Raw genomic sequence first — 117,311 nt, forward strand, 5'->3', positions numbered from 1 at the left:
TTTCCTCCTTCCTGCAGATGGAGGCAGAGAATCCAGTTTGTTTTTGCCAGCCCGAGAGGATTCCCTGTTTTATCATATTTGATATTTTTTTCTTCCACTTGAAGTTTTGCATTCCTGACTACTTTCCCAGCTTCTGTTACCTTTCCCAGATATCTTTGCCTGTCTTCCTCTTTCTACGATCTCTTGTAGTTTATGAATGCTAACCTTTTCTCCCTTACCATTTCAGCTACTTCTTTACAAAACCATAGCGGCCTCTTTTTCCTCTTTCCTTTATTTACTTTGCTAACAAAAGGTTCCCTGTACGTACCAGGATCAGTCCAGATGGTGGGTTATGTCCCCCGTCCACCACAGTCTGGCCTGATCCATGGTACTACAGGAACAAATATTAACAGGTAAGGAATAATTTTCTTTTAGTTGCCCTTATCCCTTTTTTTTTTTTTTTTAATTTTGTCCACTGCTCTTTTACTTCCCCTAGATTTTCCCATTCAGATATTCTCAGATTTTCAGCAATCTCTCTGCAATGTCTTGGATTTTGGTACCTGGTCGGCAGCACCCTTCCTGGGACAACGAGTCACTGACCTCCACTACCTTCCACCTCCTAGGTGCTTTCAACTTTATTAAAGGTTAGGAAGCACAGCACAGTATAAGGAGAGGGTGCTGTTTTGAAGCCTTTTGTAAAGAAACAGTCAATCTCCATGGAAAGCACAGATCCCAAACATATTAGTCTTTCTGCAGAGAGGCTTAGAAAAGAGCTGTAAGTAATGCATCTGGGATTAGGGGGTGTCTATGGACACAAAAGTATTTGCTTGCAGATTTGGAAATGAAGGCACTATGCACACTATTAAGTGGGCAGCAGTTGACTTGCAATGTGTTATTTCCAGGGAGGGGTGTGTGGTTCCTTTGGGGATGAGGGGTTGGAGGGTATATATAGAGAGATGCTAGGTGTGTCTTGTGTGTGGAGAGTGTCACAGCTGCTGGAGAAGGGAGTCCCGCCTAAAGTCTATCATAACTCTTCCAAAACTGTAATACCCTGCACAAATTGCATGCTTTCTGCCTGGGCTATGTTCACTACACCCAAAGCTCCCTTCCTGCAGAATCGCTCACTGGCTTGCTTTCTGGGACAGCAGTGGCAGACACATGGGGCAAGAGGCTCACAGTCCAGGCAGTAGTGGGGGTGTTTTACAAGGGGGGGGCTGCCATGCGCTAGAAGGAGCCTTACTCAAAACCAGGAAAGTGCACACTTGGCTAACAAAATTCTTCCTCTGCAGATTTGAACTCAGGATCTCCTGTTTACTAGACAGGCGCTTTAACCGACTAAGCCACTGTGCCACCATGTCCTGGCTTGGGCTATTGCAAGGAAAGCGGGGAACATTTCTTTTGTGTCACTGGCTTTTCAGTGGAAGCTGAATCCTTCTCAGGTTCTCATACAAAAGGTTTGCTGCAGTGATTTAAGGCTTTTGTAGCAATGTGTCAGCCGCTGTATCCCGTGATGTGAAGTGGAGCCAGTGTGTGGGGAAACATTTTACGAGAACCTGCGATTATCCAGTAGTGATGCCTACGAATAGAGACCGAAAACCTCCTTCCTTTCTAAACCTTTGCATCCCTGAGTTCGTCCTCTTGTATTGCACCTTGAAGCAGCAGGGACTGATCCTCATTGTCTCATCCCCGGCATTCATTTTCCTGCTCGCTTTACAGGCTGAGTTACATAACCGCCTATAAAACATTTGACCGTAAGTCATGTTTTCACACTGAATGCCTGGGAGAGGCGAGAGAGGATCTGGCAAGGAGGGTGTTTGTTTTTTTTAATTTATCGTTTTGCAAAAATTTTACAAAGATAGACTTTGAATGAAATTTGTAAGAGAATATGACAAGAAACAAATTTCAAGTTAACATAGTATATGAACATAAGATAAGATACATTACAATCATGACCCCCCCTTGTATTTCCCCATCATATCCCTTACTCAGAAAAAAGCAACATTAGAGGAGCATTTTCTAATACTTAAGGAGCAATTTACAACAGATATCAAGAAATAGATAAGTGATCATTACAAATCACAGTATTATTTATTTATTCCCTTGATATCACTGGGCAACAAAGAAAGTGTTACTGACCTAAAAAGGTCCTACTCTGTAGTATCTTGATGTGCTGAACACGAATATGACCATGAAAAGTTTTTATTGGCTCTCATTTTGAAGATATTTAATATAGTTCACTTTCTATGTTTAGTTGTATAAATGTATCCAGTAGGACTGTAAATAAGCCTAGAATGATGTAATATTGCATCATACTTACATCATTTTCTGATGCAATGCAGTCCTACTGCCCTGCTGCTGAGTAAGCTGACGTCAGCAGTGTACTATATGAAGCCCAGTCAGAAAGGGTGAGCATTTGAAATATTCCTGCTGGCTGACCCCTGCTGGACGCTCTGCAGAGATGCTCCCGAACAGGTGTACAAGAGACAAGCAAAGAAATCTAAGACCTAGTCTGACTTCATTTTTCAAAACGGTATTAACTGTAGGTCTCCTACTATTGGCATCCAATTCAAGATGTAATTATATTATTGCATATTACAAAAAAAACTAGAGCCAATTTTGCATTTTCAGTCACATTCGTGTTTAGCACATGGAAATGTATAAGAATTGACTAATTTCATTTCCGTAACAGGACTTTTGTGAAAATTTGTTGCCCAGTGTATTAATCATTAGCAGTTTGTTGTCTTCTACCATCCAGGAATTCCCTCAGGTGTTCTGGATTAAAACAAATAAATGTATTGCTGGAAATTTTTATAACACATCTGCATGGATATCACAGCTGGAAAACACCCCCAGCTGCGTTTACCTCAGATCTCATAGAAAGAAAAGCCGGAAATTTTCTACCGAGGGTGTTTTAAAAGATCATGTACAACACTGAATAATTCTTATGTTGGTCCAAGAAAGGACATCACAGCCTGCAACGGACTTGGGTTTTTCTAGGACACCTCTAGTAAAACTGCTATTAAAATGATTTCATAGCACCTTTCAATGGGATAGAAATCCTGCATTTCCAAATCTGCAAGCAAATACTTTTGTGTCCATAGACCCCCCCCCCCCTAATCCCAGATGCAGAGCCGAAAAGAATGACACTGCTGGTGTGTAATGATCCTACAAGGAGTTTGTGTTTGCTCACTCCAAACATGCTGCACGTGAAAAATCAAAGCCAGCAGTGAAAAGGCATGAAGAAAAATGACTTAAGGCACATAGCTGGGAAATTGGTGAGCAATAGAAGTCTCTGCTCTCATTGCTGGCCCCTGGCAATCCTGCTCACATCTGTCTCTCGCAGCTGGAACAGCTGCAGGAAGGGAAGGCAGGAACTTTTTTTTTTTTTTGTTCTAGGGTGGAGATTTTAAATTTAAATAGGGGGACGTCTTCCATATGCATGGAAAGAGTTAAGGACAGCAGTAGGAGAGGTCAGCTGGATGCTGGGGGACAGCTCAGGAGAAAGCTCCGAGTTCAATACATAGAGAAGTGCGGTGCGCTACCCTCCAGTGTACTGATGGACGTTGATTTGTTTTCATAGTTTCAGTAAAGATTTTATTTTGAACAAGTATTTGGCTTGAAGAGTGATTGTTGCTGTGACTGACTGGGGTGCAGAAGAGCCCCTGAGCGAAGAAATACCCCTTGAGAGCGTTGAAAAGACTTTCTCCCTTTGTGCGAGAACTCTGGAAGGTCATGGGCCTTGCATTGGCCATGCCCAAGATCTAACCATGATGGGACTACATGATGATGGGAGATGGTGGTGGTAATATTTTGGAGGTAATAGTGTTGGATTGCATTGATGGTGAGGATAATTATTATGGTGGCGCTGATAATATTGTTGACGCAGATGATGTGGAAGTTGATCGTGATGATGCTGTTGATAGCGCTTGTGGTGGTGACACTGATGCTATTGGTAAATGGTGATTCTGGCGATGATGAGGACTATGCTCTTGGTGATGGTAGTTGTGTTTATGATGGTGATAACTTTTTCTGCACTCTTTTCCTGGGGTGAGCTGGACACTTAAGTACAGGGGCTGTCATCTTTGGAAGTGGTATACTAAATAAGGAAATGCCCAAGCGATTGGTTTTCAGAAATTTTGCAAAAAAGTGTAATGTGGAGCACGTCGTCTTTTTTTCTGATGAAGGCAGTAAGAGAACCTTGAGTTCTGGAGTCCAGTTTGGAGTCCTCTGAAGTCTTCTTCCTGCGATGTACATAGCCCTTGATTTGTAACATACTGAGACTTGATGATAATGGTATTGTTGGGGGTCTCTATGGTTTTTCCTTCTATTGCTGTTTTTATTTTTATTTATTTTATTTATTCACTTTTATTCATATAATATCATATTGGTTTACATTATAAAATAATCGCAACCAACATATAAATTGATTGGTTGGTTATAGTTGGTTATAGTTACTGCTTAGTTCGATGTAAACCGAGTTGATTTGATTTGTATCAAGAAAGTCGGTATATAAAAGCCTTTAATAAAATAAATAAATATAAAACAATTTAAATAAACACATCTAAGAAGCCATAAAACAATTATAAATAATACAATCCATAAAATAACTAAAATTTAACTATCTATTACTACAATAATATTTAAAATAACAAATGTAAAACTTAGAAGGAAAGGATGGTAGTGAAAAAGGGATTGACTTCAATTTGCAAAGGCCTGCTCAAAAAGCCAAGTCTTCAGTTATTTTTTAAAAGTATTAGGCTGAGATTCAAATCTTAAGGCCTTTGGTAAAGCATTCCAAATTTTTGTGCCTGCCAGTGACCTTGCTCTGTCACAACCTGTATTTAGGTGTGCCAGTTTGGGAGATGGTATAGATGATAAAGCTTTTCTAATCAATTTTGGGGTGTCATGTGTCACCTCAAATTTGAGTTGTCATTCAGTGATTTATATTTTTGATTAATTTTATAGCAAGCCATTTCCATGGATAAATGCAGAAGTGTCTTTGAAAATTACCATTATTCTGCCTGGGGAAATCTGCTGCTGTCTACTTGGTGCCCACAAAATGACATAAAAGCCAAACAAGTGAAACTATTCACAACGGGGCCAATGAAGTAAGACCCACGCTGAAATCAGCGCTGTTTTTCCCCGCGTATTTTTGTGAGCGTGTGGGGCAAGAACAGGTAGCCCCACGAAATAAGAAGAAGATGGCATGCAAATTAGATGCGCGCAAAGCAATAAAAGCATAAAAGAGCAAATACGCCAGTACCCGCATAAGCCACATGAAAAACAGGCACTAAAATAGGCGCTAGCGGAAAAATGTTGCAGACTCATTTCTAATGATTTCAAGGCACCACTCTTCAAAAATAAACTGTTCCAGCCGCATCGTGGCCGTGACAGGCACCGAATGCCACCAAAGCGGTAGGAGGGATCACGATCAGCAAGCCTCGGGCGCCCAGCGAGGAAGAGGCCATGCAGCCACCCAACCTGGCATCAGAAAACTATTCAGGAAATGAAGGGCGTTTTAAAGTGGCTCGACAAAGCTAATGAGAGCTAATGCCAGCAATGGAGTATAAGGGCCTCCAGCCATGCGCTTTTATTTAACTCCTGCCCTGACCCGGGCGCTAAAAAAACCCGCACTAATTGATCTCCCGGCTAGCACTGCTCCCTGCATCGGCTGAGACTAGATAATCGTCTCCTTTACACGTCATTTGCATGCACTTACGCAAAACCTGCCGTGGGTTTTCGCACCCGTGCTAAACGCAGTACATATGCGTGTAAGATTAGCGCGGAAACCCATGCGCAATTACCCCCGCAAAAACCCACGGCAGGTTTTGTGCAGTTTATTATGTTGGCCCCCAATGTCTTTTATTATGTTTCCCACAAATTGAATGTTGGAAAGAATTATATAAATGAGATGAATGTCTGTCCGTCCATCTCATCCACCCAGAGCCACAACAAAATAGGGACAGAAATTCACTACATTTGGCAAGAAGGAATAAGATCTGAATATTTGTGAAAATCAGAAACATTGGGTAAGTATTTTCAGAGAACCAAGCCTCTGGAAAAAACAAATCCTCATTGCTTTCCGCTCCATTCCAAAAGTATTCCTTCCTCACCTTCCCCCAGCCACCACCCTTCCAGCACTCTCAGAGGGACAAAGGCAGATGGAAGGAAGCAGCTAGAGATAACAGCAAAAGGCACCTTTGGAGCTACTTCCTCCTACAAGTCCACATGCATATACCTGCCACCCTCCCATACATGTTGCACACCCCTCCCACATCTATACACCCATACAGACCCACATACATCTACCCCACATACCCAATAAGCTACCATTCACACACAAACCTACACTGCCTCACCACACACCCCACCCACCCCCCACACATACATACACAAACCCACCACTCCCACACCACACACTTCGACATCCCAAAATTCTCCAGAAACACACCCACATACCTCCACGTAAAACCATGCTCCACCCACCCCTACACCCACTAATCACACAAAGCCATAACCCACTGATTCCTACATCCCCCCCATTTCTACCCTTACAGACATAAACCTATACTCATGTAGCCTCCATATAAAATCACAAGACACACACTCTTACTGACAATGATGAATTTGGCGAAACGCCACCCTCAGGAGGAGGACTGGAAGGCTCATCTGCATACTGCTCCCAGCATCCCCTGGGAGAGGCGTCCAGAGGTCACCACAAGTGATCCAGGAACTGACTTCCACAGCCCCAGCTTCCAGAGGCCCCGCATCCTTTGCTGTAGAGGAGGACCGGAAGTCTCACCTCCATACTGCTCCCAGCATCCCCCGGGAGAGGCGTCCAGAGGTCACCGCAAGCGATCCAGGGATTGACTTCCCCAGCTTCCTGAGATCATGCACCCTTTGCAGTAGAGGAGTCCTGGAAGCGTGCACCTAATGGCATGTGAATCTCAAACCCTTCAATTAACTGAGTGAAGATTAATTTAATGGTGGTTAAAGAAGATTGGTAAGTAGAGTTTTTGGAAATCTTTGGGCTTATAAAAGTTTGGTGAAAGGTGAAATAGAGGGCTATATTCTTTAGAGTTTGTGTGTGTCTGAGGTAATAAGCAAGCCAGAGATAGTTAATTCTAGCGTCTGTCTTTCCCACCCACTGAACCCTTGATTTTTAGGTGCGAGATACTTTCTTATTAGAAATCAATCGGGGTCTTATCTAAATCATCCTATTGTACCTGCCTTTATTTATTTATCGTGTTTTGTATACTATCATTCTGTTTTGCCATTAGAACGGTTTACAGAAACATGGGACAGGATGTATAAACATCATCACAACATCTTATCATGTAGTGTAAGTTGATTACATATAATAGTTATCAACTGTAAGGATCATTATATCCAGTAAAGATTTTACATACAGCAAGGATATTACATGTATACTGATGTTCCATATAGGCTTGGGTTAATAAGTGAGGGAGAGGGGAAGGTATATTGGTTGGCTGAGATATTATACATTTGGATCTGTAGCAGCAGGGGGTTTAACAATTCCAAGTGTCTTTCTGATGAAGTAAGATAAACTATATGAGGTCGGTTGGGTAATCGTTGTTAAGAGTTCTTTGGTAGATCTTGGGATGTAGCATTTTTCTTGTTGTTGGGTTTCGTGTGTACTTGGTGGGCTGGTTGGTTGAGTGAATCTGAGTAGGCTCTGGTGAACAGCCAGGTTTTCAGGTCTTTTTTGAAAATTTTGATGCATGGTTGAGTTCTTATTCCAATTGGTATTGAGTTCCATAGTGTAGGGCTGGCGATGGATATGGCTCTCTCACGTGTTGTGTTCAGTCGAGTGGTTCTTGCGTGAGGGATTTTGAGGAGTCCTTTATTCATTGAGCATAGGTTCCGTTTTGGAGTGTGTATTACAATTGATTTGCTTAGCCAGTTGTTTTGTTGTCCTATGATTATTATATGCAGGGTTGTAAGTACTTTGTATTCTATTCAGTATTTTATTGGGAGCCAGTGTAATGAGATGAGTGTTGGTGTGATATGTTCATATTTTTTTGATCCAGTCAGAATTCTGTCGGCTGTGTTCTGTAGGATTTGGAGAGGACGGATGGTGGAGAAAGGTAGTCCAAGGAGTAGGGCGTTGCAGTAGTCTAGGTTGGAGAAGATGAGTAGTTGCAGGACACTAGCTGATTAATTAGTAAATTCACTTGTAAATTTAAAATACTCTCATTTCAACTCCCTTAGTATCCTAAACTTAACTAGAAACTCAATAAAACTATGATGAAGGCAGCAGTCCAGCAGCAAGTGGGGGGCTTTCCAGTCTTTTGCATTGAATGTCAAATGTATGATTTTTTACCCGCCGGTGAGAGATTGTATGTGTGCACTCAGTGCAAAGAGCTCCTGGCTCTCAGGGAACGAGTCCGATCTCTAGAGGCTAGAGTAGCAGACTTGGAGGAGCTGAGGCAGTCAGAGAGGTACATTGATAGGAAAATGTGGGAGAGAGGTTCTGGAAACCAAATTTAGGATTTTAGGTAGGAAGCTGAAATCCAGAACCTCAAGGGTGGCATTCTCTGAATTGCTTCCTGTTCCACGTGCAGGTCCCCAGAGGCAGGCAGAGCTCCAGAGTTTCAATGCGTGGATGAGACGATGGTGCAGGAAAGAGGGATTCAGCTTTATTAGGAACTGGGGAAACTTTTGGGAAAGGGGAGACTTTGCCGAAAGGATGGGCTCCACCTTAACCAGAGTGGAACCAAGCTGCTGGCACTAACTTTCAAAAAGGAGATAGAGCAGCTTTTAAACTAGAACAAAGGGGAAAGCCGACAGTCGCTCAGCAGTGCATGGTTCGGAGAAATGTATCCTTGAAGGATACTAATTAAACAGGAGAGTTAGGGCATCCAAACAGAGAGGTTCCAATAAAAGCAAACGTAGTCCATGTGCCTATAGGTAAAAAATCACCGAAGCGAATGATTTCCAAATTATCCCTAACAACTGAAAAGCAGGTTGTTAATACAAACAAAAACCACACTTTGAAATGTCTGTATGCCAATGCCAGAAGTCTAAGAAGTAAGATGGGAGAGTTAGAGTGTGTAGCAGCAAATGATGAGATTGACATAACTGGCATCACAGAGACTTGGTGGAAGGAGGATAACCGATGGGACAGTGCTATATCAGGGTACAAATTATATCGCAATGATAGGGAGGATCAACTTGGTGGGGGTGTGGCACTTTATGTCCAGGAGGGTATAGAGTCCAACAGGATAAAGATCATACAAGAGAGTAAATGCTCAGTAGAATCTATATGGGTAGAAATCCCATGTGTGTTGGGTAAACTACCATCCACCTGGACAACATGGTCAGACAGATGATGAAATGCTAAGAGAAATCAGGGAAGCTAACCAATTTGGCAGTGCAATAATAATGGGAGATTTCAATTACCAAATAGAGAAGAAGCAGAAACCTTGCACATCCGCAAGTATTGAAGAGCACTGGTGCAGGACAAATCTTATAACCACCAACAGTTTCAATAACCACTTTATTATTGTTCCACAAATGTTCAGTGTATCAGAGTAATGATGGCAACTCCGTGAGTCTGATAACAGTAATTTTATAGCGGTCCCCCGCGGTCCCCCGCTATAAAATTACTGTTATCAGACTCACGGAGTTGCCATCATTACTCTGATACACTGAACATTTGTGGAACAATAATAAAGTGGTTATTGAAACTGGTGGTGGTTATAAGATTTGTCCCCCGCTATAAAATTACTGTTATCAGACTCACGGAGTTGCCATCATTACTCTGATACACTGAACATTTGTGGAACAATAATAAAGTGGTTATTGAAACTGTTGGTGGTTATAAGATTTGTCCTGCACCAGATTTCAATTACCCCAATATTGACTGGGTAAATGTAACCTCAGGACTTGCTAGAGACATAAAGTTCCTGGATGTAATAAATGACTGTTTCATGGAGCAATTGGTTTAGGAACCAACAAGAGAGGGAGCTATTTTAGATTTAATTCTTAGTGAATCGCAGGATTTGGTGAGAGAGGTAACGGTGGTGGGGCCACTTGGCAACAGTGATCATAACATGATCAAATTTAAACTAATAACTGGAAGGGGGACAATAAGTAAATCTGCAGCCCTTCCCCCATTGATGCCATAGGCCAACGACATCAATAGGGGAAGGGTTCAGGTTTGGGGATTGGTCCTCCAGTATGTCCTCTGGTTGTACCCTTAAAGCTGTAAGCTACTAGATGGCTCAATAAGATTTTCACCCCATGCCCAGATCCAGGGATAGGTTTGCATGGCAGAACTGCTATGGACCTCCTCCAGAGATTTCCTGCCCCGGGATAGAAAGTTCACCATCTCTCAGTTACTAAATGGTTCAATTACTCTTGTGCTTTGTCCCTCTTTTGCTGCCTTAGGGTATTCATGCCATTGTTGTTGGTGCCCTTTGCTTTTCTACCAGTATCATGGAGCTCTTCATGCCAGTTTGTGCTGCTTTGCCCTTCTCATGGTGCTGTGGGGAGTTTATGGCTGGTTGTACTGTTTTGCCTCTTTGAGTGCTCATGCCACCGTTGTTGGCACCCGTTGCTCCTCTCCTGGTGCCTTGGGAGTCTTCATGTCTTTGCCCCTTTCAAAGAGAATGAGGTATTCGTGTCACTGCTTGTGTCATTTTGCCCCTTTTCTAGTGCCTTGGGGCATTGAGGTCACTGCTCTTGTTGCTTCGCTGGTCTTTCTGTATCTTCAGCGTCTTGATGTCCCTGCGCCTTCTGCCTTGCCCCCACTCTTGGTGCCTTGGTGTGCTGTTTCCTGCTTGCTAAAACGTAAATGGAAACCCCCTAAGTGTCCAAAACAGGAATTGCTTCATTCATTGCCTAACAAAACCAAAAAGCGGCAAATGAAGTGAAACCATGGGAATAATTTTTTCCTGTGCACAAGCCTATTCAGCAGGGGGTGAGGACAGAGCCAAGGCAAGCAGTGGAAGCACTTATAGCCCCTCAGCTTCCGCCCTTTCCCTCCACTTCCTTTACCTATTTAGAAGCCGCCTGACACATTTGAGCATCTTCAGCAAAACTTACCAAAAGACCTCCGGGAAAGGCCTGTCAAAAGATAATTAGTCTCTGTTCGTCTCATTACAACCTATTACCGTTCTACAAGGTTTCCGTACCCTGCAAATTTGTGGGAGTGCTGTGGATAGACTGAAAAGTGGGATTTGTAAGTGGAAGCCTGCAAGGTCTAGCCCCTCCTGGTCAGGTGGAGCTAAAGATAACGTGACTGGTCTCATCCGTCGGTATGAGGTCTCACTGTAGCCAAGAAGTCATTTGTAAATGAGTTAGCGTAAAGGTAGGTAGATACCCATCACTTGGCTACCGAGTTCATTAACAATTATTAGGGTAGTGGGCAAAATGGATCTTTCTATTAGGACAGAGGCGACCAACTCCAGTCCTCAAAAGCCACAGATAGGCATAGCATAGATTTGCATGTGCTGCCTCCCTTGGTGTGCAAATGTGTCTCATGCATATTTATTACGGATAGCCTGCTTGTGGCACCTGAGAACTGGAGATGGCCACCCCTGTATTCGGATCTGCTGTGTACTCGCACCTGTCCAGGATTGTTCAGTATCAAGAGACAGGATGCTGAGCTCAGTCAAACTCAACATGGCCTTGCTGAAGGAAGTAGAGTGAAGATATGCTGTGTTCAGGGGGGGGGGGGGGGGGGGGGCTGACTTTGGTTTACAAGAAGTTATTTGTTTTCTATGTATTGCAAAATAATTTGATCCCAACATATTTCAATAAGACTTTAAGGCCTGTCCCTTTCTTAAACACTATGTTCTTCACCAAGGCTTTAGAGTTGAACACCACAGAAGAAAAGCTCTTGAAACACTTATATTGATGCTGAGAATAGTGACAATCGGGGTGATGAGGATTCTGGGGAAGATGGTCATGGGCATGATGGTAAACCTGGTGATGATTATAGTGATGGGGAAGATAACGAGCGGGCTTTCTTGGTAACATATGTTGGTGATTTTGATGAGACTGGTAATGGTGCAATTATGATGATTTTTTTTTTGGTGATGATAACGGCATGATGGTGGTGGGATTCAGGATAGTGATAATGATTTTGATGACCGGCTGTGATTATGAAGAATATGATGATAAAGCTGCTTACTGTAATGATATTAACAAGAATATTGATGGTAATGGGGTTGATGATAGTGTATAACACAAATATACAATATGACAGTGGATAAGAACTGCTGGGGCCATCCAATCTGCCCAAACTACTTCCTGATTCCTTCTGTAAACCCCAGTTCATCTCAGGCTTTCCTTCAATCATGTCTAGGCAGTTTGTGTTTCTCTCATCATTTCTTAAACCAATCCCTTCTATAAAATAATACTTTCTAAGCCCCTTGGCGCTTCCTATGACCTTTTGTTCTAGAGCATCCCAACCACTGGAAATAATTAGGTCCTTATGTATTATTCATACCCTTGAGGTGTTTCAATACCTCTACCCTATTCCCCCTCCCCCCACCTCCTCTAGGTGTGCACATATAGGCCTGGATTCATCATTCTTCGCAGAATGATGAATCCTGTGAAAACGGGGGGCGAAGGGGGGGGGCCTGCAAAAGCCTGCAGCCTTCACACCACAGCGGTGCGATTTCAACGGCTGCGGTGCGCTACTGCCGACGATAATGTTAGCAACATTATCGCCGGTAGCAAAGCCACCACCGACTCCACCCCCTCCCCGCCATGACTCCGCCCCAATCTAATTTGCATGCTATCGCGTGCGAAAAGGGCCTTTTCCCATGCGTTAGAGGCTTATCGCACGCGATACTGCCTTTGATAAATGACCACCATAGCTCTTTAAGACTCATCATATAGGAATTCGGCTGTGAAATATGCACCATTTTAGTAGCCTTTCTCAGAACAACCCACACTCTATCTAAAGCAGTTTAGAGGTATGACCTCCAAAGATGATGAGAATAATGTTGGGGAAGTGGATGATGATAAGGACACCAGCAATGGAGATAGTATGCAGATGTTGCAAATTGACAACAGGATATATTTAAAATTACTCAGGAAATACCAAACTGTCTAGAATAAAATACCACCCACAAAATTACAATAAAGCCATAAAAAAAAGGGTAAATATACAAAGTAATAGAACTATACAATTTAAGCAATACATTTTAATATTATTGAAAATACAATTACAAAAAACAATCGATACACAAATGAACAAAGAAATCAAAAGGATGTTAACAGTAAGTATACACACCAAAATGTATACCCATGCTCACAATGCCGCCAACCATTCAAACAAAATTACTGACACAAAATGTCTGTGCAAAAAGAATAAACAAAAACTGCCACCCACAAATATATACGAATACATGAAATGCACACAAACCCCCCTCATTAAAACCTATTGTTTAAATGTTATAACTCTTTATTACTTTGTACACTTATCGTTTTAGAGACTATTTCAGTCACTGCAGTAGGTCAGAGTCGCAGCCAGAACTAAAGTGGCATAAACAAGCAATTCTTCTTTTAGGTTTCCCATAGTTACCCCTGAAAAGTGTAGGCTCTTTTGGCAATGATCTATCACAAACAACAAACAAAATACAGGGAACATGCAAACCCTTATGGGTAGACTTTTAAAGTCCGGTATCTTTAAGGGTAACTCCCGAAAGGGAATATGCCGTTTATGCTTTAAATTTTTAAGTGAGATAAACATATGTACAGTACATTGTTATATTGTTGTAACCTTCAGATTCTGTTTCGATGCGCCCGCAGCTGAGCATGCGCATATCTGCTGCTATTGGCGTGCACCGGGCTTTGAATCCATCCCCCCATTATTGTTCTATGCAGTTGAAGTGTGGAAGTGGATGTGGTATATTATATTGGACATTAGTGTTCAAGTAATATAGTTAAAGTGTTATATGCCCATATTGTGGATGGGTACAGCTCTAAAACTGTGTCCCCGAGGGAATATTGAGGTACTGAAGGAATGTGGAGAGAAGAACGTAACCAGCGCACGATCAGAGTGTTTTGTGGTAGTTGGTGTTATATTGTGGATAACAGTTACATGACAGAATATAACTATTTAAATTAGTCAGAAAAGTATGTTGGAAAATATCAGTGATAGGTATTAATGAGTATACTCTTCTCTCTTTTCCAATTCGAAGTCTCTACTATTAACAGTTTTTAGACCCACATCGTGTGGGAAAGGATCCATTGCTGAATGACAGTATTGCATAATATCTTGTTACAGAAAGGAATCGTTTTGTTAATGGAGTTCTGACTATTGACTAATATGAAAGTATGGTGCATTACTAATTTCATATTTTTCAAGAGATAGTGAGAGTGTTCCAATTCCTCGCTGTGAGAGAGCATTTTCATGACTGTGTAGTGGCAGAATATTACAGTTGAGCATTGTCTGAAAATCTCCACCTAAGGAGAATAGAATTTTGCTTCCATGCATGAGGTTAGTGTGTTTTATTGTATAGTATTTTGTGTAACCCCCTGGGCTGATAGTCATGGATGGGGTCCCAGGAGCCACGCCTGATCCATAGCCTTAAATGTCCACGTCTTCCCTTGATGTTTATTGTATCAGAGTGCCCAAAATTCCCTGGGTAAGTGGGGATGATTCTTTTAGACCCTGTGCATTGCTTTAAGTCAAATCCCAAGTTCATTGTATACAGCATCAATGAGCTCTTATTTGTAAACAGCAGCAATAACCATGCTGGAACTGTTTCTAGCACAGTCACTTATGTAGTTGATAGAAAAGTTCTTTCCAGCTTTTATTCTTCCCACAAAATGATTTATGAGTTCAAAGATCTCTTATAAGAAATTTGTGACCTTTGTATTCTGGTGTTCATTTAATGCCAATTGTTAAATTTAGGTATTCTCCTGGCCAATCAGGTGGTGGGGTTTCCTCCCTCCCAAATGATAGGGGATATATATTTCTTTAGCCAGTTTAGGTGTCTTACATATCCAAGTTCCAAATCTCTTATCTCGCCATTAATTTTCTCTCCTCTCATCCATCTATCTATATCTTGTTTATATATAGATCTATCTCTCGTTCTGTTAAATACATACATATATATATATCTTGTGACAAAGTGCAGGCTGTTTTGAGACAGGAAAACTCGGGCAGGATCACTGCTGGCAGAGCCTGGAGCAGAATTAGACAGCCGGGGAAGGACTACAACTCCCAAGTTCTTAGAGGCGCAGCTCAGCCAATGGGAAAGAGAGGACCCTGATTGTGCAGCTGAGCAGAGCCCTGGTGGCTCCCACATACCTGAGCCCATGACTGTAGAGCAGGAAGGTGTGCCTGAATGGTTTGACTGGCCAGAAAGGAAGCCACTGACTCCGGCATGGAAACAGAGTGAGTGGCACTTTGGGTGCTTTTGGAACTTGTTGTAAAGGAATGGGAAGACCGTGACCTGCTGCCCAACCCAGGGGATTTTGTGCGGGTTGCGCATCTCCCAAGCAGGGCGGTTGCGGCTGGCTGAGAAGCCAAGCTAGGGTTTGGTTTTTGTGTCCCTGTGAAGGGGGAAGTGCTTGCGAGACCCACTGGAGTTTGCAGTGGGAGCTGGAAAAGAACCGTTTTCCTTTCAGTACAGACTATTTGAGATAAGACTGTATTTCTGGGCTGTTCTGGAGAGCTTGGCTGGACTGGCTACTGACCGACCCATTTACAAATGCGTGCGCAAGGCCTGCTAGGGCAGCGGAGGCCCAGGAACGGGGCCCGAGGAGTTTGAGGTTGCCGAGTGCTGCAGAGGGGACCCGGGACCAGGAGAAGAGGTAACAGGAGGTCGAGAGGAGCGCCGGGCCCGCACGTGAGTGGTGCCTCAACATTATCATCATCACAAAAAGTGACAGTGTAGCTGTTAAATAACAGTGCTGTCAATTATATAAAACTATAAACAATCAACTGAACAAAACACTACAGGTCTTCAAAGCATGTAGTCATGACTCAGTCAGGGGGACCTCCTACTCCCGGAGCAATCTGAGTACGCCTGATCAGAAAGGCTCCTAAAGGGAGGCAACCATGGGCTGGCCCCTCATTTTGGAGGAGCTGCACCACTTCCAAAGATCCTACAAGTCTGGCAAGATCCTGGGCAGCCACAGTCTCACGTTCAGTCTCTATGTCTAATTGGGAGCTTCTCGGCCTGGACCTGACGAAGCCGTATGAGGAGATGGCACATGGGAGTAGCATGCCCCCCACACATGGTGAGAAAAGAGCGGAGAAAGGCAGGAACTGGAATGACTGGCACCCATCACTCGCCACAGCGCCTGAAAGATTCTGAGTGAAAGGATTTCCCTCTGATGTCATTCACCTGCAGCACCACAAGGTTCAGGATCGTCCTGGCCACGCACGTTTTCCACTATCGTTGGCAATCCTGGTCCTGGCCACGCACGTTTTCCACTATCGTTGGCAATCCTGGTCCTGGCCACGCACGTTTTCCACTATCGTTGACAATCCTGGTCCTGGCCACGCACGTTTTCCACTATCGTTGACAATCCTGGTCCTGGCCACGCACGTTTTCCACTATCTTAAGGACAGCCATTTTAATAACAAGCTCATGGATTTGGGAAAGGTAGCCCCCGATTTCCTGGGCAGGATGCTCTACTGGTTTGAGATAGATGAAGTGGTTTTGCAGATATGTTGTCGTGATATACACTGATAGGTTTTGCTGGCTGCGATGGTTAAACGTTGAAAAAGGCAGTGTTCTTGTCTGGTCAAAGGGCCAGGCAAGGCTGCCCTCTCTCAGGCCAGACTCAGAGGGAGCACGAGCACAGGCGCAAAAGGGAGACCGCAAGCTAACTGCTAACTGTACGTGAATTAGGCCACCATCTTCTGCAGAATGCAGGTCGGTGCAGATATAGCATCAATGGGAAAATGTCTTTTGGTAGATGGACCAGCAAGCTTGCACCTGAGGCAAAGGAAGCTTAAGTGACTTGCACGGGGTCACAAGATGTGTCTGTGAGAGAAATGGGATTTGATACCTGGCTTCATGGTTTGCAGCTCACTGCTCTAAATACTAGACTTCTCCAGCAAGGTCCTTGGAAGATCGATATTCAACTGTGGGAAATCAGAAACCATGTTTTTCAAAGTTTGGAGCCAGTTCTCTTTTTCCCCCCACCATGACAGGCTTGAAAAAAGTCAGGGGAGTAGGACTTGGGACAAACAGAGCAGCCCATAAAGAGAGAAAAGCAACTGGGACGGTGAAAACTGAGGAAACTGTTACTCAGGAGAAAGGCCTGCGGGCTCAGTAATCAGTAGATCCCACTGTGCATTAGGGAGCACCGGTCTCATTTATTTATTTATTTGTAGAGTTTTATATACCGTTATTCGGTAGAGCCATCATAACGGTTTACAAAATATGCAATGATCATACAATAAAATGGAGTTAACATGGTAGTTGGGAACAGTAGAGTTTTGTGAACAATATACATTTTTTCTTAGTAGTTGAATAACAGTAGAGTGAGGAGAACATTTTCAAAAACTTAACGAATCAAGTGAGAGAGCAGGGGGGGGTGAAAATGGAGGGAAGGGGGGTACATCAGGAGAGCAAGAGGAAAGAGGATTATGTTTGCGAGTTCGGTTGAGAGCTGGGAAGATCAGGTGTCAGATAGAATAGAATTTGAGGAATAAAAATGTTTTAAGGTCTTTTTTAAATGTTTTCAGGATGTGCTGGGTCCTCAGTTCTTTGGGTAGGGTGTTCCAAATTTTGGGGGAAGCAATGGAAAATGCTCTTTCTCGTGTAGTTGAAAGATGACCGTCTCTTAAGGTGGGGATGTTTAAGTATCCTGCGTTGTTGGAGCGTAGGTTTCTTTGTGGGTTTTGGGGGGTTATGTTTAAGCCTTTTAGTCCATGAAGATCATCGTTTAGGATTTTCTGAATGATGGTCATTGATTTGTAGGTAATTCCTGCAGAAATAGGTAGCCAGTGAAGGGAAGTCAAAATGGGTGTTATGTGTTCATTTCTTTTTTTTCCTGTAAGGATTCTGGCAGCTGAGTTCTGCAGTATTTGGCATCGGAGGCTTCACCCAGAAAGGATCATGTGTGATGTTTAGCTTTGCACAAGGAGGCCTTGAGCTTTCCAATTTGTTTCAGAGAATCTTTGTCTGTGACTACATCAGAATCACCCTGAGAAGCAATTCCAAATATCATGCAGAATACTTCACTGCGTGAGGTGGATACATTTTCAGAAGACAAAAGTAAGCTTGTTATTGTTAATTTTCCCTGCTAGTCAAGCAATATAGCCAAGCAAATCTAGACACAGGAGTAGATGGCTTAACTACAGCTAGCCATGCCTGTACCCGGAGTAAATAATCAACTTCTTCCCATCCCCCCTTCTTGGTGCAAAATCCCCTCATATCGGTGCCATCCAGCAGCGAGCGCCGGTGCTACCAGCAGGACTAGCCTGTCCCACCTGAATGGTGAGGGTGGGGATTCCGGCCGCTCTATCCGTGCTTGTGACAAGAGTGGCCAACACATTTTAATCAATTCACATTTTCAATTTTCTTCCCCTTTATTGCTCCAAAATCTTTCATTCTTTCACACATTGAATTCTTATTTTCTTCCTTCTAATAAAAATCCTGCAGGATTCTGATTGGCCCTTGCAGTAAATTCAGCCTCAAAGTCAGTGCTGAAAACAATCTGAAATCTTGGGGATACGTTTTGCATTGGTTTCAACTTCTTTTTTAGTTTAGGTAGCTCGCTGGTGCAGTGGTTCTACCCTTAGCAGAAGGCAAGGAGAGAGCCCTAGAGAGAGAGATCCCGGCCCAGGGGAAAAGGTAGGGAGAGGCGCGGACAGAGGGGAGGTGGAGGGAGGGAAGGGTCCCAGGACCTCACCCTCAGTCCTGTCAGGAGCTGCAGCTGGCTGGGAAGCTGCTCTCCTCCCTCAGGTCCCTTAGCAGCTTGGAAGTTACCGGGGCTTAAACAAAAACATAGAATGTACTGCAGTGACCCCCCCCCCCCTTCTCTGCCCAGGCCTGTACCCCCTTCCTGCTCCAAACCCAGTCTCCACTCCCCCCCGCCCCCCCACCTATAATGTCCCTGCTCCAATCAGCAGTGCCGGCAGCATGATTGGGCATGGGGAGAGGGGGCAGTACCTCCTTGGATGACAGGACTTGGCGGCTGAGCCTGCAGCCACATAGGGGCTAAGGCAGAGCTTCCCAAACGTTTAGCCAATGTGACCCCATTTTAGTACTTGAAAATTCACACGACCCCAGAGGACAACCAAGCCTAATTAGCGAGGGTGTAGTTCACCTCCAACAATCCCTCCACTCACCAATCCTGCACTCCAACTGATCCCCTCTCTCAACTTCCATCCCCCTCCAAACCTCTGCCTCTCCAGCTGATCCCCTCTTACATCTCCCAGTCCTCTCCCCTTCCCAGCCTAGCTGCTCGCTCACCCACTCCAGCTTTTTACATCCTCCCCACTGAACTTCTCTCACCTCCAAGCCATTTTTATAATCATCTGTCATCCCCTTCCTCTCTCTTTTCTCATTTCCCTCCCCAGTTGATACTCTCACCCCTAGCATTCACTTTTCTCACCTTCCACAGCCAATCCCTCTCCCACTGAGCCAACCCTCAGACCCTTCCTGTATCTGACCCCTCCTTTCAAACAGCCCCCATCCAAACATCACCTTAACTAGCATCAGCAGCAGCATTTTCCTTTGAGCCTCAGGCGATAAGTGGATGAAAGCTAGAGGGAAGAGAGGGCAGGCTGATGGCAGGGGCAACATTTTTTTGGGTACTTGCCAGGCTCTTATGGTCTGGATTGGCCACTGTGGGAAATAGGATGCAGGGCTTGATGGACCCTTGGTCTGACCCAGTATGGCAGGTTCTTATCTTCTTATTTTTCTCTTAGATAAGCTCGGCGATGGGAGAAGATAGAGAACACATGACAACCTGCACAGACCTGTGCACACTCTGCCCACTCTTTCCCAATAGCTGGTCCAATGCCTGATGTTGATCTGCAAATGGCAGAAGCATTGGTAATGAAAGACAGCACAGGAACTTTGAGCCAGTAAAAGTTCACAGGCCCTACAGTGGCCCCAGTCCCTCCTCAAGTGAGGGCTGGACCATTGCAGGACCTGAGAGTGCATGCAAGCTCAAAGATCCCACCTGATTTCCATTACTTCTGCTGGTGGTGATGTCCGGAGAGGACTGCCCTTTGTGGCATTTGTGACCCTGGCTGGAGGTTTTGTGACCCCATTTGGGGTCCCGAGCCACAGTTTGGGAAGCTCTGCTCTAGATGGTGGGTTAGGCCTGCTCGATTACAGACTGTGCATGGAGCTGGGTCTGAAAGATGTTGGAGAGGGTGCGGGGAGGAAGGCACCGAGGACGTGTGTGATGCTATTGTGTGGGGTTCTCTCCCTTTTGGTCATAAAGACTGTGAGGAGCTCTGGTTTCCTATGGGAATCTAACTTTTTTCCTTTTAATGAGGCAATCGAGGAGGCTCCCAGACAGGTAAACCAGTTCATATCTCAAGTTGCTGCGAGATGCTCGTTTTCAGCCGAATGGAAGATCACCGTTCCAGCACTGTCGCGGTCCTGAAGACGCCCGGATATGCTGCACGGGACAGCGCAGGTCAGGGCAATAACGGAGAAACAGGCTGGATCCTTTACAACTATAGGGAAGCCCTAGGAGAAGTGGAAATCCTAGCATTCTCTGGGGCGGGGAATAAAAGAAGGGCTGGGGATATTGTTCTATACTTTGTATTGGCTGTTGCTGTTTTCCTGATACAAAAGTTTTTTGTAATAAAAATGACATTGCAGTGTGTTTAAATGAAACAGAGCCTGTACATGAACTGTGGGACTTGTGGCTTATAAGCAGCTCCCTTTGAGCCCTGTGCCACTGATGGATCTTGGGAGGGTGTAGTGCTCCTGGTAATGATATCTTTTCAGGGATGGTTGGGGGGACCTTTATACGCCTTGAAAAGGTCAAATATAAGTTCCAAAAAGCATTTGGTGTGAAATTAACGCTGGCTCAAAGGTTGGGTGCTGGGTTAGTAACAGTCAGGCTGTGGGATTGAAGCCCCATCAGCTCAGTGACACCGTGGATTGTAACATCCTCTCCGCGACAGAGGATGTTACTGATCACAAGACCTAGAAAGAGGAAGTTTTGGTGAAATTTGGGCCATTTTTCCTAGTAAAAAGTAGTAAAATCCCCAGTCTGCTGGTGGCTCTTTCTTGTTATTAATTAAGGCTCTTTCGCATTAGAGGTATTCACCGGAATATGCTTGGAACACAGGTCTAACTGACCCCCCCCTCCGCCCCATCCACCCGCACCCACTTACCTACACTGGCCCCCACCTAGCTTCTGGCTAAGCCTTCACAGCCGGCTCTGCACTCTCCAGGCAGCCGGGGACAGAGGCTCCGGGGTTTTACCCCTCTTTCCACCACTCTCTTGTATTACACCCTCCGGTGATTAACAGCTCCTCGCCCGCAATCACAAGAATGAAATGTTCTCTCATAAAATAAAAGAATCTTTCTAACGCACACAGTGCGCGGTGAAACCTCCTCCCCTATGCAAACAAACATTAAAAGTGGACAGATTATGGGTTTCTAGCAGGGGCTGTTGGCTCAGTAGCTCCCCGGGAGCTCGGGTCTATCTATTGCCAGCAGAGACCGTCCAGCACTGCCCTGAGAAAGGAAGCAACCAGGACAGATTTAGCCTTCCCCGTGTGCGATATTTACCGCTCATTCTCTCCCACACATCGCATCCCTCGGTCATTCATTCATTTGTTTATTTAACCGATATCTGGTTCCATGCGAACACCTCTGTCACAATCAGACCGTGAACACGGAGCAGTGAGAGCAGGCTGGCGGGAAGAGCCGCTTAAAACCCGGGGACCTTTGCACGGTTTGCAAGCTTAAAGCCTGGGGAGGGGGAGGCCGTAAAGCGCCGCTCATGCCTGGGCCAGAATCCGCGCTTCCCCCCAGCCTTAGCCCCCATTGCTCCTTCCGTGCTAAGCGGCTTTTCCTGCCAGGGCGGCCGCTGCCCGCTCTCGGAGCGCACGGCCGAGCTCTCGGTCACCGACCGGAAGCTACAGCTCCGCCATGGTTGTGAGGGCGAGACAGGCAGGGTCGGAGCCTAATCACAAGAGAGAGCTCTGCTGCAGCCCCGCCCCTTCCTGCTGCTGCGAATGGACGGCAGGGGGAGGAGGCGGGGCACAGCCCGGTCCCAGCCGTTCCTTCGCAGCGAACCCGAGAGACGGATCCAGGCTCAGGGGAGAAGGTGGGGAGAAGCACGGACAGAGGGGACGTGGAGGGAGGGACAGGATCTCACCCTCTGTCCGGCCAGGAGCTGCAAAGAGCCCTACAGAGAGAGCGATCCCGGCCCAGGGACAAGGTAGGGAGAGTCGCGGGCAGAGGTTGGAGAGGGTGCGGGGAGGAAGGCACCGGGGGACGTGTGTGATGCTGTTGTGTGGGGATCGCTCCCTTATGCAGAGCCCTTCAGCAGTTCATAAAGACTGTGAGGAGCTCTGCTTTCCTATGGGAATCAACTTTTTGCTTTTTAATGTGGCAATCGAGGAGGCTCCTGCCCAGGTCAAGCAGTTCATGTCTCAAGTTCTTAAGGCTGCGAGATGCTCGGTTCCGGCCGAATGGAAGAAGATCGCCGCTCCAGCAATGTCACAGGCCTGCAGCCGTCAGGATGAGATGCACAGAGGATGGAGCAGGTCAGGGCAATACGGAGAAACAGACTGGATCCTTTACAACTATTGGGAAGTCCTAGGAGAAGTGGAAATCCTAGCATTCTCCGGGGCGGGGGAATAAAAGAAGGGCTGGGGATATTGCCCCGTACTTTGTATTGGCTGTTGCTGGTTGAATTATGATAGATAAGAGGCATTGTGGACTTGCTGTTTTCCTGATTAAAAAAAAAATAAGTTTATTGTAATAAAAATGACATTGCAGTGTGTTTAAATAAAAAAAAAAAGAAGCTGAGCGTGAATCGTGAGACCTATGGCTTATAAGGAGCTTCCTTTGAGCTCTGTGCCACTGGTGGATCTTGGGAGGGTGTAGTGCTCCTGGTAATGATATCTTTTCGCAAGTGGTCGGGGGAGGTGTTTCTACTCCTTGAAAAGGTCAAATATAAGTTCCGAAAGTTATTTCGTGTGAAAGCCTCGCTGGCCCAAGGGTTGGGAGCCGGGTTAGTAACAATGAGGCTGTGGGCTCGAAGCCCCGTCAGCTCAGTGACACCGTGGATCGTAACATCCTCTCCGCGACAGAGGATGTTACTGATCACAAGAGCTAGAAAGAGGTAGTTTTGGTGAAATTTTGGCCATTTTTCCTAGCAGAAAGTAGTAAAACCCCCAGTCTGCTGGTGGCTCTTTCTTGTTATTAATTAAGGCTCTTTCGCATTAGAGGTATTCACCGGAATATGCTTGGAACACAGGTCTAACTGACCCCCTCCTCCCCATCCACCCGCACCCACTTACCTACACTTACCCGCGCCCTCCTATATTCGAGCAAATCCCTGTAACGGAGCCATCGGACAGAGCTGCTGAGCCACCAGTCAGCTGGGTACAGACTCTCCCGGGTTTTTACCCCTTATTCTTCTCCTAGCACAGGACTCCAGCCTGCGGTCCATCCCTTCACAGCAGGCTCTGCACTCGCCAGGCAGCCGGGGACAGAGGCTCCGGGTTTTCCCCCTCTTTCCACGACAATCTTGTATTACACCCTCCAGTGATTAACAGCTCCTCGCCCGCAATCACAAGAATGAAATGTTCTCTCTTAAAATAAAAGAATCTTTCTAACGCACACAGTGCGCGGTGAAACGTCCTCGCCTATGCAAACAAACATTAAAAGTGGACAGATTATGGGTTTCTAGCAGGGACTGCGGGGGAGCTTCCGAGCCATCTCCTGCCAGCACAGATAGTCCAGCTCTGCCCTAGGAAAGGAAGCCCCCAGGACAGATTTTGGCTTCCCCATGTGCGATGTTTACCGCTCACCCTCTCTCTTTCTCACGCACATCGCAGCCCTCGCTCATTCATTCATTTAACCGATTGCTGGTTCCATACAAACACCTCTGTCACAATCAGACCGTGAACACCGAGCAGTTAGAGCCGCTTAAAACCCGGGGACGTTTGCACGGTTTGCAGGACTTGCAAGCTTAAAGCCTGGGGAGGGTGAGGCCGTAACCTGCGCTTCCCCCCAGCCCCCGTTGCACCTTCCGTGTTAAGCGGCTTTTCCCGGCAGGGTGACCGCTGCCCGCTTTCGGAGCGCACGGCGGAGCTCTCGGGCACCGACCGGAAACTACGGCTCCGCCATGGTTGTGAGGGCGAGACAGGCAGGGTGGGGGCCTAACCACGGGAGAGCTCTGCTGCAGCCCCGCCCCTTCCCGCTGCTGCGATTGGACCGCAGGGGCGAGGAGGCGGGTCACAGCACAGCCCGGTCCCAGCCGTCGTTCCAGCGTGCAGGAGCTGCAGAGAACCCAAGAGACAGTCGGATCCCGGCCCAGGGGAGAGGCGCGGACAGAGGGGACGTGGAGGGAGGGACAGGATCTCACCCTCAGTCCTGTCGTCTCTTGGGTTCTCTGCAGCTCCTGCACGCTGGAACGACGGCTGGGACCGGGCTGTGCCCCGCCTCCTCGCCCCTGCCGTCCAATCGCAGCAGCGGGAAGGGGCAGGGCTGCAGCAGAGCTCTCCTGTGGTTAGGCTCCGACCCTGCCTGTCTCGCCCTCACAACCATGGCGGAGCTGTAGTTTCCGGTCGGTGCCTGAGAGCTCCGCCGTGCGCTCCGAAAGTGGGCAGCGGTCACCCTGCCGGGAAAAGCCGCTTAACAAGGAAGGCGCAATGGGGGCTGGGGGGAAGCGCAGGTTCTGGCAAGGGCATGCGCTGCAGTTTACGGCCTCACCCTCCCCAGGCTTTAAGCTTGCAAGTCCTGCAAACCGTGCAAACGTCCCCGGGTTTTAAGCGGCTCTAACTGCTCGGTGTTCACGGTCTGATTGTGACAGAGGTGTTTGTATGGAACCAGCAATCGGTTAAATGAATGAATGAGCGAGGGCTGCGATGTGCGTGAGAAAGAGAGAGGGTGAGCGGTAAACATCGCACATGGGGAAGCCAAAATCTGTCCTGGGGGCTTCCTTTCCTAGGGCAGAGCTGGACTATCTGTGCTGGCAGGAGATGGCTCGGAAGCTCCCCCGCAGCCCCTGCTAGAAACCCATAATCTATCCACTTTTAATGTTTGTTTGCATAGGGCGAGGAGGTTTCACCGTGCACCGTATGTGTTAGAAAGATTCTTTTATTTTAAGAGAGAACATTTCATTCTTGTGATTGCTGGCGAGGGGCCAGTGTAGGTAAGTGGGTGCGGGTGGATGGGGAGGAGGAGGGGGTCAGTTAGACCTGTGTTCCAAGCATATTCCGGTGAATACCTCTAATGCGAAAGAGCCTTAATTAATAACAAGAAAGAGCCACCAGCAGACTGGGGGTTTTACTACTTTCTACTAGGCAAAAATGGCCAAAATTTCACCAAAACTACCTCTTTCTAGCTCTTGTGATCAGTAACATCCTCTGTCGCGGAGAGGATGTTACGATCCACGGTGTCACTGAGCTGACGGGGCTTCGAGCCCACAGCCTCATTGTTACTAACCCGGCTCCCAACCCTTGGGCCAGCGAGGCTTTCACACCAAGTAATTTTCGGAACTTATATTTGACCTTTTCAAGGAGTAGAAACACCTCCCCCGACCACATGCGAAAAGATATCATTACCAGGAGCACTACACTCTCCCAAGATCCACCAGTGGCACAGAGCTCAAAGGAAGCTCCTTATAAGCCATAGGTCTCACGGTTCACGCTCAGCTTCTTTTTTTTATTTATTTAAACACACTGCAATGTCATTTTTATTACAATAAACTTATTTTTTTTTTTAATCAGGAAAACAGCAAGTCCACAATGCCTCTTATCTATCATAATTCAACCAGCAACAGCCAATACAAAGTACGGGGCAATATCCCCAGCCCTTCTTTTATTCCCCCGCCCCGGAGAATGCTAGGATTTCCACTTCTCCTAGGGCTTCCCTATACTTGTAAAGGATCCAGTCTGTTTCTCCGTATTGCCCTGACCTGCTCCATCCTCTGTGCATCTCATCCTGACGGCTGCAGGCCTGTGACATTGCTGGAGCGGCGATCTTCTTCCATTCGGCTGGAACCGAGCATCTCGCAGCCTTAGGAACTTGAGACATGAACTGCTTGACCTGGGCAGGAGCCTCCTCGATTGCCACATTAAAAAGCAAAAAGTTGATTCCCATAGGAAACCAGAGTCCTCACAGTCTTTACGAGCTGCTGAATGGCTCTGCATAAGGGAGCGATCCCCACACAACAGCATCACACACGTCCCCCGGTGCCTTCCTCTCCAACCTCTGCCCGCGACTCTCCCTACCTTGTCCCTGGGCCGGGATCGCTCTCTCTGTAGGGCTCTTTGCAGCTCCTGGCCGGACAGAGGGTGAGATCCTTGGACAGTGTCCCTCCCTTCAGGTCCCCTCTGTCCGCGCCTCTCCCCACCTTCTCACCTGGGCCTGGATCCGGCTCTCTGGCATTCTCTGAAGCTCCTGCACGCAGCGATGGAACGGATGGGACAACAGGGCAGTGCTGGGCCCCGCCGCCTCGCCCCCTGCCATCCAATCGCAGCAGCGGGATGGGGCGGGGCTGCAGCAGGGCTCTCCTGTGATTAGGCTCCGACACTGCCTGTCTCGCCCTCACAACCATGGCGGAGCTGGAGCTTCCGGTCGTGACCGAGAGCCCGGCCGTGAGCTCCAAAAGCGGGCAGCGGTCACCCTGCCGGGAAAAGCCGCTTAACACGGAAGGCGCAATGGGAGCTAAGGCTGGCGATGGGGAAGCGCGGGTTCTGGCCCAGGCATGAGCTGCGCTTCACGGCCTCCCCCTCCCTAGGCTTTAAGCTTGCAAGTCCTGCAAACCGTGCAGACGTCCCCGTGGTTTAAGCGGCTCTTCTGCTCTCACTGCTCCGTGTTCACGGTCTGATTGTGGCTGAGGGGTTTGCATGGAACCAGAAATCGGTTAAATGAATAAATAAATGAATGACCGAGGGATGCGATGTGTGTGAGAAAGAGAGAAGGTGAGCGGTAAATATCGCACACGGGTAAGCCAAAATCTGTCCTGGGGGCTTCCTTTCTCAGGGCAGTGCTGGACGGTCTGTGCTGGCAATAGATAGACCCGAGCTCCCGGGGAGCTACTGAGCCAACAGTCCCTGCTAGAAATCCATAATCTGTCCACTTTTAATGTTTGTTTGCATAGGGCGAGGAGGTTTCACCGTGCACCGTATGTGTTAGAAAGATTCTTTTTTTTTAAGAGAGAACATTTCATTCTTGTGATTGCTGGCGAGGGGCCAGTGTAGGTAAGTGGGTGCGGGTGGATGGGGAGGAGGAGGGGGTCAGTTAGACCTGTGTTCCAAGCATATTCCGGTGAATACCTCTAATGCGAAAGAGCCTTAATTAATAACAAGAAAGAGCCACCAGCAGACTGGGGGTTTTACTACTTTCTACTAGGCAAAAATGGCCAAAATTTCACCAAAACTACCTCTTTCTAGCTCTTGTGATCAGTAACATCCTCTGTCGCGGAGAGGATGTTACGATCCACGGTGTCACTGAGCTGACGGGGCTTCGAGCCCACAGCCTCATTGTTACTAACCCGGCTCCCAACCCTTGGGCCAGCGAGGCTTTCACACCAAGTAATTTTCGGAACTTATATTTGACCTTTTCAAGGAGTAGAAACACCTCCCCCGACCACATGCGAAAAGATATCATTACCAGGAGCACTACACTCTCCCAAGATCCACCAGTGGCACAGAGCTCAAAGGAAGCTCCTTATAAGCCATAGGTCTCACGGTTCACGCTCAGCTTCTTTTTTTTATTTATTTAAACACACTGCAATGTCATTTTTATTACAATAAACTTTTTTTTTTTTTTTAATCAGGAAAACAGCAAGTCCACAATGCCTCTTATCTATCATAATTCAACCAGCAACAGCCAATACAAAGTACGGGGCAATATCCCCAGCCCTTCTTTTATTCCCCCGCCCCGGAGAATGCTAGGATTTCCATTTATCCTAGAGCTTCCCTATACTTGTAAAGGATCCAGTCTGTTTCTCCGTATTGCCCTGACCTGCTCCATCCTCTGTGCATCTCATCCTGACGGCTGCAGGCCTGTGACATTGCTGGAGCGGCGATCTTCTTCCATTCGGCTGGAACCGAGCATCTCGCAGCCTTAAGAACCTGAGACATGAACTGCTTGACCTGGGCAGGAGCCTCCTCGATTGCCACATTAAAAAGCAAAAAGTTGATTCCCATAGGAAACCAGAGTCCTCAGTCTTTATGAACTGCTGAATGGCTCTGCATAAGGGAGCGATCCCCACATAACAGCATCACACACGTCCCCCGGTGCCTTCCTCTCCAACCTCTGCCCGCGACTCTCCCTACCTTGTCCCTGGGCCGGGATCGCTCTCTCTGTAGGGCTATTTGCAGCTCCTGGCCGGACAGAGGGTGAGATCCTTGGACAGTGTCCCTCCCTTCAGGTCCCCTCTGTCCGCGCCTCTCCCCACCTTCTCCCCTGGGCCTGGATCCGGCTCTCTGGCATTCTCTGAAGCTCCTGCACGCAGCGATGGAACGGATGGGACAACAGGGCAGTGCTGGGCCCCGCCGCCTCGCCCCCTGCCATCCAATCGCAGCAGCGGGAAGGGGCGGGGCTGCAGCAGAGCTCTCTCTTGTGATTAGGCTCCGACACTGCCTGTCTCGCCCTCACAACCATGGCGGAGCTGGAGCTTCCGGTCGGTGACCGAGAGCTCGGCCGTGCGCTCCAAAAGCGGGCAGCGGTCACCCTGCCGGGAAAAGCCGCTTAACACGGAAGGCGCAATGGGAGCTAAGGCTGGCGATGGGGAAGCGCGGGTTCTGGCCCAGGCATGAGCTGCGCTTCACGGCCTCCCCCTCCCTAGGCTTTAAGCTTGCAAGTCCTGCAAACCGTGCAGACGTCCCCGTGGTTTAAGCGGCTCTTCCCGCCAGCCTGCTCTCACTGCTCCGTGTTCATGGTCTGATTGTGGCTGAGGGGTTTGCATGGAACCAGAAATCGGTTAAATGAATAAATAAATGAATGACCGAGGGATGCGATGTGTGTGAGAAAGAGAGAGGGTGAGCGGTAAATATCGCACACGGGTAAGCCAAAATCTGTCCTGGGGGCTTCCTTTCTCAGGGCAGTGCTGGACGGTCTGTGCTGGCAATAGATAGACCCGAGCTCCCGGGGAGCTACTGAGCCAACAGTCCCTGCTAGAAATCCATAATCTGTCCACTTTTAATGTTTGTTTCCATAGGCGAGGAGGTTTCACCGCGCACCGTATGTGTTAGAAAGATTCTTTTATTTTAAGAGAGAACATTTCATTCTTGTGATTGCTGGCAAGGGGCTGTTAATCACTGGAGGGTGTAATACAAGAGAGTAGGGGAAAGAGGGGTGAAAACACGGAGCCTCTGTCCCCGGCTGCCTGGCGAGTGCAGAGCCGGCTGTGAAAGGCTGGTCCTTAGGCTGGAGTCCTGTGCTAGTGAGGAGTTGGGGGGGGGGGGAAGGAGAAGAATAAGGGGTAAAAACCCGGGAGTGTTTGTACTCAGCTGACTGGTGGCTCAGCAGCTTTGTCTCACGGCTCCGTTACAGGGATTTACTCGAATATACGAGGGCGCGGGTTCGAGTCTAGCTTAGCCAGAAGCTAGGCGGGGGCCAGTGTAGGGAAGCGGTGCGGGTGGATGGGGAGGAGGGGGTCAGTTAGACCTGTGTTCCAAGCATATTCCGGTGAATACCTCTAATGCGAAAGAGCCTTAATTAATAACAAGAAAGAGCCACCAGCAGACTGGGGGTTTTACTACTTTCTACTAGGCAAAAATGGCCAAAATTTCACCAAAACTACCTCTTTCTAGCTCTTGTGATCAGTAACATCCTCTGTCGCGGAGAGGATGTTACGATCCACGGTGTCACTGAGCTGACGGGGCTTCGAGCCCACAGCCTCATTGTTACTAACCCGGCTCCCAACCCTTGGGCCAGCGAGGCTTTCACACCAAGTAATTTTCGGAACTTATATTTGACCTTTTCAAGGAACAGCAACGCCTCCTCCAACCACCTCCGGAAAGATAACTTTATCAGGAGCACTACAGCTTTCCAACATCCCCCAGTGGCTCAGGGCTCAGCAGGAGACACTTATAAGTCACAAGTCCCACGGTTCAACCTCTGTTTTATTTAAACACAATTGGATTTGGTTTTTTTTTTGTTGTTTTTACAATAAACTTTTTTCTTTAGAAAACAGCATCATAATGCAATCAGCTAGAATCAACAGGAAATACAAAGTATAGAATATCCTCAACCATTATTTCATTACCCCTCCCGCCCTTGAGAATATTAGGATTTCCACTTCCACAGGTTTGTAAAAGCATCTGGTCTGTTTTTTCCTTATTGCGTGAAATTTTCTATCCTGTGCATCTCATCCGGACGGCTGCAGGCCCGTGACATTGCTGGAGCGGCGATCTTCTTCCATTCGGCCGGATCCGAGCGTCTCGCAGCCTTAAGAACCTGAGACATGAACTGCTTGACCTGTGCAGGAGCCTCCTCGATTGCCGCATTAAACAGCAAAAAGTTAGATTCCCATAGGAAAGCAGAGCTCCTCACAGTCTTTATGAGCTGCTGAAGGGCTCTGCATAAGGGAGCGATCCCCACACAGCAGCATCGCACACGTCCCCCGGTGCCTTCCTCCCCCCACCTTCTCCCCTGGGCCGCGATCTCTCTCTGTAGGGCTCTTTGCAGCTCGCGGCCGGACAGAGGGTGAGATCCTGGGCCCCGGTCCCTCCCTCCACGTCCCCTCTGCCCGCGCCTCTCCCTACCTTCTCCCCTGGGCCTGGATCCGTCTCTCGGGGTCTCTGAATCTCCTGCTCGCTGCGAAGGAACGGCCGGGACCGGGCTGTGCTGTGCCCCGCCTCCTCCCCCTGCCGTCCATTCGCAGCAGCAGGAAGGGGCGGGGCTGCAGCAGAGCTCTCTCTTGTGATTAGGCTCCGACCCTGCCTGTCTCGCTCTCACAACCATGGCGGAGCTGTAGCTTCCGGTCGGTGACCGAGAGCTCGGCCGTGCGCTCCGAGAGCGGGCAGCGGCCGCCCTGCGGGAAAAGCTGCTTAGCACTGAAGGAGCAATGGGGGCTAAGGCTGGGGGGAAGCGCGGGTTCTGGCCCAGGCATGAGCGGCGCTTTACGGCCTCCCCCTCCCCAGGCTTTAAGCTTGCGAGTCCTGCAAACCGTGCAAAGGTCCCCGGGTTTTAAGCGGCTCTTCCCGCCAACCTGCTCTCACTGCTCCGTGTTCACGGTCTGATTGTGACAGAGGTGTTCGCATGGAACCAGATATCGGTTAAATAAACAAATGAATGAATGACCGAGGGATGCAATGTGTGTGAGAGAATGAGCGGTAAATATCGCACACGGGGAAGGCTAAATCTGTCCTCGGGGCTTCCTTTCCCAGGGCAGTGCTGGTCGGTCTGTGCCGGTGAGAGATGGCTCAGAAGCTCCCCCGCAGCCCGGGTCTAACAGCCCCTGCTAGAAACCCATAATCTCTGCACGTTTAATGTTTGTTTGCATAGGGGAGGAGGTTTCACCGCGCACTGTGTGCGTTAGAAAGATTCTTTTATTTTAAGAGAGAACATTTCATTCTTGTGATTGCGGGCGAGTAACTGTTAATCACCGGAGGGTGTAATACAAGAGAGTGGTGGAAAGAGGGGGTAAAACTCCGGAGCCTCTGAGAGTGCAGAGCCGGCTGTGAAGGGCTGGTCCTTAGGCTGGAGTCCTGTGCTAGGAGAAGAATAAGGGGTAAAAACCCGGGAGAGTCTGTACCCAGCTGACTGGTGGCTCAGCAGCTTTGTCCGATGGCTCCGTTACAGGGATTTACTCGAATATAGGAGGGCGCGGGTTCGAGTCTAGCTTAGCCAGAAGCTAGGTGGGGGCCAGTGTAGGTAAGTGGTGCGGGTGGATGGGGCGGAGGGGGGGGTCAGTTAGACCTGTGTTCCAAGCATATTCCGGTGAATACCTCTAATGAGAAAGAGCCTTAATTAATAACAAGAAAGAGCCACCAGCAGACTGGGGGTTTTACTACTTTTTACTAGGCAAAAATGGCCAAAATTTCACCAAAACTACCTCTTCCTGACTGGAGAGGATGCTACGACCCACGGTGTTACGGAGCTGGTCCTCAAGGTTACTGAGCTGGTGTAGCATCCTCTCCACGACAGAGGCTCAGTAACATCCTCTGTCGCGGAGAGGATGCTACAACCCACGGTGTTTCGGAGTTGGTGGGGCTTCGAACCCACAACCTCAACGTTACTGAGCTGGTGGGGCTTCGAACCCACAACCTCAACGTTACCGAGCTGGTGGGGCTTCGAACCCACAACCTCAATGATACTAACCCGGCTCCCAACCCTTGGGTCAGCGAGGCTTTCACACCAAGTAACGTTCGGAACTTATATTTGACATTTCAAGGAGTAGAAACGCCTCCCCCGACCACATGCGGAAAGATATCATTACCAAGAGCACTACACCCTCCCAGGATCCACTGGTGGCTCCGGGCTCAGAGGGAACTACGTATAAATCACAAGTCTCAGGGTTCATGTTCAGCCTCTGCTTTATTTAAACCCACTTCAATGTAATTTTTTTACAATAAACTTTTTTTTTTTAATCAGGAAAACAGCAAGCCCACAACACCGCTATCCATCATAATTCAATCAGCAACAGCTAATACAAAGTACAGAACAATATCCCCAACCCTTCTTTTATTCCCCCGCCCCGGAGAATGCTCGGATTTCCACTTCTCCTAGGGCTTCCCTATATCTGTAAAGGATCCAGCCCGTTTCTCCGTATTGCCCTGACCTGCTCCATCCCCTGTGCATCTCATCCGGACGGCTGCAGGCCCGTGAGATTGCCGGAGCGGCGATCTTCTTCCATTCGGCCGGATCCGAGCATCTCGCAGCCTTAAGAACCTGAGACATGAACTGCTTGACCTGGGCAGGAGCCTCCTCGATCGCCGCATTAAACAGCAAAAAGTTAGATTCCCATAGGAAAGCAGAGCTCCTCACAGTCTTTATGAGCTGCTGAAGGACTCTGCATAAGGGAGCGATCCCCACACAACAGCATCACACACGTCCCCCGGTGTCTTCCTCCCCCCACCTTCTCCCCTGGGCCGGGATCTCTCTCTCTGTAGGGCTCTTTGCAGCTCCTGGCCGGACAGAGGGTGAGATCCTTGGACAGTGTCCCTCCCTTCACGTCCCCTCTGCCCACGCCTCTCCCCACCTTCTCCCCTGGGCTGGGATATCTCTCTCTCTCTCTAGGGTTCTCTGCGGCTCCTGGCCGGACTGAGGGTGATCCTGGGACCCTGTCCCCAGTGTTGCCAGGTTTTCATGAAAGAACAAGCACTTTTCCCGAAAAAAACAAGCCCAGAAAAAGCCCAAAACACGTGAGATTGAAACTTTTTTAATTTTTTTATGGCATTTAATGCCCTCACATACTCATTCCCCTCTCCCAACCCCCCTCCAAGCACATCTCTGGCCCCCACACTCTCATTCCCCCCTCCCTACCCCTCCGAGCACATCTCTGGCCCCATACAAACTGATTCCCCCCTCCGAGCACATCTCTGGCCCCTCACAAACTGATTCCCCCCTCCGAGCACATCTCTGGCCCCTCACAAACTGATTCCCCCCTCCGAGCACATCTCTGGCCCCTCACACATTGATTCCCCCCTCCCTGCCCCTCCGAGCACATCTCTGGCCCCTCACAAACTGATTCCCCCCTCCGAGTACATCTCTGGCCCCTCACACACTGATTCCCCCCTCCGAGCACATCTCTGGCCCCTCACACACTGATTCCCCCCTCCGAGCACATCTCTGGCCTCTCACACACTGATTCCCCCCTCCCTATCCCCTCCGAGCACATCTCTGGCCCCCACATTCTAATTCCCCCCATACTAATTCCTCCCCTCCTGATACCTGGCTGTAGCTGCACAGTGTGAAGATTCCTTTGCTGTTGCTTGGTGCTGCTGGCCTTCCTGTTCCAGGTCTGCCCACGTGCGATGCTGGGTCTGCCCACAAAATATGTGGGGTGCATCAATAAGGCTTGCAGCTCTGCTCTGATTGACTTACTGCTGCAAAATAGGGCTAGAGTAGGCCTGCTATGGACAGGCTTCATCGCAGCAGCAGCCAATCCCTGTACCATGATTCAGAGCACAAGTTCCGCCCAAGAAGCCCAAAAAAACACCACTGGCAGAAAAAATAGCCCAATTAAAAGCAACCCGCGAATCAGAAAAAACTCCCGCGAATGACTACAAAAAGAAGCCCAATCTTGCGGAAAATAAGCGAGGTTGGCAACACTGTCTGTCCCTCCCTCTATGAACCCGCCTCTCCCCACTTTCTCCCCTAGGCCGGCATCCATCTCTCTACGGTTCTCTGCAGGTACTGCACGCTGGAAAGAACGGCTGGGCCCGGGCTGTGCCCCGCCTCCTCGCCCCTGCCGTCCAATCGCAGCATCAGGAAGGGGCGGGGCTGCCGCAGGGCTCTCCTGTGATTAGGCTCCGACCCTACTTAATCTCGCCCTCACACACATGGCGGTTCTGTAGCTTCTGGTTGGTGTCCGAGAGCTCGGCCGTGCGCTCCGAAAGCGGGCAGCGGTTACCTGCCGGGAAAAGCCGCTGAACACCGAAGGAGCAATGTGGGCTACGACTGGGGGTGGTGATGAAGCGCAGGTCCTGGCCCAGGTATGAGCTGCGCTTTACGGCCTCCCCCTCCCCAGGCTTTAAGCTTGCAAGTCCTGCAAACGTCCCCGGGTTTTAAGCGGCTCTTGCCGCTAGCCTGCTCTCACTGCTCCGTGTTCACGGTCTGATTGTGACAGAGGGGTTTGCATGAAACCAGAAATCGGGTGAATGAATGAATGAATGAATGAATGACCGAGGGATGCGATGTGTGTGAGAGAGAGGGTGAGCGGTAAACATCGCACACGGGGAAGCCAAAACCTGACCTGGGGGTTTCCTTTCCCAGGGCAGTGCTGGCAAGAGTTGGCTCAGAAGCTCCCCTGGAGCCCGTGTCTAACAGCCCCTGCTAGAAACCCATAATCTGTCCACGTTTAATGTTTGTTTGCATAGGGGAGGAGGTTTCACCGCGCACTGTGTGCGTTAGAAAGATTCTTTTATTTTAAGAGAGAACATTTCATTCTTGTGATTGCGGGCGAGGAGCTGTTAATCACCGGAGGGTGTAATACAAGAGAGTAGGGGAAAGAGGGGGTAAAAACCCGGAGCCTCTGTCCCCGGCTGCCTGGCGAGTGCAGAGCCGGCTGTGAAGGGATGGACCGCACGCTGGAGTCCTGTGCTAGTGAGGAGTTGGGGGAAGGAGAAGAATAAGGGGTAAAGTAAAGTTTTATAGCCAGCTGACTGGTGGCTCAGCAGCTATATGACGGCTCCGTTACAGGGATTTGCTTGGTCGCGGTAGCCAGAATCTTGGTGCGGTGCCAGTGCGGGTGGATGGGGAGGAGGGGGTCAGTTAGACCTGTGTTCCAAGCATATTCCGGTGAATACCACTAATAAAAGAGAGCCTTAATTAATAACAAGAAAGAGCCACCAGCAGGCGGGGGTTTTACTACTTTCTACTAGGAAAAATGGCCCAAATTTCACCCAAACTACCCCTTTCTAGTGTTTATGAGGATGTTCCAATCCGCGGTGTTAAGTGAGCCGGTGGGGCTCCCAACGCTTGGGCTAGTGAGGCTTTCACACCAAACCGAACTTATAGTTGACCTGGGATCGACTGAGGAGGGGATTATAAAAAGACGAAAAAATGTTGTTAACTTTTTTTTTTTTTTGTAGGATATACCAGAGCGGCAAAACCCTTCGTCAGGACAGAATGCAACTACGCCCCCTAAGAAATAAAAATATAATTTTAAGTATGTATGAAAACGTTTATTTTTTAATTGTGGATTTTAATTGAATTCAGAAGAATTTTGTTTTTATAGCATGTTTGTTTTTAATATTTCATTGCCTTATTTTGTTTACTGATTATTAAGGACTTGAATGACAAGCCATTGTATTTGGGCATACTTGAAAGACCTGTAACACACTTTATCTGGTGTAAATACCTGAACCAGAACTACAAAACACTTCCAGGTACTTACACCAGAGAAAGAGAACTGCTACACAGTTTCTCTGGTATAAGTTGGACCTGAAAGAGAACTGCTACACAGTTTCTCTGGTATAAGTTGGACCTGAAAGAGAACTGCTACACAGTTTCTCTGGTATAAGTTGGACCTGAAAGAGAACTGCTACACAGTTTCTCTGGTATAAGTTGGACCTGAAAGAGAACTGCTACACAGTTTCTCTGGTATAAGTTGGACCTGAAAGAGAACTGCTACACCGTTTCTCTGGTATAAGTTGGACATGATAGGAAAGTTCCTTGCTTAAAAGCTAGGAGAGTTTTCCTGTCAATCAAAGGCAGGACTTTAGCCCTGCCAGGGTTTTCAATGGTCCAGGGTCTTTTTAAATACAGAGGAGGATACTAGGGCTGGGGTCCATGTCCACAGTACATTTATACTACTATATGGGCTAGAGCCTTTGTCATTATAATGTAAAACTTATTTTCCTATTAAGAACAGCCTCTCTGGCAGGTGAAGCAGGCAATTATTGCCGAAATACTGGCAGTGTCTGGAGACTTCACAGGACCTAAGAGAAACTGGTTACAACACGGTTAAGGTATTCATTACCTATGCAGTGAAAAGCAGTTCAGCTGCCAATAGTAGCTGCTCAAGTATGGGTGGCTTCATTTATTACTTTTTTTGTGTAATTACCTTTCAAATTTCTTAAGGACTGTGGTTATTAATAAGAAAATATATTATCACAAAATAATATAGAACCCAGAATGCTGCACAAAAACAAGTACTAAAGCTCACTTAATGTAAAGCAAAAATGGTATATTCTAACATTGAGGTACTCCCTTCTCGGGCGTTACCCTTAACGATAGTGGACATTAAGTCTACCCATATGGATTTGCATTTTCCCTGTATTTTGTTGTTTGTCCAAGAAGAGGGGAATTTTATTTTTTTAAGGTATTTTTCAGCAAAAAGTCAAACCTGAATAACCAAACTCAAATTTAGAAAAGATCAGGACCACAGATTATGCTTCTCAATCTGCTGGAGTCAGAGCTATACTGAGGGATCGCAGATGGCACACCAGTATATCTAGGGGATGCTTTTCTCTGACTCCATCTGCTGGACGGGAGGCATAACCCAGCAGCCTGGACCGATCCTGGTACGTACAGGGAAGAGGGGAATACTATTTTTAAGGTCTTTTTGGGTTGACACAATGATCTATCGAAGCCAGGTGTGGCCAGTTCTGGCCTGTAATGCCTGCCCTCTCCTCCTTTACTAAATCTGCACTCTCCTGTGGTATCAGGGCATAGTCTCCCCTCTGAGCCAGTAGTGAGCGCAAAAAGTCAAGAGAAATGAACTGGGTAACCATTCACAGAAGGAGACCATTCGGGAGGTGGAAGTCTGAGAGCATAAACTTGTCCACATTCCCCAGTGTAACCAGTTGTGGTGGAAGCATTCTTTTCAGACAAGAAAAACAAACTGTACAGGAGCTAACCAAATCCCACAGCCTTTCTTCCAAACGAAAGGACCCATAAGATCTCGGGATAGTTCTTACACTGCTCCAATCAACATATCAGAGCATCCATAACCAATATGGCTACTTACATTCTGCACTACTAGGCATGGTGTACTGGTTTCTAACCTGAAAAGCAGTTTTGTCGTCTGCAAAACAAAGAAAATCAATTACAAAATATAGCAAAGAGGGTCATTGTGGGAGGGAAACCATGGAATCAAATTCTAGAAGAATATTAAAATGCTAACACTGCCATCCAGCACTCCCTGTGCCTCACCTAGAGCCCTCCCATCCAGTACTATGACTCAGCCCACTCCGCAAGCTGTTGCCCAGCACTCCCTGTCTCACTCGCAGACCTCCCACTCTCACCCACTGCACTCCGTAAGACATCTCTCCTACATTAGAACTGTTTTGTACTTTTTTCTCCCAAAGCCATGCATGCAGTTACTGAGACAAAAAAATGAAACTTAGCAGATTTGCACATACAAATATTTAATAAGCAGGAGACCAATAAAATACATTCACTGCGGTTTACAATCCCCAGCAAAAAAAGTGAGAGGAGTCAGACCCATCCATTCACCAACAGCTGCAGGGGCTGGGGAGGAGGATAGTGTCCCAATTGATCTGGCCACACATGCCTCCTTCCAAAGAAAAGGTAAGTATACATGCACTGTTCCAGTGATAAAGGTCCCCGTGTAATAATGGTCCCACAGGTTAACTGCTGTGTGGAGCCCAGTTCATCTCCATCTGGGCCTGCTACTGCAGAGTAGCAATGCAATGCAAAGTGGTGGCTGTGTTCCCTCTTGGAATGATGGCATTCCACGGGAACTGGCGTCTGATGTCATACTGCCAAGGCCTGCACAGTGGCAAGCAGAGGGAGCTTTTACCATCTTAAGGCTGCACAACAGAGGACACTTCTGTTGTCAGCAGTATGCAATTGGCAGCTTTTCAGATAACTTGGCTTTCATGGTACAAATGCACTAAGGGTCCAAAAAAAAAGACTTCCTTGTAAACAAATAAGCAGAGAAGGTTGGAAGCGCTCTGGATTCACATGAGAGCACTAGGCCTGGATTTCTAATGAATTCTGGGACTCATTCTGTTTTTACTAAGACAGTAAGCCCCCAATTCACTAGAAAACATGTCAGCCATGGTCTGTGATTCAGGCCTGCCTGTTGCAGATCCAAAATCATTTGAAAATGTTAACCTAGTTCTCAATGCTGTTGCTTCCTCCTTCGTCAGCTTTATTGCTGTAAAATATTTCATGTTTGGGGTTTTTACACTTTTTGGAATGGAAGATGTATGCCTCTTCCTATGTCCACATCACCATGTTTTAAAATCACCCTAAGCCCTGCTTTTCAGCAGTCCACGCATCCGTGTCTGCACAGGGCTTTTATAGAACAATAATTAGCACCCCAGCCCCATCGCACCTTGGTTTAGAAGTAATGTAGCAGTAATCAGATGTGCACATTGTTTATTTTAAAGTGAAAAAACATAATGGCATAAAACTGGAACCAAAAGAAAGGAGAACGAGGAATAAGACCAGCACAAAATGACCAATCAGGTAGGTTGATCTTTCAAGTGACCAAGCTGCTGTTACTATGAATGTGGCAACTGGTATACAGTAGGATCTTCAAGCAGCATAGATCAGACAGATCTGGGGGGGGGGGGGGGATAAATGCCTGGGATAGTGCATGTTGGGCAATGAACAGCTTCATCACAAATTCTCTCATCAAAAATTAAACTGCTCCCCCCTCTACACCCTAAGATTTTCTTCTCCTCCCCAAAAATGAAATGTGAATATTAAAAGGTGCCCTGCCGCCCTCCTCTCACTCTGAACCCAAGGGAGGGGTCAAGTACAGGATCCTGAGCAGCCGGTGCTGGGCAGGGGGATCATGAGTTTGTCGGGGGGGGGGGGGGGGTTTGCGCTGCATCAGGATCCGCTCGCAGACATGGAGAGGAGGGAGCTTTGTCTCTCGCTCTCTCTCCACCCTTTGGCCATCTGAGGGGGGGGGGGGGGGGAATCAGTGCTGCATGGGCTCAGGACTATTGTTAGGCTCCACTTTCCTGGGGCTGTGGTCTCTGGCATGATGAGCCCCCTTCCTGTGGCCCCGGATACAGTGAGCGTTGCCACAACCTTCCTCGTCCTCGCTCTCTGAGGAGCTCTCACCAAAGGCCCGGGGCTTCTCATAGATGCAGCAACCTGTCCAGAGGGGGGGGGGGGGGGGGGAGCAAGAGAAGACGAAGGAAAGAAAGACAAGAGGGGTCAGCCAAAAAAAAGAGCAGAGTGGAGAAGAAAAAAATAGTCGCGTTACAAAACCTCAGCTGCCCCCTTGACACAGAAAAGTAAACCAACAATTTTCTTAGCTGGAAAGGTGGCTTCGTGTCAAAGCCTCATCCAAGCAGGTGGATGGCTTGGCTCTGTCTCGGGCACTGCAGGGTGCGGGGCACCTTGCTCCTGCTCTCTGCTGGGGCAGCGTGGGGGGAGTTTGGCTCTGACACGTCCGGTGCTGCACCAGCGTGTGGGGCCTGCACTGCTGCAGCCCGTGCTGTACTTGTTCTGTGATATGGGGGGGAGGTTCAATTAGATCTTACCTGTTAAATGGCCTTCCTCGCGTCTCCACCGCCCAGTAACCAGGGGGGGGATTCTCCCTCCCCCCAGCAGATGGGGGGGGGGGGGGGGGGGACGTGCACAAAAGCTGCTGCTCTGCCCTCACTACCATAAAGACTGACCCAGCAGAGGGGAAGGCAGTAGTTTTTTGCCAAAGTGATACATCCCTTGGTGCCATAGAACACTGGTTCCCTACTTCCAAAACCTAACCCCAAAAAGTAACAAAGAGGAAAAGAAATGCTAAGGAAGTGGAAGAATAGCCTGCCTATGCTCTCTTGTTACTTACATTCTGCTGAACCTGAATTTCTAATACACTATTTCTCTGTTTTATTCTCTACTTACGGGTGGGATCTGGACTGGGCTGGCAGGAAGATGTAACTGAACCTTCCTCGTCGTCCTGCCAGACCAGTAACCCGTGGGATGGACCTATGCTGGGATTCCTAGCGCTGCTTCTAGAACCCCTGTACTAAAACTCGCCTCCTGGCTGTGCGGTGGAAGGATGCCCATGTGGCCACCCTGCAGCTAGCCCTGGGCATAACTGCTCGGTAGTCTGGCCAAGACGTTGCTTGTGCTCTTGTAGAATGCACCCTCAGCCCCTCCGGAACTGGTTGGTTTTTCATCACGTCGGCTGCCGCTGTCATCTCCTTAATCCATCTAACCTTTGAGGCCTTGGTCGCTTGCCCGCATCAGGTCTCTGACCCCCTGTCCGGGTCCACTCCCTGAGGGGAGGCAGGCTCATCCTGCATCTCGATCCCTGGGGGTCGCCCTCAGCCCCAGCATGCCACAAGCCCAGGTGCTTAAAGCAGATCTCCTGCCGATGCCTGCCTTGGCCTGGGTACCTGGCTGCCTCTCTCTGAACCACTTCTCTCCAGCACCCTTCCACGCCAGGAAGGCTCCGTGCAACAGAAGGACAAACTCCTCCGGCTCCTCGGTCCCCTGCAAGAGAAGACTGCCATCCAAGCCACCTGCCCCACAGGGGAGAGGGGAATCTCTGGGCTCCCGATGGGGTGAAGTCCCCAGGATGTGATCCCTCGCAGGCACGACAGAAACAGTGGCCCCCAAAGACCGGGAGGCCCTCCTCTCCTTGGAGCCGCCCGCAGAGGTTCCCCCTCTGCACCAGCTGTGCATCGGGAGAGGAACGAGCGGGAATGAAGATGAGCCGACCAGAGCCCGCAGGCCCTGCAAGCTGCCATGTGTGGCTTAGGCGCCATCAGGACAGGAGGTGCCAATGCGTCCCGAACATGCCGACACTGAAGTAGGCTGCACCGATCCAGGCTGAGGCGCGCGTCGCAGTGGCCGAAGCGATGCACGTCCCCATCTAAGCATAGACGGAAGCTTTCCCCGCTGGGGAACATAGAACCCGTGGCAGATTCCTTCAGCTCTCCCACCTGTGGGCGCTGGCAGCTCCCGCTGACAGACTGCCCCAGTCACTGGCCGCAGACAATCTCCCAGCCTCATAAAGAAAACCTCCCCTGCTCTAGTTTCCCCTTCCTAATTATTTTGTATTTTTATTTTTTGTAATTTCATTGATAAAGAAAAATGGATTCTTCCCTCAGCAGCAGCTGGCAGGAGGCGATGTCAGAGGGAGCCAGTCCCCTGGCTATCAAAACCGCCGGAAACAAACTGGCTACAGCAGACAGGAGTTTCCAACCCCCTCAGACAGCCGGCTCAACCCGAGGGATGGCCCACAAACTAAACCTAGCAACTTGGGGAACCATGCCAACTTCTCTAATCAAAAAAAACTCTTCACTATCTCCAAAATTCAACTTTCAGTCAGGACTGCAGGTCTGCACCTCTACCATCTGCTGGAGACAGAGAAATACTGAGGGACTGCAGGCGGCCCTCTCGGTTACGTAGCAGTGCCTCAAAGTTTTGCTCTGTCTCCATCTGCTGGTAGGGATGCATAAACCCACTGATCGGGGCATGAACAGGAATGGCGCTTTGACCACTGACTTCAGTACCAAATTCAGGTCCTATGGAAGTACTATGATCCTTCGTGGAGGTCTCACCCGCTTCAAGCCCCTGAGAAAGGGCACTAAATCTGTTACCGGCCACCACAATCCCTCCGCACGGCCCTCTGAAACCCGCAGTCGCTGCCACTTGCACCCTCGACGTGTTGACCGCTTGCCCTTTTGTCTAGCCCTTCCTGTGAAATCTGCAGGATTGATGCAATCTCTGCGAGCAATTCCCTCGTCCTTTCGGCCGCCTTTACTGTGCCACAGTAAGGACGGGGGAATTCCCTACTCCATGTGAAAATGGGGGAACTACCAGCGCTTTGTTTGCCAGCTTTGGGTCCAGGACTGGCCGAACGTTTCCCCCCTCCTTTGGTACTAGGAAATAAATGGAGGACACCCCTGTGCCTTCCTGGCAGAATGACCGGCCGTGGGACTAACCTGTCCCACGGTGGCCGGGCAGCCTTATACGGGGAGAAAGGGAAGGAATCTTCTAAAGGGAATTTTAGCGCTGGGCGACACCCACTGGTCCTCTGTTGCCTTGGCCCATGCCTAATAAAAGATCTGGAATCTGCCCCCTACCTGGGGAAGCATGCAGAGGGCCTGCTTCCCGTCATTTAAGGGGGGGCTGAGGAATTCCCTTCCTTTGGAAATTGCCTATTCCCCCCCCCCCCCCCCCCAAAGTGCTGTGATCTGCCCGGGAGGGAGATCTGGCCTCTACTGCTCCTCTCGCCATGCTCCCTGGGCCACTGTCTCCAATTGCCCCCACTTATGAAACCTCTGGGCCTCGTTCCTCCACAGTCTTTACCATTTTCTGTAGGTCATCTCCTTACGCTAGCCTTCCAAACCTGATCTTGGACGCAGAGTCTGCTGCCCAGGTTTTCAGCCACAAGAGCCTCCATGCCATGACTTCTGTTGCTGCTAATTTAGCTGAAACTCGTTTGAGGTTATGCACAGTATTTGCCACAAAGGCTGCTTCAGATTGCACTAGGGACACAGCCACCTCTGTTCCCAGAGCCTCCTGCCTCTTCGGGACCCTGGATCTCCTGCTGAGACCAGATGAGAAGGGGCCTGGCTCCGTAGTCCCCGCAGATAGCTGATAGCTCAAAACCTTTTTTTCAGCAGGGTCTCCACTTTCCTACCCTGGGGATCTTTCAGGGCTGTTCCACCTCCCACTGAAATTGTAGTCGTCTTTGCTACTGCAGATTTAGAAGTCTCTCCTTTATCCTGCCGTTCTATTAGACATAGCCTTTTGCATAAGCCTGGACTCCAGGATCGCCATGTCCTGGATTGCTGAATGGATGGGAAAGGCCTTACATGGCTTCTTTATCCCTGGCAGGATGGAACTGCCCTTCATCTTGGCCTTGGGCCTATCCTCCTTCAGACTAAGGACTCGCGAGACCTTCGAAATCAGGGCCCCTAGCTTTTTCTGCTCTAAACAAACAGCTGAAGCCCTACTTTTAGATTCCTCCTCCTTCCTCTAACCCCCCCTTGGGCCACTATATCAGGTCTCCGATCCTCCCAGTCTCTGCAGTTTGGGCTTGTCCCCCCCGAGGATACTGCCTTGCCCTGTGCCTCTCCTTCATTTGGCAATAAATAAGGCCTGCTGCCTGGCTAATATGAAGCTGGAGGAGAACTCGGACTCCTCCTCCCCCAGGGGGGTTCCGGGCGCTGGCGCTGCCCCTCCCTCCGCTGCGGAGGAGGAATCTCTCTGCTGTCCCGATGCTGGCTCTAGTAATGCCGCATTCCCTGGCGCACGCTGCTCGGCTCCCATCCCCTCTTCTGCCAGGGCGCGCCTCTCGCCGGCGCAGTTGTAGCAGAAAGACCCGGCGATGCTAGGCACCCGCTGAGCCCACCCCCCCCGGTGCAGGATGCGACTGCTTCGGGCTGGGCTGCTTCTCCCCTTTTGTTTTTTGGCTCAGGCGACTTCAGCAGGGAAACCAGGAGACTGAAACACCTGGTTGCCTTGGGGAGGGAAGAGCAGAGCTAAAGAGGCTGTCATGCTGAGGGGCTCCCCAGCCAGCCACTGCCCTAGGGCCACTCCTCAAACTGCTGGACCAGCGACATCTGTGCTCCATCCCACCTGCTGGAGGCAGAGATTAGACGTCCCCTCTGCCGGGCCAGCCTTTTATGGTGGTGACATCAAGGAGGAAGCTTTCACACTCTGTGCCGCCCCCCCATGTGGTGGGAGGGAGAATCCCACAGGTTACTGGTCTGGCAGGACGAAGAGGAAGGGGGTTTTTGTGGGTGTTTTTTTTACTGCTGGACGGTAGGGAAGGAAAGTGGTGGGGAAAAGGAGGATAACGATAGGGGGTGGAGGTGCTCACATTTAGAAGATCTTCTTCCCAGGTGCTCATTGTCCACTGTGTCACTTGACCATTCCACCTTTTTATCTGGCTTCCGTTTGCGCAGTTTGATTGTTACACTGCGATTCTCCTAAGGGGGGGGGGGGGGGACACAGTAAAGGAGGCGAGGGGAAAAATCAGTGCACGGGAAAAGGAGACATAAGACACCATATTTCTCTTATTAGATGTCACTTTCTGTAGTCACTGCCCCTGCTGAGAATGGGTAATGACAGCTCTCTCTGCTTATAATGGACACTTGCGTAGCAGCCCACCAACCTCTGCACTAGAAAGCTAGGACCTCAGCTGGATAATGGTGCTCGGACTTCCGGTTAGGGAGGGTTGCATGATGGGGAGCCAACCATATTCCCGCAGTACCTCGTCTGGAGGCTGTACCCCTCCAGCTCCAGCACTGAGCTGGGCATGTAATCTTTGTTTTAAACTCCCACAGCCCAGCATTTCATGAGCCTTGCCCTTTTAAATATAATTATACACAAGAGCTACTGTTTTTCCAATGTATTACATTCAACAAAAAAGGGGGAAAAGCCAACCAAACAGATATTATGTGCGCAAATATCCCACTTCAAGAATTTCAAAACATTTTTTTTGTATGAAATGACCGTATCGGCAAGCCTGACGACGTGCTCCTAAATGTTTAAAGGGAGCCGTCCAGACTTCTCCTCGTTTACGGTCACCGTAACTTATTCTCCAATTTTGTCATTCAATTTTTATATATTTTATATTCAATTTTTCTGTTTTATATTCAATTTTTTTTAAATGTTTCAAGCATTTTGTATTTTTAAATATCCGCTGGACAAGAAGGGTGAGCTCGACATCCGTCCGATGTTTCGCTCCTGCTTCTTCGGGAGCGTAAACACAATCACCAAAACTCCCGCCAAATTTTTAAACCACTGCTTCTTCGGGAGCATATCATATCCTATCCTTGCCCGCCAAACATTTTCTTAGATAGCGGTTTCTTCTTATAATAATATTACCCAGTGTCCTGCATAAAAAATATTGGATATCAATTTTTTCAATATTTGTGGTCAACTTATCTTAATGGGAGAGCACCCGAACCTTCATCCTAGACAGTCCTCGTCTCGACTAGCTTCTAGACCGGAAGCAGCCTTCTCGTCTAGAAGACTAGGACTGTCCCTTTAAACATTTAAGAGCACGTCGTCAGGCTTGCCGATACGGTCATTTCATACAAAAATGTTTTGAAATTCTTGAAGTGGGATATTTGAGCACATAATATCTGTTTGGTTGGTTTTTCCCCTTTTTTGTTGAATCCTTTTAAATATAAAACATAACAGGGGGATCTCAACCAAAATCACATCTGGGGGAAAAAAAAAAAAAGTTCCATAGAGTTGAAAGTTTCCAGGACAAGGAAGGTCCCACACATTACCCAGAGGGCCCTTAGCAGCCCCAGAAGCCAACAGCTTAAACTATTCAGTAGCTTGAGAATGTCAGCAAAGGTTCCCTATTAGGTAATTGTAGTTTTGGCCAGATTTACACGGTGCCCCCTTTCTATGTAACCTAAAAAAAAAAAAGGAACTTCAATAACTTATCAGTCAGTTAAAATGAGCTACTTTTGAACAAAGGTGGGAGACAGGGTGGCTGTGTAAAGAAGCCACAATCAGACTGGCTGTTAGCAGTGAGGGGGGGCAGCTCTAGACAGCTGTGTGACAGCTTCAGATTCATTGATGAAATGGAAATTATTCTGAAACTGCAAACAAATGGATCCGTGCTACAACAGAAGTTATTAGGAAAGGAATATCTTCTCTCTCGATATTATTGAGATATATACCCCACCAGCCACTGACCAGCATACGCATGGACCTTGGCACAACTTCACATATATAAACCTGACAGGTAAGAGGGAGAAAGGAGGAGTGCTTGGATTGGGTCATGCTGGAATTGGGGGGGGGGGGGGGGGGTTTAGAGCAAGTTGGGCTCAGGATTGAGAGGGAGAGCATGCAATGAATAGCAGCATTTCAGCAAGTATATGTATGTATATGGAACCTTGTCACAGAAGAGGACCCCTCGACATATCTCTGTTTCTGTATTTGTTATAAAGTTTAATGATTGTGTGTTCAAAATCTCTCCAATACAGGCTGAAACATGGTTCTATTAGGACACTTGTTTTTAAAGATATTTTTGTTTTGCTGCCTTAATAAATTGTACCTATTGAGGTCCATATCCAGCCACTGTGCAGCTCTGCTAGTTAGCTAGATAAACGTATCCAGCTACCATTAAGTCAACTGTATGGGCCAACCAGCGTTAGCCAGATAAGTTATCTGGCCTATTCTGAATATCGGTTAACTTATTTGGCTAACTCAACTTCTCCCCAGAATGCTTCTGGGCAGCCCCCCTGTCTTATCTGGCCAAATTCTAGCCAGATAAATAGTTATCCAGCTAGAATTTAGCTGGATAAGTAGCCAAATGTTCATTTAGCTGAATAACTTCTTAGCTGGCTAAATGTATTTGAATATGGACCTCGGCCTTTGGAGAAGTATAAAGCTCTGGATCCAAGATGGCCGCACGCATTGAGACCTAAGCGGAGGGCTCTGTCTTTTCGTTTTTTTCTGCTGAAATAATGCCTGCTAAGAGAGAGAGGGCAAAGTTCGGACTTACCCGACCGAATTGAACCCCACCATGACTATCCAGACAGAATCACCCACTTTGTGAGTCCAGCAGTTCAACAGAGAACAGAGGAAACTGAAGTGCAGGACAGCATGGAACAGCCGTTCGTGCCGGCAGGGGAGGTGTCTCTAAGTCCGGAGCAGAGGGAGCCACCTACCCAGAGCTTAGCAGAGGAGTGGAGGTTCGGCGGCGTGTGTGGCCGACCCGATTCCAGATGTCACCCCCACTGACTACCAACAGGACAGTTCCGGGACCTTATACCTCAAGCCCGGTGGAAAATCAAAGGTCTGTGGGGCTAACTGAAGCCAGTGCAAATCTAGAAGGTACGTCCCCAGAAAGTAGTATAAGGAAAAATCTAATTATCATCCCGTCGAGGCCTGCACAGGTGACTCTAGACTCCCTATGGGAGTTCATGGCCGGCATGGCTTCGGCAATAAACTCTATGAATGAAAAAATGGAAAATACCAGTATACAAAGCGCTCAAAAATCAGTTGTTTTGCAAACACAGCTAGACAGTCTAAAAGAGAAAGTGAATGGATTGGAAGAAAACAAGCAATTTCAGCAATATAAAATCGCAGCAATTAAAGACAGTCAATCTCTCTCCAGACGTATGGAGTTTATTGAAAATAAGTCTAGACACTTGAATTTACAAATTAATTTTCCCAAGGTAGTGGGAGAAATCCCTTACACCACCTTGAAGAGATTCTTCTTTGAAAATTTGGAGATAACCGAACCAAACCTACTATCCATTAACTCCTGCTTTTTTTTTCTCCCTATCTAGACACGTTCGGGGAACCCTGCAAATATTCCCTTTGCTGGGAACTTGACAGGGTTTTTAGAGGATTCTACTCTGGATGTTATAAGCAGGGGAACACTTTTGGTGTCTCTTATAACAGTTAAGGACATCAGTCTAGTTATGAAGGCATATTTTAAGAAATATCTGCTAAATTTTCATGAGGCAGCAGTAAAAATATTTCCTGATTTGGCCCCAGCCACTCAGGCCAGGCGTTGGGGGTTTTTATCCCTCAGACAAGAGGCTATAAGGCTGGGTTATAATGTTAAGATCCAGTTTGCTTGTAAATGCTTTCTCATGAAAGGAAATGAATGCTATGTTTTTATACCTGAACTAAGAGTTTATTGAAGCCAGGAAAATTAACATCTTAATTCAGTAATAGATTTAGAACTTGTTACGTGCAGTCTTAAAATATATGGTATTATTTCTTTATTTGTTCCTTAAATGATTTCTGGATCTATATATATATATATATATAGTTTAGCCTTACTTATTAAGGATGGTGGCAAAAGAAGTATTTTGTATGTGATATGAAAGTATCCACGGTGTTTCTTTATAAGCAAAATGTTTGTCTTAAAATGAATAAAGAATTTAAAAAAAAAATGAATATGGACCTCATTTGTCTTTATTTCTGGTACATCAGTACTTTGTGCTGGTTTTCATATTTCTGTAACTTTCTACCTGTCTCTTTTTTGCTACAAAAATTGTTTGGCTTGAGCCTAAGTTTTCTAAATATTTCCACGTTAGCCTTGGTAAGAGCCTTATCCAACATTACTATGCTTAAATAGCTGACCTTTCTTCTCCTCCCTAATGGTCAGATCAGTGGCAGTGACTGCAAGCCAATAGCATGGGTACATGGCAAGTTCCCTTCCACACTCGGTTAGTGCTCTTCCTACGTTTCATGATTACAAAAGAAGCATGCATTTTGGGAAGAAAGCAACCAAAGAAATAAGGTGCATTTACCCAATCAGCTTTAGAGGCTGCAGAATTTGTTTTTGGGAGGGGGAATTCTCAATGGAGGACTTGATCCCAAGTTTCCTCCACTAATCTACAGTAGCAACCCCCCCCCCCCCCCCCCAGGCATTCTGGGGGGAAGTGGTATTTCATACCACTTTGGCCTATTCTGCTGCCCAGCCCCAATTTCAACCTTGTGGTACCTAATAGATAGCAGGAGATTGGCTCAGACCATGACAGGAACAAATGGATGTTCTTTCTTCTCCTGCCTACAGCAGTGGAAGGAGAAATTTGTTGGATGGCTGGATTTAGGAATAGGCAACATAGGCACATGCCTTGGGTGCCAAACTGTGTGAAGGGGGCCCAAAAACTGGGGCTCGCACTGATATGCTGTTTCCAGGGGTAGGGAAGCCTTCTGCCTTTGGGTATCATCATCTTAAATCCAATCCTGACTGTTAGGCAACCAATAAAACAAACTCCCCATGCCTTTACTGAGGTCATTCTGGCCCTGATCTGCTGATAGCACAGGAACCTAAAGGAAAGGAGGGGAGAGATGGAGAAGAGCTTATGGGGAAAAGAAGGGAGAGACAGAAAGGAATCCAAGGGCAGGAGATGAAAAAGACCGTGGCAAGGAAGCAAGTACTAGAGAAGAACGTCGAGAGAGAGAGATGAATTTAATAAAGATGGGAGATGAAGTAGTGCCTGAGGGACAAGAGAGGAGATGGTGAACCACCTGGAGAAAAATAGGTGGACAGAAATGCGTGGGAATGGAGATGGAAAGGAACCTGGAAGGACTATTAAAGAATATGAGAGTATGACGGAACGGAGGGAGGAGGAGGATGGTGATGAAGCACCACACCATCTACATTCCTGTTTTTCCCATCTATAAATGGATTGGTAAACGCAATAACTGTACATCTTGTTGTTAAGCGGCACAATGAACCATTCACCCACCAAAATAACGAACTATTATGTACAAAACAGAACACCCAGTCATCCCACAGTGAACCAGCATCTTCGGCTTAACGGGACAACGCGCCCCGCCTCTGAAAAGAGCCTTGTTTTCAATTCACTCTGCATGGAACATGATCCCCACCCGAACTGCCGCGGGGGCAGCAAGGCGGTGTATGAAATCAGCAGATGGAAAAATGACATTATCATCCGGTAAAGCCAAGCAAACTGCGTATCGCTCTCACCGGCTCGGCCGCCGAAGTTTCTGTGACGGTAGCTGAAGAAGGGCCGACGGTCGCAGCAGATTCCGCCATGAGGTCACCAGCGCACTCCCGAATGCGAAAAGGCTGCTTTCCACAGGCTGGATTACAACGAAATTATTATCAGTAGGCACTGATAGTATGCGCTATTACTACTCCAGCCTGTAACTAGGACCTATGTCCCCAGCTAACCCTCTCCCGCTGCACTTCCGGTCCACAAGTTTCCTGTTTCCGGTATTCCCCCGTCCCACTTCCCGTAGTTACTTCGGTGGATTGTGGGAAGAATGCACTCCTGCCGGCTTTGGGCAAAATTGTTTCGGCCCATTGCCCTGACGTCGACAGACAGGGAACACGATTGAAGCGTCATTGGCAACCGCCATTTTTGTAACCCCCCCCCCTTTCCGTTCGCTAGGATCACGTGGCTCAACTACATAACGGAAGGACGTTTTCCTGATCACTTGCGCATGGCGGCCGGCGGCAATGGTTCGAGTCTTCTTGTTACTATGGTTGCACGTCACAAGGGCGCGATGGCGACATGTGCTTTATTGAGCATGCGCTGTGGAGCAAAACAAACTAGAAGCCTGGCCGGTTGCTACCGTAACCGCACACCTCTCTTTCCCCTCCCCTTTCTCCCTAGTGGCGGCTGCTTACACACCCGTTTATGAACCATCATAAAAATAAAATTAGGAGGCTGGGTCTTTCGTTCGGAAATGTCTAACATAAAAATACACGTGGGGAGGGTTGCACTCTTGACAACTGATATTACTATTTCGAAGTTTCATGTTTTGGGCTAATTAAAACATGTTTTTCTTTTAGTGTAAGACAAATCCAATATTGCCCCTACCTCTACTATCTTTCGATGCTGCAGCAATGCCCAGCCCTGGGACCGCGCAGTCTCATAGGAAACACTAGAAATCTCAGAACCTCTCTCTCTCTACAGCTCAGCCACTACCCTACCTCATGGGCCGATACAGTAAAAGTCACGGGAGAGCGGGCGAACGCAATTCTGTATTCAAATTAGGGCCCGCGGCAAAAAGAGGCGCTAGGGCCACTAGCGCATCCCTAGCGCCTCTTTTTGGACAGGAGCGGCGGCTGTCAGCGGGTTTGACAGCCCATGCTCAATTTTGACGCCAGCAAAATTGAGCATCCAGTTTTCAACCCAATTTCAAATTTTTTATTTTTTTTAACTTTCGGGACCTCTGACTTAATATTCAGAAATTAGCGCCTACCTTTGGTTAGGCGCTAATTTCTGAAAGTAAAATGTGCGGCTTAGCTGCACTTTTTGCCTTCTGAATTGCGCGGGAATACCTAATAGGGCCATCAACGTACATTAGCATGTTGCGGGCGCTATTAGGTTCGGGGGGGGGAGGTTGGACGCACGTTTTCGACCCGCTAATACCCCTTACTGAATAAGGGGTAAAGCTAGCGAATCGAAAACGCGTGTCCAATCATGGGTTAACAGTGCGCGCTGCCGGAGCGCACTGTACTGTATCAGCCTGCCAGTAAGCAGGCCGATACAGTACAGTGCAAGCCTGGCATAGAGCCTGGCATAGAGCTTGCAAGTAGCATGGGGGGAGAAACAAGCAGGGCTGCTGCCCCCCCCCAACTCAGTCTACAGCTGCGATAGCATGAGTTGGGAATCATTCAGCTAAGGGTGGAGGGAGGATACATAAGTCACGGAGCTGAGATGCAGAGGGAGCAACGAGAGTGCTGTGGTAAGGGAGAGATGAAGGTGAACTACACTGTACCAACTTGGAAGTGGGGACTAGTGATGGGTAGAAGAAAAAGAATGTGGGTGGGGGGGTGGTGGAAAATAGAATGCTGATATATATTATTCCGTTCCCTCCCCCCACCCTCTGCTAAATCAACAGAAATCACAGGGTGACCACAATGCAAAAGTTCTCAGGTATGATAGTGCCCTACTAAGGGCTCACATTTATAACAGAGCTGGCTTCAGGCTTCCCCTGGGGGAAGGGCTGCTGCACTACCTCCTATCCTGAAAGAGACACTAAGGCCACCGCCAAGCTGCTTTGGGTTTTGTTTAAAAAAAAAAAATTAAAATAAAAAAGTCTTAGGACTCAGCTTCTCCCACCTTCAAACCCCCAGAAAGGTAGACTACTCCCCTTTGCGTTCAGCAGGAGAGGAGCCTTGTAGGAGAGGGAGGCAAAGTTAGCTAGTGGGGCTGGTTCCCCTCATACCCTATTCAAAACCCTCCTCAGAGGGTACAAATCAACTAAGGGCCTCAGACCCTGCTTGACCAGGATGGAGACCCCTTCCCCACCTGCAGGATAGACTTCCCTAGCATCTGCTGGAGACAGAACAAAACAGAGTAAAGCTTTTCTTGTGTTTCCAGCTGCTGGTAGGAGAGAAAAACCCATTGGTCTGGACTGATCTGGGAGACAAGAAGGAAAAGTATGGTTTTCCTTCTTGGGTCAAGCACCATTTTTACACACAGCAAAAGTCATCTAGCCCTATGCCTTTTCCTGGTTCCATATCTGTCTCAGCGCCTACAACATCCTTCGAAGTAACTCTGCCTTGGACAATTTTGAAGGAAAATTATCAGGTAAGAACCAGTTTTCATTCCTGTAGTACCACACATCAGTGCAGGCTCTTGGGTTTTGTAACCCTATCAGCAGATGGAGACAGATAAAGTTTTATTGAAACTGCTATATAAACAGAGTGCCACCTGCAGTCCCTCAGTATGGAACTGTATCCAAGCCAAGATGCCCAAACTAAAACAATTTTAACAGCCCGCCCTAATTCTCCCAACCAAGAGGGTGGTGACACTAACATGCCAAGAACCAGAGTAGAGTGAAAAAAAAAACCCAGCTCATTGACCTGCCAACAACTCTGAAGTAACTAAGACATTGACCATGAGCAGACAACTCTCCCCCTTATACCACTGGCGGCTGTCTGGACTGATCTGTGGTATTACAGAAACAAACGTTTCCTCCACTGGAAGGGATTTTGCTCTCTGCTCGTCAGCAAGGCTGATCTTGCAAGGATGTAGTATCACATTATCAGGCATGAACTACATTTTCTTTTCCCTGTATGTACCCAGATCGGTCAATATACCTAAGCCCATTAAACTGGGTGGGATCGGCAGCGTCCCCCTCAAATACTCACCAAAACCAGCCACGTTTGGAGCCCCAATATCAGACCAAGAGAGTCTGGCAAAAGCATGCAGCAGCTTCCAAGCCGCTACCCTGCATATTTCCTGCAGCGACACCTGCTGGGCCTCTGTCCAGGAGGCTGCCTGCAAACACATCGGATGAGCCCCCAACCTCTTCAGGCAGAAAGGAGGGCACTGTGCAAAACAATACCCCTGCCTCCGAAATCTGCAAACACAGATCCCGGCAGGATAACACCTGTAGTTCCAAAATCCTCCTTGCTGAACAAATGGCCACCAGCAAGAACTCCTTAAGCACCAAGTCCTTCAAAGTCGCTCTCCTCAGGGGTTCGAAAGGAGCTACACAGAAAGCCGTAATTACCAAATTCAGATTCCAAGATGGACACGGCTTCCTCACGGGCGCCGCACGGAGAAAATGTACAACATCCGGAGGCGCGGACAGGGAGTAACCTTGTACTTTACCACTAAGACTGCAGGTTTTGCACTATCTGCCATCTGCTGCAGACAGAAAAATACTGAGGGACTGCTAGTGACCCTCTACATTATATTGCAAATTCCAATAAAACTGTCTCCATCTGCTGGAAGGCATACAAAACCCAGGAGCCTTGACTGACCTGGGTACATACAGGCAACTGGAAATTGGCAGATCTTTAAGTAATTAAAAACAAAAACTCCTCTTCCAAAAAAGGTAGAGGAAACCCAGTTCTGTGAAAACACATCAAGACCACACAGTGGTCAGAAAATCAGAGCAAACCCCAGTACTCAGAATCCTGCCGGTAAGTGCTCCCTCAGGGAACACATTATAAAGCTCCTTCATTCGCTTTCAAAGGACAGCCTTAGAAACCCATTCAAAAATTAGACAACTAATAATCCATAGAAAAATATTTTAATTATGTTTGTTTTTATACAAGGCTGGCAGCTTTTACCTTGCCAAAATATACATCCAACTCATCCCCCCTCCAGCACCTTTTGCAAACAGAAGGGGGAGGGAAGGGATTAGCAGAAACTGAAAATGCTTAAGCATGAAACCGCTGCTTCCTCGGCGAAACGTGAGGCCAGCTGCCGTTCCTCCCAGTCTTTTGAAGGGGGTGAGGTCGGTAAAGATGTTCACGCCAGATCTTCACAGAGCGGGGGGCCTGTGGCATCAGACTATGAATCCTCTTTTTCCTGATACCTGTGGAGATAACATAGCCTTAGAACTACACATTGTAGTATTAAAACATGAACATCTTCAATCAGCAAGTACTAGCTTGAGACAGCTCAAAATACCAGTTTCCTGTTTGACGCATCATCTTACTCCTAGTTCTCCTTGCTTTTGGTCCTAGTTTTATTTTTGCCTTTTTTTTTTTTTTTTTTTAGATACTTCTTTGGAAGCACAACAAGGGCAAAAGCAACGATCTACATCATATTAAAAATGTAAATACTGTCTCAACCTCCTGCTTCCCTCTAGCAGTTCATGCTTTGCATGTGTCTCTTATAACGGGGAGGGTAAGAAAAGGCTGTAGCTTTTAACATTTTTTTTTCTTGCTCTGGACAATGGAGCTTTTGCCGCAATAATCACCCACCCCACACTTGAAGTAGAAGGAAAAAGTGATACTACATCCTTGCAAGATCAGCTTTGCTGACAAGCAGAGAGCAAAATCACTTCCAGTGGAGGAAAACCTGATGGAAGGGATCAGGAAGCTGGCTTTGCATGTGAAATACGAGGCCCTTCTTTAACATGATGTACAATTAACCTGTGGACCTCAATGCAGGTACCAAGCTGATAGTAGAAGCAGGTTCAGATAACGTTTATGGAAGTCAGGTCCATGACAGTCCAGAGGTCATGCCAGGTATCCGAGTATGTGGATTCAGCCCTGGTAGAACTCATGCTTTCTAATTCACTTATGGTCAGCAGGAACTACAAGGCCCAGCATGCAGTTGGGCAAAAAAAAATAAAAAGAGGGGGGTGGGGTAGATCAGTGTTTTTGCAGGTTAAAAGGCATAAACTGATAATCCAATAAGGTCAGGGCATACCCTAAAGCAGGTCTAGGAAATCGGAGTGTGTTACAGGGGCTCTGTTACCATGCACACTTCAGTAAGCTGCACAGAGTGGCAGTTACTACCTTAAGAAGCTTTGCTGGGCAGAGGGCAGATTGAATGGATCACTTGGTCCTTTTCTGCCATCCTTTCTGTGCTGCTGCTGCTCCTTGCCATCTTGCTGGGTAAGTGAACCTCTGGGCTGACCCAGCTGCTGGTGCTGAATTAACACTCGACTGCCCGAGGCTAGGACAAGGTGCCTATCAGATGTGCCCTCCCGGAAGCTTACTTGCATTTGACGCAGGTGTAGAACACAGTCTGCCCCTCGTCTGCAGAGCGCATCTGCCGGGTGTGGTAGGTCATGCCCTCGTGGCCGCACCTTGAGCACTTCCGGTCAATCTGCAAGTCACACAGCGAGCCCCAGAGAGGGGGGATGTCAGCTAGAATGGTCAATGCTGCTCAAATCAGAGTGTATGGAACACAGCAGGTAAATACAAAAAAAAAAAAAATAGCACTCAAACTTTTTAAACCAGTAAAGCTGGCTGTAAAGGAGCTGTCACAGAAATACACTACCAGAACCCCTCATCACCTCCCACGTATACTATTGCAACCTGCTCCTCACAGGTCTCCCAGTGAGCCATCTCCCTCCACTACAAGCCATCCAAAATGCAGCTTTCACCAAACTCGCTACACCCATATAAATCCCTCTTCTCAAGATACTGCATTGGCTCCCTATCTGTTCCCACGACTCACCTTCAAGAGCCTCTCACTACCTCTCCACACCCCTCTCAAGCAAGTCCCTCCCATCTATGCCCTTCTCCTCTACCCCCCCCCCCCCATTCCTGACTCTGTGCTTTCCACGTGCCTGCACCATGTGCTTCCAACAGACTTCCCGAGCTGTCTCCCGCTCCTGCCTTAGTTAAATCCCATCTAAAAACCCACCTTTTTGTGGCCGCTTTAAAATCTTCTGATTGTCCTGCTTACAGCTTTGTTCATTTTTAAAGGAGGAAAGCAAGAACTACTGCTTTAATAAATGAAATTCCCCAAGCCTTTTGCCCTATGTTTGCTTTACTTACAAGGGACTCATGTTTTTGTACAGTGCTGTGTATGCCAAGAAGCACCAACACTGTTTCCCCAACTCTCTCCTGGAGGCACACCTAGCCAGTCGGGTTTTCAGGATTGCCACAATGAATGTGCATGAGAAGTTTGCATACCCTGGGGCCTCCACGGTATGCAAATTCAATATGGATATCCTGAAAACCCGACTGGTTAGCTATGCTTCCAGGAGAGGGTTGGGAAAATTGCACTATAGCAGTAGTAGCACAGCTTCTGATAAGTCTACAGCTCAGTAAATCTCAGATTCCAATTTTACTTCTCATACAGGTGAAAAAATAAAAATTAGAAAGCAAAGAAGTCCAAGTGAATATACACTAGATATAGTTAGAAACCTCCCTCTCCCCAACCCTATCTATTGCGTGACCATCAGCAAGTCACTTAGTGTTCCCTTCCCAACCTGCATACACTCGCCATATGATCTTCAGAGAACCACTTAACCTCCCACCGTGTAACCTAAGCCATTAAGTCATTTATTTCAGTGTTTATGTAATGCCCTGTTTATAATATTCTCTATACTACTTCCCTAACAAAATTTCAAGCATGTATAATGAGTCCCTGCCCCAGTGACCTTACAGTCTAAGTGAGGGCCGTAAGCAAAAGGTAATACAGTGACTTATCGAAGGTCACAGTATCAGAAGCTGGATTTGAACCCTACTCTCCTGCTTCCCAGCCCATTACACAAACCACAAGGTCACCCCCCCTCCCAGGAGTTCTAAAAAAAAAAGTTTCTTTACACTGCTTCTCCCATAATTCTCCGGGAGCAGCCATGAACTGTGTCACAGCGACATCACACAAGCCCTGCAGCAGACTGGTTCAGAGAAAGAGACACCCACACAGCAGAAGTAGCACAGAGCAATAGGGTCCAGAATAGAGGATCCTCAGGGATGGGAAAGCAACAGGTCAAGTCTGCTGTAGCCCCTTATGGGCTGGCCACTTGATGCCCCTAGTAGCCCACGAACCAGCTAGAAGGAATACCACATTTCAGCTCCAACTCCAGAGGTTGCCTGTGTGCTTGGATCTTGCATATAAGTAGGGGCTGAGAGAGCAGTAGGTGTAGTGTTTAGTTTGGGCTCTCGAAGAGGACCTTTTGTTTAAGGGAAATTCCTGCCAGGTACTGCCTGTCAGTGCAGGGCTACCCTCAGGTTAGGAGAGAACGTATGACTGTTTTGGTGGAGTGTTTTTGAGACTAGAGGTGAAAACCAGGAGCTTCCTGGAGGAGATGGTTACCCCCCCCCCCCCCCCCGATCTAGAGGCCAGGAAACTGAAGATCTGTAGACTTCCAGCTAAGAAAAGAATACAGCAACAGTGCTCACTCCAGAGAAGATTTTTGGCTTAGTCTTTGGTTCTGAGGAGGTTCTTTTTGCCACCTCTCCTCATTTGGGGCTAGAACTGTATCAGCTCATGCCTGAAGTGGAATTTGGACCTTGCCTACTGAGAGGTCAGATACTTAAAGAAGAGTGAAGAAATCATAAGATTTGCCACAGATCTGCCTCCCCTTAGGGCACAGGCTGGGCAAACAGATCAACCAAGGACTGTTCTTTGCTCTAAGGAGACCTTGTGCAGAATAGAACGTCCCCAGAGTTTGGGTTTCTTAAACACCCGTGAAGAGGGGTTAGGTTCCTTGATAGGCTCCTGACTCAGCTACATGTACACAGAGAGAAAGGACACTCATTTATTACACCTTGGGCATTGATTACTTTTTCAAACAACCAGTAAATGCTTTTATTTGACTACCAACAACCAAACCTCAGTTCCCCACCTTGCAATATCATCAACTATATATAGGGAACTTCTCAATGTGTGGTGCTGTGGGACAGCCTTCTACTTGGAATAGCCACCCTGTGCTTATCCCTTTGTAAGGATGCTGACTATTCTCAATTAAATTCTTTTTAATTAAATTTCTGTTTTCTATTTTTTGTTTTTTTTAGTTTAAATTAATATTCAATATCCACTCCCCATAGCAGTCACCTCGACTCCCATCAAGTACTCATGAGAAAAGCAGGAGTGCTGATCTGTCTATATTGTAGATCAAAGCCTATCCTGCTTTCATTGACTTTGATGAATGGAGGCCGCCTGCCCGACATTGGCTGTCTTTTGACAATGTTAATCTGCTTCAGGGACCTTGGAGAGCTTCTGCATTAACCAATTATAACTTCAGAGGCTCTGGAAAATATTCTTAAAAATATAACATCTTTTATTCTACCAATTATCTACCATTAAACACACATTTTAACCACACCAAAGAGTTTTTTGTACTTACATACTTGATTCTTAAGATTTATTTTTTTTATTAATTATTATTATTATTTGTGCACAACACCTCTATTCTGTCGTTCTGCGTCCTTGCCGCCTTTTATTTTAAACTACTCTGGACCAATCAAAAATCTTTTTCCAAAGCGAGGCTGCTTTCACACACACCCCTTAGCTTAATTAGCGGACCTGGTTGAAAACCATGCTCGCTTCTTTAAATCACCGGAACGGACTTGATGGGGAACTACAGAGTTCGGGTTAAGGGCGGACCTGGTTGAAACCCATGTCTGCTTCGTCTAATCTCCTAAACGGACCTGATTGAGGCCTGCTGGTCCATGGTGTTTTTTTTTTTTTCTTCCCTAAATGACCTGCGTAGACTTGGTTGAGAACATTAGGGCCAGAAATCTAGGCTGATTTATCTCAGCGAACCCGGCTAAATGTTATTCCCCGGTGCCCCCCCAGAGCAATTTGTTGTTTCTTGTCCTGCTCCTAAAACGGAGACTTGACTCGGGCATTAGATGACAAAATCTATTGTCCTCAGAGGGCTGCCGCACACATTGAGAAGTTCCCTATATAGAGTGGATAGCTGAAAGTCCTGTTTCGTCTGTCCCAGGAAGACATCATCCCAGCACTCTCTCATATAAACAGCATCTCATGGCCTGAACCATAAGCAATAGCTTTCCCCTCATAGAAAGAACTCACCCCAGGGGTGCAACCAACCAAAAGGTTCAAGTGGCAGTATGGTCAGCCTCAAATAACTGGGCATGCCCTAGAAGAGTAATGCCCCTTCAAAGGAAAGGGTGACACTAGGATCGGTATAAAGGATCCCCAACAGCGGGGGAGCGAGGAGCAAAGTTTGGGACAGGCACAGAGGATCCCCAGCAAGGGGGGGAAGACAGATCAGAACAGGAGGACAGAATGGGGGCAGGGCAGAGAATGGTTAGGCCTGGAGGTCTGCCATGCTTCGGTGAGTGCATGGCACATTGTTCTAAGCAGAGCTGTTTTTCAAGGATACAGGGAACGTATGTGTTGGGGAGGTAACAATTAAAAAAAAAGAGTTGCAGAGTCTGTGGCCCCATTACTCACCAGAGGTCCCTGGATCTCCGCCCCCTCTTCACCCTGCAGCAGCAGCATAGGGGAACTCTCTAGTTTGTTAAAAAGCGTGGCGGACTGCACCACCTTCCCTTCAAAGTCTAAAACAAGAGAAGAAACCAAATAACTAGAACAGGCAGGAAATGGCAGGCGCCACAGAGCCACTTTCTCAGTTCTGCTCCTTCCTCCCTGGCCCGTTATGGTGACTATAGACCTTGGGGGTTCGTATTATGGCTGCGCACCTCTGGATTTAAACTTCCCACATTAGCCTTCGGTTTTTTTTAAATCCCTTACCCTGCAGAAGGCTTTTGACTGCGAGTGCCCCATGGGCAGCGCTCACCTTTTACATCGATTGCGAATTTGCACCGGGGGCAGGTGATGGTGTCCTGAAGCCCCGGCAGAGGCAGGATGGAGCCACACTCGGGGCAGAAGTCGGGGTCCGAGTGGAAGCAGGAGCTGCCGGGGTCCATGGCATCCGCCCTGGGCGTCGGAAGGGAGAAGAGATGGCGAGGAAAAAAAAAAGCAATCACCGGCTGGGAAAGGGGCAGCCGATGCCACAGTCCCCGGAACCACCGTAGAGAGCGTGGCTGGGGGGGGGGAGCGCCTCTGGGGGTGCCCGGTTCGCGTCCGCCCTGCAGGAGCCCGGGGCAGCGGCTCGGCGCGCACACACCGGAAGCTGGGGGGGCTGCCCCTCCAGCAGGAGCAGGCGAGCGAGAGAGCGCTCCCTGCAGCCCCGGGGGAGGTACTGCTCTCCTCCCTCAGCGCCTGTGCTCTGCTGTTTCGTTGGTAGGAAGTGGAAGGCTCCACGTTTTGCTGGAGGCTGCTGAATATAATTATCTGTTTCCTTCACCTTTAATAACCCATCCATTTTTTCCCCCACAAGGAAAGCAGAACTACAGATCCTTACAGAGACTTTATAAAGTCAAGCGTACAGCGCTGGAGAGGGATCTGGTGCTCAGAAGGAGACAATAATTGGTTTGTCAATAATTGTCCTATAGGGTGACTGTGAATTGGGAGGTAGCATGGACAATTTCTTGCACTTCTTTTCAACACGATATCCACCTAAAGTTACCATAGGTTACCCCGTTTCTTCATTTCCATTGTCCAGCCCGCAGGAATCCCCTTTGGCCTATGCCCTTTTGACTTCCTTTACCATCTCTTCCAGAAGGGCATTTCATGCATCCACCATCCTTTCCATGAAGAAATATTTCCAGAGTTGTCCTCCTTGAAGTTTCTTTATTTCCATCAGAAAAGGTTTCATTCTGGTACCTGCTTACTTGGTCTAGTGTCAGTTCTCAAAGAGCCTTTAAACTACTCAAAAATTTGGCTCTCTCCCTACTTGCTGGTCTTTCAAGGTGTGATCATATTATCCCTATACCATCAGCACTTCATTAAATCCAATATAAAATTCTGATGCAAATACATAAAATAATCACCAACATAGATACAGTTTGGCTTGGATCAGTACTACAAATATGTACACCACAAAGAGTAGTTAACTCACAAGCCCATTGTGAATCATTACAGGAGGACCTTGCAAGACTGGAAGATTGGGCATCCAAATGGCAGATGAAATTTAATGTGGACAAATGCAAGGTGATGCAGATAGGGAAAAATAAACCTTGCTGTAGTTACACGATGTTAGGTTCCATATTAGGAGCTACCGCCCAGGAAAAAGATCTAGGCGTCATAGTGGATAACACATTGAAATCGTCGGCTCAGTGTGCTGCAGCAGTCAAAAAAGCAAACAGAATGTTAGGAATTATTAGGAAGGGAATGGTTAATAAAACGGAAAATGTCATAATGCCTCTGTATCGCTCCATGGTGAGACCGCACCTTGAATACTGTGTACAATTCTGGTCACGCATCTCAAAAAAGATATAGTTGCACTGGAGAAGGTACAGAGAAGAGCAACCAAAATGATAAAGGGGATGGAACAGCTCCCCTCTAAGAAAGGCTGAAGAGGTTAGGGCTGTTCAGCTTGGAGAAGAGACAGCTGAGGGGGGATATGATAGAGGTTTTTAAAATCATGAGAGGTGTAGAACGGGTAGATGTGAATCGGTTCTTTACATTTTTGGATAATAGAAGGACTAGGGGGCATTCCCTGAAGTTAGCAAGTAGCACATTTAAAACAAATTGGAGAAAATTATTTTTCACTCAACCCACAATAAAGCTCTGGATTTTGTTGCCAGAGGATGTGGTTAGTGCAGTTAGTGTAACAGGGTTCAAAAAAGGTTTGGGTACATTTTTGGAGGAGAAGTCCATTTGGTCACCCTTCTCTGCACTTTCTCCATCGCAACTATATATTTTTTGAGATGTGATGACCAGAATTGCACACAGTATTCAAGGTTTTTTTTTAATAAAGTATTTTTGACAATACTTGTGTACATACTTGGAATCACCAGTCTACCAATTCTTCTGCCCGTTCGCCCAGTCCTTATCAGGTTCACCTAGACCATCTAGCACTTCACCCTGAACCCCCACCATTTACTCAGACCTCCCACCCAAAAACTGCAGACAACAGATTAGTCCAATTTCACTTGAGTTCATTATCAGGTGTAAAGATATATACATATACATTACCACAATTATTCATATATCTCTTACAAAATAACAACTAGCACCCTAGCACACCCTTAGACTCTGCCCCCTTTTTATTTTCCTGGTAAAATGTCTGTACGATACCAAAATATGCACGTACTCTTGATGTTTACAAAATAGCATATATGCACATACATGCTATTTACATGCGTATATACTATTTTTACATAGGAAGCCCCTTTGAAAATTCACTCCTCAGTGATCTGCAGTGTGTAGTGATGGTGGAATAGGGTAAGTGACTCCGTGAAGGAGACCCTGTGTGCACTGTGCAGTGCTGGTGGGGTATGAGGTTAAAGGAAAGGCTGATGGTCATTCAGCAAGCTAGTGGCAGTAGCTCGAAACCGGGATTTCCTGGGTTTTACGGTGTCCTTTAAGTTCTGTTAAATGCATAGGCTGAGAGGCTGCTCCCTAGAATGTTTTTCACTGATCAGGAGCCGGGGATCCTCTCTGTCATAAATGAAACCTAAGAACATAAGCTATGCCCTACTGGGTCAGACCTAAGGTCCATGGAGCCCAGCATCCTGTCTGTGACAGTGGCCATTCCAGATCACAAGGGCCTGGTAGGATCCTAAAAAATAGGTCCCATCCTTTTTGATTATCACCAAGGATAAGCAGTGACTTTCCCAAGCCTACATGGCTAATAATGGTGTATGGACCTTTTCCTCCAGGAAATTGTCTAGACCCTTTTTTAAACCCAGGTATTGCTTTAACCACATCCTCTGGTAACAAGTTCCACAGTTTAATTGTGGATTGAGTGATAAAAATACGTTCCTCGATATTAGCCAAAAAAAACAAAGCGGAAGCCGATCCAATGGGCTGATAAGCGAAAAGACGAAGGAGATCAGTGTGAAGAAAGCAGGCTTTATTGAAGCTTGCTCAATAATGGCTGTTTTTTTCACACCAATCTCCTTCGTCTTTTCCCTCGATATTAGCCTCAAGGAGTGTCCTCTAGTCCTAATACTACTGGAAATCGTAAATAACTGTTTCCTATTTACTTGTTTCATCCCTCTCATGATTTTATGGACCTAAACCCCCAACATTAATTAATCCAGGAGAAGGATTTCTTTGTGGGACAACAACCCAGTGTGTCATAAGAGAGATATTATTTGGTATTTATAATTTTTTTTAACTTTATTTTAACAAATTACAAATAATGGAGATTTGATAGTAAAGAGGCTGTGTTCTGAAATAAACACATGAAAAAAAAATAATGACAATAAGGAAATAACAAACAATACACAAAGCTAACAGACTACAAAAATAAGGTAGATTCAGGAAGAAAAACCTAAGAGGGGGTCCAAAGGTATACAGGACAAAAAGAAAATTATCACTAGACTAGTATATTCATTGATCAAAAGTATATCAATCCACTGCCATGCACATGCCTCCCCATATACTGAGATCTCAGTTGCAATGGCTCAAAAAAGATAATCTTAATTGAAGCCAGCACCACTATACATTTACCGGGAAAATGAACTAAGCAAATACCACCCACTGACAACATTTCCAGAGCTCATGGAGAACAATTTTTAACTACGATTTGGCATCACTCTAGTCAAATCTGGAAAACTCTGAATCTTGAAACTATTAAACAATGCCAACCTTCTTTAAAAGTAAAGTCACATAACAGAGTTACGATCTTGTTAAAAAAAACCCAAAACAAACAAAATGGCCAGCAGAGTAGCCCTACTAGATATCTCTTCTGTGGATTTCTCAAGAAAATTGGACACATTTAAACTGTCTGCAGAGGCTTCCTCCAGTCCCTCTACATTGGAAACAAGTCTGCCACTGTCTCCTTAGTAGGTAGCTAGAATGCCCTACTTACAGGTGGCAAACTTTCCCTGGGCATGATCAAAATCTCTTTGAGATAGGTCTGAAAGAGTTCCACAGGTGAGATAAGAAATTCAGCACCTGTAAATTCAAACTCCTAGCGGAGTTTTCCAAATTTTCTAGTCTTCTATGGACTACACTCTGGTCCTTTATCAACTCAATTTGCACAGCTTCACTTGTGCAATGGAAGACTCAATCTCCCCAACTGTATCATCCAAGGGTATCATTCTAGTGTCCTGATGCTGTGAACGGGAATGAATATCAGCTGGTATTAAGGCCAAAGAAGAAACAGTTTGTTCCAGGCAGGCCAGCACATTCCAAATACTCTTGAGTGTGAGAAAAGAGGCCTTCCCCAACAGAACTGTCTTCTTTCAAGTATTAATGGCTGCACAAATCTCCGGAGAGCTATGTCCCTTTCACATCCCATAGTCCCAAGGACTCAGCCGCTGCGACCCTGGGTCCTAAACCAGGCCTCCATCAGAAGTTCTTTCCCAGAGTTGCTGCGGCTCACACTCTCTTGTTCTGTTCTCCTCGTGAGAGCAGATGCACAGCCACCTTCGGAGGACAAGATTGCACCAAGACACCAGGCCCAGCCATCTCCAGGAAAACACAAAGAAATAGATGCCTCAATCTTTTTCAACGTTTATTAAATGCCCGACTCAGGCCGAGTTTCGCAGCTTAGTAGCCGCTGCCTCAGGGGCTACAAATGAACCAAACAAAAATAAATCATATGAGATTTCCATCAATATTATCCAATTCTACAAACAACAAACAGCATCATTAAGATCTTATAAATATGAAAAAGTTTTTATAAAACATAAAAACCATTTTTAATTATCACAAAGATCTAAGATATCGAATAAAACTGAAATGATAGTATTAATGTTCAAATGATGACAAAAAATTAATAAATACCCTGCCAAAAATAAAAATCCTTATAAAAAATCAATATTCATTATTACTTAAAACAAGTTATATATATCGCATTATAACATTCCTTTATCCTCCTAGGAAAACAAAAATTGATTTACCTTGAACACTTCAAAATCAAAGGTGAAACCCAGTGAACAATTATTGTGTGTCAGCAAATGCATAAAAAACTAAAAAAGACATACAAAACATTATTAAAGATACATAATCCCTTAAAACATTCAAATCATTTATACTCAACATGTGGTGAAGACTGATTTAATATTGCTAATAAGATTGATAAAATAAACTTCCTATACTCAAAAAATTGAATTATATAACTATCCTGCTTACTTGAACTATATTTGAAATACTATATTATAAGAACTGTCAACTGGATTTATTTACGACTGATGACTGTAAACATTATTAATCGCGTCTAAAGTGTGATGAAAACAATGACATGCCAAAAAGAAATAGCAAGAACCTTAAAACATAACTTAATCTATATAAATAAATGAATCTATCATTTGGTCTACCTTCGTGAGAACATGATATATAATAGTGAGTTCTATACATTAGAAATCTTTGTGCTCTAATTTGTTGCATCAAACAGCCCAAGTGTCCTGTAAAAAACAGCATGTGTATAAAACGCATACAAGTGTGTTACTTATAATGTGAACCAACTTCAGAGGACAAGTAGACAAATTAAATAGTGAAAGAGCCCGAGAAATCAACCTATAAATCTAGCATGCCGCCACTAACTTGATGATTTTAAACGCGTTACACCTCAACATAAAATCACCTCGGTGTCCCGTAAAAAAACAGAGCAAGTTCAGAAAGCTCCCAGATGTATAATTCATAATAAACTCAAAAGAAACGCACATAGAACCTCAATGAATACTAACATAAGCCCAAAGAATTTGCCGTAGAGAGCGGAGCAAGGGCTCCACAATTGATTTGTTTAACGGCGGCTCCAAAGGCTTCCTTCAACCACCCCTTTCCATTTACCCATAACGTCTGAAAGAAAAAAAAAAAAGATAGTGACCAATGTGGAGCAGACCATTCAGGCAACTCAGACAACCAAAAATGAACATTTTTGAAACTTTCCAAAGGAACCAATTTTCTGTTTGCGTCATTTGTAATGGACTGAAAATCGGTTCGTTTGTCATGTTTTACCATGTGGGTAAAACAAATGCACATCCGTACACAGCACCGTCACTGAAACCAGAGGTGTAGCTACAGGTGGGCCTTGAGGGCCTCTGTCCCTTCCCTTTTAGCTCAGGCCCCTAACCCTAGCCCCCCTTAAAATGTAAGAATTCCTGGGCTGGGTGGAAAGCTGGAAGCCTGCTTACATAATTGCTCTTCAGCAGCCTGAGAGATGAACTCTTATATCAAGTATCTGCATTAGCCCCAGTGAGAGAATCCGGGAGGGGAGAAACAGGAGATTATAGAAACCAAAAGAGGTTTGTATTGTAGCCACTGCTTTGAAGACGCACATAGGAAGGGGTAAGGGATAGGGGCAGGGTGGTGAGCAAATTTGGCCACACACCTGCCTGACACCTTGTGCCACCACCACAAGTGGGAGATCCCGTTTCCTGTTGGGGTGCCTTCCATGAACTTGCCTCACCGATTCAGGGCTGGCCTGCGATCGAGTTTCGGGAAAGCGAGTCAGCCCTCTCCTAAAGGTGATGTAAACCTTGGCTTCCGCACTGAGACGTTAACCTATCCAAAGTGCAAACAAACCACAGCCCAGGCTCCGGGTACAGAACGCGCAGCACAGAAGAAAGTGAAGAAGGAATAAGCAAACATTCTTTGGCAGAGGGAGCAGTCTGCAAGCTGTCCCCATTGTTGTAACTTTGCACCTCTTCTCAAAGTGAGCAGAAAGTGAAGAGCTGCGGGTCTAACAGGTCTGCTGTGATTTCCTTGTGGGAATTAGAGGGAGGCGCCATTCATGTACAGCCCCCCTCCTCCTATTGAGGACGCTGGAATGGCCGCCCCCCCCCCCGAGGAAGGTCATAAAAGCAACTCTTTCCTGGGAGCCGTGGGGGCAAGAACGTTTAGGTCTGGAGATGTTTTTGTGGCCTTCCTGGGGGCCTGGGCTCCATCCTGCCTGTGGTCCTTGGGCCAGGTCGGGGAGCCCGCTTCAGATTCCCGCTGAAGCGGGCTTTGTCCTGGGTTGTTTGGAGGGAGTTTTTGCATTTTTGGTGAGAAGACTCTGGGGGGTTTGCTCGGGGAAACCTCTTCTTGTGGGGGAGGGAGGGGCCCTGGCTAGGGAAGACCTGCCCTGCTGAGACCTTTTCGGGGAGTAGAGGAGTGGTGGTGACCCACAAAGTGTCCTTCTGGAGCCTGGATCTAATTTGGGAAAAAGAGACTTTTTAATTGGCTGGCCAAGACGAAGGGTTTGGCCCCCCCGTTCCTGCCTGGAGAGAGAAACTGAGATATCGGTGTTCTGTGAGGATCCCTTCCATCAAGGGATTCGAGAGAGAGAGAGAGAGAGCGAGCTATCGTGATGTGCTACTGCCCCCAGATCCCGTGCATGTCAGCAGTGACAAGACACCACTGCGGAGGAGCCCTGTTTGTGTCTGTGTGTGTGTATGGGAGTGAGAGTGCATGTCTGTGTGTGAGAGAGGGAGCCTGTGTGAGGGAGAGGGGAACCAGAGATCACGGGGGGGGGGGGGGGGCAAAGGAATTATCCACCTCGGGTGCCAAATACTTTAGGTACGTCACTGGCTAGCAGCCTACTTTATTCTACTGGGGGATGGGGGACCCAGGGTGGAAAGGGTACCTGTTCCAAAGACTTGTCCAATGTTGTGGGTCTGGAGGTGACAGGAAAGTGGGTCCAGTAGTTTCTATGTGCATACATAGACTGCGGCTATAGGCGGTTACACATTCATGTCAAAGCCATCCATCTAAAATGCTTCTCCCATCCCATCGGTGTACAGAGTGTTTGACAAAGGAGCTGGAAGAGTCTCACTATTATATCAGCCCTAATGCACTTGGAAGTAATCAGCTTTCCACCTTGTCCAGAAACCCATGAGGTCGAGAGTCCTAGGGTGCTAGATGGCCCTCCCAGTGTCCCCAAGGGCCCAGGACCTTCACTGGATAAGGGCCAGGGTATATCCAAATAACACCCCATCGAGCTGGCTTTTAGTCCAGATCTGTCTAGGAGGTCACATAAGAACATCATTCCTCTTTTCTTTTGTTTTGAAGAGCAGACTTGCTTCCAAGCCCTGGTGTTGCAAAACAATAATTCTTTTGTTCTGGCCTTCAGGGATAATCTTAGGTATTACATTTTTAAGTCACTGAAGCATGTTGTTGCATAATCCAACAAATTGCAATAATTTTCCCCTTGGCTGTTGTCATTTACAGAAAGGAAGTTCTTACATTATCGTCATTTGGCATCGTTGCTGGTAAGCCAACAGCCATTACTACTTTTCCTTCCTCCATTCCCAACTCCCTGGTCCTTTCTTTGTGTGCCTTCCTGCTGTTCATTTTCTTCGTTCTTCACCACTGTCCATGACTTGATTCATCTCTCCACCACTTACAGGGAGATCTTGGCTCTCGCGTTCTCTATTTTCGGGCCCCCTTGCTTCTTCTGTCTTATTTTTCCTCTGCAGGGACTTCCGGCATCCTCTGCATGTTTTTGATCTTTTACTTTAATCTCCTTTTCACGTCTTGTTCCCAGCTCAAAAAAACACATAGCAGAAAAAGAAAAGATGCAGAGAAGGACAACACATGATAAAGGAGATGGAATGGTTCCCCTACGATGAGAGGTTTCAGAGGTTAGGGCTCTTTAGAGGCAGCTGAAAAGGGTCATGATAGAAGTTTATAAAATCAAATCATGAATGGTGGTAGAATGGGTAATTAAAGGATGGTTATTTACCCTTTCAAATAATACTAAAAGAAGGGCATTTACCATGAAACCAACAACCGGCAGATTTAGAACAAATCATAGAAAAGCCAGCTGGGGAATCTGTCACCAGAAGATGCGGTGAAGGCAGGGTTCGGAAGAGGTTTGGCCATGTTCCTGGAGGAAAAGCCCATAAAACATTAATAACCAGGTAGACACAGGAAAGCCATTATTCTCTAGGATTAACAAGAACTATGTTTACTTTCTGGGATCTGCTGGTTACTTGTGAAGCAGACTGGCTGCTGTCGGAGACAGGATGCTGGGCTTGATGAACCTTGTTCTGACCCAGCATGGCATTTCTTATGTTCTTATGTTTTATGTCTTCAGATCCGATAAAGGTTTCTCCTCCTTTATCTAGTTCCATAACATTTCCCTCTGTTATCACTTGCCTGGAGAGGTTTTCCTCTGACACTACTTTTCCTTCAGCAGGAGCCTTCTCTCTCTCAACTTCTCTTTCCGTGAGATCCTTCTCCTTATGTTCCATTTATATACGAGATGCTTCTTCTAGTCCTTCTTTTTCCAGCAAAGTTCTCTTCTTCCACTTCCAACTCTGCTGGGACCTGTTTCTCAGCTGCCATAGGTGTAAGAGGGTCTTTTGTTGGTATCACTTCAACAGAGCTCTTCTCCTTGAGCACCTCTGAAGGAGATTCCTCCATGACTACCTTCGAAGTTGAATCTTCAGCTTGTTCCACATCTTCAAAGCTTGTTTTTCCTCAGCCGAGCATCCTTCATTTTCTGTCAGCTGTGCCTTAAAATTCTCTTCCTGTTGCAACAGTTCTTCTTCAATTTCTATCCAGCTTGGACTATTGTCATCTTCTTTTGGTTCTTCCACATCACATTTAGATCATTTCATGTTAAACGCCCCTCTAGGGAATCATTCTGTCGTTAAATCCTGTTTATGTTGTATAATACAGTTTGTGAAATCTATGAAAAATAATTACTGTTTTTTTCCAACTTCTATGAACGACTTTACTTGGGAATATCAGGTCTTCTGGTATCTTCAACATAGGTTCTGTAAGTGGGGTTTGTTTGGTTTTTTTTCTGTTCTATAATCTCTGTATTACCCTTTCAAGAGTTCCATGCCTCTAGGGGAAATGTTACATGAATCCTCCCAAATCGCATACAATTTATTAGAAACTAATTAAATTCAGATCAAGCTGGTCAAATTAATTAAAATTAGATCTGATTTGTGATGTCATTTTTATGGAAGAACATAAGAAATTGCCATGCTGGGTCAGACCAAGGGTCCATCAAGCCCAGCATCCTGTTTCCAACAGAGGCCAAAACCAGGCCACAAGAACCTGGCAATTACCCAAACACTAAGAAGATCCCATGCTACTGATGCAATTAATAGCAGTGGCTATTCCCTAAGTAAAATTGATTAATAGCCATTAATGGACTTCTCCTCCAAGAATTTATCCAAACCTTTTTTGAACCCAGCTACACATAAGAACATAAGAAAATGCCATACTGGGTCAGACCAAGGGTCCATCAAGCCCAGCATCCTGTTTCCAACAGTGGCCAATCCAGGCCATAAGAACCTGGCAAGTACCCAAAAAAAGTCTATTCCATGTAACCATTGCTAATGGCAGTGGCTATTCTCTAAGTGAACTTAATAGCAGGTAATGGACTTCTCCTCCAAGAAGTTATCCAATCCTTTTTTAAACACCGCTATACTAACTGCACTAACCACATCCTCTGGCAACAAATTCCAGAGTTTAATTGTGCGTTGAGTAAAAAAGAACTGTCTCCGATTCGTTTTAAATGTGCTCCATGCTAACTTCATGGTGCACCTCCTTGTCCTTGTATTATCCGAAATAATAAATAAACATTTCATGATTTTGTAGACCTCTATCATATCCCCCCTCAGCCGTCTCTTCTCCAAGCTGAAAAGTCCTAACCTCTTCAGCCTTTCCTCATAGGGAAGCTGTTCCATTCCCTTTATCATTTTGGTTGCCCTTCTCTGTCCCTTCTCCATCGCAATTATATCTTTTTTGAGATGCGGCGACCAGAATTGTACACAGTATTCAAGGTGCGGTCTCACCATGGAGCAATACAGAGGCATTATGACATTTTCCGTTTTATTCACCATTCCCTTCCTATTAATTCCCAACATTCTGTTTGCTTTTTTGACTGCCGCAGCACACTGTACCGACGATTTCAATGGATTATCCACTTTGACGCCTAGATCTCTTTCTTGGGTTGTAGCTCCTAATATGAAACCTAACATTGTGTAATTATAGCATGGGTTATTTTTCCCTATATGCATCACCTTGCACTTATCCAGATTAAATTTCATCTGCCATTTGGAAGCCCAATCTTCCAGTCTCACAAGGTCCACCTGCAATTTATCACAACCTGCTTGTGAATTAAAAAATAATTTTGTATCATCCACAAATTTAATAACTTCACTCATCGTATTCCTTTCCAGATCATTTATAAATATATTAAAAAGCACGGGTCCAAGTTCAGATCCCTGAGGCACTCCAATGTTTACCTTTTTCCACTGTGAAAACTGACCATTTAATCCTACTCTCTGTTTCCTGGCTTTTAATCAGTTTGTAAGTCAAAAAAGGACATCGCCTCCTATCCCATGACTTTTTATTTTTCTTAGAAGCCTCTCATGAGGGACTTTGCCAAACGCCTTCTGAAAATCCAAATACCCTGCATCTACCAGTTCACCTCTGTCCACATGTTTATTCACCCCTTCAAAAAAATATAGGAGATTTGTGAGGGAAGACTTCCCTTGGGTAAACCCATGCTGGCTGTGTCCCATTAAACCAGGTCTATCTAAATGTTTTGTGATTTTATTCTTTATAACAGTTTCCATGATTTTTCCAGGCACTGAAGTCAGGCTCACTGGTCTATAGTTTTCCGGCTCACCTCCGGAGCCCTTTTTAAACATTGAGGTTACACTGGCCACCTTCCAGTCTTCAGGTACAACGGATGATTTTAATGATAGGTTACAATTTACTTGTAATAGGTCTGAAATTTTATTGTTGAGTTCTTTCAGAACCCTGGTGTTGCGCGTCCCGGCCGCGTGGGTGCCACGACCGGGCCTACTCACCTCGCGCTGCCTTCCATTAGCTCCGGTCTTGCCGCTGCTGCCAGCTCGCGGTGTCCCCGATGCTCACCGCGGCCTTCTCTGGCTTCCTCCATGCCGCAGGCCTCTCAGCGGAGCTCCCGTCGGGGCTCTGCATCTTCTGCCTCCTCGGCCCTGCCCCTAGGTTCGCGCAGCCGACGTCTCCACTTTTAAAGGGCCAAGCGTGGGAAACCCGACAGACACTTCCCGATGACATCACATAGCCCTAGTATAAAAGGCGAGCCTCTTCCCCCAGAGTCTCACCTTGGCAATCGGGTCAACACCTCTGTGTACTCGTTTGCCTGTTCCTTGTATAAGATCCTTGTTCCAGTGTCTCCTTGTTCCTGTGTCCTTACTCAGGTAGTACCTTCTCGGACTGATCTCTGGTACTGACCTCGGCCTGCCTGACTACTCTCTTCATCTGCTGCCTGGAATTGATCCTCGCTTGCCTTGACTACGCTCTGACTGACCTTGGTATTGACCCCTGCTTTGGCCGACCACTTCTGGATGGATACTCTGGCTTGACCCTTGCGCTTCACTTGGACACTCTTCTGGCCTACCGTGACTACCAGACCGACCTGCTTGGATTCTACCCGCGGCCTTCACCTGACTAGACCTGCAGGCACTGCCTGCCTTGCCTGGAGAGCCTTCCTGAACTGTTACCTCCCTGAGGTCTCCGGAGCTTCCAGTTCAGGTCTAGTCCATCCTCTCTGCATCAGCCGCGCACCCTTGCTCATTGTGGGCACACCCCTCTGCTACCTCTCCGGGAGACCATCTGAGGCCCACCTAAGTCTAGGCAGTCCGGGTACCCAAGGGCTCAACCTGTGGAAACCCCAGACTGTTATTGGCGAAGCTCCAGCTAGCCTCTGTCTCCTCATGTGCTCCACCTCCTGGTGGCAGGTGCTTTCTGGGTCCGACCAGAGGGCCGTACCAGTCCTGCACCAGGCCAAGGGTCCACCTCCAGCACAACACCTGGGATGTATACCAGCCAGTCCAGAGAGCAAGAATGAAGGCAATTATTGAGGGAAAAGAAAAGGGCCCAGATAGCTAGAGATGATAAAGGGAGCAAACCAACAGGAGGGGATGTGGGGCTGAGAAGCAGTAGAGGGGTAGTTGGGGAGATGTAGGGTTAGGATAGTTAGAACTGGAGGGGGAGAAGGAGGGATAAAATATAGCTATGAATTTTTAGTGAGGCAGAGAGAGAGAGAGAGAAAAATGGAGGAAAATGAGATGACAGGGAAAGATCAATGACAGATGTGTAGGGGAGGAACTGAAGAAAGCAGGAGGAGAGAAAACAAATGGAAAATGGAAAGGAGACCTTGGAAAAGATGAAGGACCAAAGTGATTAGAAAAATGTCAAGGGGAGTAGTAAAGGGAATTTCAGGATGGCGACATGGCAGCTATCCTGCTTTTTCCATTATCTTTACTTATTGCCATTTCGATCTGCTTTGATGGAAAGGAAGCATGGGAGTACACCCTGTGGCGCCAGCCTTGCCACAGATGGCTGGTCCCATGGACCCCTTTGTCATTGAGGAGATTGGGGGGCAAGGGGAAGCTGGGTCCCGTCTCCTTTAAGCTCATAGGTTTCCCTGGTCCCAGCCTGCCTTATAACTTCTGCAGAGGATCCAGCTGCAGAGAAGCAACTGGCAGAAAAGATGGCTCTTGCATTAAAGAGGTAAGTTTACTAAGTATCAAAATAGCTTTGAAAATGACATTCAATGAGGTATTCAACAGATTGCCATAGTAGCAAATACTTTTCTCTTTCAGGGTCTCTGCTCACTAAAGGCTCTCTGTTTAATTTTTGTTAAAACACCTTCCTTTTTTTTTTTTTTCTTTTAATGTTCTTTTTCTTAACCTAAAAAATGTAAGCCACTCAGATCTAAAACTGGAAAGATGGCCTAAAAATATACAGTGGCATTTTTTTTTTTTTTTAGAATAATGTTCCATTTCCTTAAACCTGTGTTTTTCTTTCAGGCTGTTCAAGAGGAAAGGGATCAGATGAAAATTGGATGTTTTATGGTTGGGTCAATATTACCTTAGCTTTCTCTGTACACTACACTTTAATAAATGCTTTGTGTTGATCTAATTCCATTTTGGCCTGTGTTACTAAAACCTTTTGTCAGTTTCTGGCCAGAAAATATTTCGAATGCTGTGTACTGAACGGAGCTCGCATGGCCAGGGTTTTTGTGCCAAGGTATCTTCAAGGGAGGGTGAGGCTGGGCGGCCCAGTCCTGATGTTTTCTCGGAATATGCTTTGCAGACATGTATCCCTCTCCCTATCGTTTCAACAAAATCAGCAAGAAAAACCTGGGATCATCACAAGAAAGTTGGCCAGGTAGGCCTTCTAATAAAGGCATATGGGGATCATTTTATTTAAAATATTTCTGTACCGCATTCCTGACAAAAGCATCCAAAGGCTTCCTTGCCCAGCAACTGCAAAGCTTCTCCTAATTTCTGTCCATGTTTCCAAGGGCTCTCCAGCAGGCTCGCTCCCTCGGTCTCTCAGTCCATTGCTGCTTAACTGTCGCTCAGCTGTTTTCTGTGCTCTGACAACACGGGCAGATTTCTCCTGTTAGTCCTGTTTCTCAGCCTGGTCAAACATTCACTCTGTCTTCCCCTCTTCCACACAGTCTTTTCATCCGCCCTCATGACTCCTGCGGTTGGGCAGTTGCATCTCCCTCGTATATTCAAGGGGCAGCAGCCTTCCTGCTGCCTCCGACTCTCAGCCCCAGGCTCTCGCTCTCAGCAATCATCCCTCCCAGAATCACAGGCAGGCCCCGAGCACCATGAAAGGGAGGGGGGGGGGGGGGGGGAAGCCTAGCCAGCAGTGGCCAGAGCCATCATTTCCCCAATGTATTAAGCAGGCAAGAACATGCTCGAGGGGCAAAGCATTATGAGCATTGAGCAGAAGCTACAGAGAACTGTGAAGGAAGGTCCATAGTGGTCCTGCTGTAGATTTCCTATGACACTAATGAGGACAGGGGTTGAGGAGAGGAGAGTGGGGCGATTCATTTCTCCTGCTTGTAGTGGGGAGCAGGGGTGCCATTTCCAGCATGCCCGTTCCACATATTCAACCAGGGGCGGCTCAAGGCAATCTGCCGCCTGAGCCGAGGGACGAGTGGCGCCACTGCCTCTATAGGAAACTCCCTCAGACCACCTTAAGGGACTGGGCACAGCTGTCTTGCCCCGGTCTTTCTTAAAATCCAGACCCACAAGGGAGGAGCCCTCACCAGTGAAGAAGAACACAGGGCCTAGAAGGGTTAGAGACTCCGGGAAGCAGACTGGAACCCATTCTAGGCAAAGACCTGCTATGTGTGATGTCTGTGTGCTACCTGAACTTAAGGTGAGCTGCATTTATTTGTTTAACTTTTCTTTCACTGTAAATAAATTGCACATAAAGGAAGCAGCCAGAGTCTGCATCCCTATTCCTTCTGGCTGTTTGCCAAGCTACCACACACCGGGTACTCTATGTTGCCCAGCTCCCCTACCTTTTCAAAGTTAAAAAGGCACAACCTTATCATAGACTGTACTCACCTATATGCTCCATGGCTATGAAAGAAGGGCAAAGCAGCAGTATCTCCTCTCACATATTGATACTATGACAACAGGCCACAGTGCAGCCTACCTTGCTCAATCTCTCCTTTCTTGCTACATCTATCTTTTGCTCTGATAAAGAGCTTCTTAATCACAACATCTCTTTCTGAAATCCAACAGAGAAATGAGGGACGAAAATGGTGACTGCTTTCAGTTTTAGGTTAAAAAAAAAAAAAATGAGGAAGCCACCCTGGGATAGCCTGGTTGAAAAAGGGCTGCAAGTCTGATCTGTCTGGCTTACCTTGCAGTATAAAATGCAGTTTTCCTTGCTCCATAGATTTTAATGCGTCTGAAACAAAATGGAAATGAAAACTGTGTCATCATTTTCAGAGGCCCCATCCATTTCTTTTAACTCCTATCACTGGCTGGCCCCGTGCTATGGAACACCATGCCACTCGAAATAAGGCTGCAGAGAAATTTCAAAATATTCAAAACCAATCTAAATTCAATCCGCCTAATATGTTCGCAACATACAAGCTTAATTTACACACACAGTTTATTGAAATGAATTGTTACCGCACTACGATGGCACATGATTAATTTGTAATCTATACCACTCACGTTTTCATTATCATGCCTTGCTGTAAACCGTTGTGACCATTGTCTAACTTAACCACGGTATAGAAAAGTTTTAAAATAAAATAAATAAATAAATAAATAAACGCCTCCTCTTCTAACTCTTCTGGGAGTCTAGGGCAACAATTCAGGTAAAAGTGATTGTTGCAAGAACTTAACCCACCACTTTTCTCACTTTCACATTGGGGGGGGGGGGGGGAGAGAGAGGGACAGGCATCGGACATATCTATATGGAATGGTGCAAGCTGGGAGATTATCAGATCGGTCCGTTCTAGTACATGTTGAGCAATTTCTGCTTCCTGTATCTCTGCTAAATCCAATTTGTGCACAGAAGCCAACAGCAACACAATCTGTCAAAGTCCAACAGAAAACATCTGCATTGTCAAATAGACAGTGGCTCTTTTCCAGCATTTCGATCACGTAAACTGTAATTCAGGTACAACAAGAACATTTTGTCTCCCCGTGTCTTACTTCTAATCCCGGATCTGCCCTTGACAGACAATACCTTAATAAAGAAGGACAGATTAAAGATGCAGGATTTCGGGATTAGTAAGGTCTCTTCCTCAGCCAAAGTCTCTTCCTGGCTGCTGAAATAATTTGTGAAAGCCAGGATCCAGAGCCAGCAAAGCCTCCGTCATGCCACATCACCTTGCCTCTGACGCAACCTGTTAACTTCCCCCCTGATGTTCTGAACACACAGAGGGGGTCATACTCAGCAGGCCGGTTAGTGGGCAAGTTATCAGGCTGAAGTTAGCCAGATAACTTGTCCCATATATTCAGCAGGAGAAACGTCCCACCGTAATATACCAGCCTCAAGTTATCCGGCTCCATAGAGCCTAACCGCTTATGTTTGAATGTAGCCAGTTAGGTTTTTAGTTATTCAGCCTTGTGTGGCCGGATTACGTGCTACTTGACTGGATATCTTGAAAAGATATCCGGCTAAGTAGCATTCTCATTAGCTAACAAAATAAAGCTACAGGCGGCCACCAATCCCCTCCCTCCCCCTCCCCAAAGTGTGACATTAAGGCACTGTCAGGCCGGAGTCTCCTGCTTCCCCCCTGCCTTGTACACCGGGCTCCGCTCCCAATTGTCAAACATGTGATTGGGCTGCCCCCACCCACAAAAAGAATCCGGGCACCTGCACACACTCCCTCCCCATCCTGCCAGATACCTTTTTTTTTTTTTTACCAGAGCCAGGAGCTAAGGACTCTGTGCCCCACTCCTGGCACCCCCCAGAGGCAGCACTGGAAACATTGAAGTTTACAGATAAGTATTTATCTGGCTAAGAAGATAGTCAGGGAAGGGCTACTTACCCAGTTAACTTAAGCAGCTAAGTGCGGATATTCGGATTTATCTGGTTAAGTTAGACCTGCTCAGTAGCAGGTCTAAAGTCAGCTAGATATAACTTATCCAGCTAACTAGAATTTATCTGGGTATATTCAGCAATGTATCTGTGCTGCTGAATATCCTTTCTACTTTAGCTGGATAAACGATAGCCGGATATCTTTCAATATCAGGCCCAGTAAGTTTAAACATATATAACAGAATAAAATAATAACATTTTAAAACTGACAGGGTGGCTAAATGTTTGCATTGACCACATGGTAAAACTTCCCATTTGCAGGTTTCAAGACATAATAAAAAGGTATTTATTTCTATATAATAGCATAGAATAATAAATAGTTAAAAACTTACAGGATGGTTAATGTTAGAGCTAAAGAATAACTTGGTAATAGGGAACTGGTACTAGTCTTTATATCTTGGCTAAGGAGGACAAATAGGATGTTGTTAAGAGTTTAGAAGTACTGTACAGTAACTGGGTGATGGTTATTTGGTTCACAGCTTAGGTTTCACCTCTGGTTATGGTTAAAAGCCAAAAAACAAAGCTTTAGATTAGATCTTTCTATTGGTCAAACAATACATTTTTTACTAGGTTTTGATAGCTACATTCTTTTCATCAGAGCAAAACAAAAAAAACCCCAAAACCCAGGTTCCTGCAAAGGCTGATGTTGCCCAAATATATGCTCTGAAACTAATACCCAACTCACTCCCTAAACAATATGAACTAGCCCTCTTCGATTCAAACCAATTCTGCCTGGTCTACTGCCCCCCCCCCCCCCCCCCAAACTACTTGATAATGATATCTCCCCACTAATCGAATTCCTCACATCAACAATCAATCACAAAAAACCCACAATCATACTCGGAGACTTCAATCTCCGCTTTGATGAAACCCCACCCCTGATTGATGTTCTATCCGCCTTCAACTTCTCTAAACTAATAAACAAACCAACGCATAAAGCAGGACACACAATAGACCAGATATTCACTAACGACAAATTCCTCGCAAATCTCTCAGTAACCAGTCCCCCAGTGCCATCGTCTGCACAACAACAATGCAACCTAAAATCAACCCAGAACCAAACAAGACATACTCCTTCAAATACAGACCACCATTCCCCCTAGAACCTTTACAACAAGAACTCAGAAAACATCTAAAAAACATAGACCTATCCAACATCAACAAAGCAACTCAATCATGGCAACAAATAACCTCGGAAATCGCGAATAAGAAACCCAGAAAGAACAAAAAAGATAGATGACAAAAGAAAAAAGGATAACCCATGGTTCAATAAACAGTTAAGGGACACCAAAGCAACCCTTAGAAAAAAAGAAAAAGAATGGCACAAAAACAAATGCCCCTTAACACTAGCCAGATACAGAATATACTTAGCATTCTACAAAATTTCAATAAACACCACAAAAAGAGAATATTACAGCAAAAAAATCCAAAACTACTCAAACAACCCAAAAACTCTGTTCAACATAGTAAAAAACCTAACATCAGACAACAATAACACTAACACGCACTCAAACAACAACCTAAGCCAAGAGCTAACAATTTTTCTCAAAAACAAAGTCAGCAACATCTCTGAAAATATAATCAAAACCCCCACACAAATCATACAACTAAACTACAAAGACATAACTCCATGGTCCTCTTTTGAATCTATATCGACCATTGAAACTGAGAAACTAATCAAAACACTCAACACGGCACACCACGAAATCGATAAAATACCCACACAAACCCTTAAAGAGTTATCCCACACCATCTCCCCAATCATTAACAAATCACTCGAAGAAGGCGAACTACCAGACACCCTTAAAATGGCAACAATTAAACCCATTATAAAAAAAAAAGAACCTTGACCCCACTGAGCTCAATAACTACCACCCGATCTCAAACTTATCATTCCTCACTAAACTAACAGAAAAAGTAGTCCTCAAACAACTTAACGAACATATAGAACTAAACAACATCCTACATCCCACACAACACTGATTCCTGAAATCTCACAGCACAGAAACACTGCTTCTCAACCTAACCAACACAATACTAAGAGGTTTCAACAAAGGCCAACGATACAGTCTCATTTTACTAGACCTATCCGCAGCCTTTGATACGGTCGATCACCAATCTTTACTCCACAGACTAGCAGAAATTGGTTTAATGGGAAAAACTTTAAATTGGTTCACATCTTTCCTTCTAAACAGATCATTTCAGGTAGACATCAATAACTCCCTCTCAGAACTAATCCTGCTTGACACAGGAGTCCCACAGGGCTCCACCCCATCTGCCACTCTGTTCAACATCTACATTCTGCCACTATGCCAACTGTTAACAAACCTCAGCATCACTTACTACATGTATGCTGACAACATACAAATCGTCATCCCTGTAACAAACACCATTGAGAATGCCCTCAAACTAGCAGCCACCTATCTCAACACCATAAAAAATATACTAAATCAAATGAAACTTTGCCTTAACATGGACAAAACCAAATGCATACTACTTGAAAGAAAAACCCAACCAAACCACCACACGAACACAATACAAATAGACAACACAATGATCAAACTAAGTGATAATGTAAGAGATGTAGGTATTTGGATAGATCCAGAATTGAACTTCAAAAAATATATAGCCATGAAAACCAAAGAAGGATTCTACAAGCTTCTAATACTCAAAAGACTAAAACCACTTCTTAACCAACCCAAATTCATAACCATACTGCAATCCCTAATTTTCTCAAGCTTTGACCACTGCAACTCGCTACTACTAGGATTACCCAAATCATCCACATGCCCACTACAGCTACTACAGAACGCAACAGCGAGAATACTCACCAATCACAAAAGATCTGAACACATTACACCAGTTTTAAAAGAACTCCATTGGTTACCTATAGAGAAATGCATAGAATACAAATTACTATCCATCATACACAAGAACATAAATAAAAATGATAACAAATGTCTAAACACCATTTTCCAAATACATACATCAAAACATAACACAAGATCTGTCAATAAAGCACTACTAACAATCCCATCAGTCACAACTGCAAACCTCACATCAGTCAGAGAAAGAGCAGCCTCAATAACCGGACCTCAACTTTGGAACTCATTACCCGAAAGCTAAGGTTACAAAATGACAATAAAATATTAAAAAACAACTCAAAACATGGCTATTTCAACAAACTTACAAAGAAGGCATTGGTTAAGCACATCCTTGCAAACAAACAAGAAGCCCACTCACTAACAATTCCTCTCACCCGAAGAAGCTTCTATTTACAAGGTTAAACTGCTCACATGAAGATAAGAATCTAGCCACACTTAAATCACGGACCAGAAAATATAAACATTATAACCATACCACTGTTAGCAAGATTATTCATTAACAACCTGTACCTATTAATGCATACAAGATTATTCATTATCAATCTATATCTATTAATGCATACATGAGAACCAGGCCACTGTTAGCAAGATTAATCATTACCACCTGTATTTATTAATGTATATTAAGAACTGCAATATAAGAACAAAAAAGCTACGAGCTTTAACATAAGAAAATCAATGTTAATTGTTATATTACTAATGACTATGTTACGGTTAGAAAAGTTACATGTAAACAAACTGTTAGTAAAGTTTAAAGTTAACAAAATATATCTGTTAATGCACTATAATAATGTTATGACCTTTAATGTAAAAATTGTTATACATGTAAACCGGAGTGAAGGCCTGCTCCAAACTTCGGTATAGAAAAGCACACAAATAAATAAATAAAGATACCTTACAGGATTGCCTTGCAGTGATGGTAGATTTTCCCAGTGTGGTCACCAGCTGAACGCCAGCACTGTTAGAATCTGATACCACCAGGCACTGCCAGCTATAAGGGGAGCAATCTTTGCTCATTTCACAGTAAAGCTAGACCCTACAAAAGAAGCACAGGTGCTAATTTTGTGGTACCCACATTACGGAAGGGAAAAACAGGAATTTCAGCTCAGGCAGCATTTTACTGCTGGGATTTGCCTGATTTCTTGTTAACCCTGAGCCCTCAGAAAGATTAGTGTGTTGCAAACTTGGATTTTGCAACTGCCCAAAAGGCGCTGTCAATCAGCTGAAGTATTTGGTGACTTGTTTGCATAACTCTTCTGCTATATAAGGGCTTAGGAAGCACCAGACTGCACCTTCCTGTCCTGAGCAGTGGTACGGTAAGCAGACATCTCTTTCTTGTGATTTATGATTTGCGGTACATCTCCTTCTTATGCGTGTGTCACCGCTCTGTGATTCTTCATACATTTATATAAAAGACATTTTTTACATTTCCTTTTTCTACTAGGATGTGATCATCTAAAGAAATATTTGGAGAATGACAGCATTATTTCTCTCTCTATATATATATATATATATAGGTATAGATATAATCTAAGGGTATATAGATGTAGTAAAGGGTAATAAGTTACCCCTGAGATAAAAAAAAAAAAAAAAAAAAAAATAAAAAAAAACAACAAGGGTAAAAAAATATGATGACACATTGACTTCGTTATATCAGGGTCAAATTCAGAAACACCAAGATTAAAAAAATGTAAAGAAAAAATGAAGAATCTGTAACTATGCACCGAAAAGTATCTGCATCAATACACACACATACACAAAGAAACATAAATGTATGCATCTACAGGCATACAGTCATAAATACATAGCATACATATAAAATCCCACTCTGAAATAATATAAAATGACAAACATCATGTGCAATTTAAAGAAATGAAATAACATCAAACATGAAAAAGTAACCACCTTCCCCTAGAAGATGACAGAGAAAGAGACTATCTACAAGGCGCTTCTAGTAGGTAGCTATTTATATCTCTATAGGAGGCCCACCTAGTTTAGGTAGTGGTGTAGGAGTTAGGGGCCACTTTTACATGCAGAGTGAGACGTAGGAACAGAACAGTACACTCTTGTGAAGTTTTGATGTCCTTCGGAGTGAGGATGACACACAAAGATGAGATTTGGACAATGTTCTCTCACCCTGGGTAGATGGAGTCGACCTGGGTAACATCAGGCTAGGTTGAGAGGACAGGATGCTGGGCTTGATAGACCCTTGGTCTGACCCAGTATGGCAATTCTGATGTTCTTAAAGAAGATCTAGAAAGGCAGGTCCAGACTCGGTAGGGGGCTGAAATAAAGACCAGCACATCGTCAGCATATAAGGATAATTTGTGCTCCCACCCCTTCCTAGACAGAAACCCTTAATATCAGGGTATGTTCTAATAGCCACTGCCAGAGACTCAAGAGCAAGGTCAAACAGTATCGGAGACAATGGGCATTCCTGCCTGGTATGCTGGGGCGGCGATGGATACAAAGGACGAAAGGCAAACTAGAAAATGAGACAGACCAATTGCCTTAGATGAAAATTATTTATTCACACATATATCTTGATAAAAGAGCCCAACTGTGGCCAAGTTTCGCACTAGGCTGCTTCAGGGGCTAAAAATAACCAAACACAAAATAAATAAAAACATAAATAATGATATTACATGGAATAGTCAATTCAAAATGAATATACCGGTATATAGTATGAATATATAATTATAAATTGTCACATATAGAAAACACACACATAAAAACCACAGGACTATTACTTAAAAACAGGTAGATCAAATCATAACCTTAAATACATAAATATATTTAAATTATATTTAAAACAAGAGAGACATACCACGTGGAAATCTTATAAACACATAAATAAGCATACAGAATTGTAAATCAAATGCACACATGAAAATAAAAACACAAAACGATGAGGAAAACTAAAATTATTATTATAAGAGGCATTGCATTGGAGAGGAGAGAAAACGGTGTACCGCTAAGACCTGCTCTCGCCACCAAGGCCTAGGTCTGGGCCCAGCACTGAAGCTTAGGCTCCTTTTGGGCCTGGAGCTAATGCCTGGTTGCGGCTCCCAGTCCTAGACCTAGGGTGGGTCTCAGCAGAGAGGGTCCAGCCCTGGGCTAGGCCGGCTTTGACACAGAGCTGTGCTGCAAGCAGAAGCTTTGTCATTCAGAACAGTGCTCGAGGCACCGGGAGCAGGTAAGAGGTTACCCTCACTCCTGGCCAGGCAGGATGGGGAAAGAGTGAGGAGGGAGGGCAGCAGGGTGGCATTACAGAGTCTAAACTTCACAAGGAAGCAGGGGGTTAGGGCGATCAGCGAGCCCCCCCTCCCCCAATACATTTTACTCTTTGGGGAGGGCAGCGGGAGAGTTGGCACTGCTCGGCTCTTTGGGGTCAATCTGAACATACTGGGGAGAGGGATGGGCATCGGGCTACTGGCCTGCAAATGACTTTTTTTAAGATTTTGATAGGTGCTACTGAATTGGATACCTTTGAAGATATTTGGTTAAGTAGAGCGTTATCCGGCCACACAAGGCTGGAGAACATTAGACCTGCTCTGTAGCACCTCTCGTTATCCAGCTAACAGCCTGGTATAGTTCCAAATCAGCTAAGTTAACTGGATAACTAAACACTTCCCAGAAAAGCCCCCAGAATGCCTCTCTTTTTATCTGGCTAAATTATAGCCAGATGAGTTATCCGGCTACCTGAGTCCAAATGTTCAGTCTCTTGTACCCAGCCAGTGTCCTGGGCCCTTGGGTGTGGAGATCTGATTGGGGTCTCCAGAACATGCTCCTTCTTCCCAAACTCCTGATTGGTACTAGTGACTTCTCTGAAGGAAAAGTCTGCTGCCCACAGGAAATCAGCTATACCAGCCCAGTTTCCCTGTGAGGAGGGGTGGTAAAAAAAAACCCAAACAAACAACTCCTCACAACTCAAAAGGAAAATCCTCTTCTTCTAAGCCAAAAACTCGCACTCTGGAGTGATGCCGTCACTGGTCTTGCTCCTTCTCTGAAGGCTCACAGATCTTCAGCCCTTGTCCTCTGGCTCTGGGAGGGTAACCATCACCAAAAGGGGTCAAGGTTTCACACCAGTCAATCCTCAAGAACTAGCCAAAAATCTCAACACAGTCTCTATCAAAAGGAAGCAGATCCTCACTGACAGGGAGTGCACGTGAAGGTATCCCTTCTTTAAGAGAAACACCAAGTTAGGATGGTAGGCCCTAACTCAGTCGAGTACTCAAAAATAGCTCCTACTCTCCAAAGGCTAACTCCAGCTGATCACACTACACTTAGCTCCAAAGCAGACTGAAGACTACCAATCACAGCCAGCCTCAGGGAGAGGTGCTGCAGAAGAATGGGCCGCAATCTCGGACCATCTAATGGCCAACTAGGGGGATGCCACATGGTGATACATGCACAAAGCCCTGAAAACTATTTCCCCCCCTGGATCTCCTCCTCAATAGCACCTATCAGGAGTCTCCTCTACTTTGTAGAAGGTTAGAGATTTGCAGATGCCAAGTCATTGGAGTTCATTTTAATGGGGTTTTTTTTTCCCCCTTTGCAGTGGAGGATTTCTGTACAATCATGAAGGCCATCAGGATTCTGCTCTGTGTCTTCCTAGGATCTGGCTTTGTAGCTGCTAATCCAGAGCAGTGCACCCTCTCTGACCTGCAGTCCCTGGACAGCATCTGCAAGTCCAGGGGTAAATATTGCCGATGTTATCCAGTGACAGCGGCGTACGCACAAAAGATTTATCCAGATATGCAGGTGGTGTTCTGGAGCCCTGTCCTGGGGCAAAGCAGGCAGCATCCAAAGTCGTGATGAGGTGCATTGGGGAAAGGATTTCCCTAGATGACCAGCCCCTGCAGGTAGTAGAGAACCTGGGATTTAAGCACCTGCTGCACGTCTTAGCCCCCAATTACAAAGTGCCCACCAGGACTATCCCCACTCTGTACAAATCAATCAGTTGGCCAAGGCAGAAGGCAGTAGCGTACGTTTCACCAGCAGCTGGACCAGTACAACTGCTATGCATGCCTACCTCTCCCTGATGGCAGGAGTCTTCGTGCAGATGTTTTGTGATAGATAGTGGGACAAATATGATCAGGTCAGTGGAAGGTGGGGGGATCCATTGCTTTGTGCACTTGCTGCACGTAGCAGTGAGGGATGCCCTGGGGCTGGGATCCGAGGACTACGGGATTCCAGTTTTGAAGGACCTTCTAAGAGAGGTGCAGGAAAATAATGGGATATTTTCATCATGGCATGGGCAGCATCTGATTCAAGCTGACCCTTCCTTTTGGGAGGGAAGGGGGGAGGGCATAATCCAGCTGGCATCAGCGGAAAAACTGGGCACTAATGCTTCGCCTTGTGTTTCTTTCTGAATTTCAGCGTGTACTGCGGAGCAGACTTGCTCCTGTAAACTCACGTGTACGGACGTCGTTACTAAAGGGGCTCTGGCCGTTTGTCCTGAAGGTGAGATCTCTGTACGGGGTGCATTGTTCAAAAGGGCTCGATGTGTTATATCAGCCCGTGTGGGTGTAAGGAGCATGTGCACATACAGCTGCCTTCTTTGGAAACATCACGGCTACGGGTGAACTGGTGGTGCTGCGTGTAAAGGTTAAGGGTCGAGAAAAGGGCGTTTTTAAGCGGCATTCTGGGGCAGCAGAAGAAGGCGCTCAAGTTGCTATTCTGCAAGCAGTATTTGTGTATACATTACCAAACTTTTCTGTGCGATTTGGCCACCTGCCAGTTCAATCCTGGCAGGGAAATCGGACACGCCTTGTGTCTGCCGCTTTTGGGTGGGATCTCTGGAGGTGGGAGGGGGTCAGGGTGTTCACAGGACAGAGGCCTGTACGCAGGGACGCGGCCTTTTTAGAACATATGCGCGCCTCTGCGCACGTGCAATCAAATAGCCTGACCGCACGCCTATGCGGGCAAAAGCCACTTCCGCTGCATAAGTGGGAGGATTTGAATAGACACGCGCACTGACGCCAATACCAGTTTTCCCAGTTCGCCCAGATAAGGGTGAGCCTCCATTCTCCCGTTAGCCCTGACCCTTCAAACCCCGCCAATCTATCTTTATTTTATAACTTGCTCATCATCCATAGCAGAAGTAAAGTTACACGGCAGGGGACCGTGGTGCGTGCCTGTGTACGTAAGAATTTATACGTTAATTTCAAATTAAAATCCAGGAACGCCCACGCTACCCCAGACCACGCCCCGCCCCCTTTTTTTTTTTTTTTGAACTTTTCATCTGTGCGTGTAGCGACAACTATAAGCGTATCCAGGTGGCTTTTAAAAACCACTAGGTGCACACCGGCCTGACTTGTGCGCGCGTCTCCAAGTTTTGGTGCGCGCCGGGCTTTTAAAATTCACCTTAGGGAGGGTGACTTTTAAAACAGCGCCCGGGCGCACATGTGCACACATGCATCAGCCCGCGCCCAGGGATGAGGCCATTTTATAACCTAGGCCCGTATATGTGCGCACGGTATAAAATAGGCTGACCTCGCTCATGCAAGTTTAAGAAGACGCGCGCCTATGCATGCAAAGGCTGCGTCTACTACGTAAGTGGGGGCATTTTAAAAGACACACGTGCTGACCCCATTACCCATTTTCCCAGTTCGTTCCTAGTTCACCCAGGTAAGGAATAGGACTTCCAAACTCCCCTAGTTTAATAGTCTACCTTCTCCCCTGACCGGTAACCGATTTAAGACAATGTGGAGAAAGTATTTTCCCATGTGCTCCATGCACAATCAAGCTGTGGAATTTGATGCTGGAGGATGCTGGATTCAAAAGGCGTTTGGGCAAGTTTCTGAAAGAAAAGTCCATAAACAATTATTAGCCAGCTAGATGAGAAAATCACTGCTTAACCCTGGGAATGGTAAGAGAATCTACACTTTGGGATCTGCCAGGTACGGCCTAGAGATCCAGACAGGATGCTGGGCCTGATGAACCTTTAGTTTGAACTAGAATGGCACATCTCCTGTTCTTTGAGATTGGAACGTCTATAAACGCAACTCTGAGTCAGCTGGTGACATTTAGTGTATCTTATTTTCTGATTACTCCGCAGATCACACCCCAATCTCTTGCTCCTGTGGGATGGGCTGTGGCTCCTGGGATGTCCGGAACCAACAGCAGTGTCACTGTCAATGTTCCGGAATCGACTGGACATCTGCCCGTTGCTGCAAAATAATAGCCAGTTATGAGACTGTAGGGCGATGAGCATCCTATCCCCAGGATCTGATTGGCTGTCCACTCTGAGTGATCTGATTGCCTCTGACAATTTTTGAGCTGTTACAATCTGAAATATATAAAAAGTCAGTTCTGATGTTTGTGTGTTTGTCCCTTTCTTTATATATCTAATATGTGTCATCTGTGTGTTGGACACCAAGAGGTCTATATATTCAATTTGAGCAGGTTCAATAGGCTTGCGTCTGCATAAATCTGCCATTTAAAAGTATCTCCCCTTTGTCTGGGTACTTTCATGTCTCTAGGGTAATAATTTCCTCTTTTATAGTCACCTTAAGATATAGAGTCTGGCCATGGCAATGACCGCCCTCGTCCGGGAACCATGCACCAGGCTCCTTCTAGAACCCTGCAATTGTGGACTTCAAGTCCGGCTACGAGGCGTCAACCTTGAGCAGACACCAGGTTGATGCCTCATTGCTGGACCAGAGGCCCACAATTGCAGGGTTCCCTATAAACAAAGAAGGTTATAAAAAAATAAAGAAACACAAGTTTCTCCTCCCAGTCCACCTCTTTGCTGGCTCTACGCCTTCGTGTCTTAAGTCTGACACCGTTACTGCCCAGCGACTTGAACCTGACAGTGGGGGCCCATGCAATAAAGTCGCGGAGAAAGCGGGCGCCATGTAATATTTAAATTAGGGGGTCGCGTTAGCAAGGAGGCGCTAGGGTCGGTTTTCGTGACCGCCGTACGAGTTTTATCGGCGTCGGTTTTCCTTACCGGCGGACAGCCACGAAAACCGACGCCGCCAAACCCCGATTCCTGATAGCTCTTCTCTGCGGCCAAGCTGACCTCATGCCTCACATCCTTCCTGGCCTCTCCAACAATACGGGTATAGGGTTTGATCCCTTGGTATAAAGACTGAAAGACATTTTGGTCAGAAATGGCTTGAGTGGTGTTATGAAGCTTGAGAAGGATCAGAGGGTGGCTACAAGGCAGGTGGAGAAGCCAGGGAGGACACAGGTTAGGGAGGAGAATGGAGGTGATCTGGGTGGCAAAGGAAGGGCCAAATGCTAACGCTTCCAAAGATTTTATGCCAGTGAAGAAAACACTTACTGAAGCTCTCTCTCAAGGGCTGCATGGATTCTTCGTTTCTGGCTGAGTTTCAGTGCCAGTGCACGTGACAAGAAAAGGGAAGAGAATTTCACAAAAAAAAAAAAAAAGACTGTAGTTTCTAGTAAGACTCAAGTCTGTACTCACACCCTCGTTACTAGAACTCCACATGGTGGGAGCAATGGATGGCCCACGCCATTTTTTAAGATGGCGCCGGCCGTCCAGTGCTCCTACCATGTGACAGAGGCCGGCCAATGGCACCAATAGCCCCTGTCACACGGTAAGGGCAAAGCGCCATCGGCATCATTTTGATTATTGGCAGCCGATGGCCCGAGAGCGGGAGATCGCTCCCGGGACCCCCAGGGACTTTCGGCAAGTTTTTTTTGGGGGGGGGGGGGGGGGGGTTTGCAATTAATAAAATTTGAAGGGTTGGGGTGGATGTCGGGTTTCGTTTTGGGGGCAGCCGAAATAAAATCGGCCTGAACCGCGGGAAAATGAAATTTCCTGTGGCGGGCCGATAACGAAGGCCAAACCGAAAGGTTCAGCCAAATCACATCTCCAGCAGGTATTATTAAAATTGGGGCAAGGGGGGGGGGGGGGGGAGTGTGGGTGGAGTTGTCTCCTGGTAGCACTGCAGGCAATAATGTTTTTCACATTATTGCCAGCAGCACTGCAGGACATAACTACACCTTTCCCCATGGTGCCCCCTTTTTTGTTCACAAATGATGAATCTAGGGGTAAGTTTGTATTTGAGGCAATAGAGGGTAAAGTGACAAGAAGCAGCAGGGGGATCTGACCGCTGGCTTCCCTGGTTGGTAGCCGCTGCTCTAACCACCAGGCTACTCTTCCACTCCTAGTTACTAAGACTTGCCCATAGTGAGGATCAATCAAAACAGTAAAACATAGGATACATTTAAAAACATATAATCAACATAAACAATGTATATCATAAAAGCAAACAATTAAAAACATATAACATTAAAAACAAGTATAAAATGCACTGAAAAAGAACAGCCCAAGATTTCATGAAAACACTGGGCGTAATATTCAGCCACTAATCAGCTTCTAGAGCTGGCCAAAAATACTTGTCTGGCTAACTTTGGTAGGATTTTCAGTGTTACAACCAAACCAGTGAATGTTCTTATAAAGTTAGCCAGATAAGTTTATCTGGCTAACTTTAGGACTATTCTACAGCACAAAATATCTGGCTAACTCTGCATATTGGAGTTAGCTAGATAACTAATCCAGCCAACTTAACTCTGCCCTAGAACACCTCCACATTATCCTGCTACATTTTAGCTGGATAATGAGTTAGGTGGCTACACTTGAGCCAGATAAGTGGCTGACATATTCAAAGGTTGTCATGTAATTGGAAACTTCCAAGAGTATAACTTTAAACAGTATAATCAGTGGGACAAGTCTCCCGCAGAATGCACTTGGCTATAATTATTTGGGTAGGTTTGCCGGGCACTAGCTTACTGAAGCAGCCTTATCCTCAAAATAGTAAAGGGACCATAACAGGCCCCCCCTTTCCTGCAGCTCCAAAAATTACCAAAATTGTACAGGGGCCAGACAGGTCTGACCTACTCCCACCTCTTCTTAAGAACATAAGAAAATGCCATACTGGGTCAGACCAAGGGTCCATCAAGCCCAGCATCCTGTTTCCACCAGTGGCCAATCCAGGCCATAAGAACCTGGCAAGTACCCAAAAACTAAGTCTATTCCATGTAACCATTGCTAATGGCAGTGGCTGTTCTCTAAGTGAACTTAATAGCAGGTAATGGACTTCTCCTCCAAGAACTTATCCAATCCTTTTTTAAACCCAGCTACACTAACTGCACTAACCACATCCTCTGGCAACAAATTCCAGAGCTTTATTGTGCGTTGTGTTCTAACAAATATCCACACCTGAACCTTTCGAGTTAACCTACAAGCAGTGGCATACCGAAACGTGTATAGCACTCTGGGCAGATACTTTCTTTGGCACGCCCACAAATGTCTCACTTTTCCAGTTCACACCCCCTTCCCCCTGAATTTCCTAGTTCACTCTCTCCCGGCCCCATCTGGATCTCCTCACTCACCCGCTCCTCTCACTTTGAAATAGGAGGAGATAAGCCTTGCCACGACTCCTCCAGGACTGGCGCATCCTCTCTTGCTGGGGGCGGGGCCTGTGCACACCTTAGGCCCCGGAGGTTAAACCCCCCCCCCCCCCCCCCCCAATCAAGGGATTCCACACCCTGGGTTTGAAAGGACTGGTACAAGAGAACTGGGACTTAGCCCCGGGACTGAGTGTGTCCCCTGCCCCAATTTGGTTCTATCACCGAAGTAGGGGGCTACAGCTGTATAAAATGTTGGTCATGCCTCCGCTCTGTCTCTTGTTTATCTGGCTGCACGTTAACCAGGCAATTACCTCCCCAGATAAAACTTGGCCATTTTGGCTGGGCAGGATATTGAAAACCCAGGGATTGTCCAGCTAAGTCCCAAACCTTTAGAATATCAATCTCATAGCATTGTACAATAACTGATAAAGTATCATCAAAGTGGGGCTTAGGAGGATCCCTTGAGCTTTTCATGTCATGGAAAATGCTTTCTTCTGGTATTTTATTGAAGTCTATTAAAGATTTGACTGTTTGTATCTTCTCGCCCCCTTGAGAATGTGGCTGTAACTTCTTCAGTCTCCTGAGGGCAGGCCACACACCGTTTTGGTGGCCCTCTGTTGCATTGCCACCATCTTATCCTTGTCCTTTCACAGACCTGGTTTGCCAACACTGGACGCAATACTCCAGGTGAGGGTCCCTGTTGCAAGGGAAGCTGTTTGTGACTCAGATATTGTCACCTCTAAAGAAGGACTTTCCGTCTGACCCAGTAAAAGCAAATCTTATGTTCTCAGGATCCTGTGTGTGGGGTCAAGGGCATGTGAGCAGTTTTGACTTTGGATAACTCCTCATTTGGTCCAATACAAGGGAGCAAGCTTGTGAGGAATGCATTTCTTACATAAAATCAAACAGAGAAACCGACACAGGGCCTGAGAAAGGCAGAAAGAGAGAGAGAGATTCTCCAAAAGTCAAGGCGAGAGTACGATCTCTGTTCCAGGACCAATATAAAAGTAAGGCAGGACTTTTTCGTTGAAGGAGACAGAGAACGTGTAAAGATGCTCCATGCTCTCAGCATTGTAAAAGGACAGCCTCCCCTCTTCATAGTCCAGGTAGACTCCTAAATGCCTAAGCCTTTGGATCACAGGCAGAAGGGTCCCAGGGGAGGTGAGGGCCACATACTGATCCTTGGCACTCCTTAGGGCCCAGATCCCCTTCTCGGGGGACTCTCTGAACCCTCCTGCCCTCTGCATGGACTCTCTGGCAACTCCCAGGGACCAGAACTTGCCCGACTTCTCATGCACCTCCACTTCCCAGTAATGTCTCCCAGACACGAAGCCCTCGCAGCTCAGGACACAGGGCTCCGTGTCAAACCGCTGCTCACTTATGGGAATCTCCTGACTGACATCCCCAGGACTCACACCCTTCCTGTCCTTGCTCACGATGAGCCCAGGATATGCAGTGTCAGGATCCAAGTTTATGCTCTCTGAGGAGACAGAAACAGTACATGAGCCAGAGACAGGGACCCAAAGTGAAAAAGAGACCAAGTCCCACATTGATACACACGGGGAGGATAACTTTAAAACGAGCGCGCATGCCCCCATATATGCAGATATATAGGCACGCACAAAACTGCTCTGGTACACAGGATATAGAATACGCATAAATGTAGCTGGGAATATGTGCGTGCTTGTAAAAAACCGCACATACACATTTTTGCACTTATCCAGATATATTCTGAGTTATCTGGCCAAGTAGCAGCAAAGCCACTCCTTAGCCGGATAAGTCAGATAGCTGGACAAGTTAAAAAAGCACCACTTATTCTGCATTAGCCAAGGGTCAATCTGTGTTCTGCATGTGTAACCGAGGTGCAGTATTTCTGCTTGCATGTACTTTCTCTGTAGGGATTTGTTCTATGTCCCCAGTAGGTGGTGTAATAGTGTTCTAGGGCCTGGTGCAATATTTGCATTGCTGCCTTTTCAGAGATGAGGTTGCTGCTGTTGGAGTCCTGAGATTTAGTGCTGTCATGATATGGTCTGGCAAGGCTGTAGGTGTGTTTTGTTTTGTGTTGTTTCACAAAGTGCTTGGCAGTGGAGGGAGTTTGGTTTGCTGTTACTAAGATGAGCGTGTGTGTGCGCATGTGAATGAGAGGAATGCGTGTGGGTATGTGAGAAAGTCTGGGTGCATGCTGCTACCGGTGCATGGGTGTAGGGCCTTCCCCCCCCCCCAATCTGCAACAATCTCAGGGTGACTGGACCTCAAAGGCTCCCGGGGATGCACCCACCCTAGGCACATGCCCAGGGGTTCCTCCACTGTGTAGGCTGCCATGAGGAAGTCTGGGAATATCACATCAATGTGATCTCACTTCCCAAATGCTCTTGTACCCCCCCTCCCGCACCTAGGGGGGCAGGTGAAATATAAAAGCAGGCTCCGGGAAGACACGGAAACATGGAAAGCCCAAAGACAGCACGGACAGCTGAAAGGCAGCTCTTTATCAAAGCCCCACACAGACATCACCGCGCTGCACGTAAACAGGAAGACAGCACGGACAGCCAAAGAGGACATTTTTCTATAAATGAGGGAGCGGGGGTGGCCATAAGAAGAAATGCAAGAGAAGCAAAACGGACATTCTTTTTTTTTCCTTTAAGTGATGCATCTTTAACATTTGCAAGGTCCAGGGAGGAGGACAGTGAGACAGAGAGTCCAAAGCCTGGTGAATGGCTCCTCCAAGTGGCTAACTGGGAGAACTGCAGTACTGCTGGGCACAAAAGCACAGCTCGTTCCCTAGCCACGTTTGCTAAGGCTTTGGGCACAGCTACAACCCTGTTCCCTGTTTAACAATATAACATGAAAGTAGCTGGGAAAGCACAGCTGGCAGAGAATGGGCTCCCTACCGTAGCAGTGCTTTGAATGGAATGTAAAGAAGAGGAAAAAAATTATTTTCTTCTAACTGGGAAAGAGATTTTCGTTACCTCTGTATTTGCTGGCTTTTCTCCACTCTGAAATGAAACAATAGATTAAAGTGAGTGGAAGGGTTTCTATGATAACACCTGCCTAGATTTTAGTTCGTAATTCTGCTTGTGTGCATTCATTTTTTACTTCCATGTAACGTCTTATGCGATATATAACATGTTAATCAAACTGAAACAAAGGCGAGGGACTCACCCACTTCCGAAGAAAGTAACCCTGGAAGAGAAAAACCAACCAACCAAGTCAGTTCCTTAAAATCGGAGAGGTCTGGTTTTACTGAGAATCTGTTGACTAAGGCTGTGCTGCACCCACTAAAATGAGCCTGCAAGACCTTAACATGAACATGAACATAGTGCAACCTTTCACAGTGGGATTTCATCCCCCTACCCTCTCTGCACCCAGAATGAAGAGACAGACTCCTTTCTTTCTCTCGGGCCTAGCATACAGGAGGAAGGGGCTGCGGGACCCAATCTCCACCCCCACCTGGATCAGATAAAAGGTCCTTGCTCTGGTGAAGGCGTAGGCTATTTATTTATTTAAGTTTTTTTTATATACCAACATTCAAGACAAAAGTCCCATCATGCTGGTTCACATGAAACAGGAGTGCGAAATAAACTTAAACTTGAACAATAGTGCGGAAAAGCAGTTACATGTAACAAGGAAAAATAGAACTTGGAGTGAGAAGGAAAAAGGAAAGGAAAACCAGCTAATTACATATAATTACATTGTAAGAGGTAGCTAATAGTGATATTGATGGTGATGTGTGTTGATTGTTAGGAGTTAAATAATATTGGAGTTAGGAAGAGCCTGCATGAACAGCCAGGTCTTGAGTCTTTTCTTGAAGGTTGAGAGGCTGGGTTCCATTCTAAGATCTGGGGGGAATGGAGTTCCATAAGGTAGGACCGGCTGTGGAGAAGGCTAGAAAGATGGAGTCTTCTCAAGCCAAGAAGATTAAGAAAAAAACCCCAAAAAACAAATTGAGAGGTTATGTGGAGTCACTGAGGCAGCAGTTGGTGGCCGAGCCTGGGATTACAGGCCCAGATACTCAAGAGGAAATGTGCTCGGTTCACTGCACCACCAGAGGGCGCTGACGTGGAAGAACAGGGAAGGGGCGCAAAGGGGTGACCAGAAGAGCTCATGTTTTCCCCTTCAGCCTCTCTCACCTTCTTCCAAGCCAAGGTATCTATGAGATGTCACAGGCTTAGCAACTAAGTAAAAAGAAATGCATAAGCATACATATAAAGCTATCGGTAAATACGGCCATAGTTACCTATCTTGATTTCCATTCCCGTGATCAGATTCTCTGGAGAGAGAGGGGAGAAAAGCTGTAAACAGTTTGCAGGCATTCACATGGTTTTATATCAGTCACTATGCTGGGATCTTCAGTCCTAGCCTTTTTTCCTTATTCTCCCTACATTTTTCCTTTTAAGACTTTCACTAGTATATGAGAGACCACCTAGGTCCCTCGCTAGCCAAATTGTCCCTAGCTTAAGCTAGGATGTCATAGTTTGCAGACCATCCCTGCAGTCAGCCCCAATGGAGGCTTGTCTGGATTGGTCAGCAGTGCACCATAAAAGCCTCTTTCTATTGCAAACTCAGTCCTCTCATCGAGAAGAGAAACCTAAGCACAGCAGTCCGTGCCACAGTAACATCATGGTTGGATTACTGTCACACACTGTATAAGAATCTAACAGCAAAAGACTTCTGCAAACTCCAGCTACTACAAAGAACCTGTCCTACATCAACTGCCCCGGCCACCAGTTCCCTTTCAGAGCCAAATTCCAAACACTGATGCGAGAAAGGCTGTCCTTCTACGCGCCTTCCAGGTGACCAAGATCCTCCCCTTGGGGCCTCCATAACAATTCCCCTGAAGGGATCGATAAAACAGCTACCCGCTGACGAGCTCTCTCAGACTCCACCAAATGCATGAGCACTCCCACTTTGAGCAGGCCTTAAATCGCAGCTTGACGCAGCAGGCCCTGCAGCTGGGAGCACGCGACTCGGCTGAGAAAAACCCGGGCCTTCAGAGAAGGCAAGGAACTTTTAAAGAGAGGCTCTGAGAATGGTGCGTCTTCAACAGCTCGGGCTTCCCACCTTTTACTTTCTGTCTCCTCCTGAGGCACCAACAGGCAAGGCCACCTAACAGAAGAAGGGCCGCCAGGAATATAAAGAGAGACACCATCCAGGGAGAGACGCTTGGGAAGAAAAGATCTGCAGAAGCAAAGAAAGAGACCCAGAATTATACAGGGAGAAGATTCCAGAAACAAGTTCTCCTTCGAAAGACATCCAAGACAAGTGAGTAAACCAGATAAGACTTATCTGGCTAACTTAGCTGGGATATTCAGCAGTACGGCTATGCCACTGAATATACCCGGATACGTTTTATTTGGCTAACTGTAGACCTCCTATCAAGCAGGTCTAACTTTATCCAGCTAACTTAGCTGGATAAGTCCAAATATCGGCACTTATCTAAGTTAGCCGGATATGCAACAATGGAAAAAGAGAAACATTACAATTCCTCACAAAAAAATCAAACAATAAAATCAGGAAATATAAATCATCAATAGAAGTAAAACCATACTAATAAAAAGAATATTTCAAAACAGCTGACTTAAAGAATAACATCCAATAATATAAAACTCATATAAGACTTATTCATCCTCACTGGTTGTATGCACAGTACTCATTCTCTCTTGTTATATTTAAGTATTTAACATATTTAACACATTCTACTGTTCTATGTACAGCCTCTGGCTAATGTTCAGGTTTTATGCACAGCCTTTGGCTAAGTTACAGTTTTATGTAAACCGGAGTGATTTGTATTTGATACAGGAACCTCGGTATATAAAAATAAATAAATAAATACTTATTTATTTAAAATGTTTTTCTATACCGTCATTAAGTTATTTACCATCATAACAGTTTACAAAAAAGGCACATATCGTAGGGTATAGTTGGTACTTTACAAACAAGATGCCAGTAGTATTCGGTAACATAGAAATGTTAAAAACTAGTTGAATAATGATATACGCTACCTATTGATACAGGACTCATGGGTGAAGCACACGTGATTCAGTTGTTTTTACGATTATCAGTGTGATAGTAATAATTTCCAGGTAGGTAGCTGGAGATTATGTGCTGGGCGCTTCATGCCAGCTGTACCTTATTTATTTTCACCGTTCCCTTTGTAAAAGGCTTGTTTGGAAAGCCAGGTTTTCAGACCGATTTTTAACCTGTTTGAGATTTCTCTGCAGTCTTAGTTCTGAAGGCAGAGAGTTCCATAAAATGGGACCGGCCAGAGATAGTGCTCATTCCCTGACCTGGGTCAGTCTTGCCGTTTTTACTGACGGGATTTGTTTGCTGATCTTAAATTTGTGGGTGTGGTAGATGTACTCGTGGCGCTGTGTTCAGCCAGTCTGCTTTTTCGTCATGGATCAGTTTGTGTATAGTGCACAGTGCTTGGATAAGGATAAGGAACTCCTCCCCATTATGCCCATGTCCTGCCTACCACCTAACTTTAGGATAGATCTACAGGACAAACAGACTTAACCAGACTAGCAATGGTATACAGCTAACTCTGCTCCTCCCAGTTGCACTTCTGGAATGCCCCTAATTCACCTGGCCAAATTTTCGTCCTTACTTATCCGGCTACGTAGCGCTGAATATCGGCCTCCAGGCTTTATTTAAAATTTGTATAGTTATTTATTTTATTTACACTTTTTAATATAGTTCTCATTTATAGATCTGCCCAGTGGAACCTGCTAAAAACAAAACTATGCCTTTCGCTCCGTTCTGATACGACCTTCCGATTAGACCCTTCCTTCCAGAAGTAGGAGAGAGAGGCGCCACGGGCTGTGCCCTGGCATTTTGCAGGCGGTATCTCACCTGCTATGGAGACGGCAGCCTCCTTCTCCTCTCCAGTCAGAGGGTTTCTGATGCAGCAGGACAGCTTCCCATGCGCGGACTCCCGGACAACCAGAGCCGTCTCGGTCCCGAACAGCCCATCATCTTCCAAGAATACCCTCTCGGAGGATGGGAGGACCTGCTGGCCACCCGCCGCCTTCCACCTCAGCCCCGGCGCCGGGAACCATCCCGTGGAGTCGCAAACCAGTCGTATCCCGCCCTCTTCGTGGCCAGCAATGCGGATGTGAGGGGCAGAGCCTAAGCCTGGAGCAGGGCATTATAAAAAGAACATTCAACACAGTAAGGCAGACCTTGCAGAGGATTGAGATTAGGTTGTAGAAGACAAACAAAAAAGATAAGTACACAGAGGGGTCCATCTTCCGCTGCTGTGCGGCTCGGTAAGTTAAGCCAGATAAAACTATCTGGCTATCTTTAGCCTGTATATTCAGCAGCGCAGGCATGCCGCTGAATATACCCAGCTGGTAAATCTATCTGGCTAACTTTAGGACAGATCTACAGGACAAGCAGACTTAACCAGAATAGCAATGGTATACGGCTAACTCTGCTCCTCCCAGTTACACTTCTGGAATGCCCCTAACTCATTTGCTGGATAAGTACCCAAATAGTCATTTAGCCGGATTCTTTCTGCTCAATCCAGCTAAATACTTCTGACTAGGAAGCACTTTGCTGTCATAGTGCATTAGCAGCTCTGGCTTCGTGAAAGTCGGAGCTCAGAGCATAACGGGCTTTTCCCGTAATCAAAGGGGACATTCCAGAAGGGAACCCGGCCACTGCAATCTACAAAATGTCTCACAAGAAGGTGATGGTGCTCTTGGAGCAGAGGTGCAGCTCCGAACAGGACTAGGATTCGAATTGCGTTTGCAGGCATCATCGTGAATAATGGCAAAAGTTCCCTCGACTGCTCTGTAAGGGGTGGCTGTAGAGAGACTCCCAGGCTTCCTTTTTGTAGTTTATAAGAGGAACTGGGGGTGGTGGAGGAGGCTTTGAACAAAAAACCATGGAGCTGGGAGGAATCCTCTGCAAGCTGTAGTCAGAACCAGGCCATTACTGGGTCACCCGTCCGTGCTAAGCCATCACCAAGGTGAAATATTACTACAAAGCAGCAGAGAGAGACAGAAACACACAGAAGGACAAACAGCGAAGGAAGAGACAGAGAGAGAAGCACATTCACTAAAATGTAACCCCTGGGGGGAACTGCTCTCTGTTTCTGCATAGATAGCCTCCCTGTGGAGGGAAGCACAGCTTCAAGCCCCTTTTCCTTCACTGTAAACAGCACTGATGATCGTCACAGCCTATTGCATCCAAAAATCACACCCCGAGAAGCCATGTGGTTTCCTGCTTCTTTACTGAGAGTTGATTAGAGGGTCTCAAATCAGAATTTAAATAAAGTCAATGAACAAATAAGGCAGAAGAAAGATGAATAAGTGTGTGACCTCTTCTAGTAAAGTCTCTGATTCTCTATGGAAGCAAATTTCTTTAATACGGGATCTCCTTCTCTTTCCAAATATTCAGACTGCAGAGAGTTCAATCCTCCTTCCACTCCCAAATGGATCCCCACTGTAGGTTGGTTAGAATACAGTCCCAGTTACTTAGCAGAATGTAAGTCCCAATTCTCATACTTTTCCTGAAGTCTTCCTGAATATTTCAGATCTCCTTATGACAGCACCAGTGGGCAGACCTGAGTCAGCAGCCAACACAGGTCTTAAATACCTTCAGGCCCTTCCGTCTCTCCTCAGGCCCTTCCTAGCTGAAAGACGCCATTTCCAGGAAGAATGGAAACGGATTCCCTGGTTTGGAAAATCTTCCGAGCCTCCAAACGGAGGAGATGGTTACTGACAGAGAAACAAGTGAAGGTGGAAAGCTCTCTGCATCGGGTCACCGACAGGTCTATACCCTGGAGGAGTGACGGAACAATGCCAGAGTCTTCTCCAGCCCTTGATCTAACCTTGCACAGGGACGGCCCAATCCTCTGGGAAGGGAAATCTCAGAACGTGGATCAAAGAGAGCAAACACGGCTTCAAATAAGTCAGGCTGGCTGGCTTCAAGGGAAAAACACCCACCAGCTTCTCTCTTCATTAAGTTACAAAGAATAACAGAGAGAAGGCAGAGAGCTCCTGCCTCCAGAAAATGCAACTAAAAACCCACACCCTACAATGGGGCCAAAAAGGCTAAGGCAACAGCAGATCGATCTCCCACCGGAGGAGCAAAGTCGAACCCACTGAACCTCCCCATGCCAGTTAGAAATTTATTGTCACTGTTTAGTTTTTTTCCACATCTCTTTTTCAGTGTGGTTTTTATTATTTCATAAGCTGGCTGCTTACGGTTTATTAGAAGATTGCTCTTGAGGCCATTATAGTTCCCAAAGCCCCAAAGTACAGAGACCAGAAAGAAAGTAAAAAAAAAAAAAAATGGAATTAAAGAGAATAAAGCTCCTGCGTTGTTAGTTACCCGCAGTCTTCAGTTCCAGGATGGCCTCATCGTACGTGGAGCCTCTCTCAAAGAAGCACCGATACAGCCCCTCGTCGGAGAGCCTGATCCGGCGTATCCGTAGGGCCACGCGGCCACGGCCGATGTCCTCCTTCATGAACTGCGTCCTGCCCTGGAAGTCCGGCATCTGCTGGTCGTTCTCGTCCGTCCCGTTCCGGTACAGGTGCACAACGGCGTGGAACTTGGAGCGGAACCAGCGCACCTCCATGTCGTGTGCGCTGACCGCGGGGGACAGGTGGCAGGGCAGAACGGCGTCCTCCCCGATGGCCGCGATCAGAGGCTGCTCCGGGCCCACAACAGAGAACCTCTCCACTGGAGGAGAGAATATAGAAAGTGCAAGTCACGGGAGATCGAGATGAACGTACCAACCGTAGAATAGCTACAGCACAGGTTTATCCACCTTTCCCCTTCCCCCGTAGATGCACACTCACATTCTACCCTACCACAGAGTTCTCCTAAGCAGCGATGTATCAGTTTAAGAAAGAAATTAGATTTATGGAATACTTCTTCCCAAAAAGGGTGGTCGATACATGGAACTGTCTCTCAGAGAAGTTAAAAACTGTAACAGAATTCAAGAAGGCCTGGATTAGGTGTCAAGGATCCTCAGATGTGAGACAGTTAAAGCCAGAGATGAGTTTGAATCTGTGGTGCTATGTTGCACAGATGAGGCTGGCCTGCTTCAGATCTTATAGGGATAATTTTCAAAGGCCCTTATGCGCATAAAATCTAGTTTTATGTGTATTAAGTGGCCCTTTGAAAATAGCCCCAGTGAGTGAGTGCAAAAAGTACTCCGAGATCATGATTTCATGCATATTTTTATCTGCATGCTACATAGGCATGCTGGAGGGGGGGGGGGGGGGGGGAAATCATGTTGAGCTTGGGATTTACGTGTGTACTTTCAATTTCCAAAAGGATCCATGTGACTCCACATGCACACGGTTACACCTGCTCAAGCGCATGTATGCCCCTCCGGGTTCCGTACGCAGCCGTAAACGTTCAACACGGATTTATGCATGCCTGGCACTGGCATGGAAGAGGCCTCATTTTGGGAGGGGCCAGCAGTCGATGACAGGTAAAGGGAACCCAGGTCTGCAAAAGAAAAGGCTGGACCCAGGAGTATGCCAGGGCACGGTCAGGAGGTGGAGATGGCACAGGGGAACAGGTAGCAACAGTGCTCAGGACAGGGCCAGCCAGGCGTGGGACCCAATGAAAGGACAAAGAAGGGTGGTGGCAAGGGTCTGACAGTGGGGAAAACTTGTGAGAAGTTACAGTTAAGGACTGGTAGGGGGCTCAGGCATGTGTAGGGGAGCAAACACTGGTGTAGTGGGAGGATAGTTGGCTGGTGAGCCTAGGCTGCCTTTCCCATTGAGGTTGAGCAGGACCCACAAGTTCACATGGACTTCGTTCACCCCTGACCAGCCAGGACTATATCAGAACATACCCCAGCAGCAGGGCACCTTTCCATCTGGGATGGAAACAGGAGATCCAACTCAACGGCAACCCAGGGAAGGTCCCTGAGGGGGCCCCATCCACAGGGAATACTGGCCCAGAGCAACTGTGTTCTCAGAACGGAGGATATAAATGTACTTTTGAAACTTCCCCAACTGCGAGGGTTCCTGGCCCGATGGCACAGTCTGCTCACACGAATTGTCCTGTGCAACATTCATGATTAAGTGTCTCAGGATGTAAGCAAGCAAAGAACTAAAAGGAACAAAAAAAAAAGGTAGTGGAGTCCTTACCAGCCTCTGACATCTGGAGCTGCAGGAGGAGGCAGGGGAGACAGATCGGAAGAAGCAAGGATGGCAGCAGCATCCTGAAGGAGGAAGAAACTCGAGCATTGGTGTGTGAAATGAGATCCTGCTTCACACACCCCCTCCCCCTCCCCATGCACACGCCACTTATTCCTGGCCCCATGGCTCAGTCCTTAAGGAGCTTTGAGAGCCTAAGGGTTACCAACTGGATCTGGAGAATCAGAGATGGGCCAAGTGAGATCTAGCTTCATCCCTGTTTGTAGGTCCTGCTTTCCTTGAAGAAAACAGAATCAGATTTCGTGGACGCAATGGAGGAAAGCCAGTCTTGTTCCCAATGTCTGACCACCAGACGCTAGGTGCGAAGGTTACCCGACGACTCACAAGGGGGTACCCGAGAACCACCCCTTACCCCTGAAGCTGTTAGGATTTGCTTCTGCTGGGGGTACAGATGCCCAGCTAATCGGGGGCTGCCACACTCCCTTTCTCTAACCTGATGCAGAAGTCAGCTCATCCTTCAATGGTTATATGGGGGGGTGGGGGGGGGGGGGGAGGGCTGAGATCCCGCTCCCTGTCTCTTCTATCCCTCCCCCACCTTTCCCTTCTGCCCTTATACCTACCTCAGTCACCTTCAGAAGGCTATTTACACCCCCAGGAACATTTTGGTATGGAAAGAGGATACAGAGGGCTTGCTTTACCTCCTCTTCCTTTTATGCATTCATTAAAATTGTACTTTTTGGCAGCCCTGCATGAGAGAAAGACAACCCAATCCCTAACAGGGAAACTGTAGGGAGAGGGCCATTGATTAAGCAATCAATGAGCTGATCCTGTAAACCAATACATAATTATTAAGGCACAGTTTGCTAGGGATGTGATTCGTTTTTAGCATTCGGGTAGGGCTTCGGGTCGGACGCTCCACGGAAAATTTCATTTTCCTACGGCTCAGTTTTTTTTTTTCGGCATTTTACGACGCAGTTCATTAGTGCGCACTAATAACCAGTTAGTGTGCACTCTCTCATCATTAGTGCGCGCAATAAACCAACCGAGATAGTGCGCACTAGCTAGATGTTAATGCGCATAAAGGCTCATTAGTGCACACTAACAAGTTAGTTAGTGTGCACGAACAGGTTAGTTAGTGCGCCCTAATAGAACTTACAGCGCACTAAGTATGTAGTAGTGCACTGTAACTTAGTGCTCACTAAAAAATTGCAACTTAAAAATTAAAAAGTATCAATTCAGAGGAGTTCGTTAGCTAGAAAGTCAGTGCGCACTAACTGAGTTACTGTGCACTAACAGATATGTAATGCGCAGTAACTCCGTTAGTGCACACTAACACGAAACACAAATTTTAGCCAAATTTTCGACAAAATACGCTTCAGTTTTCGGGGCTAACGAACAATCACAAATTAGACTCGTTGATATTTTCTAATTTGTGAAAAGCGAATGCACATCCCTACAGTTTGCTATAAAGTTATCCTGGCCAAAAAAACCCAGTCCTGCATTTAGGTTTACTTTCTAACTCCTGCCCTCTGCATCGGTTCTAGCAAGAGCTACAGCTGGTCAGGGTAGGCAAGTTCTCTGCATCTGAAGGTGTTGCTGTCTGGCTGCCGATGCTCCCCAACTCAAGAGAAAGAGAAACAGGACAGCCTGCTCGCCTACAGACTCCCTCTAATCCTGGGGAGGGGAAACAGGAGACTCAGCGGCTCTGACCTGGACATCTGTCATGGGCTCTGAGAGCAGCTTGGGAAGGGTCCTCGCCGGCTCTCTTCTGGGCTTTTGGCAGTCTTTCGTCTTCAGCTCTCGGTGGTTGTTGCTTTGCTACTCCCACGCTCTCTCTGTCCGTCCGTCCGTCTAATAGAAGCAGAGACAGCCAGGGAGGGGCTGCGTCTCCTACGATCACTTCTGTTGGCAAGACCGTGGCCTCCAGGCGACAGGAAAACGAAACCAAAACCTGCCAAACACAAACGAATGCAGCATGGATTTAAGGCAAGGCACCTTCTCTGTAATAAGGTTTCGGAAATCTTCTCGTAGATCAAGGTCTAACAGCAGCTCTTTTCTTCTGGGCATCTCTCTCCCCCTACAGATCTGTGCCTCTGGAGCCCGGCTTTGTTGTTTCTTAATAGTTGCGGCCCCTGAGTTATATTGGTAGTGCTAGGTGGGGTGGCCCAGGCTTTAGTAAGTATTGCTGATAGGAAGAGAAGAGGCAGCAGGAATAGTTCCCCTTGTCCCTGAGCTGGCCAGGAGTAAGTTTGAAGGGGGGGGGGGGGGGGGGGGGGGGGGGGGGGGGAGTCAGTGGGTCAGTACCTGTTGAGCCCTGGTGCTGCCTTCTGTGGTTCCTCCTACTTAGTATCGTGACCATGTTAAGTAGGAGGAACCACAGGAAAGCAGTGGTTTTCTGTGGTTCCATTGCATGCAAATCTATCTCATGCATATTCGTTGTGGATATCCTGAGCTAGATAGTCCAAGAGTAGCTAAATCGTGGCGGATTTCCAGGGGCGGATTTCCGGGTATCGATCGGCCCAGGGATTTCCCCCAGTTATCGGCCTAGAAGATACCCCGTGGTCTGCCGAGCGCAGCTCTGTCGCATCCACGCTCGGCAGACCACGTGACCAGAGCGACTGGCCCACCGCGGGATGCCCGATCCCCCCGATAGGCCAATCCGCCCCTGCGGATTTCTCCCGTCTACAAACACGCTGACTGCTATCACTGATACTTCTGCTGCTTGCAGATCACTGGGGTCAGTCGTAAGGGGAGGAAGTTCAGACTGGGCACAGGCCAGTGGAGATTGCTACTGATCCTCTCTTCTCACCCACCACCGAACCTACCCAAGAGAACAACGTTGGCCCTGTCATCAGCCTGCCCTCTCTTCTCAACAGTTGTCATCCACCGGTACTCAGAGGAAACTGTTGCTACGGACTCTGGCCAGGAGGATGTTTGGAGCAGGAGCTGCGTTTAAGGGAGGGATCAGCTGCAGAAGGTGTTTGACAATTGGATCATCTGGAGAGAAATTTACTGCAGAGGGTAAGAGAGGGCAAATGAAAGAAGGTAGGTTGGGAGATGTTAAGTGTTGCTCTGGGTCTGGCTTCTGTCTTTGGCACAGCGGTAAGGAAGTGGTTACAGATCTGCTTTGGCTGTGACTGCATAGTATAGTTATGTCAAAACCAGGAAATGATGGGCTTCCGTAGTCAGCTCTGTAGCTGGGAAACCCCAGAAGGAGGAGAGCAGATTGCAAGCAGTCAGGATAAACTTACTCTGGCTAGAGATTTTTAGGACAGGGATGTCGCACTTTCTTGGTTAATCTTCAGATAGTAGCAAGTGGCTGATAACCACCCTGTAAACTCAGAGAGAGATGGCAAAAACACAGGATGGAGAGAGCTGATTGGTCTGGCACTCACAGAAATGATTTTGAAATCCAGGACATGGCAGGTATGTAGTGTTATACGTAGAAATGACCGGGACAGGAAAATATGCAGAATGCCCTGTTAGTCCACTACTGGGATCCACACACACAGAATGAAAGACTGGCAAGAGACAAAGAGTGAGGCAAAAGGAGAGAAATACTGATAGGGAGATAAATAAGGACAAGGGAGAGATTGAAAGATGAACAGGAAAAGACAGAACATGGGAGAGGCGGGACAGATCTATGGCAAAGTGCGCAGGTGGCAGCAGTGGGATTTGAGCCTCTGCGTGTTAGGCCTCAGATTGCAAACATCAGGAACACTTGATTCCTGTTTGCTCCATTAAATTCATTGTACATTTGGCGTACTCTGCCTGTCTTTTCTCACCAGGTGTGCATGTGTGTGCCTCTCTCTCCCTGACAGAATGAGGTCATCACTCTCCTGGCCGGTGGTCATCATCCCCTTCGTTCTTCTGCATGTTCACGTGACTGATTCTGGTAAGGACCACTCAGCAGTTTCACTTCATCACTCACCAGATAGAACTGAGTTGCTACATAATGTAAACATTTTGGAAAGTTCTATTTCCCCATAATTGATGCAGGGACATTCCTGAAAAGCTGCCTGTATTTTCCACCCTGGCTTCTGACTACTTGAAAAACTGCCTCTGTTGCCTGCAAGCCTGTCCATAGTCTCTGCCCAATAGCAGAGCTCTCCCAGCTGTCTGCATCATCTTTCATATCCTCTGAGGTAAATCCTGGCCAGCTCGATGTTGGGGTATAGGGAGGAAGTCTGGAGATTTGGTTAGAAATGTGAAGGCCAATATTTAGCCATTCTGACCTGATAAATTGAGACTTATCTGGCTAAGTAGCAGCCGCTGAATATAACTGGATAACTTAGATAACAACTGTACCATGAGAAGTGTATTTCCTACCGGCAGGGCCAGTACAAGGTTCCTGGCCACCCTAGGTGACTTGGATATTTCCTGACTCTGCTTCCACCACTAGGCCTCCAACTCCTCCTGCCTCCCTCCACCATGCTTCCAGCACCACCCTCCTCTTCACAGACTCCTCTGCTTCGCCGCTCTCCTCTAGCTGACTGGGCGGCCCTGTATCAGGTTGTGTGAAGCTCACTCAGTAGAGCGTTTGCCACGCAGTTAAACTAGAATGCAGCCCCTCTTATACTGCCCATGCCATGATTACACAATGATTGGGCAGGGGCACTAAAAGAATGCTTTCTAACCTATGCATTTTCTATTGTCTGGTCAGTTATTCCGTCTGTAAAAATGTTTACATCTGAGCATATAGAGAACTACAGCTGCTGAACATCCACATGAGGCAGAAACTGCAAGGGGCAGCAAAATAAATTGCCCTGATAGGCAGACCCTGCTGCCCCCAGTTGCTTCAGTCTCCAACACTGCCCCCCCCCCCCCCTGCTCCCCTATCCCTCACCATCTCCAACTCTTCACTGTCACATTGGGTAGCCCTGCATGTGGCTGCAGAGATTGTGAGCAACCATACACTCCCAGTACTTTCTTCGTGTATGTGATGGGGCCATCATTTTCGTGTTCCTTTGAATGGCATTATTCTTTTGCTTGATTTCCATTGTATGTCCTGTGTGTCTGTCTCAACCAGATTGTAAGGTCCAAGGAGTGGTGACTGTCCATTATGTGTGTCTGAACCACCCTGCATACCTCTGGTATGCGCTATACAAATCAAGATAACGATAATAGACCAACAGATGTCATCTCCAGTTAGTTCACAAATGGAGAGTCAGAGGTCAACATATAAAGAGTCACCCAGTTGCCAGACCCTACTTGATATCTGACCATCTCCCCTGCTTATCCTTCCCACCACGTTCTGTGTCCATCCCATGCTGTGTTTCAATTCTGTAACTGTTTTGGTCATTCTTATGGGCGTAACAAGTGCAGCAAGTTCACCTACTAGAACACTGCCCCTTTCTCACTTCTCTCAATTGCTGTCCCCCCTCCTTGACTCCTCTTTCTCCCTCTTCTCCAGTGGAGAGGTTCTCTGTTGTGGGCCTGGAGCAGCCTCTGATCGCGGCCATCGGGGAGGACGCCGTTCTGCCCTGCCACCTCTCCCCCGCGGTCAGCGCGCACGACATGGAGGTGCGCTGGTTCCGCTCCAAGTTCCACGCCGTTGTGCACCTGTACCGGAACGGGACGGACGAGAACGACCAGCAGATGCCGGACTTCCAGGGCAGGACGGAGTTCATGAAGGAGGACATCGGCCGTGGCCGCGTGGCCCTACGGATACGCCGGATCAGGCTCTCCGACGAGGGGCTGTATCGGTGCTTCTTTGAGAGAGGCTCCACGTACGATGAGGCCATCCTGGAACTGAAGACTGCGGGTAACTAACAACGCAGAAGTGTCAGTCTCCCCCCAACCACTTTCTGTTCTCTCTCTGCTTCTGTTGTCTCCCATGTCTCTCTCTTTATTCTGTTCCATGCATCCGCCAATGCTTTCCATGAAGAAATTGCTTCTGACGTTGCTCCTGAGTCTGCCCCTCATGCTACAGCCTCTTGTTGCAGAGAATCCTTTCCTTTGAAAAAGCTTTGCTTCCTGGGTATTTGAATACTTCTACTGCATCCCCACCATCTCGTCTCGCATCTAGAGTCTATATATTTAAAATCTGAGGTTTTTTGGCGTAGAGCTGGCACCATTCTGACTTCTTTAGCTAGGAAGACACCTCAGCACCCGACGAATACACTTGTTGAGCTTTGCGTTCCATTGCAATTCTTTGGTAACCGAGCCAACAGTGAACTCTTGTTAGTAGATCTAGTCCAATGCGAGCTGGAATCACATTACAGATACCCCCCAAAGGGTCGTTGCTACAAGGACTTTCAGCAAGCAGGTCATATTGCAGCAAAGAGATTTGAGCACAGTTTCAGCTTATTAAAGGTTTAGCCCGCAGCGCACCAAGCTGGAGAGAACCACCTCCCACCGGTTTTGTAAACCATCTCCACTAAAAGCAATTCTTTTCGGACAGTATTATTCGGTGCTGAATAATTCCCCCCCCCCCCCCCCCACTGTTTCAGGATTGGGCAGCATCCCATACCTCCATATGGAAGGGCACCAGGGCAGTGGGATCCGAGTGGTGTGCAGGTCCTCAGGCTGGTACCCAGAGCCAGAGGTGGCTTGGCAAGAGGAAAGCGGGCAGAGCGTGCCTTCCGCCTCAGTGCAAGAGAGGTCAGCCGAGGATGGGTTCTTCAGCGTGGAGAGCGTGGCAGTGATCACCAACATGGCTGACAGGATGGTCTCCTGCCGGATCAGGAATGCCCTCCTGGGCCAAGAAGTGGCAGCCATGGCTGTTATAGCAGGTGTGTGATCTGTCAGTCAAAATGCTACAACAGGTTTCTAAGTGGCTCCTTTGATTTGGGGTTTTTTTTCAGGTCCAGGTAATCCAGTCCAGGTTCTGTCTTCAATTCTTGCATTCACATGTTGCTCTGATATCCCTAAGAAAAGCAGCAGGAACTATGATTCCATGAAATCAATGGAGGTAAAACAAGAGCCAGATCAACTTGTTTGGATGGAAATGGAGCCTGGGCTAGCCTGGTGACTCAGTGGTAGTCCAGTGAACTGATTATGGAAGATCCAGGTTCAGTTCCCAGGCCTGGTTTTCACTCCCTGGGCTGGATTGTACTGGAGGCAGTATTGGCAGCACAAGGAGGGGCAACAGTGCCACCTACTGACTGCAGTGAGTAAAGGTGTTCCAGGCTCCGGAAGCAGCTGCAGCCTGTGACTCCTAACCAAGGGCAGTCACTGCAATAATGGCTGAGCTAGGACAGGTTTTAAAAGTAGAGGTAATACCCATCACTGTGTAGCTCTGCATGAAGGCTCATGGCACCATTTCTTAACTGTTACTGCTATACATTTATATAGCACTGCAAGGTATGCACAGCTCTTTACAGATGCAAATTAGAGACAAGACAGAATAAGGATAAGACTTCAGGGACCACGTTGTGTAAAAGTGCATGAAATCGAGTTTTACAAACCAGTCTATACAGGAAACGTAGGGAAAAGATGGATGGAAGTCTGGCCAGCCAGTAAATGTAATATTCCTTTTCCGAAAGCTAAAATTAGAAGTAGGGCAATAATTTGTCATGGTGGGAAGGGGATCATTTTGGGCTGCCAGTGGCCCTTTAAATAGCAGCCCTGGAACAGCGGGACGGACGCTCAAGTCCCAGGTCTCCAGGGAAAAGTCAGAGACAACTCCTGGGTAGCCTCTAACTTTTTGTCAAATGTTTCTTTCTTTCTTTATTCAGTTTAGACATTTTAGATACAGTCGTTCCATGTATAGACGGATATTCAGCAGCAGCCACTTAGCCAGATAAGTCTGATTTATCCGGCTAAGTAGCATTTGAATATGGACCCCCATATTGCTCATAGAAGTGCTAGTACCATTCTGTGCTACTTAAGGAGAGACAGAAGAACATGTGGCAGAGAGATACAGAAATAATCCCAATTGTATTGGGTGTTGCCGGCTTGATTAAGAAGAACTTCTAAGTGCACCTTGGTGTGCTGCCTGTACAAATGACATCCCACGAGCTCCAGAAGAAAGCGCTCCTTGGCACAATACAAGGATTAAGAGGCGCTCAAGCAATCCAGGTGAAAGACTGAGATCATACGGTACTCACCCAGCACACCCTGGTTTAATAGCGAGGCTCCGCTCTTTTAGTAGCATGCATAAACAAGCCTATTTGCAGTATAAAACTATGTAATCCACATTCAAATGTAATAACACTATATTTGAAAGCAGAAAGGGAGCAGAGAAGGGAGACCTCCTTATAACGGGACCTGCTTTGGATCTCTTCCCCAGAGCCGTTCTTCCCCAGGGTCTCTCCATGGATCGTGGCCTTCGCAATAACCTCGCTGCTGTTTCTTGGCCTCACTGCCCTGGCGGTTTGGTACAACATGAAGCAACGGCGCCAAAGAGGTAAAAACAGGAGCAGAACATACGGGGGCTGGTAGGCAACTGGGGTGTTCAGACTGCAAACATGACCTTCGTGCACCATTGGCAGCCCCGTTCACCATGAAAGCCTCTCTCCCGCTACCAGTGTTACTCTCTGTCACCGTGCTTGGGAATCTCTTGCACTATAAAATAACAGCGGACAGGACAGCCAGGGAAACAAACACAGCTGAAGAGACTGAGATAAGAGCAGGGTGGAGCACCTGAGGTTTGGGCCTTGGTAACACCATGGTATGTGAGTAATGTTTGTTTCATTGTATGGCTGCTGGTGCATATAATTTGGGTGTGTCATGGAAACCCTCCACTCTCAGCTGCGTGATAAAGAATGGTGGGACGGAGAAGGTGGAGTGGAAAGGAACAACGACACAAAATAAGATACACACACACACACACACACAAGGGGTAATATTCAGTAAGGCGGCCAATGGAGATGTTATCTGGCTAAAGTTAACCAGATAATTTGTCCTGGATATTCACCGGGAGAAACATTCTCAGTGAGGGGCTGAGAACGTAGCGCGTGTGCCTCAGTACGGTGATGGTTGTGTACCACGAGTGCCTCTGTATGGTGATGGTTGTGTAGCACGTGTGTCTCAGTGAGGGGCTGAGAACGTAGCGCGTGTGTCTCAGTACGGTGATGGTTGTGTACCACGAGTGCCTCTGTATGGTGATGGTTGTGTAGCACGTGTGTCTCAGTGAGGGGCTGAGAACGTAGCGCGTGTGCCTCAGTACGGCGATGGTTGTGTACCACGAGTGCCTCTGTATGGTGATGGTTGTGTAGCACATGTGTCTCAGTGAGGGGCTGAGAACGTAGCGCGTGTGCCTCAGTACGGTGATGGTTGTGTACCACGAGTGCCTCTGTATGGTGATGGTTGTGTAGCACGTGTGTCTCAGTGAGGGGCTGAGAACGTAGCGCGTGTGTCTCAGTACGGTAATGTTGTGTACCACGAGTGCCTCTGTATGGTGATGGTTGTGTAGCACGTGTGTCTCAGTGAGGGGCTGAGAACGTAGCGCGTGTGTCTCAGTACGGTGATGGTTGTGTACCACGTGTGCCTCAGTACGGTGATGGTTGTGTACCACGTGTGCCTCAGTACGGTGATGGTTGTGTACCACGAGTGCCTCTGTATGGTGATGGTTGTGTAGCACGTGTGTCTCAGTGAGGGGCTGAGAACGTAGCGCGTGTGTCTCAGTATGGTGATGGTTGTGTACCACGAGTGCCTCTGTATGGTGATGGTTGTGTACCACGAGTGCCTCTGTATGGTGATGGTTGTGTACCACGTGTGTCTCAGTGAGGGGCTGAGAACGTAGCGCGTGTGTCTCAGTTTGCTTTAGTCTTTCCCCAATGAGGAAAGACTAAAGAGGTTAGGACTTTTCAGCTTGGAGAAGAGACGGCTGAGGGGGGATATGATAGAGGTGTTTAAAATCATGAGAGGTCTAGAACGGGTAGATGTGAATCGGTTATTTACTCTTTCAGATAGTAGAAAGACTAGGGGGCACTCCATGAAGTTAGCATGGGGCACATTTAAAACTAATCAGAGAAAGTTCTTTTTTACTCAACGCACAATTAAACTCTGGAATTTGTTGCCAGAGGATGTGGTTAGTGCAGTTAGTATAGCTGTGTTTAAAAAAGGATTGGATAAGTTCTTGGAGGAGAAGTCCATTACCTGCTATTAAGTTCACTTAGAGAATAGCCACTGCCATTAGCAATGGTTACATGGAATAGACTTAGTTTTTGGGTACTTGCCAGGTTCTTATGGCCTGGATTGGCCACTGTTGGAAACAGGATGCTGGGCTTGATGGACCCTTGGTCTGACCCAGCATGGCAGGTTCTTATGTTCTTATGCTTCCGGGTATATGTAACACACCTCTCCTTTGTCTTGCAGGGATGCTATCCCGCAGTAGAGGTGAGTCCAGACTTGGGCACTGCTGACCATCTCCCCGAGCTCCTAGCAGTAAATGTTCTTATTTCTTTCTTTAAAAGAAACTAAAACTGGCAGAAACCTGCAGTAGATGAAAGGAACAGGACTGTGTGTGCCAGGGTCCCCCGTCTCAGCCTGTGAAACTATTTAGAATTCCAAGATTCGAGAAACTCCTACTATCCGACAATTTCTTCATGTGCCGCCAAAGTGATGCAAACGTGGCTAAAATAAAAGAGCAGAGGGAAATACAAGTCCAAAATGTAGAAGAGAGCTAATAACCATGCCGGTGCTTCTCCGTCTGCTCCTTGGTCGTCTTACGTTTTGTTTCTGGCCCAGGGACAGGAGACCACCTATTTCGCTGCTAGAGCTGCTCCCCTCTGGATCACGCAGAGCTTCTCCTGCTTGTTCTTTTATTATTGATGGACATTTGATATCGCAAGGCGCATTACAATAAATTACAATGAGCAGAGGCATTAGAACAGCTTACAGTTGTATCAAAATTTGCAATTAATGTAGCATTGGGATCCAGCATAGGAAAACCTATTTGTGAATAATTTCAAGACCCAGCTGTGTCCCTGTTGGGTAGAACACAGTCCCTTGTTGGGAATTCAGGAAGCCAGGCCAGAGGTACAGGTCATAGGGGAAGACCTGCCTGAAAAGCCACGCCTTAGCTTTCTTTTTTTTCCCTGAACTTAAGGTAGCACGGCTGCAGGTGCAAGGTTAGTAGTGTTTTTGTCCAAATGTTTGGTGCAGAACAGTTGAAAGCACAAAGTTTTTTTTTCATGCCGGACAGTCTGGAGGTGGTTAACAGAGGAGAGGAAAGAAGAGCAGGCTGGAGTTCCCTTCAGGGTGAGAAGTAGAAAGAGGTGTACAGGGGCCTGTTTGTTCTAGCATTTGAAGACCAAGCAGAGATTTACATTTCATCCTACTTCCTACTGGGAGCCAGTGAAGTTGATGTTTTGTGGAACGGGACTCATTTTGCTGTCCGCTTTGGGAAACGTGCATCTCTTCTCTTCGTTGTGTCTGCGCATGGCAGAGGAGGTAGTGCATTTCTCGGTTTCCCTGCATGCAGAGTCTGCCTTCCAGTAAATGACGCACTCTTGCTGTCAGCTGGATGTTGACTGTAATCCCTTTCTCTCTTTTCCAATATTCTTCAGTGCCCGTTCTTTTTCATGCAGTGTCTTCTACGTCGGAAGCTGCTATGCTGGTCCACTTCAACTCGGACAGAGTAGTGCGGCTGCCCTGATAGTCCACTTAAAATGAACTGTCAGGGCTACCACATTTCTTTATCCAAATATGCGTCAGTAAGAAAGACTTTTTTTTTTTTTTTAATTAATAAACTACTTTGAAGTTCGCATGGCCCAGTTTGACAGTTTCCTCACTCTTCATTTCAGAGAGACTATTTAATGAAGTGGGTGAGTATTTGCTTCTCTTCCAGAGAATTTGCCCCTTTTTATGAGATGGGTGGCTACTGGCCAGGTGTTCTAATCTCTGTTCCTCTGTGCTTGCCTTCCAGTGTGGAGAAGAGGTGTTATGAATCCGGGTAAGCACTTTTCCAACCTGCTTAACTCAAGTTTTTCATTACTGGTTTCCAGGAAGACATCGGGCCTTCTCATACCTCTCGTTGGGGTTTGTCAACAGACTTGGGTCTACCATGACAGAACTGAGGCCAGTTCTGGATTGTGTCCTATTGCGTCTATGAACTAAAAAAAACTGGACATGCAAGTCCATTTGTCCAGTGGGGGGAAAAAACCAGAACTGAATCAATCGGAAAGGAATGACCTGGATTAGGGGGCAATCCTTTCTCGTATTGCTTCTGATGCAAAAGTAATGCCTTCCCCTCACTTCATCTATTGGGAAACACGGTAACATGGTCAATGTCGAGAGAGAAAGACCAATTGGCCCATCTAATCAGTCCAGATTCTAATTCATCCTCTGGTTTTCTACCATCCTGAGTAGGTAAGCAGGCAAATTCTAATTTGCTATGGCTTCCCAAATCTGTCCTGGGGGCCTCACAGCCATTTGAGTTTTCAGGACATCCACAACGAATATGCCCAGGATAAAAGGCAAATTGGAAAAGCCCTATGTGCACCAAAGCCGGGAGATATGCGTAGAGGTTGGGCCAGAGCAAGCTGCATGATTCGAAAAACTGCGCGAGGATTTGCACAAACATTTTTTGCAAAAAAGTGGCGGGGCATGGGCATTCCTAGATTTCTCAATGAACTCTGTGTGTAAGCGCACGCCAGGTTCCTCTACCGCGTAACTTTACTTCTGCTATGGATAGCGTGGATGTCCTGAACCATGTTTTAGGGAGGCTTATTAACTGGGGGGGGGGGGGGGTTAGGAAGTCTCATCCTTTAACTGGGAGTACTGGGAACGGCCAGGGGAACCTGGTAATTGCGTAGGTATGCACATGTCCCAAAATCTCCCCGGTAGAGCCGGCGTTTGCACACACATGCACACGTATGCGCATACAGCCTGTTTTGTACTATGCATGCACATACACGCGTACGCTATAAAATGGCCGAGTCCATCAGTGCGAGCTGGCATACATGTGTGTATGTGCGCCCGTGCGGCTGTTTAAAATTCACCATCCCCATAAACAGAGGCGCCAGTGTATGCAAAGTTCTCTCATGCATATTCATTGTGAATATTCTGAAAACCACACTATTGTGGGGGGTCCCAGGGCAGGTTTAGGGAGCCTTGCCCGACCCAAACCAACATCAGCTCCCACACCGAATCTCTCTACCCCTACTACCCCTACTACCTCTAACTAATCAAGCTTGATATTTCACTTGGATGCAGCTCCATCGCCGCTCTCTACATTAATGGTGGGGGTGGAAGGGAAATAGAACCAAGAGCTAAGAGAAACAGATAAGTATGAGAGAAGAAATGAGGGAAGCTTGCTGGACAGACTGGATGGGCCATTTGGTCTTCTTCTGCCGTCATTTCTATGTTTCTATGTTTCTCAGTGCCCTGCCTCCATCACACGTATGTCCCAAGAATGTCCAAATCCACCACAGTGCCACTGGCTGCCCTGGGACCTGTCATCTTTCTTTCTCGGTCCATGGTCCTCTTCCAGTATCGGACCTCCCAATCCTCATTGAGGTTTGTTTTATAACTCAATGCAGTGTACTCCAGTACCTTCTTGGAACCTGAGGCCGTCATCCCTCTGCTGCCACTCGGTGCAGGTTACCTCACGTCTTATCACCAAGCTTTGAAATAGTCTACCTCCCAAAACTTGTGAGGCTGTTGCCCAAACATTTAGTCTCCTAGGTCCTTGTAGACATACTGAACAGTGCCCAGCACGGCATTGGCCCAATTGGTTTCTAGGGGATTGTAGCCTCCTGGTACCAACTCAGCTTCCCCATGGCCTGCTGTACAGCTAAGCTGTGCTTTCATTCTCTGCCCTTTTATTGTCCTCATCACCGCTGCCACCTCAGCTCATTGTTCTGATACCGTCCCTGTCTCACTATAAGCAGGACCTCGAAGGCTTTCCCTCATCTCATTGCGAGCAGGTACTCCGAGTCCTCCTCCGCCTCTCTGTAAGCAGAGCCTCCGATATCCCCGCAAACATCTCTGTCCTGTGGCACCACCATGAATGGCAGCAAGCATCCGAATAACAGAAGGTCTATTCTGTTTGAATCTAGATATTTACGATAAACATGTACAAACAGTTACTACTAACAGCTAGTTAGCTTTATCAAAATAGTTCTCTCTCCCTACTCATGCTCCATCCTTGTCTCTTCTGCTCTTTGTATTTTCCCTTCTCCTCATCTTTCACTCTCTCCCTTTGCTCCTCTTCCTTCTCTTTTCTCCCTTCTTCTCACTATGTTGCATCCTTTCCCCATCTTTCCAGAACCTGTAACCCTGGATCCAAGAACAGCAAACCCTGAACTCATCGTATCCGAGGACCGGAAGACCGCGAGTCGCTCAGACGTCCGGCAGAACCTCCCCGACGATGAGGAGAGATTTGACACGGAGTACTGTGTGCTTGGGCAGCACGCCTTCTCCCACGGGAGACACTACTGGGAGGTGGAAGTCGGGGATGGGCCAGAATGGGCTGTGGGGGTGGCCAGAGAGTCCGTGAGGAGGAGGGGAGCCTACATGTTCTCGCCGGAGGAAGCAATCTGGTGTGTCTCTCTCTTTGTGGACCGGTACCAGGTGCTCACCAACCCCGAAACGTCCCTCGAGCTGGCCAACAGGCCCAGGAAGCTTGGCGTGTTCCTGGACTTTGAATCGGGGCAGCTTTCCTTTTTCAATGGAGAGGACAGGTCTCTCATCTATTCTTTCCCAGAGATTTTCAGTGGGCGGATTCTTCCCTTCTTTTGGATTGGGAGAACGGGCACGGAAATCCGACTGTGCCATTAACTGCTGCACTATCCATTGACTGGGGGCATGAGAACCATATCGGAGGAGGATGCACTGGGGCTGGTTTTCCTTTTTTTTACCAAAATAAAAAAAGAGGGGGATCAGTTAGAATCCAATTCAATCCACATATATATACTGTTACTGGATTGTGGGTCACCAATATAAAGCTCTGTTAAGAAATTTTTTATTCTTTATTCAAATTATCAAATTCTAAAATAAATCTCAATTTTTCATTTTACTATTTTTAATTAAATTGTTTTGTATGTTTTTTTTGTTTTTTTTTTTATAATGAAGAGACAGAGCCTCAGAACTGGTATCTTAGGTTATGACCTAAGATTGTTAAACCAGTAAGTTCAATCACCGGCTCAATTTTGTAAGTCTCTTTTTCTGCTTTAAAATAAAATGCCAATGTTGCAAATTGTTTTAATTCTCAAACATTCTCAAACCTGCTAGGAGATCAATCTTTGCATTTTTACATTCTCAAAACTGCTGTGAAATCAATTTTCTTTGTTGGAATTTTGTTTTTATAATAGGGATGATGCAAATAATCCCTTCTGTATATCTGGACCAATGATAACAAGAATATTTCACTGAATGCAAAAACATCTGTCCATATTGGTAACTTGTATC

The 117,311-nt window shown here is 46.7% G+C and overlaps 5 protein-coding genes and 1 long non-coding RNA gene across 17 annotated transcripts; 3 read left to right on the forward strand and 3 right to left on the reverse strand.

Annotated features, from left to right (window-relative positions):
* The first annotated feature begins 34,560 nt into the window (after positions 1-34,560).
* Positions 34,561-35,930, forward strand: LOC115080582. Its single transcript, XR_003853599.1, has 2 exons — positions 34,561-34,750; positions 35,849-35,930. It is a non-coding gene; the product is annotated as an uncharacterized LOC115080582 (long non-coding RNA).
* Positions 35,931-38,611: 2,681 nt separating this feature from the next.
* PPP1R11 (protein phosphatase 1 regulatory inhibitor subunit 11) lies at positions 38,612-50,618 on the reverse strand. The gene is made up of 3 exons (XM_029584826.1): positions 50,125-50,618; positions 44,524-44,632; positions 38,612-39,836 (listed from the first exon to the last, which is right to left on the reverse strand). The coding sequence occupies exons 1-3, from the start codon at positions 50,191-50,193 to the stop codon at positions 39,658-39,660; spliced, it is 357 nt and encodes a 118-aa protein (XP_029440686.1). The 5' UTR covers positions 50,194-50,618; the 3' UTR covers positions 38,612-39,657.
* Positions 50,619-54,138: 3,520 nt separating this feature from the next.
* On the reverse strand, positions 54,139-81,692 carry ZNRD1 (zinc ribbon domain containing 1). 5 transcript variants are annotated; one of them, XM_029584822.1, is made up of 5 exons: positions 81,399-81,663; positions 75,917-75,964; positions 59,741-59,847; positions 55,578-55,687; positions 54,139-54,443 (listed from the first exon to the last, which is right to left on the reverse strand). In XM_029584822.1, exons 1-5 carry the CDS (start codon positions 81,514-81,516, stop codon positions 54,419-54,421), a joined length of 408 nt encoding a protein of 135 aa, XP_029440682.1. In that variant the 5' UTR covers positions 81,517-81,663; the 3' UTR covers positions 54,139-54,418. The 5 variants fall into 5 exon arrangements, 3 of the variants coding, with proteins under 3 accessions (XP_029440682.1, XP_029440683.1, XP_029440685.1); XR_003853597.1 differs by having other exon boundaries at positions 54,406-54,443; positions 55,578-55,728; positions 81,399-81,692; XM_029584823.1 differs by lacking the exons at positions 75,917-75,964; positions 81,399-81,663 and adding an exon at positions 60,087-60,494.
* A 63-nt stretch (positions 81,693-81,755) lies between these two features.
* Positions 81,756-87,820, forward strand: RETN (resistin). Its single transcript, XM_029584827.1, has 4 exons — positions 81,756-81,815; positions 85,061-85,198; positions 85,882-85,965; positions 87,563-87,820. The coding sequence occupies exons 2-4, from the start codon at positions 85,081-85,083 to the stop codon at positions 87,712-87,714; spliced, it is 354 nt and encodes a 117-aa protein (XP_029440687.1). The 5' UTR covers positions 81,756-81,815; positions 85,061-85,080; the 3' UTR covers positions 87,715-87,820.
* Positions 87,821-90,996: 3,176 nt separating this feature from the next.
* LOC115080565 (butyrophilin subfamily 2 member A2-like) lies at positions 90,997-104,968 on the reverse strand. Of its 4 annotated transcripts, none has more exons than XM_029584792.1 (10): positions 103,722-103,835; positions 102,632-102,795; positions 102,003-102,076; positions 100,225-100,575; positions 97,738-98,019; positions 95,947-96,063; positions 95,123-95,155; positions 94,048-94,068; positions 93,855-93,881; positions 90,997-92,368 (listed from the first exon to the last, which is right to left on the reverse strand). In XM_029584792.1, exons 3-10 carry the CDS (start codon positions 102,073-102,075, stop codon positions 91,854-91,856), a joined length of 1,419 nt encoding a protein of 472 aa, XP_029440652.1. In that variant the 5' UTR covers position 102,076; positions 102,632-102,795; positions 103,722-103,835; the 3' UTR covers positions 90,997-91,853. The 4 variants fall into 4 exon arrangements, with proteins under 4 accessions (XP_029440652.1, XP_029440653.1, XP_029440651.1 ...); XM_029584793.1 differs by having other exon boundaries at positions 102,632-102,756; positions 103,722-103,805; XM_029584791.1 differs by lacking the exon at positions 102,632-102,795 and having other exon boundaries at positions 103,722-103,847.
* LOC115080567 (butyrophilin subfamily 1 member A1-like) lies at positions 104,912-116,943 on the forward strand. Of its 5 annotated transcripts, none has more exons than XM_029584799.1 (9): positions 104,912-105,032; positions 105,833-105,906; positions 107,425-107,775; positions 108,464-108,745; positions 110,245-110,361; positions 112,275-112,295; positions 113,705-113,725; positions 113,827-113,853; positions 116,170-116,939. In XM_029584799.1, exons 2-9 carry the CDS (start codon positions 105,834-105,836, stop codon positions 116,679-116,681), a joined length of 1,404 nt encoding a protein of 467 aa, XP_029440659.1. In that variant the 5' UTR covers positions 104,912-105,032; position 105,833; the 3' UTR covers positions 116,682-116,939. The 5 variants fall into 5 exon arrangements, with proteins under 5 accessions (XP_029440659.1, XP_029440658.1, XP_029440657.1 ...); XM_029584798.1 differs by having other exon boundaries at positions 104,914-105,032; positions 105,800-105,906; XM_029584797.1 differs by lacking the exon at positions 104,912-105,032 and adding an exon at positions 105,215-105,437 and having other exon boundaries at positions 105,800-105,906.
* Positions 116,944-117,311: the final 368 nt, after the last annotated feature.

The sequence above is a fragment of the Rhinatrema bivittatum genome, chromosome 19 (genome assembly GCF_901001135.1).
Source record: "Rhinatrema bivittatum chromosome 19, aRhiBiv1.1, whole genome shotgun sequence".
Classification (NCBI taxonomy): domain Eukaryota; kingdom Metazoa; phylum Chordata; class Amphibia; order Gymnophiona; family Rhinatrematidae; genus Rhinatrema; species Rhinatrema bivittatum.

Excerpts from the sequence above, each read along its gene's own strand:
- PPP1R11 (XM_029584826.1), bottom strand. The coding sequence starts at position 50,193 with ATGGCGGAATCTGCTGCGACCGTCGGCCCTTCTTCAGCTACCGTCACA. Across the intron at positions 44,633-50,124 it reads AAACTTCGGCGGCCGAGCCG|GAGAATCGCAGTGTAACAAT; the intron begins GTGAGAGCGATA and ends CCCCCCCCTTAG. Across the intron at positions 39,837-44,523 it reads GGGAAGAAGATCTTCTAAAT|GTTGCTGCATCTATGAGAAG; the intron begins GTGAGCACCTCC and ends CCCTCTGGACAG.
- ZNRD1 (XM_029584822.1), bottom strand. The coding sequence starts at position 81,516 with ATGAGCAAAGATTGCTCCCCTTATAGCTGGCAGTGCCTGGTGGTATCA. Across the intron at positions 75,965-81,398 it reads CATCACTGCAAGGCAATCCT|ACGCATTAAAATCTATGGAG; the intron begins GTAAGGTATCTT and ends ATTTTGTTTCAG. Across the intron at positions 59,848-75,916 it reads ACTGCATTTTATACTGCAAG|ACTTTGAAGGGAAGGTGGTG; the intron begins GTAAGCCAGACA and ends CTCTTGTTTTAG.
- RETN (XM_029584827.1), top strand. The coding sequence starts at position 85,081 with ATGAAGGCCATCAGGATTCTGCTCTGTGTCTTCCTAGGATCTGGCTTT. Across the intron at positions 85,199-85,881 it reads CAGCATCTGCAAGTCCAGGG|CGTGTACTGCGGAGCAGACT; the intron begins GTAAATATTGCC and ends TCTGAATTTCAG. Across the intron at positions 85,966-87,562 it reads TCTGGCCGTTTGTCCTGAAG|ATCACACCCCAATCTCTTGC; the intron begins GTGAGATCTCTG and ends ATTACTCCGCAG.
- LOC115080565 (XM_029584791.1), bottom strand. Across the intron at positions 95,156-95,946 it reads GAGGAGACAGAAAGTAAAAG|AGAATCTGATCACGGGAATG; the intron begins GTGGGAAGCCCG and ends CTCTCTCTCCAG. Across the intron at positions 94,069-95,122 it reads GGGAATGGAAATCAAGATAG|GGTTACTTTCTTCGGAAGTG; the intron begins GTAACTATGGCC and ends TTTCTCTTCCAG.
- LOC115080567 (XM_029584799.1), top strand. The coding sequence starts at position 105,834 with ATGAGGTCATCACTCTCCTGGCCGGTGGTCATCATCCCCTTCGTTCTT. Across the intron at positions 105,907-107,424 it reads TGTTCACGTGACTGATTCTG|TGGAGAGGTTCTCTGTTGTG; the intron begins GTAAGGACCACT and ends CCTCTTCTCCAG. Across the intron at positions 107,776-108,463 it reads CCTGGAACTGAAGACTGCGG|GATTGGGCAGCATCCCATAC; the intron begins GTAACTAACAAC and ends CCACTGTTTCAG.